Source organism: Fistularia commersonii, chromosome 20 (genome assembly GCF_037954325.1).
Source record: "Fistularia commersonii isolate RoL2024-O1a breed Wild chromosome 20, RoL_Fcom_v1.0, whole genome shotgun sequence".
NCBI lineage: Eukaryota > Metazoa > Chordata > Actinopteri > Syngnathiformes > Fistulariidae > Fistularia > Fistularia commersonii.
In genome coordinates, this window is record NC_141303.1 from 9,992,304 (window position 1) to 10,136,482 (window position 144,179).

A 144,179-nucleotide genomic window follows, 5' to 3' on the forward strand; every position below is an offset into this window, starting at 1 on the left:
TTGTTGACTCTGGATAATGAAGGGAAAAGGAGGTTTCATTCATATGTGCACACTTCCAAGCCAGTGAATGAACCCTCCCCCTCATTAAGCATGAGATGTCTAATTTCAGTGCAAACACAAACATGCTCAGTGAAATGGTCAATGTTTTGCTGTCTTGAGAGCAGAGGCATTGGTAGACAATAGCTCTGTGACCCGTATCTGAGCCAAGCAAACAGGAAGAGATCATCTTTGTGTAGAGGGGTGTTCCTGAATCTTATTAAGGAAAGGAAGAGGAGTGGAGTCAGAAAGGGGTCATATACAATCCTAATACCTAACAATAACTAACATTCATATCTGCCTGTTAGGAGAGTCTGGCAAATAAGCAGTTTGGACAAAAGTAAATACATTGTGTTTTCTAAAAGAAATAATTCCTTGTTCGATTCCCGCGATCCTTCTAGCCAATTGAAGTGTTGTTGAGCAAGACACTGCTCCCCTGGCCCCGCTCCTTAGCTACCTTCTGCTCAATGTTCATCCTTAATGGGTTAAAAGCAGTGGTCAAATTTTACTGATGTCATGCTCGATGTATAACTGAATATGACAATAGAGGCATTTCTTTTTAAAGTGACTTTCAGAATTACATGTGATGTACAAAAAAAACAACCCTCAAACAAACATACAAACAATTGCTACATGATTAATACAATAACAGAAGTAATTTCCCCAAAATATAGGGGGTGATAGTCAAGAATTTGTTCAGAAGTCCTGAAAAATACAAATACCTTAGAATTCTGAATAATTTGCGCTTCCCATTTCTCTTCTTGTGTGTGAGATAAAAAAATATATTACCATAACAAAGGTATTTTTTCTTCATGTGTGTTCATTCTCTTTCTTTACTTTCACTATACATTCAACCATGAGAACAATGCCTCAGCTCTAACACACTTCAAGGTGAATCTGAAAATAACAACACTTTGTAGTCTGGGAGACATCTGACTGTCTGATCAGTTGTGGTATTCAAACAATGTATTTCCTTTTTAAGTGAACCACTGATGTGTAACTAAACCTGTTTTAAGTAATTTGCATTGCTGTGGAATGAAATACTTTCACAGTGTGGTGTCACTAAAAAACACATGTTGTAATATTTTTTTCTGTTTATCTGATGTGACAGGGCCTAAATTGTGCCCAGTAAGCCTTGTGCTGTTGGCATCAGTCCAGTGATTACCAAAAGCAGCAAAAAGACTCAAATAAAAACATAAATAGGTAGAATAAATATATTCTGAAGCAAGAAACATGGTGGCATAGTGGTTAGCACTTCCGCCTCACAGCCAGGGGGTCACTGGATTCCAACAGGGGGCTTTCTATGTGGAGATTGCATTTTCTCCCCATGTTTGTTGGTTACCTCTGGTTTCTTCCTGCAGTCTAAAAACATGCAGCAGGTCAATCACAGATCTAAATATATATTCCAAATGTATGAATGAGAGAGTGAATGGTGAATGGTTGTTTGCCCCTGTATGTAACCCTGCTTTTTGACCAACAACACCTTGGATAAGCTCCAGCACTCCCTTGACCTTGTGCAGGATAAGCAGATAGTAGATAATGAATAAATGAATAATCTGAAGTGAAGTGACTCACATACACACCGCACACACATGTATACAAACACATTTGGGGGGTGAATTGGTATTTTTTAAGGGTGACCTCTAATATTGTTCTGATATTGCTCAGCCCTTGATAAACAAAATATATACAGGAAAATTAACACCACGGGTAACTTGTTTATTTTTTTACTACAACAATAAAAACAACAATATCAATAATTGTTGTTGTCATTGCTGTCATTGTCATTGTTGATTATGAAAACAATTCCTTCTGTATTATCTAACTACATGTAAAATGACTTCATTGCACATTCCAAACATTCTGTATATACATGGATATTCAGGTATGCAGGTATACGTTGACTAATGCTCTCCACTGAGGCATCCAACCGACTTTGATTGGACAGGAGAGGTTTAATACCAAGGTGTTGCTATTTTATCAATTCTGAGCCTGTGAATTGTTGCTGGGCGGCGCTGTTACGCGCGTCCTGATCTCTCATGATCCAGCAGTGTTCTCTTGAATACGCTTGTTGACTGTGTGTAAGCAGAACATCTCTGCTGCCAAAAATCTCATCGCCTTAAATTTATGTTTTACAGGATCCGGGGGGTCGTTTCACGCCCACTTTTCCAGTCTTTGAGGAAACTCTTTTCGATTCATATTCCCACAACACCGATCACAAGAATGGCTTTTCCCTATCCAAATGCTTACCGTGACGAGGCCGTTGTAAGTAAACCCTCCCTGCTAGCATGCCTAGCCTGCTAAAGAAGCCGGGGTGCTTAATCATCATGCTTTTCATTCATTGAAGTAAGCGTCTGCTTTGTTAGCATGCTAGTTAGCCGCGAAAGCAAAGCGCACTTTTGACACATTTAATTTGATACTTCACTCTGTTTACCTCGTATATCGAGACCCAGAATTGCATTATAAAGTTGCTTTGCTTTGCGGTTGAGGTTGGTTTGTCCACTTCTCACTGGAGCAAGGCAACATGATAATTTTGATTTTTTTTCGCCTACATCCTAGCTAGCAAAATATTTCACTCGTAGTAACATGTATTTATGTATCTCAGGTGGATGATTACCATGGCCGTAAAGTACCAGATCCTTACAGCTGGCTTGAAGATCCAGACAGTGAAAAGACGCAGGTAAATCGGTATTTACTGCAAAATCTCGAACACAACATTTTAAGTGCAAGTTAACTTTGTTGTTGACAGTAACAGCGCTCCATACATATTTGTGTTTTCCAATATATTTGTGTCAGTGGAGTCGCTGTGATGTCCTGCTACCAGAGGATCAACACCGGATCATCTACTTTCTGCTAAAAACCTGTTAAGTGAAATTAGCGGAAAGTATAGATTTTTCTTCTCTCTTCACCAGGCGTTTGTCAGTGCTCAGAACCAGCTGACGCTGCCGTTTTTGGAGCGCTGTGAAGTCCGGGACCTGTTCAAGGAGCGCATGACCGAGTTATATGACTACCCCAAGTATAGCTGTCCTTTTAAGAGGGGAAGCAGGTAACGACAGTTCTATTTTCTCAGAAATTATAAGAATTGTTTTTAATTTTTGAAACATCATATGGACACAAATTATTTTGCCATGAATGTGCAGGTACTTTCACTTCTACAACACTGGACTCCAGAACCAGAGTGTAATGTACGTGCAAGAAAGCTTGGATGCAGAGCCCACTGTCTTCTTAGATCCAAACACTTTTTCTGATGATGGGACGGTTGCCCTGCGAGGTACCAGCTTAGATTTGTAGATATAAACTTTGCACCTCAATAACTTTTACTTTGTTTTATATTTTCACATTTTTGTATTTCTTACTGTTATCTGCTGGGTTATCTTCTTGTCTACTTGAGTACAAAATTGTTATTTTTGGCCAAAGAAAAAATTCATCCTCTTAAAATTTCTTCTCCTCTCTTGTACCCTATTGTGTGTTTATTCTTTTGTAAGGCTATGCATTCTCTGAGGATGGGGAATACCTGGCTTATGGCACAAGTGCCAGTGGGTCAGACTGGGTGGAGATCCACTTCCTTCGGGTAGAAGGGGCAGTGCCTCTAAAAGACCGTCTGCAGCGTGTCAAATTTAGCTGTATGTCCTGGACCCACGATGGGAAGGGCCTCTTCTACAACTCCTACCCTGAACAGGAGGGCAAGAGTGATGGTAAGGTTTAGACATTTTTTGATAGGCAACAACAAATTTATCAGAATCAGATCAGAATATACTTTATTTACCCCCGAGGGACAATTGAGGAAAATATTTATGGAATGATGGAAGCCAATAGGTATCATGCTTCATGCTTCAAATTATAATGCATTAACAGAATGCTTTTTCATTTTCAGAATGTGGCAGCATATTTTGACTCATAACTAAAGTGATCCAAATTGTATTTTCATTTGCTCCTTGAGATTTCACATTTTATTTACATAATTAAAAAGAAAACCAAAAGAACACTGCTTTCTCATTTCCACCGTGGAAAAAAAATATCTAAATTCAATTTGGATTCGCAATCCCAAACCGCACAGGATTGGAGAGTGATGTCAGTGCCTTATGTTCATTGCGGCTTGTTTTGGCACTAGAATTAAACCCACACTCAACTTTATACCTTCTAGCTGATTGCTGATCGCTGTAAGTATGGCAATCCCTAATATTGCCATGCAAATCTTATTTGCTGACAATTTTTGAATCGGATGCCCATGACAGACATGAATAGTTTATTGAGAGCTTGGCTGAATGCTCTGTACTAACAGACACTGTCATCCACAAGGTTCCCCAAGCTGGCCTCTTCTCAGTCCTTTGACAACTTGATACAGTGGTTCCTGGAAGGGGATGCCTGGTCAACAGCATCCCTTTCGATGTGATCAAAATGTACCATGATAACGACATCTGTTAAGAATTAGGCCAAGCTCTTTCTAATCTGCTCAAGTCTATCACAGACATCTGATTCAGAAATTGTCTGTAATTGTAACTGGTTTTGAAACTAAGATTTACCGGATACTGTTACAGCAACATTGCCCTAGCTAACCCCTTACCAGTACCAAACAGCTCTGCTATGTCCTTCAGTTAGAGGCTATGAAACAAATATGTTCCAATGGCATCGAAAGGGATGCTGATTAACAGTCGTCCTCTTCCAGGCACCACCACATCGAACTGAGAAGAGGCTAGCTAGGGCAATGTCATTGATAACGGTGTCTGTTGTGGAAGAGTATTCGGCCCAGCTCTCTATAATCTGCTCAAGTCTGCCACAGGCATTCGAATCAGAAGTTGTCTGCAATTCTGTCTGGTTCCATAAGTGTGAGATATGCATGACTGCATTAGTGAGTGCCCTGCTAACAAGTATTAGCATGCAGCTTGCAGGTAAACAGCTTCTTCTTCTTCTTCTTCTCCTTCTCCTTCTCCTCCTCCTCCTCCTCCTCCTCCCCCCCCCCCCTTTTGGCTTTTCCCTGCAGGGGTCGCCACAGCGAATCAACCTTCTCCATCTAACCGTATTCTCTGTATCCTCCTCTCTCACACCAACTACCTTCATATCCTCTCTCACGGCGTCCATAAATCTTCTCTTTGGTCTTCCTCAAGACCTCCTGCCTGGCAGCTCCAATTCCAGGATCCGTCTACCAATATATTCACTATCCCTCCTCTGTACATGACCCAGCCATCTCAGTCTGGCTTCTCTGACCTTCTCTCCAAAACATCTAACATGTGCTGCTCCTCTGCTTCAGACTTATTCCTGATCCTATCCATCCTGGTCCCTTCAAAGAGAAGCTTAGCACCTCTAGCTCTGCCTCATGTCTTTTCGTCATTTTCACTGTTTCTAGGCCATACAGCATCGCTGGTCTCACCACTGTCTTGTACACCTTTCCTTCAATTCTGGCTGATTGCAGGCTAACAGCTGTGAGCTTTTTATTCTAGTACCTAAACAAGTCAAGGAGAAGATCAGCTACCGACATCACTCTGCTGCACCGCTTAGGATTGCAAATCCAAATTGAATTTTGATGCATTTTTTGCACGACTGGATAGAAAATTAAAATGCAGATTGGATTACTTATTATTCATTTTATTTATGAGTTGAAATATGCTGCAACATTCTGAAAATGAAAATGTTTTTCTACTTGCATTCTAATTTTCAAACATGACATTTCCAATTGAAATTTGATAAGTTTGTTGGGGTATATTTTGAAAATTAAATATTGAGTGTATTTTGCTTTTTTAATTTGGATTATGTCACACAATGAGCAGTCTGGAAGAAGAAAATGAAAATGTAGTTTGGATTACTTATTTACTACTTATAACTCATTTCACTTATGAGTCAAAATATGCAGCCACACTCTAAAAATGAAAAAGCATTGTCCTAATGCATTTGAATTTGATTTATGATATTTATCTGCCTCCAAACAAATGGAGTTCAGCTAGTAATTTTAAAAAGGGGAATCCTCAACCTGAGTAGGTGATCACTGCCATTACCATTTTAAAGTAAATACCGGTACTCAAGTGAATGGAACTAAACCGCATTGTTTTTCAAGGCACTGAGACCTCCACCAACTTGCACCAGAAGCTGTTCTTCCACGTTCTGGGAACTCCACAGTCAGAGGATGTGTTGTGTGCTGAGTTTCCTGATAATCCCAAGTGGATGAGTGGAGCAGAGGTGTGTTTAGAATTTTATTGCACATTCCAAAAATGATGGAAAGGTTGTGATGGAGAGTCAATTCAAGGAGTAACTGTCAACTGCAGGTTTCAGATGATGGACGATACTTGCTGCTTTCCATCAGGGAAGGTTGTGATCCAGTCAACAGACTGTGGTATTGTGACCTCCAGACGACCCCCCAGGGGATTACAGGTGTGTTATCTTGCAAAATTTTTGTCATTTTAAACACTGTTTTTTTACATTATGTGTACACTGTACACACTGTATTAATTTTTGGTAGAGAAATATAAAATTTGACTTGATACAATTTGACTCTTTTATAATTTTTTATTATAAAAGAAGTCAGATGTTGTGATAACGACCATGAAACCATCTGTAGTTCTTATATGCTACAATTTGACTTTATTCCAAATATATCGTTGCACTTAAACTGGAGAAGCCTCATAATAATGTTGGTTATTGGTGTTTTAATGTGCACTTTTTGTCACCATATCTGTAGGTCTTTTGCCGTGGGTTAAGCTAATTGACAACTTTGACGCTGAGTATGAGTATGTCACCAATGAGGACACATTGTTCACATTCAAGACAAACCTCGATGCACCACGTTACCGCCTCATCAACATCGATTTCGCTTCTCCAGCGGAGAGCAATTGGAAGGAGCTCATCCCTCAGCACGACAAGGATGTCATTGGTGAGCTGCTGTAACACACTTGATCTGGTCTTTGGCCACTTATTTTTATGTCTTTGCCCTCACATAGAAATTTCAGGCAATACCTTGCTTTGTGTCACCTGCAGTGTTCGCCACCTGTACATACTCCAGCTACCTGTTTGTGTGTTTCCTCCACGACGTGAAGAATGTGTTGAAAATGTATCGTCTCAGCTCTGGGCAGGAGCTGAGGACCTTTCCTCTGGATGTTGGATCTGTTGTTGGCTTCACGGGGCGGAAGAGGGACTCTGAGATCTTCTACTATTTCACCTCCTTCCTCTCCCCAGGTACCACGGCTCCTGTAACAGTTTTAGTCAGTAAATGTTTTTCCCAGGCAAATTCTGAGTTTTGTAAATTTAATCTTTCTGTTCACTATGTCATATCATTATCAGAAATTTATGTTGTGAATATATGAGTTGCCTCAAAATTTTTCTCAAAAATATAGATATTTAAGTATGTATTAGTCCTAATGCAAAGAAATGCTTTTTTTTCCTCAATTTTTTTTTTGTCATCTAGCCATAATTTACCATTGTGACTTGACCAAAGAACCACTGCAACCCCACATCTTCAGAGAGGTCACTGTCAAAGGCTTTGACCCCTCAGACTATCAGACAACACAAGTATGTATCATAAATGTATATCATATCAGTAAAAACATGATGGTGGCATTATTACTTTTGCAATGTAGTCCCCATGCTCTTCTTTGTCGTGGCATGAGTTCCTGTCCATTTTACATTTTCATTGCATCTCTTTTTACATTTATATGTTCTGTCTTATTTGCCAGATCTTCTACACCTCCAAGGATGGCACTCAAATCCCCATGTTCATTGTTCACAAGAAAGGCATCAAAATGGACGGTTCCCATCCGGGCTTTCTATATGGCTATGGAGGCTTCAATATTTCCATCACGCCAAGCTACAGTGTCTCCCGTCTCATCTTTGTTAGACACTTGGGTGGAGTCCTGGCTGTTGCTAACATCCGAGGAGGAGGAGAGTATGGGGAGACTTGGCACAAAGGTGAGTCGCTGTAGATGCCTGATACTACAGCCATTTTTGGGAGAGACACGGACATAAACACAGCAGGCCCTTTTTGTCTCACAATCTCACAAGCCTTTTCCAACTACTGGCAATTAAACCTTAAAGGTTTAATTTTATAGCCCTTGTCCGAAGATGTTTAGGTTAAACTATGTGGTTGGTGTCCATTACTTAGGTCCGTAGTTCAAGAAGAAAATAGCTGATCACAATAAAAGTGCTTTTAATGATCATTTTTATTATATTTATAGAGCACTTTCACTCATATTTATTCTTTTACTCTAGCTGGCATGTTGGCCAACAAGCAGAACTGCTTTACAGACTTCCAGTGTGCAGCTGAGTATCTCATCAAAGAGGGCTACACTTCTCCCTCCAAACTGACAATAAATGGAGGCTCAAATGGTGGCCTTCTTGTGGGTATGTATTCCCTCTGACTTATAAACAACATGGGGATCTTTTACATATCGAACTGAAACATGTAGAGGACAGCATGGCCAGTTGTTGACTGCTCGATGACTTCCCTCAGCGGCGTGTGTGAACCAGCGTCCCGAGCTGTTTGGTTGTGCTGTAGCTCAGGTTGGAGTCATGGATATGTTGAAATTCCACAAGTTCACCATTGGCCATGCATGGACTACAGACTTCGGCTGCTCAGAAAACAAGGATCAATTTGAGTGGCTCATCAAGTAAGTGCTTTCTCATCTGAACACATCAGTGTCACATCATGATGATGTTTTGATCTAGAAAAAAATATCAACAAAGTTTAAATATAAACATTCAGGTCACCCAACCACTAAACCTATTTCACTGATTTCTATATAACAAAAAGTGTACACTTGGTCACTTTAAAATAAAACAAAGCTTTACCATAAAATATGACTTAAATTGCCAAGAAATTAACTATATAGCACAACTTAATTGCCAGACAATTTGCCCAAAATGACCCCACACCTGAAAAGTATTAAAATATTTGAATGCTGGAACAAGAAACCTATTTAAAAACGGAAATAAGTCAAATTTAATCATTCCATTTCTATATTTAGGTTACAGCCGTGATGCCAAATCATACCGACCTGTTATAAATGGCGGTAAAATGCATTTTGACAAGCATTTAGATTAACTTAGATTGAAAGATGACATAATAATTTTTTTAACAATTACTGTTTGCCCACATCTTCTTGCCCTCATTTAAAATATCAGGTGATATTTTATTCAAGACAGGACATTTCAATTTATTTTGTAATGTTTACCTTTTCAATTCTGAAACTAATCCAGCATGTCTTACTTCCCACTTTCTGCACCCCATCAGATACTCTCCTCTCCATAACATCAGAATCCCAGAGGGCAATGGGGTCCAGTACCCCGCTGTTCTTCTACTGACAGGTGACCATGATGACCGGGTGGTGCCTCTCCACTCCCTCAAATACATTGCCAACCTGCAGCACATTGTGGGCCGCAGCACAAAACAGACAAACCCTCTGTTCATCCTTGTGGACACAAAGTCAGGACATGGTGCCGGCAAACCCACCAGCAAGGTCATCCAGGAGGTGGCTGACACCTATGCCTTTATTGCTCGCTGTCTCAAAATCACCTGGGTGAAATAACCAGTGGCTGAATAAGAGTGTGTATTGTTGTTTTTCTTATCTAGTAAGTAACTCTCCCTGAGGATCTCTGGATGCACTTATTCACTACTTAAAGCCAACTGGCACAATGTGCAACTAACTAAATCTTAACCGCCACATAATCAGTCAGGGGTATTTGAAGGGAGGGGTGAGGTACTTTTTTGCTTACAGTAATCAACCAATCAGCCATTACAGTCATGAGGAAAAAGTGGCAACATTTAATGTGGAGATGTTCATATGGAACATAAGTGGTGATCCACATTTGTGTTAATTTATTATTCAGCTGTGCTCAGAACGGTCTGATAGCAGTATCTCCTACTCTGGCAACTCAGTGTTGTGCATAATGTTATTTCACATTAGAACGATTGCCATGGATCTGAGGTAGAAAACTTGCAAAAAAAAAGCAATTTTGTTTTCATTGGGTGTGCATGTGAGCTTGTGAGTGTTTTTAGACGTTTCTCCCCACACTTAATTTCTGTCTGATAAAGACTTTTCTACCTCTTGACATGTGCTGATTGTTTACCTTTTAAAGGGAGCAAAACACAATGCCACAATAAAAAAATTTTTAAGCAGTCCTGCTGATGTCCTTAGTCCTGGGTTTCTTCAAGTGAAGTAAGCAGTAGTATCAAATATGTGAGTGTGTTTATAGCTGGGCATTAATGGTAGACAAAATCATAACAGTAAAACAGTACATAATAGCCCTCCCAAAAAATGTTTGACTAAGTTTTGTTTTAAAAGAATCATTTGTGGAAGAACTTACTGTTTGGTAAAACGCCCTCTTTTGCATTATTTTTACATTAATCTTTCTGCTCCATTAATGTGTGTTGGCTCACTGCTATATGTTTTAACGGTTGTTGTAATTTGACCCATTATTATATTTACCTTATCAGTTCAAATCTGAGCCTTAGAACATCATTGGCAGCTGGAAGCTCTGTTGTGTAGTAAAAAAAACCTTTATTGCCCCAACTTTCCACAAGCCAACAGCATATTTTCATCCTATGATGATATGTTTTCTAGACAAACCCAGATGATTATTAAATGTTGATGTAACTTTTGAAGCAGGAGCAACTTAGCCCTTCGAGAAACACTTACGCTGCGGGCATGTTACACGAATTTACGATCCCCACATATGTAGATTTTTGTTATTCACAAGTCAGAGTAGTAAAGAAAATTAGAACATCAATAGGTGATGTGAACAGGAGTCAGTCAATGGGATATGGAATATTTTAGAATGGGTTCCACGCACTTAAGAACCTAAAAATATGTACTCGGGTATTCACCACAAGCAAGTCTTTTAAAACGAGTGTAGGTGTGATGTCCTCCAGCAGGGGGCAGTCGCTCAAAAACTGCCAAACACGTGCGACCGAAGCTAAAATGAGGGTGGTCTGATTGAGGGCCTCATGTGGGTGACTCAACATCCATGTTACGTGTTGAAGCACTTCCCTGATCCATAGATAGGAAAGAATAGAAATTCTCATGAACAATATCTTCCATACTTAGATATAATTCCCACATGACATTTTATCTGTCAGCATATTTTCACAATAAACTGAATTAGTTTCAAGATTGAAGTCAAAATAAAGAGTATTAAACATTGTTTTGATAATGTTTTGATAGTTTTGGAACTATAAATGTCTTCAAATACAGAACTTTCTACATCAATTTAACATACCATCAAAAATAATACGTGAATGACATAACAGAAGTAAAATGTACATTTTGGGTATTTTAAATGTTTTAAAGTATATGTTAATGACATAGTACAACAGGGGAAATAGTATTCTCGGGGGAAAGCAAGAACAACTCCAGCATCAGCCTTGAACACAGAATTTATTAGACAGAATTAAAACAGTAATGGTAGAAATTATATTAATGATTAGTTTGGTGAGATTCTTATTCATCAATCATCTCTTCTTTGCATCCACATAATCTGTACATTCTTACACAATCTACATAAATAAACTCAACTTTTTATGTTTGATACTAAATCAGCATAACAAAAGATGTTCGAAACTATTAACAACGTAAATTTAAAATTTGACAACTGCGTTTTTCCAGTTGGGCTCAAGAAAACCTTGATGCCAACTAATAAGTCTGCAATTTCAGAAACATTTCAATAATGATACAGAAAATGAGTTGCAATAATTACATTTTTGTATTTTTTCCAGTGTTTATTTCAATACAAAACACAATGTTTGTAAGTACCAGATGTTTGAAAATAAACATTAAATAGACTCAAAAGCTTCACAAAATTTGAGCCAATGCATTTCTAAAAATGTGGTGAAACAAAGTAGTAATTCATGGTATCTAAAACTGATTCAGTTCTCTGTACTTACTTCATCAGAAGCATACTTGTTGAGAAAACCACAAAACAATTCAGACAGCACATTCGTGTGGGCCTACCACTGAACTTGAACAATAAATTAAAACAAAACTCAGGCCTTTAACAACTGCTGAATCGAATCAGTTTCAACGCTTTTCTTTCAGTCTTTTTTTTTTTTTTGTTTACTATGAACTTGTGATACTTATTACAAATCGTCCTGATGTATTATTTAAAGTGTCTTCTATCCGTATAAATCAGGTGTACAATCCTACGCAAATTAAAAGCTCAATTAGGAAGTTTATTATGAAAATAAATGCATTAAACAAACCCGAGCACCTACTTATTCGGGCGGGGGGGGGGTCTCACACGCACGCCTACTATAAGTGTTGGATACAAAAAACAGACAGAAAAGGGCTGAAAAATAACGCGAGCAAAATACAAATGATGTCGAAAGTTGCATCCTATAAGTGGAACTTTCGTTGCTGGATGAATGAAGTCCGGGGACACCTGCCCTGCCACAAGCAAAACACCGCACTATTCGGATGTGGCGCGACCACCGTCAGGTGTGGAAGAAGAAACCCCGGCAGGCGGCGCTTTAGAGCGCAGACGCGATGCGACGGCCCGCAGAGACGCCGTCCGCCCCGCAGACCCAAAATCAACTCACCTTTGGGCGGAAGTTGTGGCCGTTTGCCACGTCAAGCGTCTGTAGCCTGTCGGTTCTGATGCTACTCTGTTGCGAATATTACCAACGCTGAATTTGAAACTTAACGAACACTGGCGGAAATTTCACAATATTGTTTTGGTAGTAAAGTCCATCTCACATTCAAACTGGATATCCCGGTTCTAATTTGTGATTGGTTGACTAGTCGGGAAACGTGGTAAAATGGCCAATGAGCGCATACCTGTAGCAAAAATATCAACGCGTCCACCGGAAATCGCATGTCAACACGGATGAGAGATAATATAATTGAAGATTTTAAGTCTTTTAAGTTATATATTCAATGTATAAAGAGAATGTAAATTGGAGTGTATCAAACCCAATCCCCCATGTAAAAGAAAATGTACGTTTTCGTTTTTGTTTTTTTTTTTTTCTGATTTTTTTAGCAGCTCGAGCTCATTTTCTCCTTTTCAACAAACACAGTCGAGGTGCTGTATTAATTCCATAAGCATGTTCTCGTTTTGGTCCGTTTTTCACAGCCAATCTTTGACATTTTCAGAGCTAAAACGGATTGGAAGCCTTTTCCCTTTTTTTATCCATGGGACGAGCTCAAGGAACCACATAAGGCATGGTTTATTCTGCTTGGGATGTTAAATCAAGCAGGTTCGTCAGATTGACCGGATCACCGATGGATGGCGCTGCTCCTTTGGTCTTGCCGGTCCCATTCAACTGATCTGGGATAAGTATACGACTGCTTCTCGGTCCGGTTACAAGCCAAACTTAGTGATGAGCAGATGTCAGATCAGCAGACGGGGTTTTGGCTTGTTGAATGGTATGATCATTTATAGTTGGAAACATTATGCGTGATGCGTTCTCATGGGCAGTAATCACGCGTGATAATCATTTAAGCGGCAGTTGTCCGTAGTTTCGAACACCGTCTTGTTTGTAAACATGCTGTGTGGGGGAAGCGAAGCATGGATCTCACTAAACAAGAGAGGGGGGAAGCTGCAGGCGTAATGGAGTGGCTGCATGCCACATGGTTTGAAGAGACATGATGAAATTCTAAAACATAGAGATCGATCAGCCTTGGGATTCTCCCTTAAGAATGTTTTTTTCAAACACAAAACTTTTAAATCACCTAACCCGACGTGGCCCCTGACCCCTAAGGCGACCGTTTGTGAAACAGTCGCAATTGAAATATACTGGGAATCGAAAAGGGGATTATCTTTTCCAAGCTTCGTGTCAAATGAACAGTCTTTTAGTCCACTACTACACATTCAAAATAAATCTGCCTTACTCTCATACCCGCCTCTGCTTGGATTACAGTGTCACTATAAAATATTCATTCACGGAAAAATATCTTTGATTCCAGAAGGTTCCCGGTTTCACCCGCCGGTTTGTGCTGGTCAGACTCAACGTGCGATTCAAACCGTAGCCTCGGCGTGTTTGGAGGTCCGGGTCATTGAGCTCTTTGTATTTATTTTTTCCCCAAGCAAAAAAATAAGAAGGGCTATATTATCATCTCAGGTGTTCCCTAATATGATGTCTGCTCTCTTTCGTACAGGTGAGTACCTTTAAAATGTCCTTTCTACTCTCATTTTCGTCTCTTTCTATGACTGGGAAGCCTAAAGTGGCTATTTTCCACTGACCTCACATGACCTGCTTTAACTCTGACTGATCGATTCTTTCACAAACACTTTCAGGAAAGTTTTGAATTCAAGCCGCGCGTAGAAAAATATATATTTGTTTTCGTGTTCGGCGCAACTTAAAAAAGAAAAAAGAAAAAGAATAACACTTGATTGCCAGTCTTTATATTCCTTAAGGACAACCAGTAGATCCAAAAACCGAGTCATCAAATTAAGTGTAAGATCGTTTCCTCATCATTGTCTCAATGTTTCGTTTATAAAATCCCGTCAGCGATTTTACTGATTGTTAAAAAGCCCCTGGTCAAAGGTATTTCGGTTGATACCGGCGGTGAGACACGTCACAGACGCGTTTTAGAAGTAAGAGGAAGCCGCTCTGACTTTTCTCTAATGGGATTACAACGAAAAATCGAGAGAAAAATTAGTAATTTGATATAAAATATTGGATTGAAGAGATTTTTTTGTCCCATTGTGCGCAGTTTTTGGCGCACCGGCTGCACAGGCGCTTCTTTTGCAGCCTCCCCCTTCTCTCTGACGTCACCCAAATATAATTTACTTATTTACTCCTTGAGGAAAGACTTTTCCCGCCGTTCAAGAAGTTTAAGATGCATGTTTGCGTTGGATGTCGGCGCCGGTGATTTTTAATTTCTTTTTTTTATTTTTCCTTTTTTTTACTGCTACAGATTCATGCATAATCCCGTGTGGGGTGTCTCTGTGCTCCTACACTGGATTAAGAAGTGACTATACAACTGCACGGTTTAGTAAACCTTTTGATGGCAGTGTAAAAAACATTTCTTACTCCCATTTTGACTATCAGATTGGATTAAAAACGGTCGAATCCCAGGCGTTTTTGTCAGTAAAAGTTAAGATCAATATCAAAGACTTTAGTTCAACAGATTTTTTGGGCTTCTCTTTGATCCGGTTAGAAACGCTTTGTTGCACATGTTTCTTTTATGATTTGCGTGATGTTTTTCGTTGCTTTGAAATATTTGTTAACGAAATTTGAGAATGCAACCAGAGAAAGGTGAGCTGTGATACAGGAAAAACAAAAAGGTTAAAGCCAAACTCATGAACAGTGGAACAATAAAACCCCTTGATTGTCTGTTTTGAGTAAATTTCATCGGATAATCCCAAATCTAAATCTGAAAATGAAATGCCAAAATGTAGGTTGAAAAAAACAGTCACCTCATGTTTCAACCAAAGCAATAGTGAGTTTACAAGTAACTGTGAGAAGAGGACCTACCTTGCCTGCAGTCCCACACTTCCACCTCAAGGATCTAAAAAAGTGGAGTGCTGTAGACTGGAATGCATGAAGTAAAGGACAAAAAACACCCCCTCCCCAAAAAAATGCCCCCCTCCTCAAAAAAGAGTGAGAGAGAAGGCAAAGACAAACTCAATGAACCCATTGAACTGCATTGACAGCAAAAGGCAAATTTCCTCTGGGAGCCTAAAGGAGTGGGGGTTGGGTAGGGTTAACTGGGGTGAGAGAGTCCAAAGTCTGCTCAGAAAGGTGGTCCTCAACCAGTTTAGGGAAAGCCATGTGCTCTGAGGTTAACTGCTCAAAATTGTTCTGAATTTTTTTTCTCTTTTTGTGGAAGTTATTATTGTGGCACAAGACAAAACCTTCTCATTATCCAAGGAACTACAAGCTTTAGTCCCATTATCTTGGGAAAACATTTTTGTTACGCAAAATAAAAAACAGCAACAACAAACATCTTTATATATGTAATATAAAACATCCTTTCAGTGGGTACTATAGTAATGTGAGACAACCTCCCCCCTCCCCCCGCATTTCAAAACAGTTAATTGGAAGTTTATAAATGTTTCATATTATATGTTTGAGTATTTGTTTCTCTATTTAAAATTTTGTTCCAATATTTTTAATTACACCTAGTGTTAATTTCTTTATCAACACCGGATGACCATTCATCAAGCATTTATTTATGTTTTGTTTTCAGATAATCCTGTAATTTAAAAGAAAGAAGTTAAGCTTCCCAAGTATTACCCCCCCCCCAAAAAAAAAAAATCTTTCTGATTTCCTGAGTGTTTTAGGTAAAAATGGCAGTAATTTTAATTTGTCAAGCATGATCAAAGTATGTCTGTGTGATGACATTCTTCATTTAAGATTTTTTTTGATTGATGCTGCATTCATTATTTAGGAGAAATAATGCAAAGGGCCATACGTTCCACAATCTACTCAATTTAAGAGTTATTACTTTAAGGCTTGACAAACATAGTCTGAATGTCTAACCATAAGACAAATATGTAGTGTTAATCAATTCAGGCCTATGCGCTTATGTAAATGGGGACCTCTAAAATGGGAAAGGAAGAGATAAAGGAGTTGAGTTTTGACAAGAGAACAAAACATTTAAGCCAATTCTAATCACACATGATAATTACCATAAATTGTGAGATTATAACCATAAATCGACATATTACAATAAATGTGCTCCTAAAGTAGAAATAGTTAGAATTCTGTTAGGTGTCGTGGTTTCTTTTGAAGAAAAGACAAAACATGCATAAAATTTTGCCTCTGAACCAAAGTTTGTGTTTAATTTCAAAAAAGCGTGATTTAACTAACTTCTACTGTGGGTGCTAGCTCATTGATTTACCTACACATTTCCCCCCTCAAAACGGGATGTTCACTTTCAGCTTAGGCATCTTAAAAATATTCACTCATCTGCATTTTGCTATTTTGTTGACTTCCTGTGAGTAAGAGGCACACCCAGAGCTGTACTGTCTGAATCCTTGGTACCAAGAGTTTGCAGATATTTCAGCCCTACAACCACCTCCAACTCTTCCCAATCACAAAACTCCTGTCAGGGTATGAGTGAGAAGATAACATTTGACACTAGTATCCAACCCTGTGACCCAAACAGTAATTCTGTGGCTTCTGCAGAGGCCTCCTCTACAAGCATCTTCAAAAACAGGCCTTGCGTGGGGGGCTGGGATGGATTGGGGGTTGGGGGGGAAGCTTGTGAATTCCGGAGGGTGGGCTCTCAGCTCTGGTGGGTGGAGATGGGCCTGTTGTTGTTTCATTCCTCCAACGTGTTTTTCGTCTTTCCTCATACCCGGGAATAACCTCTTGAGAAACCTCCCACCAGGCTAGATGGGCGATAAGATGGGAAGTTTCTCAATGAACATACTATTTTTCAGCCTTGTTTTTTATTGATCTATTCTCTGGCCTTGAAGAACCCAAGTTGAACCTGCTTCCTCCACAGTTCTGCTCAATGTTGGTGGTCAGAGCAGAGAATTTGAGCTGTGCAAACTTTTTCATTTTATTCAGATTTACCCTTTACAAGAATAGACTTTACGTGTTTATGGGTTTTGAAAAGAGATACTTTCATTATTTAGCGAGGAAGAAAAGAAACTAATAAGTCAATTTTTGCTGAAAATAGACAGAAAATAATAACACATGTTTGCCTCGTGCTGGAAAAATCAAACGTACCATTTAAATCTTCAGCACAAATCCCTGAAAGTATTTCCGAACTGCTACAAGACAAAGTGACTCATGACTTAGGATTGATTTTTTTTTTTTTCAAGTGACAAATGAGGATCCAGGAATGAGCAGTTTTCAGATTTGTTTTTGTGGGTTTTCCAGTCACATTCCAAAGTTGTGAGTTCAGCTCTAGTGCCCACTAAGATACAGGGAGGTAACTGGTCGTATGTTAGCAACATGAGCTCAACATGTCCATGCATGGAGAGTGAAAGAAAAAATAATTTACATTTCATACTCTCTGTTTGCCTTTAATTAAATCAAAATCCTTACATAAAAATGAAATAAGAAAAAAAGAGAAAATAGTGTATTAGTGTTCTGGAGACATTGATGAAATAAACTTAAATCTAAATTGATGCACAAAAAGACGCAGTACCCTCGAAAAGGATTTGCTTGTGATGTGCTTGTTCTTTTCACATTTTCTTGGAATTTTCTTTCATTTCCATTTTATCAGATTGTAGCCTACACAATTAACACCTTACAATATATTCAGCTGTTGTCAAAATCGTTCAGGTAAATTCACTGCTATGAATAAGTTGTGCTTATTTATTTAAACAAAACAAAATATTTTCCTGCTTAATGCAAGATAACTACATATATGTGGTATACAGAAGTTTTTAAGGATCCACAGCACAGTATGTAGCTGCACACCGTATCCACAAAAGCAGTGACACTTAATCCCATCAATGTTACAAACACGGATGGGATTATTCAATAGAGAATTAACTCCAAACCTGTAAGAAAACTCTTCTTTGCACATTAGATGTGCCAAATGAGTCACATATTCTGAAGTTATCTTCAAATTGTTTGTGTGTGTGTGTGTAGGGGGGGGGGCTTATATGCATGCGATAATTGCAGCTGTGCAACACAACTCTTACACAACACAAACTGCGTGAACGTGGGTGAACGAGTGAGGCTGTTTTTTTCGCTACTCATATCCTGTTTCGATTATTTTTTATTTGCGACTTTTTTTTATTATTTTCCTCCCTTCCAATTGATCCACACAAAAAAATATTTACATTTCCCATTAAAATCTTTTTATCTCACCGGCTTTGTGTAGCTTCCAAGGGACAAACGGTCGCTGCTTATTACCTCCAACACACAAGTACCCTGCCTTTTTTTTTTTTTTTTTAAACCACCGTGCCCAGAATACGGGCTGAGGGTGTGGGGGTCTTAATGCTGTGTATGTGTGTGTGTGTGTGTGTGCGTATTGAGGTAGGGGGTGGGGGTGCTGCGGGTCCGAGGACCCCTTCGCCGGGACTAGCAGGCCAGAAATTGGTAGCGAGAAAGCATGTAATTGACAAAGTCACGTGTTCTCACTACGGGAACGGGCACAGCCAGCTCGTGAGCGAATGGGAGCGAAGGAGAGAGAGAGAGAGAGAGAGAGAAAGAGAGAGAGGGAGAGAGAGCGGCGCAGAGGTGGTGCGAATGAGGAACAGGATTGAAGGGAAGAGAGAGAGAAAGAGGGAGAGTGAGTGAGTGAGTGAGAGAGAGAGAGGGAGACATGACAAAAATATCAAAAGGCAGAAAGCACGCCGTACCATGCGAGCTAAATTGGTGACCGATGGGCTCGAGGATGTCGGATTAATGGTGACCACAGCAGCCCCGTCTCGCAGAGGAAGCTTCTCTATTGCAACTTGGGCGCAGAGGGTCCGCGGGGAAACATGGCCGAAGGTTATTCTGCAGTTATTTTCTATTTTCCGCTCTTACTCCCCCCCCCTCCAATCTCTCCCTGGAGATTGGTGGGGGGAGGGGGCAAGGTGCAACGTGATTATTGTTCCAACCCTTCAAAAAACAAGCCCGAAGTGCCCCCGCCGATGTGTTCACAGGTCTCGCCGTGTTCCCGATGCATGCATTGTTAGAGCGGAGGGGACCCGCTGTCTCTGCCCACCAGCAAAAAAAGCTCGACGAACCATGTGTACACCTGCCCTTTTGGATTGTATAGCCCACGAGTCCACGCGCGGAGCGGGGCGAGAGATGCACCCGAAGGAGGGAGGGAGTGATAGTAATAATAATAATACGAGCAAAGCGTCCCCGCCAAGCGAGTGCGTCCTCGCACGAATCGGAACGCGATCATCTGTCATGGAGTATCGAGCAACTTTTATGGGGGAATGTTTGCATTGATGCACAGCAGATCACGGCGGTGTGGGGCCCCCCCAGTGATGTCGAAGATGGTAGTAAAGGAAATGTCTACCGGCCCTGAACTTTACGTAGCCCGAGCTTGAAAGTGGAGGGGATTCCCCCGCGTTTCTTCGAGACGTTTTGTTTTACGCGACCGTGCCCGTTAAACGTATAGAAAACCCCGGTGTGCGCGCAGCGGATGGAGGTGGAGGGGGAGGAGGAGGAGAAGTGGAGGGGTCGGCCATCCTGCCGTGTGTTCCCCTGTCTCTGTAAAGTTTTGTAACCGCTTCATGTCCCCGTTGTTCCAGGAGGGCCGGGCAAAGGTGGCGGTGAAGTCCCCGCCAAGTCCGCTGAGCAGGAGGACAGGACTCGACCCCAGGTCCTGTCGGGATCCGGCTTCTGCAAATGGTTCAACGTCCGGATGGGCTTTGGATTTATCTCAATGACCAACAGTGAGGGGCGCCCCGTCGACCCCCCTCTGGATGTTTTCGTCCACCAAGTAAGTTGAAAAAGACGACGAAAGCGAGAGAGAGAGGGGGGGAAAATAACAGTAAAAGCCAGCTTCACGTAATGTATCCCTGTTATATTTGTCCAAAATCACAACGCCGCAAACGCGATGAGACGGTGACTTAGTTTTACACTAAGGGGAAAAACAAACCAAAACAAAAGACAATAAAATCAAAAACAACAACCGAACTACTCCTTTCATATCCAGTCCGTCCTGATAGGCCTCCTCACTACTTGGTAGCGCCATTGTACGATCCGGATGTTTTGCATTGCCTAACATGTTACTGTGTAATCACACGTTTTCCACGAGCTTCAAAAAAAAGAAAATCACGTTAAGTTTCCTCTTGGAGCCACATGTGCCCCCTCCCCCAGCTCCCCTCTGTTGCCTACTGTAAAGGGAAGGGGAAGAAATGTCGTTTGGTTGTGACACGGTTTGTCTCACACTTTGCCCTCATAATAGTCAGCAAGACTCTGTTGATATTCAGCCTGCTAACATGCCTGAAAGCGTGTGTTTTACGTCCACACACACACACACACACACACACACACACAAGAAAAGGATGTGGTTGTGGTTGTGTTTGTGGGAGGTTGCCCCACCGTTCCTTAATTTGTTGCACTGGGAACACTCAGTGTGCTTCAACTGAGGCACTTGTGATGTTGAAGCCTGCAGCCTGTTTTCTATCGCATCTACAGCTGATGTAGTGAACTTCATTTCTGGGGCCTCATTTCCAATTAATTCGGCAACAAACAAAGACACCCCCCAATCCCTGTCCTCTGCTTCTGCTCCTGTGTTAAATCATCCAGTTAAATATCCCATAAAGTGGCTTTAAGATACTGTGGGAGGAACTGCAGGGGATAAGAGGGCTTTTTTTCTCCATTTGATTTGACACCCTTTTCTACAGAATTCTCCATCATGGAGCCAGAGGATATTGTGATGAACTGTTGGCACGGGGAGAACATTTGGGAGGGGGGCGAGATGGTAATATTGGTATCCTGCAGAAAAATGCTAAAACAACAGGCAGTTAATAACTTTGATTTTTCAAACTGCCCGTCTAAGTAAAAGACAAAGTGTGTCCAATAAGCTGCGCATCAAACCAGTTTGGTCTCCTCTACCTGCAGAGCATACCAGTGAGACCATTTGCTGTGAGAAATTAATTGCCGCTTGAATATTTGTCAAATTGTTGTTGCATCCAGGTATTTCAATTAACTGGAGGTCGAGTTTATTAAAAATAAATTACTATGCAGGAACTGATTTGGTTTCCCACTGCATACAATTCTCACACAATATAACACGGTTATTGTCATTATCATCTAATGACACTCAAGGGGATGTAGTCATGTGTTTTGTTTTCTTTGGGAAGTCAAGTTTCACTTAATAACACTGCTTTTCTCTATATTTTTTGGCATCAAATATCCAAATGAAGTAAGAATGTGTTAAAATAATAAGAATAGCAATACAGTTCCCCTTTGTCTCAAAGATGAGTAAACGAAGACCATTTGAGAAATTCTCAATTCCCGGGTCATGCTTTAATTTGCAACAATATTGTTTTTTGCCACCATAGTTTGTTCATGATTTATGTGGTATTAGTCCTCAGAAAGATAATGATTAATATAGTTTTGGTAAACCACAGATTTAGATTTAGCTGTTTGCACAATATCTTTGGTGAACTAGGTGGTAAAGCATTTAAACAGAATTTTGAACTCTGACCCCCTCTGTCTTTAGTGTGGTCTCTCGGCTGTACATCATTATCTGGATATGACATTCTCCAATTTGTCTAGGCCCTTATTTGTGGCTATTCTAACTATGTATTTATGTGCAGACAAGAAAATGCTAAGGAAAGTAAGATTTCTGGAATCTTATTTATTTTGGATTTTGGTCACATATTTTGATTGAGTAACTGCACTCAATGTACATAGCTGAGGAATCTTGATTCCCTTGCGTCCCAAATATGCTTAGAATTTGACCAAAGAAGAGGGCAAGTATGGTTACACATGAAAAAGAAATGCAATCAAAAATATAGATTCAAAGAAATGATCAATTACTCTCTCCTGGGTAATTGTTTTTGTAAATGATGTGGATCCATCAACATTTCAACACGTGTGGAAAAAGTAATAGCTTCAGAAATATTATATGAATTGAAATCATATATCCATATTGGATCTGTGTTATATGGACTGACTCTCACTGCAAAGGTAATTCTGTATCTCACAACTACATATTTTATAATATAGCACAGGTAAAACTACTCTGCAAAAATCTCAACAAAATAACTGAATGACTGATTTTTGATAATCCTTGAAATGAATTAATTGACAAGACTTTAACCTTTCATCTAACGGCTGATAAAGTAATGTAGTCCTATGGCCCTTTTCATGCAACAATGGTGATAAAGGTAAAAATGTCTGTTGATAGATCATTGTGTGTCGTCATATTGCATAGCACAAGCACATATGCATTTACAACTACTGTTTCCAGCAATAAGTGTGTTTTGGCACAAAGGCAAAGCCATATCTATTCACTAGCCCACTGGCAGGTTGGATACAAAGCACCCCATTTATCTGCAAGTTTTGCCATTCATATTTACACTCAGTATATCAAGTTATGTTTTCTAACTGCTTCTCCACCATCTCGACCTGCAGCCTGAAGACATTTAGAGATATTGAAGCTATTTGTAAAACTTAGAGATATTTAAATTGGAACACATCCACAAGATATTTTCTGATTGCACAAAAATGTAGGTACATCATCTTAAATGTTGTCATGAGAAATAGGAATATTTATGTTGGGATGTTGAGACTGTGTGAAGAACAGAGCTGTATCCTACAAGCTTGTGAGATCATGTTTAGCTCAACATAAATGTCCCGCAATGTTTTCTTTTATTTACGGTCGAGTTAAGCAGTTAGCTGTCAGTTGGTGTTAAAGAAAAGCACAGTGTAATGTGTTGACCCTGTATGCATGGAGCCAGAGGTAAGAATGATGGGGAGGGGAAGATAGAGCATGCATGAGGACAGAAACCAAGAGAGAGGGGGACATAAGAGTAGTTTTCATAGGAGCGGAAAAGGAGGGATGTGGGAAAATAGTTGAGGGGGGTTGCTAGTAGCCAAGGAGGAAAACATGAGTGAAAAAGACGAGTAAGTGAGAGGAGGAGCAGGAGGTAAGAGAGGGAGCGCGCACGCATGTGTGTGCATGTGTGTGCGCGTGTGTGCGCGTGTGTGCGCGCGCGTGTGTGTGTGTGTGCGTGTGTGTGCGTGAGAGCGTGAGCCAGCGAGCGAGCAAGAGGCCTCTTCATCAGGGCTCCTATCTGATCACTTCCTTTTGGAAGGTGTGTGTGTGTGAGAGAAACAGAGAGAGAGAGAGAGAGGGAGAGAGAGTAATTAAGCTTGTTCACCTCCTGCGCTTCTCTGCTCCGCGATTCTACAGACAGGCAATTTCATTATCTGTGTTTGTCAACCCCCTCTTTCTACCTGAGTGGTGATTTTTTTTTATGTTTAAATGTGTGTCTGTCTGTGTCTGTGTGTGTGTGGGAGAGAGTTCCTGCTGGGACATGGGGGGTGCTCTCTCCTCGGGCATTCTTTAAAAAGAGGAATTTCTTTAAAGACAAAAAGGCAGGAGGGTTGGGTGGGGTGAAGGGGTGTGTGGCGGTGAGGTGGGGGGCTGCTTGCCCTTTGTCGGTAATCAGTTTGAAATGTTGAACAGTTTGCTGCTGCTGCTATTCTCCCAAAACCTCCCGAGTATGTGTTCAATTTATGGAGCCTCCGTGTGTGTGTTTGTGGGTGTGGGTGTATAAGTGTGCGTGATTTGTACTTTCTGCTCTTAGTTACCAGGTTGTTGATGTCTACAAGTGAACTGTTCTAAGATTTAGGTTTTGAATGTGTGTGTGCGTGCGCGTGAGAGGGCGTGTGTTTTGTGTAGCGAGGTTAAAGTGGGCCCCTAGTGAGATTAACCTCTGGTCCATGTCACCGTTTGGCATGCAGGCCCCACCCATCTGTGCCTCCAGATAGCCAGTATCAGGCTTTGTCTCTCCTGCAGCCACACTACCCCCCTCCACCAACCCAGCCCCTCTCTTCTGTGCACCAAAAAACGCGAAAGAAGAAGAAAGACTAGTCATGTGACTTCCTTTAGAGGAGCTGGCCACATACAGCGGAGATGATTGGTAATTGGAAAGGTGGCAGAGAAGAAAACAGAGCAGGACTGAAAATAAGCAACAAATCACCTGATACAGAAAAATTGCACGTCTGCTTTGTGGTCACTGTTTTATTTCATATAATTACCAGGGTTTTCAAAATAAATTTTTACTCTAATATCAGAATAAAAAAATCCTAACATTCTTGATTTAGAGAAATGGTAAAAAATGAGTAAAGACATTGATTTGAAAAAAAACCCAATGTGTATTAATTCTTTACATTAATATAAGTCTCCTTTTAAAATATTTTCTTTTTGCAAGGTAATTTCCATGACAGGGCTGACATTCATGCTGTATTCTTTTAATTTACTTCATGTATTCATGAAACCGTTTCATTTACAGGACATTTGATACACTAAATATATAGGCATATAGTATAAGAGTCAATTAAGAAGTCCATACCAATTTTCTGAGGTGAAATGTTCTGTGCAGTGCTTGGACATAAAGTAATAAATAGTCATTTTGAGAACCACATAAGGAAGGGGAAATGAAAATAAATATATTGTTAGATATTGTTTAAAGATATTGTATAAATAAATATATTGTTCTATTTTGGTACTTAAAAGATGAGACGTTATAGGCTCAGTTATTCAATATGTCCACAAAATCTGGCCTTCAGGGCTTCATATTTTTGTCTCACTTAATCCTGAGTTCAATGAGCACTTTTTCTAAAGGGGTTTTCCTGAACACAAATACAATTCAATGTGTACGTCAAAAGAAAAAAAAGGAAACCAAAAATGCATCATATGGGAGGGTATTTGGATATGGTAAAAAAGATAAGATGATATAAACATATCTGAAATTTGTTTTTTTCATCTTTTCTGAGCTAAATCCTACACTGACTTATTGAATTTGCTTTTAATATTCGTCACCCAATTATTATAACCGATAAAGGAAATAATCATGATTTTAAGATATATGTGGGTTAACAGAATATGCCTCCAATTTAATTTTTACAACAAAATCAAAATATAGCCATCTGTAGAAACAGCAGTTTACCTAAAACTATTAAGCCTTGGTTAAATATTCACAAAATTGTTGTAATGATATTGACTCCAGTCTCCACTGCAGTTGATGCTAAAATGTTTTTGTATACCATTGGATTTTGTTTTCTTATGTTCAATTAGTTTTACTTCCCTGTTGCATTTTTTAAAATCCAGCAATGTTCTTTGCTGTGATTGCTTTGTCAATTGATTCATCCACGGAGTTTAAACAACACAGATGATTCACTTATGTTTTAAATCAATCAATGGCCATTATTTTATTGATGTTGGTATTAATCCCTGACTGTATAAACATCTACAACACATTAGCCATGGCTTCGCCACCTAGTCAGAGTTTTGGATGAACAAGTTACATCAACACAGCAATGAAAATCATTCCATGAAGTAGTTATTTTCTACACAAAAGCCAAAGCCTGTCATGTTTTATATAAATTTCTGTTGAGGTTGAATTTAATGTCAAAGAATGAGAAGAAAAGCCTAAGGGGGATTTTAATTCAAGAACAAATACAGTTTTTTTTATAAATTTGTCAAGATAATTTATTCGAACAAATAAAATGGGATCATCAACAACAATATTGGTCTTTATATTGACTCATTATGTTTAACAATTAAAGCTATGATTATCCTGAATCAGTTTATTTTTTCTGAATGGATCGAATATGAATTTTGAAATAACTGAATGACCATTAATGCTTAAAGGAAAAAGGAAAAAAAATACTGACCCATGCGGTTCTGTTTCAAATGAGTCCAGTTATTAGCAGGCTATGTGTTTTATCACCAGTCACCTCAGCAAGGTTCATTTCCCCTCTCGAGCTGATAAATGTAGCAAGATGATCTAGTGCTTCCTCCTTCAGATCAAATATTTGCCCCAGTCTTAATCACGGGTGTTGGATGTTGTTAATTTGAGGCAGGCGAAACTTCAAGGCTTTCAAGTGTTCAACGGGGGGCTGGGCAGGGGTTCAAGGGTCGGGGCTACTAACGACAATGTGTTGAGGAGGATTGGGGTGTCAGCAAGCGTTGGAAAGGACAGCTCTGTTGGTGGTTTGTGGCTGGTGTGCCTTTAATTTTTTCTCCCTCTTCTTGCTTTGTTGCTCTTACTTTCCTCTTTCTTCTTTGGTTTATATGCATATATGCTGTTGCGTTGTGTCCATCTGAGCTGATCTGGGCCAGCTTTGTCCACTTAGCATTTCCTGTGTGTAAAAAGCTACTTAATGGCACCACGCCACATGGTGACCGCCATGTCCCTCATGCTTACCCCTACACACCCCTTTCCTCTTAATATGAGCGCAACGCGGTGCACGGCTTCACCTTGTCACTGCCACCTCTGATTTAAAGGATCCCATAATTTGCCATACCCTAGCTGGTGGTCGCCACAGTGGTAGGCTGGTGGAGGATGGTGGGTCTCATCTCCACTTCCCTTGGCCCCTCACATTACAGTTTCCTGTATTGATTGCTTGGCCTGATGATGACGAGGGCACGGCTGATGAAAAGGAGGGCTATTTCTATCCAGGATGTTGAAGTCCCTATTGATTGCTGGCTCCTTTCTAAACACACACGTACTCAGTGAAACACATGCAGAGCTATACACAGATATAGATTACATCCAAGACATTTTTCTGCGTAACAGCCATTGTAGAAATGTCAGTACCCATTTAGTTGGCTCAGTCTCTTTAATTTTTAGGATGACAGAAGCTGCTGGTGGCTGTCAGTTTTAAGCATGGGGGGCTGGGTTGGTCCCCATTTGGGCAGGGGGTGGCGAGAAGATAGTTATACCTTGACCCCTGGATTTCTGCTGCTGATCCGCAGGGCTCCCGATTGTTACTCAGTTCCCCTCAAGTCAGGCCACTGATCAGGAGTTGCTCCTCCGTTGGAGCTGAACAGAATGCACTGTAGGCATTTCCATGCAACCCCCCCCTCAAAAAAAAGAAGAAAAAACTTCTCTGATTCCACCTCCTATGTCTCAAGCCACTCCTCCATTTTGTGCTCTCTGTCTCTTTTTCTCTCTCACTCTTTCTCTCACACTTTCTCTCTCTCACTCCATGCCCTTTGCTGACCGACCTCTGTACGTAAGCTGAAACGGGTCAGGATACCCGTCAGGCCACTTGAGAGGAGGGGACTCGGGTTACAGGTTGTGATTTGTGAAGTGTTTTTTTTTTTCTTCTTTTTTTTTTTTTTTTGATCTCACGTACTGACACGGACACACCAGCATGGAGACACACACATGTAAATCCACATGCTGCGTTTTATTATGTAAGGCACCGGGCTCCTACAAACACAGCGTATCAGCAACACAAATTAAATGCATCAAGGACAGGAAGGCACAAGTATGATAGTAAAAAAGATGCACCATATCCTATATGGAGGAGGTGTGTGTGTGTGTGTGTGTATGTGTGTGTGTGTGTGTGTGTGTGTGTGTGCATGTGTTTTCCTGCATTGCTCTGGAACAAAAGAGGTTGTGTGGTTTCCTCACTGGTGCATTGTGGGCATTGAGGGGGTTGGAGAGGGGGTAGGGTGCTGAGACAAACCACTCAACTTTGACCTGGAAAGACAAGCTGCCTGTTGGTTGAAGACAGGAGTGAAACGGGAAGGGCTCATGAGCCTGTCAGAGATTCTTCATCATTATTCAGAATGTATTGTGTTTTATTGGCCCGTTCTTGTTCTCGATTTACCTCTTGTTCATACTGCAAGATTACATATCAGTGAAGTCACTGACGAGCCATGAGGTATGATATTAGTCAATATTGAATTCAGCTGGTCAATTTTAAAGAAATATAAAAAAAACATTCAATGCATGCTTTGCTGAGTTTTCTTTTTTTCTAATTCATTAAAAGCAATACAGTCTGGTCATAAGTGAAGCTCCACTGGTTTTTGTATTGTTCATTTTTAGATAAAGAAAAAAGTCAGTCGGTGGGTCAATTCATCAATTTTTCCGTTTTACCCTTGCCTTCATATATGTTGTGTTGAATCATTGCTTTCGTGCAAATTTATTCTCCCATCCGTGTCTTTCTACTCCAAGCCAAATCCAATACCTGAATTCCCAAAATGGATGAGTGCCCATCAGGAATCGACAAGCGGCTCTGGCCTCACTAACTGGAAGAAGAAAATCAGATATTATGACTTAAAGAGAAAAGAATGAATCAATTTTGGGGCTAATGATTTTCACAGAATATTTCCTTTAGACCCGTGATGTTTGGTTGTTAAAAACAAAACGAACTCCCGATCTGGTCTTTTATTTCACATGGGAAACAAACTCTACAGTTTACTTATTAAGGATCTACAGTGCACATAATGTTACATTTTCTTTCTCTGCTTCTAGGATAAAATATTTCTTACTTTCTGTCTTTTATAATTCACTTCTTCCAACTGACTTCTTATAGTATCCTATATCTGGAAGAAATGCACAGTTGTTAAAGATGTAAATATTTTGCCGTGGATATTTTATTTTAAAGTACAAAGTGGGTTTTAAAACACATTATACAGCTTGATACAGATTATTTTAAGATAAACTAATAATGATGCCTTTGTTTATGCCACAGAGGTCCTTTTGATCAACCGATTACTTGCAGTAATGCAAGGATTTTAAACATTTTATTTATTAAAAACGGGCGAGTTTCAAGGCCTATTTTAAAATATATATATATAATTTTCTAAATCGAATGAATATCAGTCATGGTCAAATGCAACATTTTTTTAGTTGTAAAACTGTCTAAATGGCATTAAATGAAAATGTTAACCTATTTCATTATGATTATGATTATTATTATTATTATTATTATTATTATTATTATTATTATTATTATTATTATTGTTGTTGTTGTTATTGTTGTTGTTGTTATTGTTGTTATTATAGTATTATAATGTGTCAATCAGAGAAGTCCTGTTTTACTTTATTTGCGCAGTATGAAGGGTTGCTGTGTTAAAAAAATGGACAAGATTCATTGTCATTTCATCTTATCTATTAAGTAGAAGTTTTGATGTTAATCATTAAATTTAAAAGGTAGCCAGTTTCTTACATCAACTAATTTCAAAAATGTATAATGTTAAACTAATTAACACTACAGGTATAAATTACTTAATTTAGTATATTTCTTTTTCAAACTGCCTGCCTTGTTTCAAATTATTAATTTTTGTTACATGTATAGTGTGCACTTCAATATTTAAACCCAATTTTGTCTTTTCTCATCTTACATGGTAATTTATGTTCACAGGTAAAGGACACAGAGCAAATTTAGCTTATTGTGTTATCAAAACCAGATTCACAGAAAATTGCTGCTCAGCACATTCTCTTTTATTTCAGATTTGATTTAATCATTTCATCTTTTTGGGGTGGGCTCTCACCCATTTGTCTATGCTGTAGGTTGTGCACTTACAGACAGGATGTGCGTTATCTATAGGCCTCAATGTATAGTAAGAAGGTTTGCTCTGCGCACTGCATGCTCGTGTGGGTGTGTGTTTACCAATGCAGAGATCTGCAGGGCTTTCTGCAATCCGCGAAGGTCACAGATACAGTTCCTATCAGCTGTCGATTCTGTGCCATCAGGAAGATATAAATCATCGTGTGGTGGTATTGTAGAAACTAAATCAATAATTCTGATCATGTAGATAAGATGGATGGAGGATAGACTGAGGGGAAATATGATTGAATGGATGCAACACTCTTGTCTTTTCCCAACCAGAAGGAATAGAAAGAGGTGCCTCTGCGAACAGTAGATAAACAGAATATAGTGAGCCGGCTGTCGCAGATAGGAGTCCCAGAACAGACAGTCATGGCAGTTGGTGAAATACACATATAATGAATCCACCATTTTGAAACAATGTTCTATCTATTTATTTTCGCTGCATGCCACTGAGTATTTTGCTGCATGCAGCAGGGTGTCCTGCTCTCTTGCTACTCTTCCCAATTAGTACAGTGTTTCAAGCAATGGTTCTTTTTCTTGCAGTTTTATTTACAAACAGGATACATTTCCTCTATCTGTTACAGTAAATATTTGTTAATAATATCACACTGAAGATCAGGGATTTGCAGAATATTCATGTAGATGTTCCTTCGTGTTCCCATGTCCTGTTGCAGCCCATTTATTTGTAAAACATACGTTTTTTTTGTGGGTTTACTGTCTTTGAACTGTTCACTATATTATAGCTCTCTTGGGGAGATTTTACCTGTGTCTATTGGGTTAAAAATGATTCCACATAATTCCAAATATTTATGGTTTTGAATTACTGCAATTTAAATATTGTGTTGCACTCACACTCTCAGAAAGTCATTCTCCATCAGAATTTACGCCATGTAACTGTCAAGAGAAATTGGTGATAAATAAGAGCAATTCAATGGAATGTTGTTTTCAGGCCACAAGAGGGTCAATCTAACGAAGTTACCGTTTCATGTATAGTGCATTTTTAAAAAAAAAAACATGCTTGCATTTAATCATCCTATTTTGATTAAAATTTGTTTTCTCTCCCCCCCAACAGAGCAAACTAGTGATGGAGGGCTTCCGCAGCCTAAAGGAGGGTGAGCTGGTTGAATTCACCTATAAGAAGTCCTCAAAGGGCCTGGAGTCCCTGCGGGTGACTGGACCTGGTGGGGGACCCTGTGCTGGCAGCGAGAGGAGACCAAAAGGGAAGGTCCCACTCCAGAAACGCAAACCAAAGGGAGACCGGTTTGTACAACTAAATTTTAATACTGCTTTAAGGGATTCCCTCATAATGCTCTTTCATAATGCTATTTAAGGTTTAGACAAAATGTATGTGGACTTTAAGATAGCAGAAATGCAGTAGCTGTGTCTGTTGCCTATACATGTTCACTGTAGTGAGCTATTTCTGAGTGGGCTAAGATTATAGATTAAATCTATACAATCTGCCGGAGCACATGCTTGTTGCTATGGTTATTGTGAACCCATAATAAGGACTTGAATACACCACTTTGCCTGCCACTGCTGCTTTTTTTTTTAAATCAATTTGCAAGCTTTTACATTAGAGACGGCATTAGTCCGGGGATGTATCGGGCTTATATGCATTTCAATGCGGCCGTAGCTCAATCAATTGTTTTGTTCTCGGTAAAATCTCAAGCAGTTCTTTGCTAAATTCTGACAGTTAGCCTCATGGAGCTCCTTGAAAATGGCTTGTGGTTTTAATAGAAGAGGTTGTGTTCCCTGCTGATGGAGAATGCCTTTACTGGCATGCTCTGCAAGGCTGATAATGTTGTTGGAAGGCATCACGTGACCAGAAGGCTGCATTTACATCACAGTCCTGCTTTTTTGCTCTTTATGTTGCTTCCTCCCATCATGAACAAGCAGCCTCTCACTTGCACGGAGGAATACCACTGCGCCACCCTGAATAAGCTTTCCTTAGAATTGAGGAAATTGTCTGCCAAGGGATCGCTGACAAGCTGAATAATTCAGATTATATGGGAGAACTGATACAGTATAAGGTCGAGTGTCTTTGTCTTCTTAGGTAGCAGCAAGGTTACAACAGATTCCAATTCAGATGTGGTAGGTCGATCTCTGTGATGTCATCAGTGCCAGCATGTGGGCTTCGGTTGACGTTACAGACCTACGACCCCTGCTGGTCATTCCGTTTCGTTACATGTAGTTTAGGCGGCACAATTATCATTCGGTCTGATTAAAAAATAAAATATATATATATATTTTTTTTTTTTTTTGAAATCCTGACTCGGTGTTTCCTCGCTGAAAAAACATTTTGAAAGCTTTTATTATTTGAAAAATGTTTAATTTCTCAAGGTCAAAAAGGTATTGGAATTTTGCTCTCTTCTCTTTTGTAATGAAAACAGTTTTTTCCTGAACAGACTTTGTCTACGCTGTCAGTTTTAAGCATGGGGGGCGAATACTGACTATTTCCGTTTCTCTCCAAAAGAAAATTATTATATTTCAAATGTAACGATTTGATGTTTATATTTTCATTAGTTTATTTAAGGTTGGATTTTACATTCAGTGGTTGGCTCTGTCTTTCTACAGATAAGCTTTAGTTAATATTAATCCTACTACTGAAATACCTCTAGTCTTTAACATGATTTAAAACTGTTTGCATATCCTTGTTAAAACCATCTTAAAAATCATCTTTACCAAAAAAAAATCATACTTCATATCTTTTTACACAGGTAATCATGATCCTGTTCAATTTTCTTTATAGAAAGTATAAAATAGTAGTCTTTAAAAGCATCCCTCTGATTTCTTTTTTGGAATTGGTGGAAGTTAAAGTATAAAAATTAAGTCCAAAGCCTGAAACCCCATTGGTCATAAATATACCGTTCACATGCCGACTTCATAGGCTTACATTCAGTGTTTGAAGTCTCATACGATCTTTAGCTAATCCCCTTAATACACGTCTATCACAATAGAGCCAGAAAATTGTTACAAAACAGTCACATCATGAAATGTTAAATGCTCTGGTACTTATAATGTCACCTGTAATTTCGCCACTCCTCACCTTCTTGAGTCAATGTGGATTTATGCAATGTCATGGGTCACACTCCCATCTAGTGGTGAATCCATGTCAAAGCAGATAGTTGTCTCAGCAGTTATGTGATACAATGTGACAGTTTTACTCCAATAGAAATTTGTTTTTGTGTTTTACTCATAAAACTTTAGTACATGCAGTAAAGTGGTAATTTGTGACTTCTAATTACATGTTCCTCTGTATTTTTGTGACCCTGTGACGTATTATGGGTTTGCCAACCCTTTTTCTCCGTCTCCTGCAGCTGTTATAACTGTGGAGGTCTGGATCACCATGCCAAGGAGTGTGGCCTGCCCCCCCAGCCAAAGAAATGCCACTACTGCCAGAGCATCACGCACATGGTGGCACAGTGCCCCTACAAGGCGCTGGCGCCGGCCACTGGCTCTCAGGACCAACATGTGTCTACCTCTGCCTCCAGCCCAGGGACAGTGCCCTACCTTTGTCCCCCAGAGGAAGAGGAGCACTCTGGCTCATCTGCCCTGGAAGGTTCCTCCTCTTCCCCTGAGGAGCCCCACTCTCACCATGGCCCCAGGACCCAGAGGTGGAGGAAATCCTGAAAGAGCTCATATAGGGCTTACCGCTAAACCCTGACCCTCATGTCTCCCCTAAATCAAGGATACCTGAAGCCCCTCCTTCATCTACCTCACACCTGTGAAAAATGGGAGGTCTTAACTTCTTAACGTTTTTATTTTTATTTTATTTTTCTTTTCTTTGTTTAACCATCGCAGCTATGGCAACGATCAACGGGGTACCGAAGTGCATGAATGTGTATGACTGTCCTGCAGTTATCTGGTGCAGCTATGGCAACCAACACAGGAATGGTTGACTGCAGGGACTGTTCTTCTTGTTTCAATCAGTGCAGCTCAGGAGTGAAACAATGTGGTGTGAATTCTAGTTTGTTTTCTTTATCTTTTCTTTTCCCATTGGACCTAAGTTTTTTTGTTTCTTTTTTTAATCTTTTTTATTACAGATGTTGTTATTACATATGTATCTCCAGTAAGCCTAATCATTCCGAAAAACCACAATGCATCCTTTTAGCACATATAGTAGCTGAGTTTAAGAAGGATTATAAGAAAACTTTTTAAAAAGCTCAAGACCTTCTAAGCGATAATCCAGACCCAGAGGACTATTAGCTTGGCTTGTAAGATCTGTAGGGAACCTTTCTGGTTCCTCGAGAGAGTTTAAAAAAAGATTGTGAGCTGCTAAATACATTTTTTATTATCTTAGCACACTTAAGCCCACTACATACCTCTCTCTTACGTGAAATACATTGGACCAACTGATTGTCACTTCCGCGAGTGAGCAACTGCGTTCATGCATGTGCAAGACCAGGGAGAGAAACAGCAAGTGCATATTTGTGTGTTGTGCATGCTCACGAAGAAAACAAAGCTGCCTCTCCTTTGGGTCTGAGTAAACACTATTAACCTTTCAGTTCCTATTACCATAGATAAAGGCATCTCTAATAAGAAAATTTTTTATTCACTAGCTCATAGTTTAGATTCAAGATAATTGATTGATATTTCATTAGACTGTTAGCATTAGAGAATTACATTTTGATTGTTGCATAATTAGGAAAAATTAACGTTACAGTTGAAAAATCATAGTATAAGTCATTAATATATATGTAAAGTCATGAGATATAAATGAAATTCTATTAACTTTAAGTAATTCATATATAAGGAATTAGCTCAGAAATAGGTGGATAGCCCTTTATATAGGCATGGGATACTTGTGTGAGAAAGTACAACGCTCTATTTAACCGTTTTCATCCTTTACAAATCGAACTTATCTATTTTCTACTCCACGCCTTCGTATTCACTAGCCCAAATAGTCAGCACAAAGACTCACCTCTTTTCCTGGGTGCAGTTTCAGACCAATACAGTATCTGCTCTACTTAATACATGAGCGATTCTTCCTCTTGGAAATGAATGTCACAGAGCGTCAAGCTGTTTGCGCTCCCAGCTGTGTTACGGCAAGATCGAAGCACCTGTTCCTCATCCATCTGTGCCTACTATTTGTTAGTTAGCACCAGCCAGGTAATGCTCGCTCCTCACTGTTGCTGCTTCAGAATCACTGAAGAGAAAGTAGAGAAAGAGGGAGAGATAGAGAGATAGAAAGAGAAAAGAGAGTGCTTCTTTTGTTATAACTTGAATTCCAAGCATGGCTTTAGTGGCACTTAATTGTGACCTAACAACTCTTCTCTGACCATATTGAATGTGAAAAGAGCTTATCTGAAGTTGACGTTGGGTCGCTTTGGAGTCGCATCTTAATGTTCTGACAAATCAAATAACTTTGTATAATGATATCAAATTAGCTTGTACGTTTTTAAAGCTCAAAGGTAGACAACCAACTTTTTTGGTATGTATCTATACCAAAGAGTTTGGCTTTATTTTCTTGAAGGCATTTAAAGTTAAGATTTGTTGTAGTGCTTGCTATCCCTGCTCTTTCAGAAAAAGGGGGACTTATTGCTGAAAGTGCAACACTTGCGGTTGTTTTTTTCTTTTTCTTATGTACAGCTTTTTGAATGTGTGCGTGCGTTAAAAATCAATTCTCTACAATGCAGCATGACAGTGAAGAAAAAAAAAGTGAACGACCAAACCACACAAGGAGTACAGCCCATGCTCGAATCTCTGTGGAAACATCTTTTTGTATGATGTATTTTTACATTTTAACACACAATTCCTCTCAGGATGATGAAATGTTCTCAGGGAATTAACCAAAAAGTGTATTTTATTCTTTTGGGAATCATCCACTGACTGAATCAACAAACTCTGTTAAGCAATGGTGAAGAGACATATGTAACCGATTCATGTACTGATATTAGCAACTACCTCTTGAGTTCTACATAGTCGTGCATTTCATTTTATTTTGTATGTTTTTTTTGGTGAGCTTGTATGATTTAACTGTAGGTCTCTATTGTACTGAGGTGTGTGAGAAGTTCCCTAGAGTTGCCACAGACTCCCTGGTCTTCCTTCCCGGATTTGATGAGTTGCTTTTTTCTTTTACTGCAAAACTCTCTTTTTGTTTACAGCAAAAACCTACCTCATATGCGATGTTTCTTCACAAAACTCCTTACCTCTTCCCAGCCCCCTCTACCTCCTCCATGCAGTTGTGTGTTAATGTAATTGCCACTTGTCGCACTAGAGTCACATGGCATTTTTCCACAAATCAGCCCTGAACTGGCTCGTCACCCGTGGCTCCAAAAATCTTACAATCAAAGTCTTTTTTTGAAAATTGGGCATGTTTATTTCGCACATCTTGGGTGGAGTCTTTGCTGCCAGCTGTGTTTGTCAGGATACGTTCATCATGAGGCAGCAGACAGACAGTGAGTTTACCTCAGCTTGCTACAGGCTCTTGAAAATCTCAACTATATTCTGTGTCAATACATTTTGAAATAATGTGGACTGTGATTTTTTTTTCCATTTTTTTTTTTTAGTTTGTAAGTATTTTATCATAACCATTTTGTAACCACTTGATATGATGGGGTTTAGGTGGGGAAAGAATAGGATTGTACTCATTCAAGGAGTGCCTATCTTTGTCTTGTTTGTTTGATCCTTTTACCAAATACAATATCTCCTCTTTTTAGACTCGGTGTAATGATCTCTGTCAGCCATTCGTATGGCCACAGATAATCAGAAGTGTTGTGGTATGGAGTCAGTTAACAGGGAATCAGTACATTTTGTACTAATGGTGACATTAGATATAGACATTTTAAATATGTTTTATGAAGATAAATATTATTGTCAGTGCTTTTCTTTAAAACTAACTCATGAGATTAAAAATGGATTTTCAACAAACACAGTATTACAGTTCATACTCAGCTGTATTAAATACTATATTGCCGTGGGCTTACTTATGAAACTGAATGACTCCTTATGCCAGATTCGAACAAACAAAAAACACAATCACAGTAAAATATCGTGATGTTGTTTAGCTTTATATTTTCTTCCAATCAATGTAACTACTGATTAATTTCCCTTTTATTGTCCAATGCAGTGTTCAACACATCCAAGAAACCCTCACATATCACACGACCGACTGTAAAAGAAACTTAAAGATAGAAGTAACAGAATGGTTTTTAATGTAAAGGTCTTTCAGTATCTCATGTAGGAATATTTGTTAGAATGGTATAGTTAAGATTATGTCATTGCTATCATTCATGCAATCATCAAAACATCACAAGTGTGATTTATTACACCAAAAATGTGTGATTTTACATGTATGTGCTCTTACTAGAGCAGAGGACCCAAAATTAAAAAAGGAAACATTGCATTGTGTTTCCATGTAAAACACTGCATTAAAGGGTTGAGAAAATGTTTAGCAGTTTGTTGTTACCAAGCGGGCTCTTTTTTTTTTCTTTTTTTTCATCTTTAAACCAAGAATTGACACTGGTACAAATGGAAAGGGACATTATTCATCAGTCAAATCAAATAAGGAAGCCAGTCATGACCTGCAAGTGGTATTTATTTAAAATAAAATCAGATGAATCATAAGTACTCTGCTGTAGATCTATGTTGGAAGTACTTCTATACTGGCTCATGGCTTATACTTATATCCAATTATCTTTTGAAAACAAGATAAGAATAGCCTTGTTTTTCACAAAATGTGTTGACATTTTGAGAAATTTGCTTTTTTGAGGACAATTTGATGAGAGGAAAACTACCGCACAATGTTAGCACAACAAGCTTATTATAGTGCACAGAATCAAACCGGCAAACAGCAAGCATCTGAAACACAACAATGTTGGTGAGGAGTGTACTTGTGCTTAAGAGATACTGTGACATGTATCTTTTGTTTCTCTTGGAAGCCAGCTGTTTCTTCTTTCCATGCCAAGGTAAGCTAACCATCAGTTTATATTAGCATGTTTTCAAAAATGCAAGGGCAGATGGACCTTTGTCTCCAGGAAAAAGAATCAGAATCAATTTTGAAATCTTCAGAATGAATTGTATATCATCAATGTTTTTATTTACTGAATACCATCCTATTTTCATGGAACAAAGACAAAAATATTTCATTATAAGTCAAAAGCCTATTGTGTCTTTAGATGACTGCAGATGGACTGTTTCATATACACCCCTCAACTACTGCCTTTGCTGGCTGCTTTGTGCTTTGCCTTGACTGGAAACAAAGCAGTCTGGGGAAGGACAAATACAATTTTTATTATTATTTTGAATGGGCTGTGTCATGCTGGATTCATAGTTTGTTTATGTGCAAGAAATCATTTCTGATATTGGACCTTTAAAAGACCTAGAAATCCAACCAAGACAGTGAATTGTGCAGATACCTCCTTGTATTAATGATTAAACTCACATTTATCAATTTGTGCATTTCTACATGGTGGCAGGGGAAGTCTTCTGCCTTTTCTTTCTTTGGAGTTTGTCCAGAACCAAGCACTGATTGCTTTTGAATGGGGGAAAAATGTTCTTATGTGCAAATCACTCATCATTTTTGCCTTGATATAAATGTATTGCCTTTTTTAAATTTCTGTAAATCTTGGATTGGATTTTTAAATATGTCTTAAATGTTTTACTTGATTGGAAAATAAACATATTATATTGGCATTAAAGTATGTATAATTTCCTACTACTGATGTGGTGTAATGCTTAGCTTGATATTCCTTTCTACGTGTTCCAAATGGAAAATTCATCCTCAGGCAAGTCAGATGTTTATTTAACTCATTTCAAGTTGAAAAGGTCACTCATAAGAGTTTCTTTCTTGGCCCATTGGGTTAAATGACATGTAGACGTTGTGTTAGTTTGGGCTTTGAGAATATCTGATATATTTGAGAAAACTGTCATATCAGGTATGACAGTTTGACGAGTTGTATGCTTCAGAAGTTGTCTGGTTCAACTTTTGAAGCATACAAAATGTCTTGTGCTCAATTAACTGTGCCAAGAGGCTTATATATGAAAATATGTGAGAACTACATTAAACTCCTAAAAAATACCCGGTGTTCTATTTAAGAATTGAGATAACATGAAAACACAAAAACTACTCGCCAACACAAGATATCAAACATTTGTTTTCAAACTGACGGTTCATCTCGTGTCTGACGGATATTAGCCTGGGCTTCAGGAATTCTCAGGTCATAACTTTTCCTTGGTCTGCCTCCATCAATCCAACTTTTAGTGAAAGCAAGGAAACTGTCCTCAATGAAAATAAAACCAAATGTTTCTGTCAGCCTCCGTACATTCATTTTTTTAAGAAATGTAACCGCTAGCACAGAACTGTTGCTACAAGAAAAAAAGACTTGATTATGAATAACCTTCTGTTTCAAAGCACTGCCCCCCCCCATGTCTAAACTCAACTTAAAACTGCACTTTCACACACATTACAGATATAGCACCAAGCTAATTCTGCTGGTTTCAGCAAAGGGGACTCCGTTTCATAATCATGTTAATCAATTCTAATCTAATACTTCACTATAAGGTAAATACGAGTGATTTTAATATCAATGAAAATTTAGATAATGCTAACCAGATTGCATTTATCTCAGTGTGACACTGAACAGGATTCTCTTAGGGTGTAAATAAACCACTCACCATTAACTTGTTTTGACACAGTTTGGTATTGACATTGAATATTTAATTTCTACTCTTGCATCCTTTATTGGCCCAGAAACCTTCCCATTGCTGGACCAGCCACCAAAAATGCTGGTCCCCATAATTGTTTCTGAATACACCAATGTTAATTACAAATAGATCCTAATCATACTTTAATCAGTCCTTTATAATCAGACCTTATCCACCATAGTTCACTTTGCCACAGTAAATATGATTAATGAATTCAAACCCATTACCCTGGCCTGGATATTAATGGAGTCATTGGAAACATTTATCACAGACGAACCCAACATCCTCTTGACTAACTGCGGTTTGCAAAAAGACTCAAAAATGATCCAGGTGTCACGTAACTTCCAATTTAAAATACTTTGAGACCCCCTGACACCCAGACTCTTCATTAGTCTTCACAGACAGCTGTGCTTACAAGTCCAGAGACTTACAGAGAGCCTTGGCTTGGACATCATTGCTGTTTGCTGGATTCTAGATTTCCTCACACGCAGGGCGCAAAGAGTGACACAAAAATGATCCTCAGCAAGCATTTTTCTGTAGCCACCCACAGGTATTTTTCAGCAAATATATTTTTCACATCTGGAAGTCAAACCGGGGTCAAAGCCTTCAAGGAGATGACTATTGCATTTCAAAATTCTTGTCAGTTGAGTTCTACCGGTGGATACGAGGTCAGAGATGGCCAAAAAAAAAAAAGTCTCCTCTGACAGTATAATAGAATATATTTTCTCAACAGATTTCCATGTTTTGACAGTTTAGTTGGATTCTATTTTACCAGAAGCACAAATTAAGACTACGATCTTTGCTGCACATTGTTTGATCCAAATGATCAACTGTTGGAGCTCCCAAGAAATATCAAACATTCTTGCTTTTCTCTTTTTTTATAAGGTTGATTTTTTTCTGTTATTCTGATGTATGGTAGGTAAATTGTCATGCAAAATGTAATAGATACAAAATCATTGTATCAAAGTACTATCTTTACAGTGGCCAGTCTGGGATACAGTGGAGGGTTGGATGCTACAACGGTTTTGGAGGAAAAAACAATCCATTCTTTCTGATGTTATGTTTCCATTCACTGAAACTGAAGATGCTCCATTAAAAAGTCCCACTCAGAATAGGAGTACAATATTTTTCCCTTTGAAAAGGCATTTTTATTATGTTGTTTTTTTTTGCCTTCATTATAGATTACCTCACATCTTACTTTCATTACAATCCTTCACAATTTTGATTAACATTTACTCATGTCATGTTATACATGCAATATTATGATGATCTTTTCTGTTTCATGAAGACACTTCTCTGCTGAGGACACATGAAGCTCCTAAATGATAAACTGGCAAGTTGTCAATTTGAAAATGCTCATGTTAAATTTCAAGAAGTGATTCCTTCATCTCTTAATTTTATACTACTCTTCAATAGAGTATCTGGGCCAATTTTGTTCCCTCCCAAAATGACAATTTTGCTGATGGTGCTGTTAACTTATTGCATTCACATAAAACACTTCCATACTACAAATTGAAGCAAATTTGCAAAATCCTGAAAAAATAAATCACATTTCAAATTCGAAGTTATGTGAGGACAGAACATGATTACTGAAACTCAAAGTTTTCTTCTACGTCCACAAGGAGGCAGTCTCGTGCTTTTGCTGGCGTTGTTGTCCCCCAGCCTTCTGAAGGACACAGTCGAGGCCGATTAATCACCTCAACACATTTGACTCTCCAAAGATGCTAGTATTCCTTCTCTACCCTCCCTGTTCTCCTGCTCCTATTTAATGGTCTTGCACCTCGCTTTTTACAGCCAGCTGTCGCGCTCAGTGTCTCCCTGCTAAGCACATCAAGGCTTGAGGGGGTCCATTAAATTAATGGTCTTTGTTTACAGTTTCCCTTTGTTACCCGATATCATTTTTCTATAGACATCCCTTTTCCATATACAATCTCCAATGGAGATGGCTTTGTCAAGGTCAACTGCAACCTATGTAAACTGGCGCTCTGACAAGAAAGTGGTCTAAAGAAGAAGATGGAAACAGGGAAGGAGACAATAAACCTACTAAAAAGTGCTAGGCCTAAGTTGCCAAGTCAGGTCTTGAGCGGTGTTTGCAGACTGTTTTAAGCCCAAGGAGGGGAGTTCATTTCTTCTCCATCTTTCTCCCTATTGTCCAATGGCTCATTCCTTAACTGCATGTTGACCTTTGTAGTACTGCCTCCAGGCTGTATACTTTAACCTTTCCTGTGAGATGGAGGGAGCCTCGGCAGTGGGAATACAAGATAAATCACAACCGCTGTCTTTTAATGCCATAGACAATAACACACCGACATGCAGGTTGTGTTGTAACATCGGGGCTTGCTCAAACCTCCCGCACCCCAAAAAATAATAAAAAAGGAAATGGACATAGATGCACAAAGATATCCATCCTTCCGCGATGAAACATCATGGCCACAGCGTCGGTGGATGGTGCTATTATATCTACAAGTGCACCTGAATTATTCATCCTTCATTAATAAACACCATGAGTAATGACAGCCAAGAGCATGATTTTGGTATTCTTTTTTTAAAGTAAAACAGGGGTCATTAAAAGTAATTTCTGGACAATTTGGTATGATCAACCATGCGCCAGAGAAAGACAAAAACAACCCCTTTACCTTCTTCGTATTGGGAATTCACGTCGAAGGAGATCAAAGGGGACAGACAAAGAGATGAGAGAATCGACATCTTCTCGTCCATTTGGCTCCCAGCGAGAGAAGGAAAATTACTTTAAAGCTACTGCCTTGATGAAAGAATCGGCGTTATGCCTGATGTATTCCTCCGGAGCTGGAATCAACAGTATGAATGACTCAAAGGAAGACAGAGGGTAGAAAGAGACATTTGTTTGAGGTAACCTAATGAGGGGTTTTGGTGGAGAGTGAGAGCGTTATTTGACAGCAGAGAACAAAATTGTGATTCCACTGTCTGGAGATCTGGGTGGTTCAACATTCTTAACAGTGTTATTTCTGGTGTGTGCAAATGCAGAAGATGTAATGTGAAAGTGAATTCATTTGTGGCATGACTCCGGGGATTTGGCAGTTCCTAAAATATGATTTATTGTCAAATTGTTCCGCAATGGCATTTTTTTTCACAGGGGACAACATAGAATAGGGCATGGGAATGAAATAGCCTTCAAACTTCCCATTAGTTTTTCTCACCCTTACTCTAAGATATTACCAGCGCTGTCATGTTTCTGACAGAGCTGTCAAGCATCATCCTGGTTACACATAAAGGAAATAGAAATGAAAACATTGTCAGTGAAAGGCTTAGTGAGGCACCACAAGCAGGGTGAATCACTTAAGATATGCTCCTCCATTCTGCAGCTGCCACCCACAACAACACATCTGCCGTCGAAAGAGAACCACATCCAAATCTATTGCAACGTGAGAGAAACAGTCTTTCCTAAAATATAATAAAGGTTCAATCAAAACACAGGGTCCTCTCTTCCACAACAAGTAATGTAACATGTGGCTAGTGGTTAACGCAGGGCACGCGTAAAATACGAATAATTGGCCCAAATCCATTATTTTAATTAATGTTCTGGTGTTCTTATCGGTCCTATCTTTAGGCAAACACATACCGCTGCTTGACGAGATCGTCATGCGTGCCAAATCACCAATTGATAACCACAAGGCCTTGGTCGAAGCAGCAATTCCACCTTCGATGCATTTTCCCAGAATGCGATATTATACATTCTGCACTCCACAGCAAGAAAGCCAACACAATCTACAGAAGGGTTATTATCCGCCACATATGGAATACTGAAGCCAAAATTGCTATTAGTTTTGCTGGTAGGATCCCAGTGGTAAATTATGGACCCAATAATAAATTATACACTGATTGGGCTCGTGTCAGATTTTGTGTAAATAATTTATTTTCCTTGCATTTCAGTCAGTGAACAAAAAAGTACTTTGAATTTATTTACTTGTTTATTATCTGAACTATTTAATTCTGGCTGCGAGTGAGATATTCCGCTTTAATCAAAATTGTTCATTACACACACTAATACATTTAATAACCTTAAGTCCTTTGTGTAAAACTTGCCAGGTGTTACATAATTCAAAAAACTCCAACTTAGTAACATTGAAAAGTCAAAGGCTTCATTGTTATTGCTTTGCTGAATGCAGAATTTGGTTTTGCATCTTTAAAAATGTTGACACATTTCCAGATTTTATGGGACAGCAACAAAACATTATCTCTGGTATATAAGTTGCAGTTATTTGCATGTTTATAGTGACTTGCATTTTGTGATACTACAACTTTATCATTCTGTATGAAATGGTAATATTTTCAAAAGGTAAATGCTGAATTATTAAAATGAAACAGACTGGAGCAGCATTTCCATTTCCTCCTTTACAAAACATCCTGTGGCAGGTCATAGTCTCCTATAATACCAGTATTACAAACCAAAGTCACATTCAGAAGGCAATTTTATGTCCATAATGCAATCTCGCCCATTAATTGCATAATGAACAAGATGTTATCTAAGGATAACTTTCCAATGACCACTTAGGAGAAGGAGGAAGATAACTTAATATGATGGAAATAAGTGTGACATACTAAATGGTCTCTGCTGAAAGCACTAACACATGCTCTGACCTTCAATGTCAATCTAGAGGGCAGGCTTTTGTGGCCATTAATGTTGTGGCGGCAGAGCTGAGGCTGCACCATGACTTCCAGAAAGCCTTGTCGGAAAACCAAAAGCTGCCTGACCACCTGACGGGTACTGATGTTTAAATAATTCAATAATTAAAAAACCCCCATAAAGAAATCAGTCAGACATTTGCAGCCGTATTTTTTTGAGCTGTGCCGTCTCCTGTGAATCACAGCGAGCACCATTCATCTCTATTTTTCTAAGCACAACGGGACATATTTCAAAATCTGTGGTCAGAGAGACTGGCAGGCAGCCATGTCAGAAAAATAGCTGCCCAAAGGATCCTGATTTGATTAACAATTTAGCAATTACCTAATGTATTCATTTAGATGATACAAATCAAGTTGTTGGCCATTTAATCAATTGTGAGAGTCTGGAATTTCAGAATAATGCAAGACATAATACTAATGATTGTGCTTGATGACATTTCATATACTGCCACATTATTTTTCAATATTTGTCTTTCCCCTCTGGTAATCTAAAACCATACATGCTGGAAAAAGACTATCAGACACAGAATACAATTATAACATTTTAATCACATATTTGTAAAATCTTGCTTCATAGTGAAATTCCATGAGGTGATTGTTTTTTTTTTTCCTCAACAGGGCCTCTCAACCTTTGGAACTGTGTCTACGTCACGTCATCAATCACTTCAACTCGTACCGCTAGAGCTAACTGTGTGGAAAATCACAAACAACACCAGAAGAATGTCAACAAGTTTCTGGATTACATCTTAATTCTCATCAAGTGTATAAGAGATTGTTTTCCTCTGCTTATTAGGCGCATCTCTCAGTGGACAGCAGAGATGTCATTGTGAGTTTGTGAGTTTTGACCCTGGGGTGTCGTGTTTTTGTCTCTCAAATCCATGGAATAATAGAACAATTGACTAAACGTGGTTGAGAATGAGGGTGGGGGTGGTCCTGAGGCATCCAACTGAGCATGCCTGTTGTTTCACAACATGGCCCAAAATTAACAAATGAGAGTGAAGCCAGGCATGACAGTGTTGCTTTGTTGAGGGACTTACTGTCAGGAGAAAACCACTGGATAAATTAGTCACTCCACCAATATACTTTCATCACCATAATGCCTAAGATATTTCAGTCCATATACGGGAAACCAGCAGACAGGCCCAATCAGCGGCTTTGTGGGACATTCTTTGAATCTGGCTAGCAACACAATTGGCAGATGGATATGGCCAGCTGGAGATGTTGGAATTCCCATTTTGATCTCTTCGCTGTCTAATGAAATAAAATAAAATTGACAGGATGGCAGGAAAGAGTTGACACTGTGGTGGACCATTGTAGTGAATGGCGAGATAAGAATCACCGCTTTAAATTAACATTATGTGCTTAAAATAATTTCAAAAGATTTTAAATAAAGACTTTCATACATGCTGAAACAAGACATTCTTGAGACTATTTTATTCGTGTTGGAAATGAAATAGATATCTTTTTCTGATACAATTCTATTCTGAAAACGATTTGCGTTATTGCACTGGTGTTTGATAGTTCAGAATATACACACTTCCAGGAGTTTATGTCTGTCAAAAGTCCAATGAAACACATCAGAGTAGAACGCTTGGATCAAAATATGTAGTACTGCTTGTCAACAGCATCCTTTAAAAATTTTGTTTTTCAGTACAAATAACACTTTCTGGTTTCACTGTGTCATCTCTGGTGACTCACCATAGTGACGCAAAGTACAGGAGCACCATCAAATTTCTGGAATTAGTCACTTTTCCTGCTTTGAAAGCAGCCTTCATGAAACAGAATGAGAACAGAAATGTTAAATTCAGTTTAGAGCTGAGATCCACCACATTGTCTCCAAACACACACACACACACACATACGCACACACATGCCCGCGCGCACACACACACACACGGAGCAATGACGGAGATGAACCCTACAGAGCCATGCTTGAAGCTCAGCAGCCACTACAGTCATCAGAGTTCGAGTTGGCATCTGCTACATATGTTCTCAACAGGAGGGGCTACATGATACAAAGTACTACAAAAGTTCTTGTTCTTGTAGAAAAACAAACATATTTTGTAGAAATTCTGCTTTTTCTTTTTTTTTTTTTTTTACAACAACCGATACAGAGAAACTGTGGACAAGTGTAAGGATGGACATGGATGAGAGTTTTAAGAGAATACATTGCTTTTTAGAGGCTTTGAAGGTGAGAAGCATTGAAGAATGCTCTTCAATATGGCAAAACTTTGGCACAATAAAGACATTACAGAAGAAAACAATGAATTGTTGACAAGGTCAGCATAGTTGATTTTCAACAAAATGTCACGATTATACACTATTTCCTAGTTAACAATTTGGTACTGTTCTCTTTGTTCTTACGAGATTAGTGTTTGTTGAAACCATTCTGAGGAAACCGAAGCCACTGACGGGAGGTACCGATGGAGTCGCACACATGGAAGTAAGACAAAAGGGCATTGACATCAACAGAAAAAACTACAACTGGTATTACTGTCACAATATTCCCTCTGTACGAATGTCAAATGAAAACCTGTGTGGATATATGTTTTATTGTGTGTCTGTTCGTTTCTTTTGTTCACCAGTTATGTGTTGTCCATATTCTGCTTTTAACTTATATTTATGGACAAAAACCAAGGAGTCCATCCTTTTCAGTTCCCTTTAACACGTTAACATCACAGTGAGGTGACACTGCTCAGGTATCTGTATTTCCACAGGAAACATCTGTCTACATAAGCAAGTGGGTTCAAAAGGGGTCCTGTTTTGACTGTTAACTTCAGTCTGTTCATTGATTTTACCCCTTCTCCCCGTCACAGGTTTTACTAGGGGTGGTTTTTCAGGGCGTGCTTGGTGTTCATGCCATGGTTTCCTTCCCTGGGAGTCTCCTGTCATTGAAAGTGTGCATGTTAATGACTTCCTCTGTCTTAACAATGACGGGAGGCTGGGGCTTCTGTTTGAGACGACGCTGGCACTTCAGAGACAGCCGCAGCTCATCCATCATAGCGCTACAAAATGATCGCTGCAGAGGGAAAGGAAGAAAGACGGAGGAAAAGTTATAACTAGGCTGTGCCTTCTGCTGCACCGTTCAAACCATTGTGTGTCCTAAAAAGTCCGTATTGACTCAAGAATGTAACTTAGTCCTGACTACTAACTAGACAGAAAGTGTTAGTATGCCAGACGTTCCTCTTAGGAGACACAACTGTCTGCAACCAGGCAACAGGAAAAATCGAAAACATGTTAAAAGCATGTTTTCATCCAATCACAATTGCAAATTCCAAAAAGCTGGAAAGAGGCAGACAGATGCAAGTCAGACATCCCTCTTTTCAGGAAAGAACCAGGAGTCCTTTTGGTAAACCTCAACATATTCCAAGGCCAGAAATTAGATGTCCTTTTAGTTGTCTGAGTAGCTCTGAGGCTAAAGTCAGCTATTCTGGGAAAGAAACTCATTCTGATGGCTTGTGTCCTTTACTGCACTCCCTTGGTTTCCCAAAGCTTATAGCCACTCTCTCAAGGTTTGACGAAAATGGATTGATGTATTCAGAGCCTGGACCTCTGACTCAACCTCTTCTTGGCAAAATGGATGGACTCAGCATTCACATTGCAGCTTCTGCTGTCTAATTCACACTCCATCTTGTTGGACAAATCCCTTCTATATTCAATGCACCTGGTACTCAAAGGCAGTCATGGCTGGGCCAAAAATGCACATCCTCTGCGTTTAAACCCCCATTTACTGGTAAACTCCAGGAATGATATTAAAAATCTGGTCTATCAAGACATTTTCACGCAAATCACGAGTTTTTCTGTTTACTGTGAGTAGGAGAGACTCACAATAGATAAACAAAAGATTGTGAATCTTGTCTCACCAGTCAGTCATTTTTGGCATATTCAGAGGTGTCTTTTATGTATGTGACCTTTCTCCAGCCGCAGATGTTTGTCACATAAGAAAAGACATCAACACACACCGAATCAGGCAGTGCTAAAAGGTCATACATTGGATACGAGATTACACTGTAGTTCATCTGATACAAATGATATCCGTTCCCTTCACCTGCTGTACCAAGCTTGAGCTTCACCAAGGCCTCAAAGACTTCTTTTTATCAAGCGCTATTGTTTTTTTGACAGCTGAGGTCCTTTCCGGTCTTCCTGTCACACTGGGCGGTAGGACAACACAGAACATAACACCGACCAAAATGTCTTTGAAACTGACTCAAAGATTGTGAGAGGTAAAAATCTGAGGAAAAATCAATCAAACTGTTTTCAGAGCATTAAAGCTTTTGACACCTATCCTTTCAGTAGTGATATCAAATTGAGCCCTACAATGAACTCTAATGCTATTTATTATACCTGCAACACTATTTGATATTGCATTTGACATAAAATATGGAGAAAAGAACATTTGAAAAGTTATGAGAGACAACTTGAATGAATGAAGGACGATGAAGGACAACATTCCAATTGATATTAAAATGTAAAAGCTATATAGTTTGAAACATCAATCATTGCTTTAGAGACCAACACATCACACAACTACAGCTATATCGCTATTCTTTGTATCTGCATTAGGAGTGGAGGGTGAAATCCTATAAAATGTCAATGTGATTGTCTACCAGCCTTGCCCCGACAAAGTCCAATAAATCATGACTATGCTGAATCCAATTCTGGTATGGTGTGTGAGAAAAGAAAAATAAACGAAGGGAGAGCTGTACGGCGTGGAAGCTATTATTTTTCTGTTTGTTTTCGGGGCTTTGAGATGGATATTTGTGGGTGACACCTCTGTGTTTTATTTTATTTTATTTTTATCTTATTTTCCATATTTTTGCCTGGTATATGAGTGAGGTATTTTTTTGCATTTGGGGAAAGGCCAACAGTGGGGGTTGGGGCGCGGGGGCAATGAGGGAGAACATAGAAGTGAGAGATGTGGGGTGGTGGGAAAAAGGGAGAGAAAAAAGCCAATGTTATGGAGGTGGGCATTGGCGGGGGGAGAGTTGTCAGGAAGTAAATTGGTAGCACCATGGTAGCGTGCATATGGTGACATTTGGAATATGGTTATATTTTTGCCTGGCCTTGGGGATCTTGATTAATGACAGCTAAAATGTGCTCTGAAAAAAATGCAATCCTGACAAAAGACAGACACTAACCACTGTTACAATAAAGCAACCCTCCTGACTGCTGCTCTAATTCTAGACTTGTTTAAAACACACAGTCGGGGCTTATACAGCTCACTATATGGCAAGGCACTCTTAAATTCATAATGGGGCAGCCGATTCTAAAATAGTCCACAGTCACAACAGTATGGAATATACTCATACCCATACTTCTTTTTTAGGAAAAAGGAGCAGCAACTGCTTATGGTCACACTGAGAATTTTCTTTTTGCCTGTAATTACCTCATTGTTAGGGCTTTTAGGCACAAAGACAAGGAAAAAAATATAGTCCTTAAAAAAACAAAAATAATATTGTAGATTGAAAGTGCAAAGTGTTTTTGCATTGTGAGTTAGACAATTCAGATGTCACCCTGAATTGGAGGCCTGGTGTTGTTACATTTCTTCAAATACTGAGCAACCGTTTCACAAATGTTAGATGTTAATCTAAAATAGCCCTTTGGAATTTTCACAAAATAAATCATGCGTAACCAGACACACAAGTGAAGATCCCACTACGGTTGATTTGTTATTTAAATGTTCTTTTTTTGGGTTGGAAATCAATCTATCTGTCAAAAGAAGAATAAAGAGACGGGATACGAGTGATGAGATGCCCTGGTTCAGTATTACGATGGCATTGGTTCTAAAAAAGAATCCATCAAAGGAACATTTATAGTACCTTCTCAAGCTGGGCGTTCTGTTTTGACTTGTAAAGGACCTCCCCGACAGCCACAAACACTGACAGCACCAGTCCTGCAGCCAGCACGATGAAGATACCACCGATGTTCTGCACCCCCAGAGCGCTGGCCTCTTTGCTCTCTTCCTCAGGACAGCCGTTCCCTCTCCACCACTTCTCCTTCATCATGTGAAGCTTCCCTTCCTCCTGCAGCTGCAGGATAGCTATCGTAATTTTGTCTCTGTATGGAGAGCCTGCAATGACGGAAATACAACATGGATAACAACCTTGTGCATGATAAAACATTATGACTAGCTATATATGTTCCGGCATGTATACACACACACACACACACACACACACACACACACACACACACACACACACACACACGCACACACACACACACACACACACACAAACATATATATATATAGATACATAGATATATAGATATATTATCAGAGCTGGTCGGTGTATGAAACATATTCTGCATCACATATTATCATAACCTGTCATGTTATTGTTTGCTCCACAGAGAGAGTTTTTTGTAAGTCCTTCTTTAAATCCAACTAATCCCTGTATTCACAGAGTGATTCCAGAATCCTCAATCCTTGCTGCAGTATGAATTATAATGCACGAGGAGTTGGCAACGTAGACCTGGCTTCATAGAGGCAAAGCTGCTGTTGATTCTGATGAATAAGCTGCTGTTTGCACACACTTTCATCTGCTGTAAATGGTGTATGTAAATAGGGTGAGACCTAGTTTGATGTATAATGCATACAGGGATATGTGTTTGAAAATATGTGTACATTTTAGATACAGTAGTAATATCAGTATTTTTTTTTATTAGTGCTTAGGCCGTGATGAGCAAAAGACTCCAAATCCACAGACAGTGGGAGGATTCTAGAATTAGCGACAAGGCATCAGGGCACAGCAGTTGCTAGTGTGATCAAAAGAGGAGAAATCAGTGCAAAGAACCAAAACGTTGTCTCATACTACTCAGCCATGTGGGACAAAACAGGCGGCCAATTGAGGCCCGGCACGCACACTCGGTTCCTGCAAGGCCAAAGGAGATTAATACTTATTGTAAATTTCCATGTTTCATTTATAAACTGCTTTTTAAAGCTAAAAGTGTATTTATGTGATTACGGAAGTCATGAGTAATGAAGCCTCTACGTATCAACATTTGCACTTCAAACACTGGGTTCATCTGCTTATTGGCTTTGACTTAAAAAAGAAGAAACATTAATGCAATGTAGATCTTATATCACAACACAGCATAAATCATTTTAGGAATAGTTTTATGCGTAAAAACTCATGAGAACAATAATGCGTATTCAGCGCAGGTATATTCGTGTCTTGTGTTGTCAGCCGCTGAGTCAACTCCCCCTCTGTCACATCTATCACGAGTCTATTATCATCCATCATCCTCTCATCTCACTCTCTATATATTTAGACTGACACAGAGGGCATTATTACAAAAACTGAAGATTACTGGGTGCCACTGATTTTTATCAGCATATCTACATGATTACTTTTATGCTAGTGAATGGAAATCTATTTTTTAAAATAATTCATTCATGCGCATATGTGCCCGTTAGTCAATGTGACTGAGTGCGTCGAGGGGTCTATTATACAAATATATACTTGACTGAGTACCTGAGGGGAACCACCCAACTGGGGACACAATGACAAAATCTTTAAAATATTTGTCATATTTTCCATGAAATTCGAGGACACAAACAGGTGCAACATTAATAGTTAATTGCTTGGATTAAGTATGCAGCTTCTGGGCAGAAAACCACAAGAAATAACTACGCTTCATTTCTAAATCTTTTAGTTAAATATTTCAACATGTCGGATATGTATACTCTTCTGAGAATTACCTGAAAAATACTAGAATCGGTGAAGAATACACAGAAGTAAGCAAAACATCTGTGGACCAGGAATAAGTTACCTGATGATAGAAATAAAATACCTGAAATGAGTCAGAAACAATAGATGCAAAAAATAAACTATTTGGTATGTAATACCATTAATAATAAATGATAATTAATAAAATTGATTACACACACACACACATGCACGCACGCACACACACACACACACACACACACACACACACACACACACACACACACACACACACACATAATATAGATAATAAAGGAAGCATAAGATTTGGATCCTTTGAAGATAGGAAATAGATCTTGCAACCTTCAAATATAGCACTGGAACATTCTGGAGGATATGTACGAATGGGAAGGCGCTGTGCTTCACACACTGTGCACATTTAACCACCTGACAGATGTTCAAAACCAGAAAACATCCATCACCGTCTGCTGGGTACTAATGTGATCAAAGTTTAAGTCGATAGCTATAAATGATGCATTTGGGAGCAGTACTTGTGTGAATCTACATGTTGTAAGAGGTTAATATACTTGTCATACAGGTGTGTTGGGCATTATTGTAAAGCAGCATAACAGGGAATAAGCTGTGTAGATGACAATTCTCAGCAGGCCAAACAATTTAAATGTTTTCAAAGCAAAAGGGTATTTGTATCAAAGGCATATGAATGTCCAAGAATGGATAACTATGAGATAAATAAAATATTTTTATTCTTTAAAGATGGGAATGCAATCATCAATACGGAACTGAACTCGAACTAATGAAGTAATTCAGTTTCTCAAGACCCTCTCTCTCTCTCAGCGGAAACATTTTAAAGCTATAATGAGCTTTATTTCTGTAACTGTCCAATGAAAACCAGAAATAGAAATTAGACTGACTCAGTGGGCAGTAATAACTCAGACAGCAGCCTATTCAGGCATTATTTTTTATGCAATTCAATATTGTGCCTCTCATCAGTGCACAATAGGATAGAAATATATAATTTAGTTGATACAATGCAGCATCACATGAAAGTAAAAGAACTCATGTACATTTTATGTCCATGTGTCATCCATCTCAAGGGCATCAGTGCAAGTTCTCTTTTGCTAACTGGGCAATAGAGGGACTATATTTCATAACATCATCTCAGTTCTGTTAAAGCTGTAGTGATCATAGCATCTCTGCAGATCCATAACTGCCCCATACTGATCAGCATTTGCTGGGTCCAGATGTGGATGGCCAGAATTAATCATCCCTATTTTGATGGCCTTCATATCACTGATGATGGATATGGCCATTACAGCTGTTTGCAGGGTTCCCTTTGGGCTCGTTATAAGCACTTCCACCTTCTTGACACCTGGGATGGGACTCTTCAGGGACTCATGGAAAGCAAGCATTCAATAAATATTTATTGACTTGACTCGTACTGCTTTATATGCAACAGGACTAGCATTTGGAGATGGAAAATATATAAAGTTTGATCATACTTTAGTGAAGTATCATACACAAACACACAGCCATTGCGGTTTGATGTCCTCTGCACAAAATAGTACTGCTTTCAAACATCACAATATTAATCTCTGACGATGCAAAGATAACAAATACGCTGTTGAAACTATTCTTATTGCCTGTTAACCATACTCAAATGCATGTTGTTGTGGTTTGCTGCTCAGCTACAGTTCAGGTACTGTCAAGAACGTCAAAAGGAATTGCATTAAATTTTCTTTCCGGCTTCTTTCTATGGTTGCCTCACTGTCTTCCAGTCCCAGTTTTTCTCTCTTCAAAACATCGCTAAAAGGGATATGTGAGGGAACATTTGTTGTGCAAAACTATCAAAGCCAGAAAGAATTCATAAGGTTTTTTTATTTCACCCTAAGCAATATTTGACCTTATCCATAACCTCAACTTCAACAGCCGTTTGCTATCATTAAGCTAAATGTTTCATACTTCACTTCCGTCATAACGTTAGCACACGCCATCGATAAAGGTCAACCCTGCTATTCCCACAATATCTAGCTTTTGCGCCAGATCTCTCGTGTGCCCCAGTGTCTGCATTGTGCTTTTCAAACATATACTTAATGAAAATTTTCATAAGCCTGCATGCAAGACAGAGAACAGAGGCCTGATGTCCTTACCCATCGGCGTTCCCACTCCATAGGCCTTGGAGTCAATGAGGCCTCCAATCTGTGTGAGGTTGCAGTTGCGCTGGGTCACAAATTCGATTGTGGTGGACTCCATTAGGAAGGCATATTCTGATGTCAGAACTCGCTGGATGCCCTCCTCCACATTTTTGACCATCACCGATTGCCTTCTGCTGTTCATGAATTCCCACATCTTGTCATATGTGGAGATCTTTGTTTTCTGTGAATGAAATTGATAGACGTTGATAGAAGGACCGACAATTAGAAAAAACTTTTGTTTTTGTTTTTTTTGTATTGAAACCTAGCATTTATCCAAACACTGTGCTTAAGGATGAACATGAGATGCTCGTTTTAAACATTTTTTCGCTGAGCACTGCAATATCAGTTTGGACTTATCAATTACTTGGTTATGTTTTTTGCAGGGTAAAAAAACAAGAAATAAAGACTCTGTTTGATGCATAAGAAATAATGAATCAAAACTTTAATGGACTTGATTTGTTGTCATTGTTTCTGACTAAACAAATTGTCTGTATAAGGAAATGCGGGTCTTCAATCATCCATCAAACCCACTCCTTAGAATTTTTACAATTCCAGATGTGTTTTTACTGATCACTCTTAAACACCATGGCAAACCCAGTTACCTTGAAAAAGTTCATGGTGGCACCGTCCTCCACCACACCATAGAGGATTTTTGTTTGCTTGGCCAGGTCATCTGCTGAGTCTATGGGCGATTCCATCCTCTCCACAGTGAGGAAGGCGGCCAAGTTGGCCGTGTAGGAGGAAATGATGATGAGTGTGAAGAACCACCAGATGCCTCCCACTATTCGCGTTGACAACGCCTTGGGCATAAGCTCTGAGCCTGAGGTGAGGGAGGTGGCATGATTGAATGTTAAGCTGCAAAATATATTCATCCCAGCAAACGCTAATCTTACATTCATTTGCATATCCTCATTTTTTTTACTGTGTAGGAAACAAAATATAATTGCTTGATTAAAAACAGTCAAACTTATTTCAAGAACTCTCCTGAGGTTTTCATCTGAGGCAGATGTGCCTTTTGCTTCAAGATGATATCACTTGAGAAATCTCTCAAAAGAAGATGATTTTTGGATTCCAGACAGCCCCGTTCTTTATCGTCCCAGACACAAATGAGTGCTTCAAATATTAGAGAAAAAAAGGTTCCCTTTTGACCGTGTGAGAACGAGGTGTTTTAAACAATCAGTCATCAACATTTAAATGCATCCAGTGTTCATCGCTTAAAGTTGTATTGAGTAGTGATAGGCTGTTTGGGCCAGAGAGTCATGTACCCAAGGTAACCTCACATCCTGACTCCACATCCCACTGATCTCAAGGTGCTGGTGGGCCAAATGCAAGAGGAGAAGACGCTGGGTATAAATTCTATCGTAAAAAGTATTTATAATGTCATTAGAATAAACGGGGCTTTTACTGACAGTAAACTCTCAATCTGTCGTATAAACAAACAACTTTATCTTTGATCTAAGCTGATAAAAACATTATACGGAAATTTAATATATATTCACTCTTTCTAGCAATGGACCCCCAGAGGTCTCTCTCTGTTGCTGCTGGCTTGAATTACGAAAAAAAAATCCAACCCTCAGAAACAGTGGGACACAGAGAGCTCAAGCTCCACAGAGCAACAGTAGCCACAGGCTGAGGCAACTACCTTGCTGCATGAGAGCCCCAACTCCAAACCAGAAACTATTAAGCAGTGTAAAATTATTTTCCACTACATCCGAGTCTGGGTTGCAGGGGTGCGGGTTGTACCACTCATAAGGGCTAAACCTATAAAAGACAAAGCAGAGAGAGTTACGTCAGCACAAAGCACAGAACATTGTGTTCATTTTAACAGATTAAACCACAGATAAAACATATATCTCAGAACTTTGTGAGCAAAAACGAAATGCGTAGGTATCAGCTATCGTGGCCGTTCAGTTAGAGCTGCGGCAGAGAATAAAGCAAATCAGTCTGGCTTTCACTGAGATCAACTTATTGGCATTTTTAAAGGCCGTCAGTTTATTGTAAGAACAGATCAATAGGCTGGAATAAGACTGTCACTGGTGATAATGTCCGAGTGGGTGATGATCTTTGGAACTCATTCAGATTCACTGACTCAGGAGGCGTTATTTCTTTTCCCCGGCAACTCCAATCACAATTACTCACACCACCGACTCAAGACGTGAGTTCCCTTCTTTATTTCGGCTCCTGACAGCCATCTCTGTTTTTCCTCTCCCAAGCCGTCCTTCCAGTTTACTCATTATTCTATTTTCCTCCAACCAAAATCATTCTCACCTCAAAAGGAAACATACTTAATGTTCATTTGTCTTTAGTGCCCCATGAATATCAACCCTTTTGCATCAGTCTCCTAGAGGCTACTATTTGTTCCTACTTTTGGATCAGTCATGGACATTTAATCATCTCATTAATTATCTTCAGCAAAAGTGTCATGGCATTAGGAAAACATAACTGTGCGAGGGTTAGCCATGGAGAACTGATTGAGATTGTGCTGAAGTGGTGGTAAGCGGAACTGCTGCTAATGCAAGGTTGAGGCACAAGATACGACCGTTTGGCTTTCCCCTAACGTGCTGGAATGACAGGTCTGGGCAGGAACATATTGTCATTTTTCAGCTCTGCCTTGTAGAGATACGCAGGGACTCAAAACCTTATGTCTATCTAAACGTGTCTTTGCAAAACACTGAACATTTATAGCAAGAAATAGTATATGTCGTGTGTTTCGAGAAGCACTACCCGGAACAGAGAGATATAGATATGTCAGCCTAATTCAGGGTCTTATTTTACACATCGTGATTGTGGCAATTTATTTTTCACATCGCTCTATTTTCTGAAGCTACATTCTTCGCTGTCCCCTTGAGGATCATTTATGTGGACATGGTTGCGTTGACGCAATAATTCTTCCTGTCGACTTTATCAACATTCCCGATTTGCAGGAATGTCAATGAGCTCTGTCTCCTTGGAACCACCGTTGAGTGACACTGAACAATGGCTTTGTGTTGTTATGTGGTTTTTAGAGTACGTGCATGTTTTTAATCCTTTGTGTATCAACCCTCTGGCACACGAATGTCTGCGCATGCACCTCTGTGCGATGTGGGGTTGCATTTATACTGTAGTGGCAACGGTGTATTTTGCATTTGTGCGATCGAATGCATCTCAAAGTCTTTGATGACTTATTTATGTTCCTGTTCTCATATAATGTTGAACTGCAGCCCGAGGCTTATTGTGGGTGAACATCTGAGCATGAGTGACCATCTTGTTTGTGCTGTTGGTTCAGTGGTGGGTGTAAATCTAAACAACACACATTTGATTGGATTGTGTTTGTTGCTCTCAGGGTCTACATGTGTATTCAGTTTCAGTATCATGGCTCCTCTGTGTGACCTTTCCCTGAAGCCAGCCTATATTCCTGGGGGCCGTGTTCTGCACACCGATCACCAGGAAGAAGGGGATGTGGAACATGCGGACATAAGGTCACCTCCTCACACCGAGCACGAGGGACGTGTCCAATTGTGCACAGAATGCTAAAAAGATCCTCCCCCTCTTCCTCCCTCGGCCGTGTTCCTCTTCCCCTTCACCCATCTCCAACTACAATAACACAACCTGCTACCCCCATTAACTCTCTGTTAGATTCAATTACTTGGACAGGCTTTATAAATCTGTTATATTTCTCTCAGGTCAAGTGAAGCCTTGTGTGTCTTGGTTGTGGACGGCAAAACTGTAATTACATGCATGTGTTATTTCTAATTGTTATCATATCCTTTTTCATTTCAGTTGTTGCATGCTTTTTTTTTGCAGTTGGATATATTGGATATACTGAAAAAGATTTTGGTTGTGTTAGTATGTTATTTGATTTTTTAATACAGCAATTTGTTCAACAACAAAGAGAGTAAGAGGGATGCAATGCAAAGTATTCACGTGGCGCTTAAAACAAGGTTACCTTGTCAGGGGAAAACTTACAAGTGTGTGTCATACGCTTTAAAGAGGTGGCGAATCCCCTGCTGAGATTTAAGTGTTCAGTGTTTTATTGTGCAAAACCACAATTTCATAAGCTCACACCACACACTCTATTAGCACAAGATTAAGAAAATAATAATAAAAGTGTGCCTTTAGAGAATCTACTAATCAATTGGTGGTGGTGCAATCAATAATATAATTATGAGTGAAGCAGCTCAGTGATCTGCAGAAAAACAAGTAAAAAAAATAAAAATTAGCTTCACTTTACAATTTCAGTCATTCACGGTGGTGCACCAGGACATTTTATTGCTATTGCATGCAAAAAGGCAGAGTGCATACAAGAGAGTCATAATTAGATAAATGTACTGGGGCCATTTCATGAAGCAGGTGAATATCAATAAAACTGCATGCTAATCACTTACCCTGGCCAACAGTGGAACAAAGGAAGAGGATTAATTTGCATATTCTGAACTGACTTAGGTGACAGTTGCTGCTTTCTTCTCATGTGATCATTTTGCCGGTAACATCTGATGATGTGTATATTAAACCCAGACCCCCAGGATCAAAGTTGAGGAAGAGGAGACCTGGGATTAACACACATCTCTTGCTTCAACAGCCAGGGGATTTTTTTCAGAGGGAGGTTAAGTGGGATTAAGACAGAATTGTTCTTGTACAATTCCGGTATTTTATTTGAACATTTCCAACAGCTGAGTTAGACCCTAGTGGTTTTTGATAGACGCATTCTGAAATAAGCCTGGGACAGTGCGAAGAACAAGTCAGATCTAAAGACCATACTGCAATGTGTATTTAGCTCATTTATGTTTTAGCTCATTTGCTGTAATCAGATCAGAGTAAACATTTATTCTTCGTTCCTCTCTTTAAAGATCTTTTGTTTTTGCAAGATTATTATGGCAAACCTATGGACTTTTTCTGTTTGGTAAGTTCAAGAGACAGTAGGAAGCATCACTCTGAGAAGTGCTGATTAATGCTTCTTTTTAAAGACTTTGTTTAGCAGTTTACTTTAGATCAGTTTTAAAAACTGTACTGAAGCTGTGTACAGTGGTAGGACACTCACAGTACAAAAAATACAATAACACATGTGTGGCAGCCGTTTACATTTCAAATTCTACCGCTGTGGATATCCTCTGCTTATTGTCAACAGTCTTCTAATACTGCATGAGCACTGTTGCAGTCTGCTTATCCAAAAGTTAGATGATTTTTAGTGAAAGAATTCCTTTCCTCTCTGCACAGATGTGTCTTTGTGGGTACAGGTGAACAGCTTGAAGAAGAAAGAGTAGAAACGGGAAGGGAGGATCGGCATGTTACCTGGCTATGACAAACAGCACACAACTGACACCCAAGCAAGCCAGCAGAATATACATCCAGATATCAGGTGAGAGGGGGTTGAGGAAGGAGAAGACCCCGGGGTTGGTGCCATTGGGTTTGCGGTACAGGATACTTATCCCCAACGTCATGAAGGGCTTGGAGAAGTCAATGACCTTCTCTCTGATGTAAGTGATTGCCAGAGGAGCTACTGCCAAGTCTGCTTTCTGCAATGAGATAATATAGGCAGGGTGGAGCGGGTGTCTGAGTGAGAGTCCCCAAAGAGCTGAGATATCACACTACGAAATATTATGTTGATGTATAATATCTGTAAGCGGTTGGTGGGGTTGATATATACAGGATGAAGAGGGGGGATATAATCACAGTCATTACCCCTGCTAGATTATAAAGTAAACCAGCAAGGTTTTTATGGAAATTATCGGTTAGCATATTGGATCCTTCATATACAACGTCAAACATTAACCACGAAAGGCAACAATTGCTAAAAGGAATTAATCTGCAATGAATTGGCTCATCTATAATGTCCATGGTGGATGTGAGATTTTTTTTGGTGCTATGAATTTATACTGATGTATTATAGCATAGTCTAGTTAATGTTTAAGATACCAATTGGCCAAATCCGAATTTAATTTATGGCATTTTAAATCTTTATTAAATATAAATGGTAAAACCGTTCACTGCTGAAGAAATATATGTGTATATATCCATTCATCCATCCATCCATCTATCTTCTTCCGCTTATCCTGCACTCAGGGTTGAGGGGGATGCTTGAGCCTATCCCAGATGTCATCTGGCGAGATATAGACAAACAACCATTCACTCATTCATTCATTTGGGCGAGTTCTCCCAATTTTTCCCAATTAACCTGCATGTTTTGGGACTGTGGGAGGAAACCGAAGAACCCAAAGGAAACACACGCAGACAAGGGGCCAACATGCAAACTCCAAACAGAAAGGTCCCCTTGTCGGAAACAAACCAGGGTCCCTCATGCTGTGTGAGGCATATATATGTGTGTATATATATATATATATATATATGTATATATATATGTGTGTGTGTGTGTGTGTGTGTGTGTATATATATATATATATGACTCTTTATCCATGTTCATCATTTTGCTATGTGAAATACCAGCTACAGAAATTAAATGGAATTCAATCAGACTTATCAACAGTTTTATAAGATGCTAGTTTCCCTTCACACTAAAGTTTATTATTTTTTTAATGAAATACAAGCTGTGGATCTCTGGGAGTTACCATGCAATAATTTCTGGTGAGAGACATCTCTGATTTTACTCAAACTCACAGACACACACATACACACACACACACACACACACACACACACACACACACACACACACACACACACACACACACACACACACACACACAAATCCTAAAAAGGTTCAGTTCAATATATTTATCTAATTGTTCTTTGCCATTATCAGATCAATTTTTATCCCTGTGGCTGTATTTACAACAGCAAATCATCCCTTAACTGGAGAGGCACCAAAGAATAGGTAATCAAAAAAGAATATCCTTACAATGTTTCTATGCTCATATACTGGTAAATTAATCAATGTATGTCCATGTTTTGTTTAATGTTAGTGTTTGGAGGAGTGTTGATCGGCGACTCACATGGTCCATGAGCTCCCGCACCATGCCATTCCACTGGCCTGTACCCTCGTCCAGCGCGCCATACTTCCCGTCTTCCACTAATCGTACCTCGTATCGGAAGCCCAGGATGCCAGAGAGTTCCCTCAGCAGATCAATACAGTAGCCTTCAAATCGGTCATTCCCATAGAGAGGTTTGTCAGACTTCTTAAACATCACATATGGCTCTTCCTGCAGGAGGAGGAATCGTATGACTAAAATATTCCTTTGAAAATTTAGTTTGACTTGTACGATTAAAGTCATTTTGGATACTTGTATTGTATCAGTGACAGGGTGTGGGTGTGTGGTTGTGTGTAAAAGTGAATATTGGGGATGTTTACCAGTATTGTGGATACACGCAGAGATTTATTAGCCAAAGAGTCGGTGATGTTGGATGTCTTGCTTTTATGAGTATCTGTCATATTCAGCCCACTTGGAGGATCCCAGGTTCCAATCTGCAAGGACAATTCAGTTATATTAACTCCTGTTGCCTACCAGATATTTTCTTTTTACATCTCTTAATGACAGAAATCAACTGATGCCTATTTTTTTTATAAACTGACCCACCTTTTCCAGTCCCTCCTCTTTCAGACTGATGACATCCAGGTCAAAGTCTGTTCTAAGTCCATTGGATTTGTTGAAGAGTACGCGTCCTGTCAGACCATCCCAGTGGGCCTTGGAATATAAATGCAATAAGAACGATGATGGGGAGATTTGAAATCTTCAGCTTTCAGCAGTGTTATGGAGATGTGTGGGTAGCGAACAAAACTATGATTGATACTCTCTGTGATGATGTTAGATACTGATCCCAACAATAAGGCTGAGTCTGTGTGGTGCAGACCCCAGCATGTTCCGGACATTTTTTTTTACCGTGTAAAATTGCGGAATTCTATTTAAGTTGACTGGTAGCAACAATCAAGGGCTCTTTTTATCATTTTGACCAAAACATATATGGAAATAAGCCTGAGTTTAAAAGTACAGGGATTGCCTGTTCTCTACAATACCAGTCCGGTCTAATTTTATTTTCCATTTGAGCATTCCATTTAGCTCTGTCTGCCTGAGTAAAATAACAAGAAACAAAGCCTCGGGAGCAGAAACAACTTTGACAGGTAAGAGTTCATTATGCATGTGCTTTCTCATGCTCGAAATTTCACTTTAAAGCCATGGGAGGAAAAGGCACACATGGCGAGTGATAGGAGGCACTGGGAGGGTGGGGGTGGGGGAGGAAATGCCAGATACTAAATGGCTCATTCTGAAAATGAGCTGCAATGATACCATCCACAGAATGAAAGAGCTTGGAGAACAAAGCACATTTCTGACCCTGACTAGAATAAAGGAGAGACACAGAGGCTTTGATATAAACACGGAAGGAGATGTGCACAGAAGAAAAGCAATCTGAAGGGAATAAGATCTCAAAAGCCATTGAGTTACCATGGATGGCAAACGAGTGGATGTTAGGATTACGCTTCATAAAGATAATGGAGATTAAATAAGAAGTATTGGTTTTCCATATTGATCTTATTTCTGGAATTATGGTGCTGAAAACCACACTGGTGATGTGCTGTTTAGTTCAAGGATTTTAGTCAAAGGAACTCTCATCCAGTTGTTAATGTAGAGCAGAATCAATATTACACAACAGACTGTTCAGATTCCAGGTGAAAGGACACAGTATGTATGGTGACAGCCATGGTACCTCTTTAATAAGGCTGATGAAGCGCCCCCCGAAGCGCCACGGTTTGTGGCGATTGCACTGCAGAGAGCTGACTGTGATCTGCTGCGACTGCTGCACCGCCACCGCCACCACATGCACGGCGTCATACATCAATGCTGCGTCCGTCTGCAAACAGAAAGGTAATATTATCAGATATTCTAACCTCCAAGTGTAGCTGTCTACAAAAGCCTTAATTCAGTCATTTGTTCACCTGAATAGTAACATGACGTCTATGGTAAATTCGCCTTACCCTTTTTGTCAGGACATGAGAACATGAATTAGAAGTAATTAGAGGAAAGATGGCCCCACACAAATGACACACTGCCTAAGCCTCTTGGTAAAAGTCCCAGAATACTGTCTGAGGCAATGAGAAAGCTCCGCCAGGGAGAGTCTCTCAGTGGACCACTGGCTTGTCACTATGAAGACTAATGATTCCTGATGGGTGTGCCTCTTTCCCAAAGAGAGGGAACAGAAAGCAGGCACCCGTGCAGTCAGGACATCTCTGACTGGCAGACTTGCTTGGAACAAAATACATAGTTGGGATTCATGGTGAGTTACATTGAAAAGTAGTCATGCTAGTCATCCATATAACACCAGTAATAAGTCCCTAAAGCTTAAACAGACATTTTCTCACACGGACATGATAAGATTTATCTTTACCGCTCTGCACACCACACATGAATTCCTTTCATGCAAGCTGTCCACACAATTCAAGAATCTCTGAGTAACACAATGCAGTTCAGTTTAGACATCTTTCCATGGTCATGCAGGGGCTGAAAAAAAACTGTGAAGGTCTTATTTGACAAGTCCTGGATGACCAACCTCCAAGGGAGTATGAAAAATTACTCTGAGGTTCCAAAGTATTTGCAGCCACAGGGTCTTTGTGGATGTGTTGGCTGTCAGTGAGAGCGAGATTATCCTCAGTAGAGCTTAGACACCAGGCGACCAATGAGCTGCAGCTCGACCCATAACTGTTCCCTGTGTTTTCTAAAGGGGCGCAACCAGCACTCAGGCTGTTGATGCGTCTGCAAGTAAAATGCTTAATGCAAAGTATTGTGGTTGGTTCAGTTAAGGAACTATACCATATTTCTTTATGTTAAAGATTCAAGGCATTTTGGAGAGGAGAGAGTGTTTGGACTTTTGTGGGAGCTCCTCCTGTGCTTTTGGAGAATCTCCTGTAGGGTTTATCCATGCACTCCTCCATTGGTACAGTTCTGCAGAAAGAAGAGGCTGCACTGCTGTGTGTGCTTATCCAATTCAGGTAGCAAATGAGCGTGTTTGTATTTGTTTTGTTTCTGCAATTTTGGAAAGTACATGACAAATTGTTAATTCATTTATCAATTGAATTAATTAAATCATCAATTCCTTGTAAAGTCCACTTAGTTTATATGGGGAAATGGGTTGAATATTATGACCTTGATACTTTCTAATGTGTGCCATCAGTATAAGAATGTGCAAAAGATACTGACACCTTGTACAGCCATTGGCTGCCAACAACATGTTGAATGTCTGCTTAAAAGTGCGGGTGTGTCAGTTTTCTTAAATCACCTTGACAATACAGCAAGAAAATCATCCCGAGTAGCATTCCTGTGTTTTGCAGAACATATATTTTTTTCAGTTTTGACCAAAGCCAACAAGGTGAAAGCTTTTCTCACGATCCTCCCGTTATTGACGCCAAAGTCAATATTTCTAAACCCTTTGAGGAAACAAAATGTTTAAAAATTCTCTTTATCATTTGGATAAATCAACAGCCTGGTGGCAAGGGAAATGTAAACAAAGTCAAGGATGACTGATTTTCACCACTGATTTTCCAAATAAGGCACAGTCTCTTTTTAATATTTCTGTACAACATAATACTTGCAGAAAAAAGGGATTTCACATAAACAACATGATTGAAATTTAATAATGACAAACCTGCTGTACCTGAATCCATCATTTTATACCTCACCTACTAGAACTGCAAATTAAATATTTTCACCAAATTTTCATCTGTGGTTTTCAGTAAAATTCAGCAGAAGACTTCAACAAAAAAGAATTAATTCAGTAATTACATTGATATTAATCTTTTTTTTTCAACAGTATAATATAATAAACCAAAGGCACATTGATTACTATCTTTCTTTTGACTTTATCCTTTCCTGCTCCTTTGTCTCATTCTCTCTGCTGGAGTACAAATGATTTATACCCAGAATTGTCCACAGCTTAGAGAAAACTATATTAAAAGGAAATTACTGTCTTAATTGTGGCTCTTTAGTCTTTTGTCTCTTTGCTCATCTTTCATTCTGCTCCTACTTTCTCTCTTTCGGCTTCCTGCGCTTCTTTTTTATCCCGTCTTCTCACCCTTTCATTGGATTTTTGGTTTTCCGACTGTCAATGTTGTCTCCCCTCCTCTTGCACAGGTTGTCTTCCCTCCTCACACTCTCCCTCCGTACCTGAGACCAGAGTCATCAAGTGGCTTGTACTGATTCCTTGTTGTGTCAAAGGTCCGCTGAGCCTGTGCAAACGTACATGATCTGCACTGTGCTTGCTGCTGGCTTCAGCACAATGTTCAACACAGTGAGCATCCATTGATTTATTGTTACAGTCAATGAGACTCGGGGGAAATGACAAAACATTATTATTAAATCCAGGCTGTTTGAGGAAACATTTGGAGCAGGAACCCCTGAGGATACCGCCACTCCGTTGTTGTATTAGAGTTACCTACGACCCACTGTCACCCTAAAAGCACATCATTGTTACAGAGGCATGCTTTTATTTTTTGGCAAGGATGAATTTGTAAGCCCCCAACAACAAGGCACCAGTATTTCTAGCAAATGGCTTACAGGAGTAAGAACCACTTTTGTTACTGAACGATATTTCCAGTTTAAAATTCACCTGAAAAAATAATGTGTCCCCCAATGCAACTGTTTGTCACATATACTTGATAGTAAAAAAATATATATTTTGAATCAATTATTTTAAAAATAATTTTCAAACAAACATGTTCTTTTCTTGCTTTGTTGAGCTAATGGCAATTGCTTTTTCTCAAGCCAGGGCAAAGATGTGTGTATTTGAAATGATAATAATTAAATATTTTGTGCAGAAAGCCAGTGGCACTAAATCACCCAAAGGCGAGACAAAGTGGTCTCAAAATATAAACATTGGAAAGAAAAGTCCATTGCAATGGATTCAGAAAGGGAAAGATGTATTTAAAGCAGGGCAGTTCATTTATTTGTAACAATAAATTGGCAAATTTCAAATGCAACTCCAAATTCCATATTTGTTAATGTGGATGTATTGAGTTCTAGATTTTATAAATCTTGAAGATGAGATCTGGTTAAAGTCATGATTTCATCAGGAGAAAACAACATATTACCCATATTTTCTGGGGAATATTACTGACAGAATTGGGTGTGTATCTGAATTAAAATAGAAACAAGGCAAAGTTAATAGTGAAAATGAAATGATTAATTCCATTAAAAGAAATCATTAACTCCATTAAAACTATAGTTGAGTTTGTTAACAAAGCATTGAGCTTTTTAGTACGTGTGTGTATGTGCAGTATGTGTGTGCGTGTGTGCCTGTGTGTGGCTGCTTCCGTGCGTGCATGCACGTGCGCATGCGTGCGCACTCAGTCTACTGCCAAGCATTTCTCTCAAACCTCTTTGAATGATATTTTATCAGCATTTCTCGCTGGCTTAACAGCCATCCCTTGAAATATACCCCTCCCAATTTCAAGTTTTGATTACCGTGATATATCAAATATCCCTGGGCTCAAATGATTTATTAGCTATTTTTCTACTTGTCTTTGGAGCAGAACAATTCCTCAAATCCCTTTGTGATAGAAACAAAAAGAGGCTGGAATCATGTAAAGAAGTAAAGATCAAGGAAAAAATGAAAATGGTGAAATAATGGCTTACAGCTCTGGTAGATTGGATTCAATTTAAAAACAATCTTAGAGCGATCTTGATATTTATTTCAGAGTCAAGCAGCAGTCCTGTGGGCTATTTTAAGTACTTTAACAGAAACCAATCTTTCACCCTGGCAACACACGGATGGAGGTGAGAGGGTTTTCAAACTAGACAACTTTTATTTCCTCCAACCAACAAATTCATTCCAAGCAAACACATCAAAAAGAGTCTTCAAAATTCGTATGTAAGAAACAAATGTTTAAACACATCTGCACTTACCTATTACCACAGTGTATGTACGCCAGATACGCAAATGCACACAGATAAAATGAAAACCAACATTTAACCTCCTCATGTGTTAAATTTCTCATAAGTACATTCAGTTTCCTGGTTTGGAACAGGAGAGTTCCAACCCTCTTGCAGCAGTGTTGACACAAATATATTCCTATTCACGGCATCAGTATTCACATCAGCTGTCCACCTGCACATAATTCCATAACTCCTCTGATATCGTATCACTATGAAAAATGACATCCCTCTTTCTCTTTTCACCTCTTTTCAATCAATCACACTTGCATGCACAGGCACACACACGAAGACATATGCACACATGCACACATGTACACACATGGTACTTACTCGTCTGATGGACATGCACTGCGGCTCCTTGTGCCGTGCTTGTGGGCAGTGAAACTCCACGATTTATATGTATCATATACATCTGATTAGCCCTAATAAGATTAGCCCTGACCTGTTATTCACCATGCCTCACTGTGGTGCAGCTGCCAGGCACAGAGCAACAACACACACATACACACACACACATACTCGCACACATACACGTTGGCAGCATTGCCATCAGCGTCAGAGTCAAAATGTCAGCAGCAGAGAAGGAGGCTCATTGTTTTGTGAGAGTAAAGCTTTTCCACACCTCACATCACAGATGTACCCACAGGATTGAATATTTGCAAGAAGCGCAAGGTAATTATTCATTTCATTTCATAGTTTTCATGTATTTGCCTTGCACTGGTGCACAGTTGATCCACAGATGCTACTATTGAGGGTGAAATACTTTGTTTCAAAATGCATAATTTTCAGCAATTAAATCTTCACGACTGATATATTTTTCTAACGCACGATGATTCCTAATGTCTACTGCATTTGGAGTTTAACTGGGAGACGCATTATGTACTTCCCAGACTAAAATCTCATCAGGGATTTGAGTAGACTGGAGGAAAATTTATTTGCAGTGTTACTAACGGAAAATGAAAATGAACCAAAAGAACTGATGCATTAAAATACCAGACCTTCTGTTGGATTAAGGTAGCGGCTGCAATTTCATCTTCCATAAGTCCTGGTCTGCTAACAAAATTTAGGTAAATTACATAATTTCATCGTTTCTCTTGCAGGCTCACAAGGATCATGATAAATGTAATGTTTTTGCAGGGCTGATTCATGTTCGCCATAGATTTAGACCTGCTGAGGTACAACTTATTTTCAACAGCAACACTTCTGCTCCTACTCCCAGTACTACACTTACTCCTACAACTACTCTTCCTCCTCCTTCCAGTGCGACTACTACTAGTAATAGTAATAGTAATAGTAATAGTACCCCCATCCCTTGGTGTTCTTGCCTGAGGAACAATTGGTGAGATTTCTGCATAACTCTACAATATTGTTTCATGACTCTCCAATTCACACTTACAACAAAAATCTATGATGAATACTGTGGTGCTGAAACAGAGTTCACAGTACAGTGATGGCATTGCACAAGTTAAAAGCCATTTACATTTTGTAAAAGACCCTGAGCCGGATATTCACTACACTTGAAATTCTGAAAACTCACACTTCTAGAGTCTGCAAAGAGATAAAAAAAGCACACTGAAATCTGACACATGTGATGTATGGTGCATATTATGTGTTTCAGGCCTCCCAGCAGAGACAGTGGGCCATCCCAGATTCCGTTGGGGGTAAATTTGTCAGGCAGCTACTGCATGGTGCATCTCCCTTTCGATCTCCTTTTCTCTGTCCTTAACATTTCCCCGTGTTTCTTTCTTTCCCAGTACCTATATTTTCCTTTCTATATGCTCTATTGTTGCCTCCTTTTCAGCCTCTTCTTCTATCTTACTGTAATGCATACCACCTTTCTCTGTGCTCCAAAGCATTTCAGTGTTGGCATATAGGAATTTGCCATCACTGTGACTGCCAATTTTCTTTTTGAGTGTTGGAGGTTTATTTCTTCTCTAACAATTAATTTCCTCATGATGAGGGCAAAGAGACGCTTTGCCCAATATTTCAAAATGAAGAGTAAGACCGAATACTTCCAGCAGGGACCTCTGAGTAACACTTCCATGGTGTTGATTGATGTGAAAGCACATTTGAGGTTCAATTGGTGATTCAAGCTTTCTTAAAGGAGGGATTAGGGCTACACTGCAGTTTTGTGCTTTAACAGGGAGGGTCATCAGGCTGAGGAGAAAAAGGAACCCTGATGAATTTGCACATTCTTTTTAATTGAATTATTGTAGAATACATCAAACAAAGGGTTTGAAGGTATTATTAATGAATGAATAAATAACATGTGTTATGCTCTGTAATATGTCATTTTTTTGTTTTACTGCAGAAAATTACTACTTTATTTTTATTAGCAATATTTAATTTGATGTTTCCTTCATTGAACAGTTTAAAACGTTTTAAAGTACATATTAACGTACATAAAAATCATGCACAGGTTGATAAGCCTCTTTAACTCTGTTTGTGCTCAGACCTCTGCTGCCAGAAATATACTCTTTAATACTTGAAAACATCACGTAATCAGGATTTATGCAATTTCATCCAAACACCCTGGCAATGTGCATTACATATCGAATTCATACCTTATTAGGCTTACATACGATAAGTTTAACACTCAGAGTAGCATGAATTTGCCACCCCTGTTCACCTCAGAGACCATCCCCCGTAGCAACATGCTGCTGACTAACTTATATCTGATTAATGCATTGCGAATATGATGGCTATGTTTCATATCTAAACATTTCTTGCTTGAATACAGGTTTTTAAGTGTCTGGTCCAATGTCTCCCCTGTTCATCAGCCACAATCCATAATGCCTACAAACCAATGAAAGATGACAATACTTAACACAATGGATGAAGGCAAAATTAATCCGGAATGTAATCTGGGAAATGTAGAAACTCTTCGGATGAATATTGTCAATACATTAACCCTTTCAGGTATAAAAAAATCCATATATATACACTAGAATTAGGGTTAAGAAGTGGGTAGTTTTTGCGAAGAAATGCATTGTGCATTTTACATTAAAATATTTAGAAATTATAAAATGTCAAACCACTGAAACAGCTTAAATTATCCAGCTGTCGTTTTATTATGACTCCATATTGCAAGTTTCTTAATGTGGCTCAATTCACAAATGAATTTTTTACAATGGAGTATCTGTAATAACAGGTTTTCTTCCATTTCAGGAGCCCATATATATTAATATCATGACAAACGCATATTTAACAAAAATTACAATTCTTTCAAATGCATAGATTTGTATGAAACTACATCTCAGTCAGATACCTCTTTGTTGAAATATTTGTTTTAGCAGAAACACTAGGCAACTAGACTCTAACTTCATCACAACACGCAGGTGTTTACATTAAGACTTTAAGGGATGATAAACAAATATCTTCAATCCCCCCAGGAGCCTGCAGGCTGCAGTAGCAGTCAGTGATGAAGGCAGCAGAGGCAATGACAGGCGAAGGGAGAGATGTGGAAAGTCTTCAGTTTTAGTTGCTAAATCTAGAGGTATTAGTGGCAGAGGATGTGGGGAACCATGGAAATGTTTGTATGCCTTAATGAGCTAACATTTGTAACAAATTTTGCAAAACTTTCTTGAGGCTTCTATTTCTTACAATACTCCTCTGACCCTATACATGTATTTACTCCAGAAGGAACATTTGGGTATTTTAATTAATCCAAGCATTTTTATCATTGGGTTTAAAATAGCTGAGTGAATGTTGCATAATATCACTAATTAATTTGACATTTTCCAAATTTAGGGAACTGCCATATAAATGTACATGCTTATTAGACTTCTAAAATGCAAGGTAAATATAAGCGGTAGAGGAGTAAAGCATATAAGATCTTTTATGATGTAAGGGCTTTCGTTTTTTCTTTGTAGATTTTATGCAATTATGTCTGCTGCTGTCTGTGTCTGCATGTAAAGTGTGCTATGTGATTTGAACGAACATATTCACGAAATTGACAGTGGCTGTTTGTCAATATTAAAGGGAATACAGAAAGAATACGTGTGTGGGTGCGGCCATCTTCTCCAGGGACAGAAGCTTTCCAAGACCTCCCAGCTAATATCACCACGCACAAGTGACTATGTGATGCACACAGGCCCTGCCTTCTGGCCGCCAGAGGCTGATTGTATGATAGTGATCCGATGATGGCCGAATTCCCTGATTGCAGATATTTTTCTTTTTTTATTGTCCTATTTGCATCAGAATGTGCACATGTGGTTGATATGTGACGACCCGGGGAAAGGATAAGGATTCGGTTGGATAATGCATTTTTCACACTGACCTATTCAATTGCACATTTTAACTTTCATCCTGAATGTCTGTTATAGCACATGAAATAAAACAAATGCGACAGAAAAATCGAAAATATATTGCAGAGTTTGAATCACAGGTACAGATGTCATATATTTTGCTGTTTAAACAGCCCCTCCTTATCCCTCTCTGTCTCTGTCTGTTCTCGCTCATGAAAGGCTTCTATGAACCCAGGGAGCATTGGTGCTAATAATGTTGATGCTTTGCCAAGCCCAGCTGGTGGTGGCCAGGACAGGGCTTCGAGTGTCTGCTCTCCACAGTTGCTGTCTTTAAAATACTCTCTCCTCTGCCAACTTGGAACACAGGGTTTGGGGGAGTTGGGTGAGGTATTACATTGCTGTAATGGGCGCAACCAAACTATGAACCTGTGTGATACTATTCTGTTAATGCAGTCTATTACCAACACAATTCACCGAAAAGGAGGTACAAAAATACTGAAGATGGTGCAATTAAACATTTTTATCAATTTTTTTGCAAAATATGCCTAGATCAGGAAATTTGATTGGCAAAATTGACTCCATCTTTAGGACACAAACAATGTACATGTTTGTATATACCTTTGACCTACCTTTAACATATCAGTTATGCCAAGTCTGTGATGCATGCTATGAAGCATCAAAGATAAACTGACAAAAATGAAACTAATTCATTTGTCATGTAGTTCACGCTGATATTCTGTCTGACACATATCAATTCTCATTTTGGAGAATAAGGAAAATTCCAAATTTAGAATCACATTTCCATGTAATCTTGTCTGCAAAATGATATACATCAAGGAGAAATGTAATTCATCCCTTGTTTAATCTAATATTGACAGGGTAACAGAAAAATTGCCTCACCAACCCCACAGAGGACTCAGATTTAGTTGAAATACTATATTGATAAAGTACATAAGGATCCATGAAGTCAAACTGCAAACCCTCTGGAGAGTAATTTCCTCCCTTAAATGTGAAGATTTGAATCAGACATCTTGTAGTACCAGTGTGTGTCAATATCACTTTCAGTACAGTACAGACACATTTATGTGTCAACATCCATGGTGAAATACCTTCTACCCAGAGCATTAACCCACAGGTTCCTCCTCCTCCATCCTGCTTCTATTGTGTGGACTGCTTTTAGTCTCTGCAGAGCCTGGTATTGCGGTGAGGAGTCTGTTCTTCCCTCTACTCCCCCTGCCTCTTTGTGTTTTTCCATTCTTGAGTACATTTCCATGCAACACTGATGTCCTTTTAAACAAAATTACATCCCATGCTGAAAAAGTACTCCATTAAAAACGTATTTTGTATTTGAGACTCTAATCCAATTATTGCCCAATATATTAAGGTCGAAGTTCTGAAATTCTAATCAAAATAACCACCGAACATCAAAAGGAAAATAGTTAATTCCTTGGGGTTTGTAACAACCGCATAACGTGGCTACCTTTGAAGGAAAAACAAAACAAAACAAAAATCTATATATGAGTCAAAAACACTCTTTCACATATTACATAAAGCATGCTCCACATTTTGTACACAGATTTCAGAACAGCGTTCAGTAGGCCTATTCAATGAAAGTACTTTGTAAACCTGGTTGTTGAGTGCAAGCGGTTACTGTGTCACATTTAACCAAAGATTGCTGTTTGCTAATTGCACATAAATCTGCAAGTCCTACCGGGCTGTCAGACAGGGGCCGGAGTGAAATGTGTCAGAATTAACAAGAGAGGAAATTACTGCATGTTGCAACTGTGGAGAAATGGGATACTACTTGCAAATGCATCATTTCTTGAGGTTTCCTTGTGCGTGGGGATGTAATTTGTATCTTGCGGAGGACAGGCAAACACTACCAGTGGGAGATGGGAAAGCAATACCTTTAATAGCTTTTGTTAAAAATGTAAGCCATAAACAGTGTAATACAATCATAGTAGGCGTAAATTCAGGACAATCGCCTCTTCTTTATATGCAGCTACTGCTGAAAATATTTGTTGAAATCTGGTGTTCTAATCACTTCCATGACCACAGGTGTATAATATCAATCACCTTGGCATGCAGACTGTTTTTGCAAACATTTGCGAAAGAATGGGTCGCTCTCAGGAGCTCAGTGAGTTCCAGTGTGGAATTGTAATAGGATGCCACCTGTGCAATAAATCCAGTCGTGGAATTTCCTCGCTCCTAAGATTATAAGATTATAGAACATGGAAATGTTTAGGAATGACAGCAACTCAGCAACAAAGTGGTATGCCAGATAAACTGACGGAGCGGTGTCAGCCGACGCTGACTTCCAAAACTTCTTGTGGCCTTCATATTAGCTCAGGAACAAGTATGCTGAGAGCTTCATAGAATGGGTTTCCATAGCTGAGTGTTGGATGTAGTGGTCCAAAGCACGCCGCCACTGGACTCTAGAGCAGTAGAGACGCATTCTCTGGACTGACTAATCACACTTCTGCATCTGGCAATCTGATGGATGAGTCTGGGTTTGCCGATTGCCAGGAGAACAGTACATGTCTGATTGCATTGTGCCAAGTGTGAAGTTTGGCGGAGGGGGGATTATGGTGTTGGACTGTTTTTCAGGAGCTGGGCTTGGCCCGTTAGTTCCAGTGAAAGGTACGCTGAAAGCTTCAGCATACCAAAACATTTTGGACAAGTCCATGCTCCCAACTTTGTGGGAATAGTTTGGAGCTGGCCCCTTCCTTTTCCAACATGACAGTGCACAAAGCAAGGTCAATAAAGACATGAATAACAGAGTCTGTTGTGGATGAACTTGACTGGCCTGCACAGAGTCCTGACCTCAACCAAATAGAACACCTTTGGGAAGAATTAGAGCGGAGACTGTGAGCCAGGCATTCTTGTCCAACATCACCGTGTGACCTCACAAATGTGCTTCTGGAAGAATGGTCAAAAATTCCCATAAACACACTTCTGAACCTTGTGGACAGCCTTCCCAGTAGAGCTCAAGCTATTACAGCTGCAAAGGGTAGACCAATGTCATATTGAGCCCTATGGATTAGGAATGGGATCTCACTTAAGTTCATGTGCGAGTCAAGGCAGGTGAGCGAAGATTTTTGGCCATATAGTGTACATTAAACCTCTCTCTTGCGCTACTTAGGCATTCTTCAAAATTAAAAATGACATTACAGTACCCAGTTGATGACCTTATAGAACAGTTAACCCTATATTACCGTGATTATAACTCCATAAAACACACATATTCTGCTGGTCCAGATTCTATTTAAGCCTAAAGCTTTAGTGAGAAAGGCAATTGTGATGTGGTTTCATCCTCTTAATTAATCTAAGTACATAATCAGATCATCCATAATAGAACTTGACAGAAATGGAAGAAGAATAATCAGATTTGATGACATTGATCCATCCATTCACCCACACATCCAATCATCCACACACACACACACAAACACACACACACACACACACACACACATCCACATATGGACTGAAATAGACTAAAACTCTTAATAAGTGACCCAACTTGCATAAAGTCTTATTCCATGCCAATGATGCCTCTGACCAACAGAGTTAAGGGAAAGAGCTTGCTATTGGCTTCAGGCTTGCCTGTGTCTGGGAGCAACTTCTTATGTAGCCTTGCCTGAGACAACACTTGGCCTCACCCAAGGCACAGTGTCAATGTGATTATACAGCACTTTGCATTAATTCAAGCCTAGTGGTGTGAGAAAACATTGCATGCTCCTTTCAACGTGTGCACAATCCCCACCCCCATCTCTTCAGCCAGCTCTTCTCTTCCTCCTCCTCATTCATTCCCTTCCTGCCACCTCCAACTCACCTTCCCCACCCTCCTCCTCCTTCAATCTCAGTCAATCAATCCTTCACAAAATCACAAGGTGACAGAGACATTGTCGTCCTGGTAACCACTGCTGTAACACTGTTGCTTGGTCACCAAGTGCAAACAAACCCAATGCATAGCAAAGCTTCAGTGTCATGGGGAACAAGAGCAATGCACGAGAAAGAAGAAATAAAAAGGATGCCGGCAGGGGTAGGGGTTGAAGGTCATACAGAGACTGATGCAGCTCATCCTCACTTTGATTTAATGATGTCCTTCAAGATTTGCTTCTCAGGCTGGAGCGCATTATTACAAGTGCCAGGCAAATCTACAAATCAATTAAACACATTTAAATAACAGAGAGAACACTTACTGACCCTTTATTATTTTTGAGTGTAGGTACAGGCAATTTTTTTCTCCTCAAGCAAAACACTCTCTTCACTGTCTCTTTATTATGCCATTAAAATTACAAAGTTTTTATATTCATGCTCTTATGTCCTCACTAACACATTATATGAAATTCTCTAGAGAATGAAACACATCTGATCTGAAATTTATAGATAGGGCAGTCTAATGATGTGCTCTGTCAAGATTTAATGAGACTCTGGACGACCGCTTGTTATTTGACACTGTTACGATTCATCTACAGAGATAAGTTGCATTAAACCCAAAATGATGACTTTCTAGGGGAAGGAGATGAAGAATCAATAGGATGTAATTATTTATTTAATCCATGTTTGCACTTCTCAAGCTTAACATGGCAAAATTGGGATGTGTTTGATTTATGAAAAAAAAAAAAATATATATATTATCCTCACAACAGTGTGTGGTATGGTAAATGCAAATAGTGACTTATTTGTGTAGATTAACACCTTATTGCTACTTTGACAATTTTGAACACTTGCTGAAATGAATAGTCACTGTTATGTATAATTCAAAATAATTCTACTCAGTCGTTGTAAGGACATTATTTAATTTCACATCTGTGATATCCAGATTTGGTTCTTGAATCTGCTAAGACCAAAGACAGCAGTACGAATAGGGGGGAGGTGTATGTCTGCTTGGAGGGTGTTTTGAAGGTGGTGGAGTAAACTGATTGTTTACAACAACAGGCAAAGGAAGGGACCTTGAATGCCCATGATGAGTTCCATTCCCTTTTCACTTTCAAATCACCTTATCCAATGTTTTTTTGGATAGCATCCTAAAAAAAAAAAAAAAAAAAATACACAGCCATAATTTCCGTCCAATTTGCTCTCGGACTCTGCATGAACACTGACAGATTGTCATATTTTGGCTACGCTCCCAGAGGATTTTTCTGAGTGGGTGGAGGGCAGATAAACGGCTATTACCATCTATACTAGCTCATTACTGAATAATTAAACCAGGAAGCATCAACCCAAAGGTCCACACAGAGAACGTACAGTATATTTACTCACCTTTACTCACCCATTAAACTATAGATCGCAAACTTTATGAAAGACAAGTGACACGTACTCATTCCCATTATTTGAATAATCTTCCAAAAAAGCTACATAAAGATGATGCCATGATTACAAACATAAATAACCCCCACAAATATAAATGCTGCTTATCTGATTGTAGACAGGAATAAGGTACAACATTTACAGTAAACCAGAAAAAGCTCCATTGAAGGTTTGGACATACCGTCATGAATCCATCCAGCAGGCCTGAGTCAGGTTTGGGTGGAGCTTGAAGACGCTCCATTGACCACTTCTCAATGATCGACGACACCTGAGAGTTCTCTGTGTTGAGGATGCGGAACCCAGTCATGTTGACTCCACTGTAACGATATGGCTCCATGTCCAGGGCAAAAAGGTCCTGGAAGCGTAAACATAAACTGGCTATAAATCCATTTCTTAAACAATCCGTATCACCTTGCATTCACTTTTTTTTCCGAGGGTATAAAACATCCCAACTTCACTGTAGCTGGTTTTCATAACGTGACTAGGGATTTTTGTAGCAAAAGATCAGAACACAGCAGCTGAAGCTGTTTCAGTAGTTCTTTTACCTCAGACTGAGGCTGTTGCCTTTATTAAAATGACGCTCTCAAGGTTACAGACAAGCTTTGGTGAGCTGCCATTTTCCTTGTGGAAGTGAGAGAGCAACCCAATTGTTCTGCATTACATGTGTGGTATCTCAACCAGGCAACGCGGTTGAAAAGGACACAGGACGAAGATGCTCTGCACAGAATTAACAGACCTACTGGGTTACCAGTGTGGATGGCTTTGAACCAGTACGCAACAGCTGTAGCCAACGCAGAGGTCTTTAACTTGCCAGACTCTGGCTGATATGAAAGCAAGTGGTTTTCCACCTGTAGGCAGCATGCCATCAAAACAGATATGCACTTCATACGTCTTTCCTTCCTCAATGACAAACCTGCTGTAAGTCACTCTGCTTTCATCTTGCTAGGTTCTCACACAGATGCAAGTTTCACAAGCAGTGATAAATGCCTTTTCTAGGTTTTCACCAACCTTTTTCTCGACATTTCAGATTGTTCTCAGGTAACGCACTTCGCCATCTGTTTGTTGGGGCTATAATGAAACTAATGGCTGATGGTCTCATCAACCGAAGCTATTATTTGAGCTCTTGATCTTCTGCTCTCCGGATTCAGTGAAGATGTGCTGCTTTTTAATGGGAGGACAGCAAACAATCTTTGTAGTGGTTGCGTTAACAATGTTGTAGAACTTCCAATATTTCTGTAAAACAGTTCAAACTACTCTTCCTTCTCCCTCTTTTGATGGTTATGTAGACAAACTTTCTTTTACAAATATTGATGCAGAACAGCAAAAATAAATATAATTATTCTCAGTTGCTTGATTAAAATTTTCACAATGAGCAATTAGCTGCCAACTGTGTCTGTGAGCTCAAAAACAGGCTGAAGCTCCGATTCAAACTTCAACATAACAGGATGTTTCTTCCCACTTATTATTATTATTAAACTTGCTTTGGTCTGAGTCATATTTAATTTCACACCATCCAATAAACAAATAAATACAACATCTCTTAGACAGGTAGCATTTCAACAAGCAAAACAAACCTGCATTTTATGCACAAAGAAGAAAAACATAAACATATCCTGCTGATAGCACAGTGCAAAAAAAATAAAAAATGAATAAAATATAAAAAAAGGAAAAACTCTAAATTGAATTGTGTCAACATGAAAAGAAGTGTCAGCTTACTCACCAGGGTGGTAAAAATATAATGATAGTATTCTGTCATCATCCCCATCGCCAGGGCCTACAATAAGAAAAGATCAGCAGGGAGTAACCAACAACCAAAAATTAATAGCATAATGAGCTGATTTCATTTCACATTCTGTTTCTGACCCAAGAAAGAAGCTGAGAAAATACCATAGGTGTCTCTTTAATTAGAGACCAGGGACCATTTTCCAATTCAAATGTTCTAACACCTTGCAGAAGACAGACTAAAACTCAAATGTGTATTAGAAATCAAAATCCTCAACAAAAACTGTAGACCAGCTCAGTATGGGGGTTACAATAAAACATCTAAAGCTGGTCTTTGCCTGGTTAGAAATCAATGTATGTGTTTATGGGCATGAAAAGAGATTCTGTGATTTCAGAGTCAGTATGAACATTTCGATATGAATTAAATAATTAATCAAAAAACATAAAAAATTTAAAACTTGGATAACTAACAAAGACCAAGCAAGAAATTGACATAGGCTTGGAAAAAGGATGGTTTTGTTGATGTATATATTCTATAGATTGTATACATTAATCATATCAGTCTAAAAACTGTATTTACTCAACACAATTTCTGTTCTGCAAGAGCCTCCATGGTCCTCAAAAGAAATGTGCCTATTAAATGAATATAAAATGCCTGGGAGCAAAATTACTCTTTCTAATTAAAACCATTTATGGTGCAATGGAGAGCATCCATTCGACAGGTCAGAAGCAGAGATACATTATTTTATAAATAGATTATGGATTGTGAGGTGCAACAATGTATCTGAGCCATTTGCATCAGTGCTTTAAGACAAAAAATAATAAAGAGATGAGGTTCCTCTTTTAAAACATACTTTTAAAACACATGGGCAATATAAGAGTCTATGTGTTGGGGTCCATTGAAGGTTGTAATGTCAATTTCAAGGATGCAGTTGATTTACTTTTAATTAGGTTCAGAAAGCAATATGGTAAAAAGACTCGGCCTACATTACGCTGGACCATCTGTGTCTGATGAAGTATTGTCAAAAGAGACTTAAAGGTTGACCTCCGTAAGTTTATGCAAATGAGCATGCATTACTATGCCTATTCTTTCCAAATGCACTGCAATGCAACTCAAATGCATTTAAACACATTTAAAGGTGTTTTTCAGAGAAACTTAATGTGAAGTAGGGGAGTCATGGATCAATTGCTAAACTGAGAACCTTCGTGGCAGCTACTGATTTTAGTGTTTCTCTTCACCAGTATAATCTTCTTTTTCCACTTATGTGACCAGTATTGAAGTACAATTGTGATGATAAATATCAATTATATGTAGGAGTGAAAGTAGTTTTAAATTCTTGCAAGCACAATTACCAAAAACCATCCTCTCTCTCTCTCTCACTTCATGGTTTCTGGTCAAAACCTAAACAAATAAAAACATTTCAATATTTTACTGTAGGCTACATGCAGGCCCAATGGAGTGGCCAGGAATTATAAAGACTTGACAATATGGTAAACTCTATTAAGTATCACAAGAATTAGTTTTTTCGTTTGTGGAATTTTGTTTGTGGAATTTATTGTTCGTCCTGTCCTGGTGCAAGCGGTGTCTCTTGACGTCTGACGACCAAGTATGGAAAACGTCCCAGTGCATTAAATGAAATGCACCTATCCACTCTTTTTCAGAAGTAGAAGCGCATGTGCACTCACATGCTGCAGAGCTAAATGTCTTGTCGGTAGTTCTTAAGCAGTTTCTTTTCCGAGCTGTTTTTTTTTATCGTTAAAATTTGAACAAAATTACACAAAAAGCAAATGCCCAGTCTCCCAATAGCGAAGGGGGTGGGGAGGCGACCTTGTGGAAGACCTAAGGCTCTGGCCAGCATGGACTACAACACAGCACTGAAAGTTCAGGAACAATTCGTTAAAACTGTTTAAAACGAATTGTTTTAAACTAAAAAGAATGTTCAAACAGACCTCTTGTTATGGATGTATTTTTTTGACCCGGAGTGCAGTTCTAAAGGAGGGCTCTATAGCAGGTAGCCGCTGCCCCATCTTCCTGGTACTGCGTACGGCCACTAAATCTTTTAGTGGTACGCAGTACCGGACCGTACCAGCTTACCTTCAGATCTGATTTTAAGATGATAACGTGATCAGAGCTTGCTTGTTTTTTGCTACCTTGATGCAAATTTTGGCATTCCAAGAAAATTGAGAATGGTCTAACAAAAACATGAGTATTCTAAGAAAATAAATATCCGGGGGGTTTTCACCAGCACAGTGGGATGTACAAGGCAGTACAGAGATGTAAATGCCAACTTGACTATTAGGGATAAGATCCTCTAAAAATAGAATAAAAAATCAATGTAAAAATAAGAAATAGTAAATGAATAAATAAAACATCTGATGTGTTTTCCCCCCTAATATTTTCATATAGACCTGTCTCACATCCAAATGAGAATAAAGAAGGATTTGTGCATTTTTGCTTTGACACACATGTTTTATCTGAAGAAACTATTAATCAATCAAACTTAAAATGGTGGATTCATACCTGTTTTAGTATCCAAGCAGCCATTTCATGTCCACAATCAAAGATAACATGGAACTCTTTAGCCTTCTTCATCTCTTTCAGAAGAGGCTTGGCATCCTTGGTCTCTGTGGGCAGTTGTCGGATCTTCAAACGGATGTTGTATCGTGACGGTGCCTTGATCAACTCTTGCAGTCGAATGAGACCTGCGGACAAAGACGTTACATATAGCATAAAAGGGTATTTTAAAGCTCAAACAACACAATGTGTTTGATCTGCCACCATTTTGTGGTATTCCTAATTCTGAAGAGGCCATAAAACCAACAGCATTCAGGTTTTCTTGGTGGAAGAACGTCTCACATGTGTGCCTCCCTGTAATCCTGGATCTATTGATCCTCCTACTCTTGCTTGGCAAGAAAACAGACTGCTACAGACCTATCAAGAGAATTTAACACCAACCCAGCATATTGCTCTCTAATTCCAAAAGCACAAAATAGAAAGCCCTTGGATGTGCACCCTCCCACAGAAACCCCCAATCCAGCAGAAACCTTACAAATGTTGATTTGCCTTTGTCTCCATGATATCATACAGCAGCATGGAATAGCTTCAATTTTATCATGATAGAAATCCATAGTCAATCCTCTCTCCGGTCTCTCTCACAAGCACTTTACTTGTGTCCTGATGAGAGAGCCTCTATTTGCCCAGCTTGTACTTGCCCCCAAGGGAGCCCAGCACTGCTGTCTCATATTGAGCTACCATCTTCACCTTTCTTTTCTTGACCATGCTCAGGTTGAAAGCTCTCCGGGAGATACTGTGATGAGATTACAATGAGTTTCTCTCAGTAGAGAACTTCTGAGTCCAGGGATGAAAGGGGCTGGATTGATGGGAGAAATGATTACTTGTCATGGGTATAAAAATGGATGGAGCAGTGAGGGTAGTTTAAGGGGGAACTCAAGAGAGATAGATTTTTTTTTTGTCGAACCTCTTTAATATAGCTCAGCCTATTTCTTATTTTGAAATGAACTGCTGTGTGAGCAGTTTAATGGTCTTACTGTGAAAGGGCCTATAGAAGGATTGGTGTGAAATAGGAGCATGCGGGATTTGTTGTGTAAAGTACCGTTGTCGAAAGAAATGCTGAAACTCCCACAGTTTTCCTCAGGTAATTCCAATAGATCCCTTTTCTGGGGCATGTCACTCTCCTGTTTTTATTCGCACCATGGGAGGTGTTAAGTAAAAAAAAAATCTGTCAAGGGAGCCCAGTGTTTGAGAAACGCTGTCATTGGAGATGTTTTTGGGTTCTGGCTAATGCCTTTAGACCTTCCCCGTGGATCTTCTAACGGCTGTGTGTGAATATTTTATCCCGTCCGATAGTTTTTCCTGCCAGATGTCAGATAGGCTCCAATCAGTATAGCTCAGGGCCCTGGAGCATGAAGCTATGTGATTTGTGAGCCTGGGACCTGGTGAAAACAGGGAGGGGGGGCAGGCTACCGAGCTATGCAGCTGTCACACTTTTCCAGGGCTTCAGGTGTGTTATAGCAGACATGCTCCACGGAGGAAAGCTCCCCTATCTGACTGAGGGAGAGAGGCGAGAGGTCATCTTTTGGCATCACACTGTGGCTGTTTGGTCGAGAATGAGAGTGTTAACATGCTGAGGCAGGGATTGTAGAAAGGTCAAGGAGATGAGTCAGAATAATGTGGCAAGTGGAACGAGTCATTGCCATATCATCTAATATTGATGTATGGGTACCAGCAGGCTGCAAGACATGTTATTTGCTCAAATGCATGCAACAAATGTAAAATCAGGGGGGAAAAAGTAAACACTCTTAGTGAAAATGTGATGATGACAAAAAGCTGATGAAAAGACATGACAACAGTTGAGATCCTGACTGAGTCGGCTGGTCAGCTAATATGAATATGAAATTGCTCATATGGGAATTTAAATTGTTGCACAGCATGTTGGTATTTAAAACCTGCGATGAGAACTTGTCTAATCTACTTATATAAGGTTGTCATGGTGCCAAGCAGCACGTAAATTTTGAATAAGCTTTTGGATATTGTTATCTTCTCTGGAGCAATTATACAGTGCCTCATAAAAATATCAATGCAATCCAGCTAAAATATGACTCTTCTCTTTTAAATGCACATCATGAGCCTCTTCACAAAGTCACAGCATTGACAAAATGGCTCATCGACACATTTGATAGCCACCCTCGGAGATCAAGTGTCTCTGCATGTTATTAATGGCTGTTGTCAAGCCCCCACATACCAAAATACTGCATTGCATTAATCTGAAGAGACATTGGGTCATTCTGGGTAATGTGGTTCTCTTTTTTTATGCCCCTGTTCACTCTCCTGGAAGACTGACATGGACTGCACCTGAGGCAGAACAGTAAGCTATTGATTTCTGAATTAACTTGACAGGTTACAAAGCACACAGTGAACTCTGAGCAACACTGCCACTTTCGGTAGCTCACCTGGTACCGTTTATTTTTCTGCTGCTGGTTTTAAGTATCAAAACACGCACTGAAGTGTCATTGTACTATTAGAGAAAGACAGACACCCACTCTACCTGTACCTGTGCTGTCGTCATAAACCACAGTGACTGTTCTCCACTTGAAAAAGTGGACAAGGTCAAGAATGGCTCTACTGAGGGAGGAGAAGTCGGGGTACAGGCTGACGTAGTATGAGTCCCTGTTGTCTGACACTTGATGCTTCCATTTGGTCTGGATGTGAGGCACTCCCAGAGCATTGCAGATGGACTGGACAGCGTTTGCAGATGAACTATGTGAAGGTCCAAAAATGGCTGCCACTCCAAGGGAGAGTTGATCACATGCTGTGAAGTGCATAAACAAAGAAACATATAGCATGAGTATTACCTTTGTGCTTTTTTTTTGCTTCACTATTACCGAAAATGCACATATTTGAGTTGAGCAAAAACAAAACAGGGCTACTTAGCTTTCCCAAAGGTAGAATCAGGCTCTACCGTGATTCATACCACATAGGTAAAGGGTGGAGTCATAATATGATTTTGAGATTGTTTCAGCAAAATCTACAGCTGAAAATCATGAAACGACCTCAAAATAATGAATTATCATCTTTTTTAGTTAAAGATTTTTTTGGTTTTTGTCAATTATTTATTTCAGCGAAAATTTTGGAAGCTGTAAGGGTTTGCTACACCATTTGTTACCTTTTTCCTGAATAGATTCAATTCTAAGATCATTAGGAAGTACCTATCATACACTAGCAAAAAAAAAAAATGATAAAAATGATCCAATTATCAGTAACTGACGCAAATGTTTGCACGAAAGTATATAAAAATTGAATTTGCATTTCTGGCACATCTATTCTGTGTTCTCCTGGTTGTTCAACTTATACTGTATGATACTGTAGATGTGAAAATGTATTTAGTATTTGTCCTGTTAAATGCCCAGTCTAAAATCTTCTGGAAAAAAGGATCAACTTGCCGATTATTGTAAACATTCAGTGTAATTTATCTTCCACATGCTACATTTAAAATGTATTATTTTCAGCAAGAATAGGTTACATGAAGTGTGTTCATGAGTGACTCTCTTAACTCACCTTTCCTGGAGGCCTCAAAACTGTCAAATATGTTTATTCTCTGGATATCATAGGTGAGTGTGGTGTTGGGAAGCAAGGTGCGGTTCCTGTTGATTGTATTCAAGGCAAATTTAAAGGCTAGTTCTTCCGCTCCAGAGGGACCACTCTCAATGGATTCAAATATTCCCCCTGGAAGTAGAGAAGAGAAAGCACTAGTGAGCCAGACGGTAATAAACACTTCCCTCTCCTATAATTGCAATAGATTCCTTAACAAAAGACACAGTAAGGAAGTAAATGATCAATAGGATAAGGGCAATTACAGTTTTTGTTGTGCAAATCATTCTAAATACTTCTGTATTTGCACTTCCCTGTCATTGATACTACTTTGTTTGCTGCTTTATAATGCTCACTGACACTGACAGGAAACAAAATTACATAGTGGATTAGGCATTTAGATATTAGTTAATGAATTCTGTGTCAGTCATGGCTATAATTACAGGCAATTAACTGCTTAGGGAGGTGAGATCAAGAGTGGATGCCCTTCTTTAACTCTCCTGCCCAGCCTTGACAGAAAGGTTGACTGTTAGTTTTTTTCCCCCTTGTTGATTTCGGTCCTTCTACAATGAGAGATGAGCCGAAAAACGAGGGTGCAAATAGAAGATTAAAAAAACAAGGGATATCAGACAGAGAAGAGAGAAATTAGAGGAGCGTGGCCTGAGGTGATATTCCTATACATAGTACAGTATTGAAAGGGTATTGGAACAATAGGAGAAAAAAGCGTGAAATTAAATTCAGATCAAAAAAGTTCTAAATATAACATTTCTAAAGATGAAGAGACTTCGGATTTTAGATAATTGTTTCTGCTCTATATTCAGCTATTTTTTCAAATGCATTTTGGGAGAATATAAAAATGCACATATAAATCCCAGCAAAGGAAGACAGAGGCTGTCTTTATGCAGCAGTAGAACATAAAATACTAACCAGCCGTCAGATTGAAGCGCACTAATGCTTGCTTGCTTACTTATTACACCGATGGATGTTTGAAGCGAACACACTGTCCATCAGACTAATGAGAAAATAATACACATGATATAAGTCCAATAGCGATATGTTCTGAAGTATCTACGGTAATGCATTTTCAAAATATTATTTTCTAATGATTTTGTAGTGATCATTGGAGCTTGGAGACATTTGAGCTGCTTAGGTTAATTAGTGAATATGTGGCTACTTAAAAAGTCTTGTTACCTCAGGGTTGGTTGAACATAAAACATTGTGATAGTTACTAAATGACCAATTAAAAGACTCAATTCAGTAAAAGAAAGTCGAAAATAAAGACTGTATAACTTGTCACATATTCTTAGCAAAACTGAAACCATCATGACTCTGATAACTGATAAGGGCCATATTTAGAGCAATATAGTATGTATTATGCAATAAGCTATTTTACATAATTTTAGATGAGGTAAGGCTGACTTGTATATGTTGCAATATGGTAGAATATGTACCATGTTGAAGCTTCACACAGAATAAATCCAAGTCAAAATAGCCAAAAACAAATTTCAAAATAAACGTAATAAAATAGCAAGATGGCGGACGCGAGGATGGAATCCGTCGTGTGAAAGCTTTGCAGAAATCAAACTTAAAAGAGAATAGTTGACAGAGGATGAGATGAAAAGAGCTGTTTTGAGCACCTAGAGACAAACTTCAGGGATGAATTCACATCTTCAATCTTCTCAGAGGAACAAGTCCAATTGATGAAACCCTAGTTGAGAACATTTGAACCTCACTTAATGATTCAATTACAGAGACTGGCATAAAGGCACGACTTCGAGAAAAACTGAGAGTTTGGCATTTTTAAAGTGTGGAAGAAAAGAAAGAACTTTACTGTAATAGACATAGCAGCTATAAATAGAATCTGTTGGCATGGAGTGATAGAAAGGAGTACAGGATGGCAAAGATGTTATTAACTTAGTAGAGAAAGCTTTATCATAGTAGCAGTGTTGTGCATTACTATATCTTTTCTTTTGAGTTCAGTAGAAAACTGAAGGAGGTAAGAGTAAGGATAAAAAATCATGAGATCAGGACATTTTTCAGGACATCTATCTGCACTATGATGATATGCAGATATATGCTGAGTGAAATTCCCCGTGATCTGATCCCCAAACAATGTTTTTTTTTTTTTTGTCAAAGTGTAATATTACTGGACTTTTACATAACGATTGCATGTACACAGTCCACAGTATGATTTCGCAGTTACAGGCCATTCGTTAAATATGGATGTACTGTTCCACCCCCGAGTTGAATTAAATGACAATTGCAAACAGTACCATTGTGTAGAATATTAGCTGTCTTCAACTTATAAAGGAATAATATATATTTTGTCTTTAACTGTCAGTCAGTAAATTATTTTAAGCACTGTGTGATTAGTTGCTATTCATAGCATTTTATTACACTGTATTGGGACATTAATATTCAGAGAACTAAGTACCTGAGAATCATCATTAGAGATGATAAGAATCATGTCAGTCCGACCAATTGCATTATTATTGCACTCATGCCCTGAAGGATGCAGTTCGAGCTACATTGTGTGGTTAACTCTGTATTCAAATGGCCATCAGACTATTTATTATTGTGCATTGGATTTCTTTTGCTCTATGCACATCCTATCCAAAAGTAATCAAGATACTTTCTTATATAATAGACAAACAGAAACATCAATCAAGATAGTCTGAGTGGATTTCTTCACATCACACATCACAATGATGACTAGATTGTAATTATCAACTTTAATGTATGTGGAATTGTAAGATATAACGATGCTGTTATTCCTTAAATTTTAGTGTTCCAAGTATATATATGTGTGTGATGCAGTTTAAGAGAATCTGTCTTCCCACATTTTTTTGTGGGGCACCAACTGACTGCAGGTGTGTGAATTGCAGCAGAGATAATCAGTGTGTGTGTGAATTATAGAACCACCATCACTGCTACCGGTGTGAATTATAGTGCAAATGAAAGTTCTGAGTGAGTTATGGGCTACAAAATCATCCTGACAAGAAAACAGGCCTCCTGACGAGGAAACAGGCCTGCTGATCTGAGTGTGTGTGTGCGTGTGTGTGTGTGTGTGTGTGTGTGTGTGTGTGTGTCGGGGGGGGGGACTGAACAGAATATGGAAAAGGAGCAGTGTGAAAGGATGTCTTCTCTGGGTAAAGTTTAATCCCTTTTCATGATTGTTCAAGTAAGTGATGAATATTTTCGCTTAGAGGTTCTTTGCAAGGCTTTGTTTTTGATAGACTGACATTAGTTAAGTAAATAGAATGTATTCTTCCCAAAGGACAGTCATTGAAAACATAAACTTGAAGTAATTACTTATACCTTAGACGTGCCGCTACTAACAAAAAAACTGAAATCTGTGACTTTAGCAAAGCACTGACAGACCATTACTATAAGTATGAATGAGAATTTGATTAGCTCCTTACTTTTTAAATTCAAGAGATTGAGGTCAGATATGTTTCCATGGAAGCTCAAGGATTTATCTTGTGGCTGAAAAGCATCCGCAGTTTAGGAATCTCTGCCACTGACTGGTGGAGGAAGAGTGGAAAGCCTGTCTCTTTGACTAATGACAGGGCAGGTGCAAGAAGGAGGTGGGCTGAAGAGTGGGTACCATGGCAACCAGCAAACTTGTTGTGCATACCTGGCATGTGGCCAGGTATGCACATGCAGGTTCTCAGTCAGGCTGCGGGATCACTACCGACCACACCAATTCCAGCACCTGGCCTGATTGTGTCTCCTTCTTCCTTTCAGGTGGGAAAATCTCTGTTTGCAGCCAATAAGGTGAAGGCCAAAAAGATGGAAACCTTCTATAAATATCTCCTAACTTTATAATGGGAACACTCTCTGACATGTTAGGTTGTGAATGGGTCATGATGTGTGACGGTGCACAGAGTTACCATTCATGATCATTAATCTGGAGCTCCCCCTGTGGTAGACTGACCTTCCCACAATGCACAAAGGCCATCTTTCGCTCCCTGAGCCTTCCAGAAATCAGACCACCCCATCAAACTGATCAAATATACGGGGTACTTGGGAGGGCTATGAATTGACACAAATCAACATTTATTATACCACTGTGTATGATTCCCAATGTAAATATATTCTGCAATCCTCTCCCATTGCATAACAGGCTGCATCAAATTCTGTGAGGACAACATAGTCCCATTAAAAAAGGTGTGTTGTTTCAATAACAACAAGCCATGGATCAACAAGGACAGCAAAGACCTTCTTAACAGGAAGAGGAGAGCCTTCATGGCTAAGGACCACTGGACCCTCAGGGCCGTCTAGAAGGAGCTAAGGAGGAAACTGAAGGAGGCAAAAGTCAACTATAAGCAGTCCAAGATGGAGCAGAGTAAAACAGGGGAGGTTTGGAGGGAAGTAAGGAAGATGACAGGCTGTGGGAAAACCACGCCTGGAGCCAAAGGTGGCCCTGATTTTGCTGATTTTGCTTCCTTCCCCCTCCTCCCCACCCACTGCTCTGCTCCCCTCCTCCTGTCCACCAGCAGCAGCTTCTAAGGACAGTCCCATCTCACCCCGCCTTACCATCTCCTCAAACCTGGACGCCACCACTACTTGCCGCCCCTTCCCCCGCAACATCCACAGACCCCCCCCCCATCCACCACACCATCCCTTCCCCCCCAAGCACAGTCCCGCCCCCCTGCCCACCACAAACTTTCACACACAGTCCCCCCCATACCCTTCCGCCTGCCGAACAGCATCAGCTTCCAAGGACAATCCCCCCTTACCCCGCCTCCCCATCTCCTCAAACACAAACACAAACACAAGCACGTCGGCGTCTGTAGCGGGCTTCTCGTCTTTGGTATAGTGTGGTGGTGGGGCAATGTCAGGACTGGTGAGGTCAATGGGCTCAACAAGATAATGAGGAAAGCCTGCTCGGTGGTGGGACTGAACCTGGACCATCTTCAAGCTGTGGCAGTGGGGAGGGTGAAGGACAAACTGGGTGCCATCCTGCACAATCCTTCCCACCCCTTGCACGATGAGCTGTGTCTGACGGGCAGCTCCTTCAACCAACAGTTTATCCCTCCCTGGTGCAGAACTGAGAAACGTTCAGACGTTCCTTTGTGGCCATGGCCATCAGGCTGTACAACAGCAGTCTAGGCGGCACACAACTTGGACCGGCCTGAGTGCACCTGTGCAGCTTCCATAATCCAAAAATCTCACTACCCTACCCCATTCACTACCTCACCCATTCACGCCATGTCCTAACTCTGCTGTCTCTTATCGTTTTTTGTCGTTTTTTGTATTTATCTTATTCATTGCTATTTATTTTTGTCACTATTTATATTGTTGTTTAGCTCTGGTTGTGTATTTTCACCCTCACTGTTCCTTGATGTTGCCCATTGTTATCCCTGATGTTATTGTCTGCTGTCTATTTATCTGCTGTCTATTTATTCCTGGATGTCTTCCTATCTTCTATCTTTTGCTTTTCTATTTCTATTTATATTCATATTTATTTTCCTGTTTTTGACATTATAACTGTTACACTGCTGTGACAAAGGAATTTTCCCTATGGGGATCAATAGAGTTTATCTTATCTTATCAACTCTGACTGGCCTGAAGTGCATCTGTGCTGCTTCCACAATCTCACTACCTTACCCCATTCACTGCCTCACCCATTCACATGTCATGCCCTAACTCTGCTGTCTTTTAAATCCTTGTTGGTCTCAGTCCGCACGGATCATTTTATTCTTGTCATTGCTATTGTCACTCTATTTACACTGTTGTTTAGTTCTGGTTGTGTATTTTTCATCCTTACTGCTCCTTTATGTCGTCCATTATTATCCCTGATGTTGTTGCTGTTGTCTATTTATTCATTTATATTATAAAATAAAAATTACTTTTTTATTTTTTGACATTATAACTGTTAATCTTATCTTATCTTATCTTATCTTATCTTATCTTATCTTATCTTATGTGTCGTAGGGAAAGTTTCTATTCTGTTCTAAAGGTATGTGCAGCGGTGTTCAAACATCTGAGGGTATGTTTAACTAGACACGTTTCTCCAAACTTGCAAAAAATGAAATATAGTGAATTATCCATCTTCATCAACACTAGTTCCATTTAGTTATGAGAAATACACACTTAACCAAATTTTGTTTAGAATTTGTGTGATGTTGCATCAATTGAAACGTTTTATCATTTTTGTTGTGCTTGAAATACAAACCAAAAAACAAGACAATAAGGTACCATGAAGGATGAGAAATGAAAAAATGTCAAAATGTTCAATCTTAAGGCAAATTAAATCGGTGGATAAGCAATGAATTAGTAGTTAAATCTCTGCTCTGATAGATAAAAGCTGAACATGATGCATTAGGAGAGAGTACAAACCCTCATGTCATCCTAAAGCAGCTTGACACTGGTCCTGAGTGTCATCTGACACTCCTGAATGCTCAGCCTCAAGCTGACTCACACACTCAAAAAGACATTAATGAACACACACAAGCCTAAACAAACCAGCTAGGTAAGAAAGCGCTCACGAAAGCTGAGTGATGTGAGAACTGCAGAGGCCGTCCCTCCGATACTCAGGGCTACATGAGTTCATCTAGTGAAACAACCTCTGGTTTCGCAAAATGATCAATCGCAACTATCTGCTAATTCATAACACCTTCCTTTTAGAAATGTCTGTATTGTGTGCCAGTAGCATTGTCACTGAGCCAGCTCGTGGACAGCCGGGGTGAGAAATTATCATTTGTGTATCGTGTTAATTCCAAGTTTGGGTGTCAGATGCGTAAATTGACCATTTATAACAACTTACTAACTCTCTTCTCAAGCAAGTGTGAATTTGCAGGAACTCATTGTGGATGTACTAAACCACTGACTGACATTTTGTGTGCTAATTTGTCAAAGAGGGATCCATTTGAATACCAACTGTGCCAAACTGTGAACACATTTCCATCAGCCTTGAACTGCCGATGTCCCAAAGGACTTTTATCAGCCTTTAGTATTCAATATCTAAAACTACCCTCAAATTATGGATCCAAGTTAAAAAGGAAAAAAACAGCTACTGCGAATGGAAGATGCATAAGCGAGGAGTATACATCCTTGCCTGCACTGACACACACCGAGGTGGGAAAACACATACATTTTGCAGGAATTTATGCCGGCTCAGGAGATTAGAAAAACTCCTTAGAAATATAACACAGCTAGAGTCAAATTCTTCACCAATTGCCACATACAGAAATAATTGTCTGCCCCACAGGGTTTAGAAATGAAAATTATGATTATGTCTCGCATTAAAACTATTTTGGAAACATATTTAACAGTATTACCATCAGCCCATGCAACAATTACTTTCACAAACATGCCCACACATCATTTTATAACAATGCTATGGTTGCAATTTGCTGCTTAGACAAACAAATATGCAAACATATTGCACATTTTGGACCTCTGGCTTGATGAGAAGCAGATACTTTATTTTGAATGTCCAATTGATAGATAAATACATAGACGTTTATGCATCATATTTATATAGCAACTTATTTGACTTATTTTGCAGGATTCAGCAAACATTTACATTATTTAACCAAAAGTCTTTGTTTTTTTTCATTGTCTGTTTGCTTATTATTCAGCAGTTGTTGATCCATATTGATCACATGCTGGGTTCTATCAGCTACAAGGCAGCAGCCATTAACTTCTGGCAGCCTTCTCATATCATATACTATTAATACATTACACTTTGCTAGGTTTGTATAAACTGAATAAGCATCTCTTCACATACATATTGTTTTGCTACATTTAGCCAATTACCATGTAGCCAAGTCAGTCAGTCAGTCAGTGCCCAAGTATTATTGTACATTATCAGAATTGCCAAATGTACAATGTACACAGGAATTTGACAAGGTAAGACAGCTCCTAAAAGTAGGAACTTTGAGATGTCAGTTATAAGTTAGAAGAGAAGAAATAATAACTCAACAACAAGAATAACACAAAGGAGATATAGGAGATATATACAATTTAGGTTAATTAAATATAGAATAAGAAAGGGGGCGAGCGTCTTTGGGAATGATGGGGGATGGGGAGATTACAAGAATATTTTGAGGATCGTGATGGCCGGCAGGAAAAAACTGCTCACATGTCTGGTGGTTCTGGTCTTGATGGACCTGAACCTACAGCACGATTGGAGGGTTGTGAACAGGAAGTGAGCTGGGTGCGAGGAGTCCCCCATTATCCCTCTAGCCTTCTAGAACAGTCTCGGGTTCCTGTTCATGGCTTGTGTGTGATCCACAAGCATACTGAGTAAACAGATAGCATCTTCAAAATGAGTCCAAGATGTTTGAGATGTTTTAAAGATTACTAAGTATTGCAGCAAGACATTCTATAGCCACGTGAAAATCAGCTAAAAATAACATTACATGTCTAAACAATCATGTCCCTGAGAGAAATCACATAGAGAGATGTTAACAGGAAAAAAACAACTTCATTTTTAAGGGCAAAATCTGATGTTAATCACTTGATTACAAAGCACCAGAGGGTCTGTCATTGCTGGGGTACCTCAATAATTTACAAACAAGTCATACTCCAAAGTCTGCGGCCTCACCAGAGGAATGAGAGCGAGTGTGATCTTTGGCAAGCATTCAAAAGAAAGAAAATGAGACCTGAAATATACTCACAAATTTTTAGAACCGATGTTAAAGAAAAAAAATAGAACTTACCAGCATGAATTTAGACTCTGGATCGTCTCAAAAACTCATTCTGAGGTGATGTTAATTACTTATGAGTGGCTGGAAAAATGTGACGAAACCACTGACAAGTGAAATTCAGCAACACCCCAGGGAATTTTGTCCAAATGTGACATGAGAGCAAGTGAAAGTTTTGCTGAGAATTCTCTACTGTTCCAAGGCAATAAAAGAAAACAAAAAACAAACCATAGATCTGGTTAAGATGAGTGTGACTAAATTATGAAGAATAAATTTCCTTGTTTTCATGAATGCATTGTCAATGACAGTGAAGAAGATGGGAGATGTTGGAGATTATTGACATTCCTTTTCAGAGAAGGAGTGAAAAGTTCTCCAAGACTCTCTGGATGCAACGCACAGCAAATATAATCCATAAATGATCATAAAAGAAAACAGAAATATAAGACTTTCAAAAAGCCATACATGAATTAATACTTTTTAAATGGGTTGAACATTTCACACAAAACATTAAATATAACATAAACCACACTCCATTCAGTGTATGAGTAATTTCCAAGCATGCCAAATTTGACTCAACTTTTTAAATGTTTTGACAAAGTTAGGGCATAAAGTAGACAATGTTAAAATCCAAAAGGGGAAAATAACAGTGCAATTACAGGGATAAGGAAGTACCTTTGAAATGTGATATTTTTTGTGGTGGTTTTGTGGTATGATGCAGTAATTTTTTTTGTTTCTTTCAGGAAGTGCTTCAAATCCAAGTCATTTGCTGACATTCTTTGCAAGTGGCGCACACATAAAGAACCAAATGCGACATCAAAAAGCAATTACTATTGGCTATTATCTTGAGATCATTTTGCAATGTCACAACATATGCGATTGTGTGAGAACAACAGCTTTCCACTTGAACTTACAGCAGGGAGCAGATAGCGTCTGATGTTTTCTTTCACAACTTTTACATGCAAATGAGCAAATTGATCTTAATCTTTTGCCTAATCCATCCCCTGATTACTGTCAATAAAGGTTAACAATTATTGTATTGCTGGTGTTAAAAGCAAGCTCATCCCCCAAAGGAAGAAAAACAAATGTATATGTGGAAAGCTGTGGGCTGACTTGTACTTTATATTTCAACGGATAAACTGTAAACAAGATTACAGTGAAAAATCCCAAACTGCAATATTTTCCTGTCTGAAAATGACTGATAAAAAGAAAAGTACTTTAAAGACTGCAGTTAAAAATTCATTGTTCTTGTTGTTGTTGTTGTTGTTTCTTTTATATATATATCAAACGCAGTAACACTACATTTTCCATGAAAGTTGAACTATTTTTTTGCCTTGGAAAATATGATAACATATGATTAAGTTAGTTTACTACTTGCAGAGCCGGTAAAAGAATTTTATGTAATTTAAGGGGTAACACAGTGCTGTTATTGGAATAAATTCAGTTACTGACTGTGTTTGGAAATCTTCTTGGCAATGTATCTGGCAAAGCTGAGGGTAAGAATCTCATTCTCCCAATCTACCCAGGATATTACAACAACTGCACAGAAATATGATAATGTGAGTTGGTAACAAAATACCTTGTTGCATGAAATGTTTACTAAATCTCAGGTACAATAATCATTAAATAAACAGTATAGTAATTATTGTATTTAATGAGAAGTATCATGTAGTGTCATCAACACAACGGATACAATCACATTAAACGTGTCCATCACAGCTGTGTCATGGCTTAACTTGAATTTTTTGCACCATAAGAGGGCAATAATGAAAATTCCACTTGGTTGATGAAGATACATTGGCATGTGTTATTTTGTCAGAATTAAATGACAAATACATTAAAGTTTTGATTACAGGGAAAAGAAGGTGCTAACTAAGAAAATCCCCGAATCAGAGAATACAAAATGAGTTTTCCAAGGTAATCTAAACAAAAGTAATCCAAACCAGATAGTTGAAATACAGATCTTCTGATAATTGGGGAGTGGGCACAAATGCCTTATGAAATGATGAAGGAATGGCAAACAAGACCACACACACACACGCACGCACGTACGCACGTACGCACGCACGCGCGCACACGCGCACACACGCACACACACACACACACACACACACACATGCATGCACACCTCTCTATCTTGTCTAATGGTAGCCTCAGCAGGTGACAGATGGCCTCACAACACTCCTCACTGTAAACTGAGTTTTAATCAAACTGAAGTGTGTGAGAGAGATGCTAATTATTTTCTACAGGCTGAGAAAGTCCAGTCTCGAGAACACTTTGGCCAAGTGTATGTACCTTTGCTAGGTGTCAATGTTACTGTTCCTTAAACAGTTTCCTCATGGTGATATACCGTAATTGTTTCTGTCACCAGAACGAATTGATGATGTTCCAGTTCAGATGTGTGAAGAACTAAGACAGACACTGCAAAACCAAGCAATCAACAAAGGGCTTGACATATCTTAGTGATTAAGTTTCAAAATAATGTAAGTTATGTGGAATAAAGATAAAAGAGATGTCACTTCATTAAATTCCATACAACTTTAAGCACTTGAGTATTTGTTACTGTACTGTACAATTCCACCGATCATGCCTACATACCCACTGTTTCATTTTTTTTATCCCTTTATCTATTTATTCCTTTAGCCATTGTCTTATATTTTTAGCTTATAGTCACTGCTATTGTTGTGTTCGTCCTTTTTATCTTTGATTTTTGAGACAACGCTGGATCTGAGAGCTGCTACAATTTTCTTGCACTTTTGGCAACGACGATAAAAGCATTTCATTGACGTTAGATTTTGAATCTCAAAGCCTGAAGGCAAATACCACCCTGACAGAGTTTTAATATAACAGAGCCATTTGATAATTTATAAATATACCAAGAAATGTCATAATTTGTACCATGTATATACATATGTCTCCTTTATCCTACTAAATTCTTCCAACCTGCGTAGATGACGAAGGTAAAACGAATACACTGATGCTGCAATTAGGTCAAAGCAAATCAATGACACTCGATCATCATCCATGCTTTTCTCACACTCGTTTTGATTCTCACTGTTCTGCAGCTCATCAAAATGTTCATGTATTACATTCTTCCCATTGTAATTTTGAACAAAATGGCTGTAAAATTAGACTTTTTTTCTTGTAAAAAGGCAGATGTTACCTCCTGTCAGAGCAAAGGGGTCAAGAATTAATTCAGGAGGCAGCTCTTTAATGCTCACAGCTGGGATTTTGCTGGGTGATGGAGAGAGGAAGATTAACGACATTTTACAGGATTTCAGAAAGCCACAAACTCTACTAAAGTTGAGTGTCTTGCAAGTAGTTAACTCTGTTATATAATTGTGAAAGCATACTCCATTACGATATAAATATGCAAATCTGGTAGTCGTCGTTTCATCATAGTTTTGACAATAAACTTCATCTTAGTAATATCAGTCAATTGAAGCAATTTTGTCATAATCAAATAGTCAGTTGTCTGATAAACTGATAAAAAAATCAGTTGCCAGCCTTGGGGTTAATGAGCACTATCCTATATTTACTACATATCCTTAATACGGTAATTCCTCGTGTACCAAAGCCACAGTGATCTGTTCTAGAACTGCGACAGCTCAGTTGAAATTTAATCTGAAAAAGGATTCTTTGCTTTGAAATCCATATCTACAATAGCAAATGATGGCTAGTCATGTGTAGCTCAAATAAGGATGTCTTTGTATTGAAGGAAACTGAGAAAAGGGAGAAAAAGCTTGATGACCGTGAAAGTGTAGAAAGCATAGAATGACCAGTGGAGAAGCTGAGAGCCAAACTCAGCACGTAGAAGAGGGACACTCAAGGACAAAGATGGACTACTTAAATAGGAGAATGGGAGAAAAGAAAATGAGGAATGGACTAAATGTCGACTTTCTGGATTCTGGATACTGATTTAATGTTGAAAGCACTCTTTGGATAGATTGTATATAAGTAGATGAAGAGAAGACAATGGATTTATATCCCACAACATTAACCAAAGTGACATGTGCTCAACCCCCTTTTAGAGTGCAGAGCCACTGTAAGAAAACAATGGTAATAAAATATGTACTGTATTTAGCCTGTGAGAGAGGTGACCAGGTTCCCTAATCATGCATAAATACTTGGCACTGATAGGAAGATGTGGAAATATTAAAACCAGCATCATGACAAACAGCTGGAACGTGGTGAACTATAGTATATACCAGTTGTTGGCAGAAAGCTCCTGAACCCCCCCAGCAAAATTCAGCCGACTGGGCAACAGTGGGAAATGGCTGCAGCATCAGAACACCACCTTTCATTAAGTGAGACTATACTGACCGTGGAGACAGGGAGTCTTTTGTGTTTCCTTTTGGCTGGGTGGCAGAATGATGTGCCAAAACCTCCTGGGATGTTGTCCTTTAAAACTGGAAATCCACAAAAAAAGCTCTGCAGGTGATTGGATGAATCTATCTCTGTCAATCACAAAGCTGAGTTTGACCAGTCAGCTTGAAAGCAACAATATATTTTACATTGAAAAATGTCTCAAATCGTCACCTGGCAACCAGACACATCTGCTGATCTTCAGCATAATTTCACACCGTAGATCCATAGGGGCTGGATTCCAATTCATTCTGATCACTGCTATTTTCCTGAATTCAGTCCCGATTATAACCGATTATCTAAAACTTCTGACACAAGGATTGGCCAGTTAATGCTCCGGAGGTAATGTTATAAATACAAGACGCTGAGGCTGCCAAAGGAAAATCTTCTGATTAGACTATTGTGTAAGCTCATAAATACCTAGATGGAAATATTTCCAACAAAGATGAATTAAAGAAGGCGTTTAAGGTTTTTACTGTTAAACAGAGGACATCTGATGAGATTTTTCGGCTGCCGACAGACTTGAACTTTCTGACTCTGAATGCTAAGTCAATTCTAAGTTGGTACGTCTTACTATTAATAGATCCAACCAATCTCATCCACTCTTCAATGTTTGGCCACTGGAATATTGCTTCTGGAGCTTTTTCCAATATCTATTTTATATTTTTGTTTCTTTGAAATTGGTGAAAATGCCAGGCTATGTGAAAGAAGAAATACTATAGTGCTGATGTAAATAATACTACAGTGGCATCCTTGCTAGAAAGTAGCTGTATCCATTCGGGTCTTAGACGCACAAGAAATGACCTCCATTAATGGTACAGCTGATGCTGATTATTTATAGTGCATCACTGTCTAAATAATCTATAAATTAACTATCCCTTTGTCTTTCTGAATCAAATGATAGAGGCTGCATCCTGCCTCGAGGCATATAGAGAAAGTTGATAAAATATATCTATGAATGCTGTTGGATACTCTTTTCTTAATTGCAGTATAGTTAATCCAACCATTATCCCATTCCATCTGTTGTTATGGGGAGAAAAAACAAACATGATGTTTACCATCATCTTTGCAATTTTGTCTCATCTAGCACAAAATCTGACATTTGCTCTTTGCCACTGCTTTTTGAAGATGTGTTGTTGTGGATAAAACACAAGACAATACTTCAGGATTAACTCGGATGCAGAGTATACAAATAAACTGGAGGTAGAAATAGAACTTTGATAGGGACCTCAGCTGATTTAGATATGACTGACCTTGGAAAGTATGGAATCAGATGGGGGTCCAGCCTTGGGTCATCTGGTGTGAGTGAACCCCTCAAGATATCCAATACAATACAACCCTTACTATGAGAATAGGAATGGATTAAGCTTTATATATCAAACTTGGGGGAAAAAAGCAAAATTTCTGTTCTACAAATGAATTATCACACTCCCCAAAAGCATTCAAAACTACTACTACTTATGGTCTGGTCAGCTTAATTGCAAATAAAAACTAGTCAGGATAACTTTGTGGCTGGGCTCAGAATATTTTTCATTTGTTAATGAGTTCACAGTGATAGCTGCTGTCTCTTGTGAGTACTATAATCATATCAGTCCGTGAAAGTTGTTAAAAAAAATTGCTGTTTGATGACATGGAACAAAAAATAGAGTCTCAGTCACAACTCAATGCATAAGAGCAATGAAATCAGCATTTTTTAATAGTGAGTAGTGACTGTCTGTACTTAACAGAAAAAAGGCAGATTATGTTGAAATGACACTAATGACTCTATGGTGACAGTCGGTCATTCAGGGTGCTCTTCATACTATTATATTTAGTTCTAAAGCACGCTCTGTGAGGGTTTTATTTTAGCTATCGTTTGAAAAATTGTGACTATCAAGGACACTGAGAAGGGGATGTGTTTCAAAATGAACTAAACACGCACAAAGCTCAATCAATAAAGTTGAGCCATCAAAACAGGGGTTCTTGAAACAATGGGTAATATCACAGCAGCTGAGTTTACTTCTTTCTCACAGTGTATGCAATTAAATAGTCACATTGCCCCTCTCCTCCCCCTGTCAGATGCATGAAAAGTGGGCGCCATGATCTCAGTGCAAACTGTTACAGATCAGAGTGCCATCTGACAGTCAAAAAGATGGTATATTTGGGATGGATGGAAGAAGCAGGGTGAGGCATGGAAAATATATCTGGGAGGAGGAAAAAAGATCAAAAGCTGAATGGATGGTCCATTAGACCTGCATGGACGACACCCTACCCCTTCCCTCAGCCCCAGGCAGCAAAATATCTGTGACGTGTGTGGATACAGCCCTTGCTCTACAAGCAACCAAAATAAGGAGTTACAGTAAGTTTAAATTTTCTGCAAGGCAATGTCAGGTTTTACCGCTTGTTCCTGAAACACACACAGGCAATGGTATCGATTCACGGGGCAAACAAGACCCAGAGCCTATTTTGTTTAAAAAATAATGAATAGTGAAGCTCCCATAATGAATGCAATACATATATTTTCTTTTCTAAATAATTCAATGCAGAATATGTATTCATAAAAATGTTTTGTGAAACAAGAGCATTGCTGAGCGTTTGTCATGCATTCATCAGTATTTGGCTGTGTGTTGGATAGGAGCTGTTGTAATGTTTTGAATAACCAGGCCACATTAAATGGTTATGAAAGAATGAATTTGCAACTTAAAAATGCAAATTTTATCTATTTAATTCATCATTGGTATCATTTACAAAGATATAAAGATATACTTAAAGTGTGTATTTCTGGATTGTAGTGGATGAGAATGCCCAGATTCCTTCCCTTATATTTGCATCTCTTCTCATGTCATTCCAAAAATAGCAACCCCTCCAAGAAAAACAACAACAGCCTTATTGATAGTATGAGAAATGTCATGCACTTCAAAAAATTGATCAAAAAGGATGAAATAGGACTTAATGTCTTGCCTATTTCCCTCTCCATCCTTCACATAGAAAATGCTCAAACATCAAACTCACAGTTCTGTCAGAGGGAGACAAAATAAATTCTGCTTTCTGTCTTTCACTTAGTTCGTCCACTCCTACTCTTATCCTTTATTCAGCTGGCTAGAGATGAAGGTGAATCACCACATCTTAACCTGATCAGTACCTCACTTCATGGCTCACACAGCCGAAGGGCTTTCTCTGATCGATTGACTTTGAATCCTATGTAGTTTCAATGTCAGTGCTTTCATGTATGGCATATGTGCCATCAAATATGTTTACCTGCTATGGGCGCTTGGAATGGTAAATGCCTCCGTTTTTTTTTGGATACGTAATGAAATGATTAAAACATCATATCAATGCATACGACCATCAAGCACTACAACAAAAACACCAACAACATCCAAGTTTCTAAATGTAGAAATAATAACACAAATAAACAGTAAACATGTCGTCAGACAGACAATTAGCGCAGCCTACTTGTACAATACACAATAATAAAGCTGCATTTGTTTGTGGCCTTTTTAAAAGGGGTGGTTTACAACTAAATTATACTTTAAAAAGGAAAAAAGAACAGCACAATTTGCCTCTTCCCTACAGCATTATTTAGATAAATTTAGCATGAGTTCCTGAATTGTATAGATATCAGATATTATCTTGCAGGTTTATTCAAACCACATAAGAGCGAATAGTACTTGTGGTTTTTGAATAGCACATATATCTTTGAAAAACTGAACATCTTATTAATTTCCTTCAATTATTAATCCTGTCACTTAAGCCCGACCCTATTTTCAGCAGTTTTATGGCAAATTAATTCCACTCAATGAAATCATATCCACATCTATTTGTGTGAGATTTCTGACAAAAAGCCTGTGTTTATTTTGAGCAGGGATTTGATAAGTTTAATATCTCCAAAATACAGCAGCTCACATCAATCAATCAAAATTGCTAACGGGCAAAACAGGTAGGTCTGTCTAAAAAAGGAAAACAATAAACGATAGGAATCTTTTATTTTTAATTTAGGGTTACCTGCCTTATCAGTCCAATGCAAAATGCAACTCCGGTGAAAATAGAGGTCCTTCATGTCCCCTCCAAAAATATGATGCAAAGAAATGCAACCTTATTGTAATATGGGGTTGGTTATTTTTCTAACCACTTAGAGCCAAGCCAGATCATGAAACACACAAGTGCCTCATCATCATTCACATTACCAACCAAAATGGGTTTGGCGCTTGCCAGAAAATTGAAATATAAATACAAGCTTAGAAGGGATATTTTGAAGTCCCTGCAGCTCATAAAGCTCACTATGTCACCAAAGAATACACACATAACCTATAATGATTTTCTTACACTGTTGGTTTCTCACACAGATAGTAGCTTGTGATGAGCCAACCTTGACTTGGCACCGGTAACTTGCTGAACAGCAAATTGTCTCCACTTACAGCACAGCACTTTCACACCTTTGGGTTTCAAAGTGCTTCACACTAGATAGCATTCACACACATCAAAGGCTGCTAAATTCTACTTTAGATATTCGCAGTAATTATTTTGACATGATGAGTTTCTGGCGGGGATTTATCAAGCTATTCACTAGATCCTTCTGCCATATTTTTCCAGAGAGGAAGACCCATAGAACAGTTCCATAATAAGGGTTTGTAGGTACCTCTGTTTGCATTACATTTCGAACACACCTTTTGTCTCTGGACAGTTTTGTAAAGCCCTGTTGGTCAGTAATGAAACACTGGAATGTCTTTTCTTTGTCATGATTTTTAGAAATATGTTAGCTTTTTTTTTTTTATTCCTGAGGAGTGTAAAAAAAATATAGCATTCTTTACAAATTCAACACAGTCTCAATAAGACCAATATTGGCTTCAGTAGTTTCAAAAAAAAAACTTTTCAGGAAGCTGTCTTATATCTTTTAGCTTGCTGATATAATGCTGCTGACATTTATTGAGCTGTAGTACATGACTCCAGGCTTCCCGTTATGTTTTCGTAGAATTTCTTTTTTTCAGGCTTTCTTCACAGAAGCAAAACAGCCCTAACTGCACAACCGCAAGTGAGCTACGAGTGCACTACTCTGAGGCAAACTAATCTTTCTTTACTTTGTGTCCCCCCGCACTTTACACCCCAACACCCCCCATTCTTCCCTCACAAACACTCTTGTTTTTATAACACCTCCCTGTGACTTCAAAATTTCTTCCACCCCCTTGGATAGGAGAGTGAGAAAAGACACGCCAAATATTTTTCCAAAGATTCACAAAGAAAAACACATATCCTTCGTCAGTGATGTTCTCAGCTAAGACCCGGGGTAAGCTTCGCGGTGGACACGATACAGGGGGCTTCTTGAGGGACAGTTTTGCAGAGCAATAGCATACATAATTCCCCAACCCTGTATCCACGGAAATCCTTGACTAACAGTCAACAGTGACAGACGAGAGTGACAGGTTGGGAATAATGAAAGGCAGTACAGTGCTAGAGCCTCTCATATGCCAGCAGAAGTCAGAATTGGAAATCATATTTCCTTAATTTGGCTTACCAAAATAGAATGCATCTCAAAGGAGAAAGCTATGTGGTGCCAACAGTTAACACTGACTGACAATATCAATAATCTTTCTGAATGAAGCCGTTGAATCTAAAAATGGACAAAAAGGAACAACGCTTTACATGTTCCTTTTTTGAAATGAAGAAAAAACATACCCTGAATTCATCATCATCAAGCCTTTTGTGATGGATGCTTGACAGCAAGACCTTCAAACACCAAGGACTGTAAATGCGTTTTAGAAATCCATCAAGATAGCTCACTGCCTCAAGTCCATGTGTGGTGCTGCATGCTAATGTGAAACAGACCTTTGTTCTTGAAACCCATAGTAGATATTTTTAAACCATGGAAATCATTTGCCAGTAGAAAGGAGATAGTTTCATTTGACTATAAGCCATGGTAGGGCCAAGTGACACATGAATATTTTAAGCAGCTTTGTGACTGTTTAAATGTATTTACACTGGCAGTGGGCCAGGGCACCGGGTCTTATCCTTAATTCCTGCAATCCTCAATATAAACTCCTGCATGAAGATAATTCTAAGCTTGTGGAAAGCAAAAGCATAGAGTTAATTATGCACAGCTACTCCCCTTAAATTTGCTCCCTCCCTACTTGCTTGTCCTCAAAAACCTTGTAATTTGACCATCATGCAAATTTTAAGGGGGATGAAAACAGTATATATTTGAACAGAAAATAAAAGACTTTTTTTCTTGGCACCACTTAATGGAAAAAGTTAATTAAACTTTCACAAGAGGGGGGTTGCACCTTTTGCAAAAGCAGAGAAAACAATACCCCGAATTGCCATTCTAAACCAAAAACAATGTTACATTGTAGCTATATAAATTCTTGGAAAGGGAAAATATAAACATATGCTGGAGTTAAACAAAAAATAAGGATTTCTCAGTCAATACTGTTTTCATCCCACAGACATTCTGCATCACCCTATTTAAAGACGGTTTTGGTAATTTTCATTATGCCTCAGTACCGCAGACCAGCTCAGTATTAAAATGCTGCGTCAAATTCATTGTTGACTTTCTTTCGCTTTAATGTCTTCTAGTGGCATTTTATGAATAACATGCATGTCTGTGATTAAATATTAATCAAAATTAAATTTCATCACTACTCATAATCAGTAGGACTGGCTATTTGTTATGAAGGCAGCTTAACACAATCATGGAGCTCTAGATTGGACTTCCTCTGAATTTTCATAATGTCAAATGAATTTTATATTTTTGCCCTTTTAGCTGTCACAGGATTGGTGTTCTTAAAGCTCCCCCTGAATTTCCATCTCACTGAATCCTAACAAGTCAGAAATGACAAGTGAGCAAGCTGAACTTTTGCGGCAGCAGCTTCTATAAATAAAACTTCAGTGAGTATAACTTCACTAAGAATGTTTTTACAATTTCTCCCGACAGACATATGACCATGACACAATACTAAGGTATCGATATAAAATCGTCTCAGGTGCGATTTAGTCTTTAATGAGCATATTTGCCGGAGCCTTTCATTTTAACCAACATTGTGTGAAGTAAGGTAATTGGAAAAAGAATAAAAACGAGTAAAATAAAATCTTAAACACCTGGACTCTAAGACCCGAAGAACTATCGCAGGATTGAAAGTCTGATTTAGCTCTCATAGGGAAAATATAAACCAGTTTTAAAAGGAGCTTATCCTCTCGATTGTATTTTTTGCATCCCGTAAGTGTTGAACCAGCTCTATTTGGTTATCTATGTAAATTAAAAATCTGTGAGAATCAACAACCGGAGGCTTAACATCAAATCTGAAGTCTGGTCAATTCAGCATATTCCACCGCAGCTGGTGACCTGAAGACTTCACATATCATACTGTTCCTGACACTTGTTGCACCACATTGTGAGACTGTAATGCAACCCAAATTATTTTCCATTATGTGTGCCTGAGCATATAGGATGTGTGCATGTATTTTTCCTTTTTTCTCCTAAGCCTGACAGCAGTACCATGCAAACTGCCTGTCTTGCCTGAATGCAACACGGGACAGGAAGGGAACAGACAGACCCAGGGGAGCTGACCTCCTCATTTAGCAGCCTTCTGCAGGAGCAGCTGGGATTATCTGCTGAGCAAGCACATCCCGCAGGACAGGAAATGCACTGGAAAAGTACCAATGGGTTTCATTGTCTCTAAAGGCAATTTGGTGTTTCTCCTGAATCTCGGACATACACACACAGTTCTAAAATGTATTTTTCCGACTCAACTAGAAACAACTCATGTTGTTAACATCCATTATTGCAACTGTATCCCAGTAACTTTTAATTTTGAATGCATTCATTGTCTTCTTAATAAAGTTAGAACATTCAAGGATAGATATCTCCATTTCATTTGAAAACTCAGCTTCCATGCATCTTGACACACAACGAAAAGCATGCCTATTATTTTTCTTTTCAAATTCTTTTGATGCTTAAATTTGTTCATTGAAAGATATGATGCCCCGCAACATTTTTCTTTCTAGAAAAAGGTGTTAGGGAGACATAGATTTTCTGCGATACCACAGCAGAATCTCTCACTGACAAGATTCACCCCGCTGAATATTAGAGAAGCTGTCCTGTGTGTTTTTAGAGACGGGGGTCTATTGTCAACCAGACCGTTATAAACGGAATAATGCGGCATCCTTGGACAGTTTACTATCGAGAGCGATTTTCAAAACAATGCCTCAGAAACACCTCATCAGTCTCTCGCAGGTTTTAGACGTCATTTACCGGCCGGGGAACTTGCAGTGTTTACACAGAGACTTCACCGTTCCCCCGGGGATCACCGAATAGATGCCCGGCGTCTGTCAAACGCCTTGCGAGACGGGAAATCGCTCGTCGTGGGTTGAGGATGCAGCAGGGAGACAAGCACATCCCGTTGCCATAGCGGCGGATCGTGTGGATGCGGCCTGACTGTAAAACAGGGGGATGAGGAGGAGGAGGAGGAAGAGGAGGAGGGGGTACGGACGTGTTGTCCACACTTGGTGACATCCGTTGTCGGTGGGTCTCTCCTGTCACTCTCACACGCTTTGCATGCGTGCATGTGTGTATGTGTGTGTGAGAGAAACACGGTACCCCTGAGATGGAAGCCCGTCCGAACCCGCCACGTTCTGTGACATGCATGTGTTTTTTTTAAGAACAATATAAAACGTGAACAGCACGAGTAACACTGAGTTGTGTTGTGCATCGGGGGAAAAAAAAGCAGCGGCAACAGTTAGATGACTTTATCCTTCAATGACAAATATCAGCAGCGTTGTTCCATCAGCCAGAGGCGTCTGGAGGACTGGGGCACCGACACAAAACCGACGCGCCGAGGAAATCTTTGGCAGGTGCATTTAAATAACAGCCCACTTCACGACACGTTTTTATGTGACTCAGCTTATAAATAAAACCCAACGTCTGCGACCCACGCTGCCCACGGAACGGGCCGGCGCAGGGAAAAGGATGTTTTTTTTTGTTTTTGTTTTTTTAAAAAAGGACCCGCTGGAAGTGAAGGTCCGAGCTACGCAAGACCTGTCGGGGTGTGAAACGCCAGTGGACCGGGTGGATTCCGTGGGTTCGACTCTCTTACAAAGTTTCTTAATGTCGGCGGAAAATAAAGTCCACACACACGCACCGTCTCTAACACGACACTGCACGGCTTGGAGGGCAGATCGGGCTGTTTTCTAACTATATGATCTGATTCCGGAGCAGGAGAGAGACGAATACGGCGTCTCCATTGGCGATCGAACAGCTGAGCGCCGTTTTCCGGTGGCATCGTGTCGTGTGATAAAAACAAGAGGAATCTTACCGAATCTTAAAACGTGTGGCATCCCGCGAGAGTAACCAAGAAACAGCAGCAGAAGCGGGATCAGTCTGAGGTTGGACCTGAAAACGACTCTGGTTATCATCAGATGATGGGAGGTAATCTTCATGTTGTTTTAAAAAAAATGCACAGTGGTTTATTCCCCCCGGTGCGCGGGTTCGATTCCCCCGTAATTCGTGCACAGTCGCTGGGCAAGTCAGGGAGTCGGCGGCCCTGGATAAGCAAGATCACGGCATGGTCACTTGCGCTTTCCCCAAATCCATTAGCAGTCCCGGCATGATTCCTTTCTCCTTCCCCTTTTCCTCTATCACTGCGCCAAGATACAACAATCCTCCGGGTCGAGGGACGACGGGACATCCATGTCGAAGGATACGGATCCAAAGGGGAGGGGGGGCGGGCATGGGCTGTAGGTGAGATATATCGAAGAGGGTTGGAGAGGGGATCAAGAGCGCCAAGCAGAGGATACAGCAGCGATATGCAGCCTCTTATGAGGCGCTCTGGGTTGCCTGCGCTCCCATTATACTGCACTGCTGCACAGACTCTGACGTCGAGCCAAGGTTGGTGTTGTGAACGCGCACCAAAGAGAGAGCGAAAGAGGGAGAGAGAGAGAGAGAGAGAGATGAGGGAGGAAGGGAGGGGGAGAGAGGGAGTGGGAGAGGTGGAGGGGGGGGGGTTGGATCTGACGGATGACGAGAAAGGGGAAATACATTTGTAATGGTGAGAAACTTTTCTTCTGCGCCCGTCCCTCCATAACTTGGTGTGTAGTGAACAAAACTCGGATGAAACAGCAACGGGTGCGAACCGTCGGGCCAGTTTTCTCCTGGTTCTGGTGGAGTCAGACCCAAACCTCCTCGCTGGCTTGCTTTGACCGGCGAGGAGATGGATACGGTGGAAAAACGGATGTAGTCGCGACTGAAAGTTTACGCTCCAAGGATTCAGCACCATGGACAGCATCGCAGCAAAACCACGTAGACTGCAGTTCAAGAGCCTGATTTCACTCTTGTGCCTTTGACGGCCGGCAATTTTCAAGCTTTTATTTTCCTCTATTAATTTTTTTTTCTTCCACGGTACAACAAAACTGTCCAACCTCTGTGAAGAAAACACAATCTCATATTTCTGCATTTATAATGTTTGAGCACAACCATCAAGAACAGGCATAACTGGGACCAATTTGAGTTTCGTCATCCGTCTTTCTAGACCTCTCTGATGGGATTTCTAGCAATAACCTCTGAATAATATCAATTCTCCTCGCAGAAATGTGGGAGGAGTGGGATGAAAGGAATTAAAATCATAAGCCCTCCAGCAACACACTATTGTGGAGTGTGAGCCGTTAGCCCATATGAAGATACGCACAGCGTTCATGGGCAAGGTCCTGTACGGTTAAGTGTCACGACCCTAGCCTTACAGTATTTGTGCAGGCCTACGTTTTATAATTAACAAATTCAAACGAGGCCGTACAGGATGCATTGTGCCGCCAAGATGAATATCTGCCGCTCTGTCACGAGCCTACATGCTATTGATTTAACACTACATGCACCTTATCAGCCTCCGCCCCCAACGAGGAGCTCTTCATGGTCGATGGATCTACTGGAGCAATGGGTACAGCATCCCAGGAGGGAGGGCTATTTTATCCCAACAGAAATGTGAAAAGAGGCCTATGATCAGCACCACCAGCATCAAAAGCCTGGGTGAACACTGTCATTGTGTGACCGAAGTGCGAATAGATGGGCTCTGTGAGCGTGTCCGTTGGTGTAGAACAACTGCAAGAGTAAAGCAAGTAGAACACTCCTGTCTGTGGCTTTGTGTTTTTAGTCGTTTTTGGTGCCCTTTTATTCAGTGCCATTACTTTACTGTTTATAGCCTCGGTATATTATTTCATAATGTGTGAAATTATGGATGGATAGTATAAGGAAAGCTCACTCATACCTACACTTGCTTTTTCTTGAAGAGCTATTCCACAGAAAATTAGTACATTTGTCAAATCCACTTCACAAATAAAAACCAGTAAATTTAATAGTGAAGACTGTGGGAAACAAATTGTAATTACACCAGATCAAGTGTGTGGCATGAATATTGACTTTTAACATGTGTCAGCTTGCGTGGGTCTGCGTACCAGCACTCTGCAGTATGAGAATATCAAAGAGAATGGCACTCATCATGCTACCATCTGGGCCATTAGCATAATTATGGAGAAAATCAGGGTGTCTGCACAAGTTAACAGAGATTCACACACCATGAAAGAATACTCGTTGAGTTCAGGGAGAAGATAACTGAAAGGCAAGCATTCTCAGCACCCTCTGCCATTATACTTGGGTGTAGCAGCGGTAGGTGTGCACTACGGGATCATCATTTGGGGGTTCAGGCGACAGTCCTTGTCAAAGTAGCTCGGCACGAGTGCTCGGTTTTGGTGCAGACAAATTAAGGGTACAACCATAAGTATCTTGAAATGGTTCAAGACAAGAAAGATGTGTGTCACATATGTAACAGGACTGGCAAGGGGAGAGTTTCCTCCATAATTTACCTTCTTTTTCAATGGTCCATCTTTTTTTTCTTTGTCCATCCATCTTCGTCCTTCCTCTCTACAGAAGGTGCAGGGGTTCCCCAGCAATGCATTCCAGCTCTTCTATGGCACTCCTAGGCAGATGAGGTATATGATCACTCCAGTCAACTACGCGGGTTCCTGCCAGTTGGATAGGCTTTCTGGGCAGTTTGCATGCAGGCACCTTACCAAATGCCCAAAAAATGTCAGCTGACTCCTTTGTACACCATGGACCTGTGGCTGTATTCCAAATTCTCTACGGATGTCTGAGCTCCTATCATTAGATTTAAGGTTTAGCCTTGCTACACAGCGGAGGAAGCCCCTTTCGCAACTTGTTTCTGCCACACTATTCTTCCAGACATTAGCTTGAAATCACATGTTTGGGTTAGAATGTGCATACTGGCTTTTCAGCACAGCTCCTCCTTCACCACAACAGAGCCAACCAATGCCTGTGTCGTTATCAACACCCCGGTGTATAACTTAAGCTTCATCCTACCCTCAAATGTGATCAAGACATTTTACAGCAGTCATGGCCACTGGCATGGGGATGCCAAGGAGAGGGGAGCAGACCCCTCTGTGTCAAGAGAGCCTTTCCACCGAGACCTGTTGGAAACATTTGATGTTGTGTTGTGAATATGGACCCAGACGTATATTCAAACGGACAGACAGATAGCTAATTGACAACATCCTCCTCAAGATTTTTCTACTTCATTTGTACCAGTTTATTTGCCAGATTTCTGCAGCAGAATCACATAACATCTGATCTAGTTCATCACCAGGTAATAAACAGCAGATAGCTCCACTCCTCTCAACATCAAGCTCTTTGAGACATCCTGCCCCAGACTTAAAAGGTGATCACCTGTGTATGCTATTAAAGCATACACTCAGGAACACACTCATGCTCAAGAATGGAGTTCCATTCCAGTTCAGTTACAAAATGTTCAAATCTCTGGTTTGATTGCAAAAAGCTCAATATATTCAAGAATCTCCATTGTTCTCCTGGGCCAACATCAACTGCTTCCCCCACAAGAGAGATTACATTTAATGTATCCAAAACCAGCATGCTACTCCAGGGACCAGCCATGAAAAGCCCCCCGTTTGTCCAAATGGCTTCACACTCTTTTTATGATGTGCATTGCATTTCCTAATTCTTAGACAAAATTAAAAATACCTAAATAGATAAACAAATGAAATACAAACACTTCATTTAGACCACGAAATGTGAAAACACATGATCCAATTTAAGAATATGTAAACATCTCACAGGATTATAAGATTATAATCTGATGCCCCCAAATACATTTGTTATTAAAATGGTGTATGACATTTATTGTGTTAATATGAATATAAATGGAAACAGAAGGTATTTGGGGTCAGGAGAATTAGCTGCAGTCGATTAAAATATACCTAGACTTGCAAATTGAAAAGGATATAGTTTGTTTTCCATTCCTTTATTGAGATTGTTTGGTTTAATTTCTCCAAAGTTAATGGATTGGTACAAGATTTAGGTGGAGGTAGGAATGAACGCACTAAAATAGTTAAAATGTCAGACAGGTGCTTCCTCGTGGGCAGGGGTCAGCAACCTTTACCGCTCAAAGAGCCATTTGGACCTGTTTCCCCACAGCAAAGAAATACCGGGAGCCACGCAACCCATTTGAAATTTAAAATGAATTAACATGGCATGTAACATTTTTTTTTTTTTCCTTTATGCTTTGTATAAACAAATATGCGTTGCATGTTTTTAAAATCAATGAACAAATGCGGGGAAAAAGAAATTACATTTCTGCATGCAATAAAACATTTAAAACTCTGAAAAAAAGACGCTGGGTTCAAGGTTATTTTTAAGCAAAATACTCCATGTCTATTTGAGTCCTTCTTGTATTTATGACAAAAAACAACCAAACTTAAATTATCCAGCGGCAGCAAACTAACAATGCCGTCCTCTCTCTATGTGCTGTCATCCTTTTACTTGCGCATGCAGACGCTTATTAAGAGCAACAAAAAGCATTTTAACAAGTTATGTTTCTAACACGATATATTAAGATGTTCCAAGAATGCCATAATCTTCGAATTTAAAATTACATTTGAAAAAATGATTGAACTAAAACAAAATACATTTTAATTAAATACTCATTTTCAAAAGCCACAGGGAGCCGCATCAGAGAAATCAAAGAGCCGCATGTGGCTCCGAAGCCGCAGGTTGACAACCTATGCTCATGAGTATAAGAACTGAGAGTTTTTAAATCTCCTGTCTGAAGCCTCGAATATGGTCTTATCGGCCCTTTTACAAATAGATATAACAGAAAAACAGTGGAGTCAGAGCAGAAAGAAGTTTGGTTCAGTTAAGATGTCGGCAGCCCAATGAGACACAAACTAGTCAATCCCAAGGTAGAAATGCCCTATAGCCACCTTTATCATCCTTTTTTCATTAAATGAAACCATGATTAAATTAACTTATTATCATGTTATCCTTATCAATCTCTAGTTGCTGCAATTGCCGGCGGATCATTAATAAATCTCTGGAAATGTGTAACTTGAGTCAGAGAATGATGCTAAGTTCAGTAAATAACTTTTTTTTTTCTTCTTTTAAAATGTGATTTGTTACTATTATTCAAAGTGCACAATTCAAGGCTTCAACAATGCATTCTAACTTCAGAGACATATAGGATCAATAAAGAACCCTCAGCAATTCCAACTGCTGGGTGTATTTGATTTCCTTTTTATGCACAATAATAGCATGGTAAATGTTTTTTTTTTACTTTCTTTCCTTGATAACACTTATAATTTGCCCATTGCTTTTAATTTTCTTAGATTAACATCATTGTATCAATTTTTTATTCATATTTTTAGATCCCAGCTTCTTTCAGAGTGGTTTTCTGAAATCGTATAGGGTATAATGTTCGACAGAATGTCCAATCAGAGCTTTTCTTAGCATTTGAAAGTCAATGGTTAATTTTTGTCTTAATCTTTTCGCAGCATCTCAACTTGAAGCTCTTCCTTTGAAGATGATCTGAGTCCAGGAAGCCATCTCTGTCAAAATGGAAAAACCATCTCTGAAGAGAGGAGGGGGCCTTTGGCACAACCTTTCAACTACATATAACACTGCAATGGGTTCCATCCTAACACAGATCAAGTCACATACATCAGGTCTATTTGCATCCTCAACCTGGAAAGATCCACCATCAAAACCAGTCCCCTGAGACTACTGCCTTATTTGTATCACACAATCTGAATTTTAGCTGTACCTATTCACATTTTAACTCAGATGCACCTTTGTTCTCCCAAACAACACTCTCATTGACACAACAACCTCATTCCACCTAGTTTCTGCAAAAAAAACAACTTCTCATTAACATAACAAGCCATCATATCTTAGACCAGAACCGGCCCTGGCAGTTATTCAAGGAAAACTCCCCTCAGTCCATTTGAACTGGAGAAGCCTCACAGATGAGAGGTGAAATGTCTTCAAGGGAAGAAATTCTAGTCCAGTTGCCACAACAAAATTTTAACAAGAATAGAGAACCCCCGTTGACAAAAGACAATAGGTTTCAAAATCCTAATTTATTGGCAGGCAATGAATTTCCTGCATTTCAATTTACTGCCCGAGGCCAGAACTATAGGTAGTTCCCCAGGTTATGAGAGCCGAATTTTGTGTACTCACTCTTGCTGTTGTGGTTGCAGCTGCTGTTGGAGCTCTGCACCTTCCTTGCTCATAAATCCAACCAAGCTGACCACTTCCAAATTCCCATAACAAGAAATCAGGTCTTAATATCCTGCAGAGAATATAAACATTGGGACTGCAGACATTGTTTTGTACTGTGTCACCAGAGGTCGTTTATAAATACATAGATCCCAACAGCTTTGTATTTCCCAGAGTTGGCATCTCTGTCAGCTCACACTTGAGAGAAGCCACTTATCTCAAAGAGACAGTCAAGAATATCCGGTCGAAGCCAGTTCTCAGTGAAACAAAGTAAGGATGCCTCCTATTATTCAGAAGCATATGCATAGGCTTGGATCTCATCTGCATTTTTGATCAAAGAGTGTAAGATGTTGAAGATAATAGATGGCCCTGCTTATGGATCCCACACCTCCTCCTCCATTTCATTTACCCTGCAAGCCTTCCCAGCTCAGCACGGTGGTAGTTAACCAAATTATCATTAATTTTTTACCTCTGCTGTCTCCCTGCTATGGGTTGGGCCAATTTCTGACTCCTAATTGTTGAAACAGGCCCAACAAGCACTCGGGTGTTATTAACTCATGCCATGGGAAAGGTGAATTAACTCATCATATTAACACCACTCCCACTAGTTCACTTATTATTGCTCATAACCCCACAACCCATTTGGGGAAAGTTACCTTTTTTCCCCATCCATGATCAAAATATGTTGTTTGTTGAAAGGAGACCATAAATGACATGAGTTTATATACAACTACTGGCCTGTAACCCAAAGACTTCCATATGAGCCAGCTGGTGGGTTAATTCAAACACCATTTATACACTGGTAATGCAAAGGGGACTTTATGCAAAGGAGAGATAACCAAAAGCTTTCTGTCATTCTCTCTCTCCTTCTCTGTCTCTTACTCCTGCTCCCTCAGTCTTTTGCACAGCAGACTGGTGGAAAGATAGTACTGGCAAAGAGAAGGATACCATGGAAACGAGAAGCTAATGCACTTTGAAAGAGAAGACACTCATTCAATTTAATCGCCTGTACTAAAGGTTCATCTCTGCTGCATTATGTTACAATTTTATTCAAACACATTTGGCCCCAGGAGCCTGACAACGATCTACATCAACAGAGTGGTCCAACATTTTGGCAAGTTGAAGAAAACCCTACATGAACCCACATTTTATACTGCCGGATACACAAATACAAGATGCATAAGTTTGTTTCTTTTCCAAGCAATTTGGAGGTTTTCCCCGCAAGTGAACCATTTGTGCATCTCCTTATACATGATAGCAATTTTCAGTTTGATACAACTGCACTTCCCACTTGTGGGTTCAATTCAGCAATGCCTTTGAACATATCAGCATGTGGAAGTCGGGCCCTGCCTAACTTGAGCGTTACTGTCAATGAGATCCCTGGGACCTCAGCGGGAATACACTCTTCAGAAACGACAATTAGTCAAGTGAGACAGTAATTAGGACCTCTCTGCACACTGTCACTTCCAGTTAGTGCTGACGTATGCCTGCAAATCTTCCCTCCAGTAAGTGCAGTAAAGCAGACGAAGTTCAGAAGATGCACCCCGGCTTCATACTGTGACTGTCGCATACACTTTAGACCCATCTTATTAACTTTGTTAGACGGAAGAGTGCCTCCCATCAGATGAGTAATCCATGGTGTAACATTTAATGTTTTTGTTGCAAAGCAATAACAACTCAGTAGGTGAATTAAACACATGGTCAGTAACCCCTACATCTTTAACCATTGCTTATCTCTATCAATTCAGGTCCTTTCTTTAAAGGCCTTTTCAAGCACAAGACTGCCACACATTAGGCCAATGTCAGATATTTAAGTAGTTATGCAGGAGACAGAACGTCACCAGACCACTACCCGAGATAGCCGTTTTTTTGCCGACAGCAAGCAGACGTTCTTGAATCAAAACTTTCTTCAGTTAAATCTCAGAATTGCCCATGTACTTTGTGGCCTCTTTTTAGCAGCAGATGTTTTCATGTCAACCCAGTCATATCATAGGCTCATAAACACATGCAAACCATCTGCAAATCCCCTGGAGATAGTGCTGCTGTCTCTCACTTGACTTTAATTTAGTTTCCAAGGGGAGTATTACCAATGACGTTCCGATCTCAGTCGCTGTACTGAGGCCGAGTTGGATGGCAAGCGAAAGTTGATAGCAAGGCCATTTTCCAGTCATTGACGGGGATGGAAAGACAATGATTAGAAGCTATCTCAGACATACAGAACAGGGCTTGTTATTTATTTATCTATTGTACTTTATTAATCCCTTGTAGGGAAATTCCTCTCTGCATTTAACCCATTACGGATGAACCATGAACAGTTGGCTGCCAGGGGAGCATTCAGGGGTTCAGTGTTTTGGTCAACAACACTTCCACAGTCTAGGAGGAACCAGGAATTGCACCAGGAACCCCCTGCGCCACGCAGCCCCTAATATTGCTGGGTGGGATGATACAACATTTATATCATGGAATGTCTTTAGATTCTGGCAGTCCCATGGTATATCAAGGATTTTTCTGAAATCTGTGCAGATGTTTATGTCATTAACATTGAATAAGCCAAATTTGGCTTTTGATAAGGATTCTGTAGGAGAATATTGAAGATTACATGAATGTGACTCAGGCCGTGAAGGCTTTGGAAATTAAAAAAATAATTACAAAATGCAAAAAATTTCAATAGTTCAAAAAGCAGTCTAGTGAAAACAAAAGTTAAAATACTCCAGTTGTGTCTAAACTCTAACATGGCTTCATAATAGAAGTCCTGCGGGAGGATCTTGGGAAATGGAAATCAGTCTGCTCAGAGGCATTTCTGTCCACAGTGAGACTTTGTCCGTATGCTATTTCACCGGCCGGATATTGAATCCAATCTTAGTCAGTGCTCCTGTGTAGCTGGCCGCTTACCTTAGTGTTCCCCGTCTGCAATTCGGTTTGCTTCCATAAACAGGTGATCTGTGAAAGAACAATTATCAGTAATCCTAAGGTGAGTAAGTCAGCAGTGAGGACTCTGGCTGTTTATATCAGGGATGTCATTCTCTGGTTTCTGGGTGCATTTTTTCATTATCACCAAAATTATTCTTTTATTATGATGGGCTATAAAGTTTGCATCTTCCTTATTTGCATTCAATTGCTCGGCTTTACAACAGTTCCAGTGAGCAGCTTGGCTGACCCAGTTTTCTGGAAAAACACTCAAGTTTGGTCTTGTTTCCTCTATAATCTACTTTTCTCAAATGCCTAAAATGTTCCAATTCCAAATTGTTCAGGTATGATTTAATAATGGTCTCTGTGTAGTAATCTTAATATTAGCAGAATTATCAAAGACATATATATGGAGATTAAGCAAGAATGAATAAATTCATCACATAAAGATACATAAATAAATATGTAATCCTTTTTGTTTGTTTGTTATGCCTTGCTGATTCTATGAGTTTTTTTTCATCTCCTTGTGAGGGAAATTAATACATTCTGTCTTTTGTAGTTCTTGATCTGAGGAAATCACCATGCAGTTTCACACAGAAACACATGCATGCACACAAAATCTCACACATGCACATACGTGGGCACATGCACTTACTGTTAGACACATACACACTGACTGCAATGGTGGATAGCTGGATTTGTTATTACGGCGCATCCAGCAGAGTCTGGTTTGCAGGATAAGGATGTCCTTACAGGGCATTTCTCAGTAAGAATAATGAGAAAATACCACCCCCCCAGTGTCTCTGAGAGACAGTGTGTATCTGTGTGTGTGTGTGTGTGTGTGTGTGTGTGTGTGTGTGTGTGTGTGTGTGTGTAAGAGAGAGAGAGAGAGAGAGAGAGAGAGAGAGAGAGAGAGAGAGCGAATGTGGACAGATGCATCTGTACTTGCATATTTTGGCCTTGAAATAGAAAAATTGGCAATGCTTGCAAAAAGTGACTCCCCCGTCGGACGAGCCAGTGCCAAGGGCTTGCCTGCGGAGAAAGAAACTGAAAATAAGAGAAAAACTCAAATGGCTTTACATTCTTTTACAGGAAACAGTCTCATAAACATCCCCTTTCCCGAGCAATCTCTGTCACACAGAATAATCATCTTCACCATTATACAGACGGGTCTAACAATGTCTAACAAGAGACACAGAAACAGCAGATCTACAATTGTAATTTTTATCAAAATAATGACTGTACAACATACTGTGTAAGTTAAACCAGAACCTGAGATGTCCTAGTGTGATGGAGGGAATGCACCAATCATTACAATACGTCACTAGCACATCTAAGCATGAAAATTGTTGTATTGCTTTGCCAAAAATGATGATGCTTTTCTTCATCAATTTTAGACCGTGGCTTTGTACCACAAATTATTATTGTACGATACTATTTTATATGGAAAGCTTCTAGATGACACACATCTTACAAATTAAAATGCTTCCAACTCAGTGCTAAAATGCACGTAGATCCCAGGTTTAGTGGTTGGACATTGGGTATGGGAGGACTAATGGTGGCTTCCAACATGCAAGATTAGAAACTCCAAACTGGTATCACACACTATCAGCATGTTTTCAGTTGAGAGATCGGTTTCTGTGACCAGAAAGACAATGTCCCAGGCAGCTATCAGACAAGAGTTTTCAAAATACAAAAGCTGCCAAAATATCCTTACAACACTTAGAAATATTCCCAAGAGGGATAAATTGATGTAATGCAACTGAAAATAACACATTTGAAATTTTCCTTAATTTCTATAATCACATGTGCACAGAATGACCTCTTCGGCAAATTCAGGACTCATTTCTTCTGGCTCATTTCTTTCTTTGGCTTTGACTCCCAGAACGGGCCCTCAAAGTGCTTTCAATGGACAAATACTTGTTACAAAGGTCTCCAGCATCTATAGTGGACATTGTAAAAAATCCACCCCGCAGGAAAATGTTGCCACCTAAGCCTCTGTTAAAACTCATAGAAAAATATAGATGTGGACCAGCAGATGGATAATCCTCCTCTCCTCTCCTCTCCTCTCCTCTCCTCTCCTCTCCTCTCCTCTCCTCTCCTCTTCTCTCCTCTCCCCTTTTCCAATTAATCATGACTGTACACACGAAAATGAGCTTAGCCCTTCTCCTGTGCAGTGTTCTACTTCCGCTCAAGGACATCTTGCAATAGAAAGTGTAAATAAGATCTCTGCATATATTTTCCTTCCCATTTTCAACTAATAGACACTCTTCTATCTCAATCCAGTTCAATTTATGGATGACAACGTACTGGAAGGGGTTCCATGCCTCCTCGACAAGGCTGCCTCGTTGCCCATAACAATTAACATGTAATTATAAAATAATTACTAAAAAGTTTCACTTGGCCAAGAAAAGGTAAAGGCAAATAAAGTATAAAGGAACATTATAGCTACACTATATAAATGAAAATTAGCAGGACAGAAAGACAAAGAGTTGTCAAAGACAGGAAAGACAAAGACACACAAAGCAGGTAAGAAACGGGAATAGAGGGAGTTTGTAAGAAAGAGAGGGTGGGAAAAAAGAAAATGAGCTTGGTTCCCTTTGTGGCACTCTGCTACACTACTTAATCATCCCCTGGTCTATAAATAAGCCTTCATCGCCTTGGAATATGGGGAGATTAATGGAAGAGAATGGAATGCCATAATGCTCTAAAGCCCAGACACTTCTGTTGCACTTCAGCAGAGCAGATTTCATTTTACACCACCACTGGTGGTGTGCTTTTTCTTCTTCAATTTCATCAGTAAAAGTAGGGAATAGAACCACCTGACCTCTCCACCAAGTCTTTTTTTCATTTAGGGGTGTTAAGTGTTTTTAAGAAAAGTTGCCTTTCTCAGACTCAAATTGAAGAAAATAAATAGTCAATGGCCGAATGTTAAGAAAATAGAAAACAGAATAAATTGATGGAGTGAAAACACCATAGGGTGGGATATTTTCTCATTACAAACAAAAGTGATAAGTTTGTTTTTTCCACCTCATTTCCCATTCTGTGCAAAGCATTGCAGTGCTTTCAGCAGCTATCACAAGAGCTGAATTCCTGTGGAAACTCGACGCCATTCTGGTAGCACAACTAACCTTGTATCTCCTTGTATCAGTGTGTGTGTGTGTATGTGTACGTGTTTGTGTGTGTGTCTCCTTGTATGTGGTTCGCAGGCATCTTTGTGGGTACTGACTCACATCAGGAGCATTGGAATTGGAGAGAAAAATAGCAGGGGTGGGATTTAGGTCAGGCAGAAGAGAACAAATTTGTAAGAAAATGAAACCTTCAAACTGCATGATCAATAGATGGCATGCAGTGCAGTGTCATAGAAACTGTGAAATGACTTGAGGGTTTAAACCAACATTTTCTTTTCTTGGTAGAAACTAAATATAACTTTTCAATCAAGTTCCAGCATCAAACTTTATGATGGTTATAATTCTTATATTGAGTTAAATACACATCAACATTCTGATTTCCATTTTCCATAAATACTGTATCAAATAAACTGAAGCTGGTAAACCAAGGCTATTATGAGTGTCCAAAACAGACAGAGACTCTAAATGAGACTCCATTGGCGTCATGGCTAAAAAATAGATTTTTAATATTCTGGGATATAATGGGATGTGATGTTTCAGGTATTTCAATTAGATTTGGTTGCCAAGCAACTTGTATAAAACTTCCTTTCCTTTCCTTCCTTTTCCTTTCCTGTCCTGTCCTGTCCTGTCCTGTCCTGTCCTGTCCTGTCCTGTCCTGTCCTGTCCTTTCCTTTCCTTTCCTTTCCTTTCACCTACCGGTATATTTTCTTAGATATATTTTATAAGATATATATTTCTAAGATATATTCTAAATGTTAATTTTCTAGATTCACACATGAACATGCACAGTAAAACATACTCTTGAGGACTCCCATTTGGACCCTTAAAAATGATACTATCATACCAATATACTAAACTGCTGAAGAGATTGGTGTTAGGCAGCATTATGGCACTCATAACTATGCTATAAATATAATATAAATAGAGCATGAGCATTAAATTGATAATGGAGAAACAAAGCAAACATTTGGTTATCACGTAAGTTAATTTACCTTGCATGTACTTTCTCATGGAATTCAATTCTACTGACTTATCCATTCCCACATTGCTGCACTGCAGTCTTTTCCAACCCCTCCTGGCTTCAGTTTATCAATTAGTTCCCACCATCTGGTAAAACCACACAAGACTGCCCCGCTCATAAGACCATATCTTGTTAGTAAAACCTTGAAAAGCCGTGTGGAGCTGAGTGGAACAAAACGACAAAAGGGATATGCTGTTCAGCACTTTTATTGCTCCCGTTTATTTGATTCCTACTTTAAAAGATGATGAATTCAATATAATGACAAAGAACAGAAAAAAATACAGCAAATCATTTTAAGGCTTTTTGACATTACACTAAGCGAAAAAATGAAAATGATTGATGAGTGTATTATATTTATCTCTAGTCTTGGGGTGGTTTAGTTCATGTAATGTACTTTCTGAGACAATAAGACAGATTTGTTAATAATATGATAGCAGCTGATTTTGAGTCTGTTTTGTTTTGATTTGTGTGTAAGGATGATGATTATTATGCGGTTAGTTTCAGAAAAAAAATAAAAAGAAAGAAAAGAAGCAAACCAACTACGTAAATCGAAAGAAACAATAAAGTCTTCTGTCCCCTTCAGCGTTTAATAGCTGCATGGGCATCCAAACCGCACTTTGTAGTCCCGGCACATGCCATACTTCTGGTCCACTGTGCGGCAAGCAAGCCCTTGAGTTGGACTGAAGCTGAGGGATAAATCACAGTTGTTTATGATTCAGGGGGTTATTAAGGACACAAAATGTGCTAATGGTGAAAAATAACAAGCCAAATGACGAGAAAATTATAAATCAAGGCACTCGGCTAAAAAAGGAAAAAAAAACACAAAAGACATTGATAAATCGGTTTCAAGAAGCTCTTCTTTTCTGTGACCGTACGATTTCCCCAAAGTACCTTATTTTTGACTTGGAGACACTTACTAAATCATTGTTTGATAATCTAGACTCGTCCAGTTAAACTGGAAACTCCCGACAGATAATTAGAAATGAGGAAGCCTCGGGGGAGGGATGAAACATCTTCAAGTAAAGAAATTCCATTCCACTTCGACAAGAAATCAACATGACCTGGATGGCTGACAGCCTCCACCGACATCCATATGTTTCATTTATCCATCCATTGTCTCCTGCTTATCCTACAGAGTCCATGTTTTAGGTATGTTTTATTATGTATTTATTTTCAAATTTTAAATTCTAAGATATTAAAACAGCTAAAAAAATTGAATCAGCATCAGAATTTTCCCATATCTTTAGCAGGATTGAATATTCTTTCCTCTTTTAGTGTAGCGAGCATAGCAATAAATCTTATCTAAAGGAGACAAACTTAATGTCATCAAGGTTTTCTGAGAGCAAAGTGTTTGGTGAGAGGATGTGACTTGCTGGTTGGATTCATTCAGTGATGTGAAGTTTTAGCTAAGATTATCTCAAGGATGCAACTTTTTCGATAAAAATTGAAACACCAGTTTCTTTCATTTAAGAAATACCGCAAAAATCATAAGTAGTGATAAAAGCAAGAAATATGTGAATTTCAGTATTGTCTTATTTGGAAATAAAGACAACTTTACATTTACATACATATGTATCTTTAACTTATGTCTCTAGGTATGCACTTTGGTACGAGTGATTATGTGCTGTGGGAAGTAGAGGGACAATATATAGATCTCTTCCATGTCATACCTGATGGGCTCGCCTTCCCTTTTTATCTTCAAACAAAATTATGGAGTTGCACTCAAAATTCATTTTTGGTTGTACAATAACAAAAAAAGCTTCTGTTCTATTCTATTGTATTCTATTCTAACTACAACTCACTCTGTCTCTGCACAATTCTTTTTATCCGCACAATTCTTTTTATCCTTTGCCTTATTTTTGAATTGTTTTTTCTCTCATAAACTAAAAACTTAATCTGTATATTATGTATGCAAATGTTTATTCCTCAGTTTAGTTACGTGAAACTGTATTGTCAAAAAATGTTTGTACAAATTCGTCTTACATCATTATTATCATCCGTCATTTACTTACGCACTAAAGACCTGTCCAGTGCTGAAGGCTGGGGTCAGGGTGTCAGTGGTAACAGCCTCTATGTACAGAGGATAGGCACAAATTTGTCCTGGGAATTGTGCTCTCAGGTGGCTCAAAACCTCGTAGTCTCCTGTCCCGCTGGGATTGTCCCGGTCATACCATTTGGTCCAGCAAACTGAGGGATTGGGACAATAAATAAGAAACAGGATGAGGGCCGCTTGAATGCTCAAACACTTACTAAGGGAGAAAGAAAAGCACAAAACATTTGTTTATAAATGTATATATTACCTCCCCCACCACAGAAAGGAGGGTGGCAGACGAAACGAACACGGTAGTCATTGCATGACTTGTCCGGTTGGTTATTGTTCACGCAGAAGAACCCGAGTGATGGGCTCGATCTTAACAAAAGAGAATTGGTTTAAAAAATGATAAATACATAATGTGCATTGGCTTTTGATACTGACAAAATCAAATTAAGGTACATGGGGGAAGGCAATTGCATTGATACGGTTTTATTCAATTTTGAATATCATAGCGAGTCATTCCGAAAGTGACAGTGTGAATTCTTTAATACATCACCATGAATTCATTTTTAGAGTATTGCACTTACTGAGTATTGATATCTCCTGCTGCAGCCACGCTCAGACCAGACAGAGTTTGAACTTCAATGCCTACTGGTTTAGAGCAGATCTTTCCAGGGTGTTCTTTGCGAAGTTTTGAGAGAGTTTCCCAGTCTCCACTACCGCTTGGGTCATCTCTGTCAAACCAATCTGTCCAGCATTCTAGGAATTAAAAAACAAATAAACAGGTGGATAATGCTGCAATATTCTTGGCCAGGACAAACTCAAACTCGGGATAATTGTGAAATCATGGAAAAACATTTTCGCTATGATAAATAAACATAAGGAAAGAAAAAGTGCATTATCCTTACGGATGTGAGTAGGGTAGTAGCAGCGCCATCCTGGAATGACTTGAAATAAACATGAAAGAACGGTAAGTTTTTCGTTCAAAACAATCCACAGGATTATTTCATCTTGACTAAAACTAGTAAAAACTGCAAATGGGAGGCATTCTAACCTGGCTTTACGGGAATGAAGAGGGATTCAGCATGATGTTCTGGGAGAGAAATACAAGACATTTCACTTACCAGTAATTCCCAAGAAGCTCACTGAAAACAGGAGTCATTTTTCTTTTTTTTTATTTACAGATGTTCAAGTTCAAGTAATTCGAATCAGCTTTCATTTTTTTTTTTTTTATATTCTGTTATTCAAATGAGACCAGAGTCCTGTACCCATCTTATCAGCCGCTTCCTCAGACTCAGTGACATTGTTGAATACCTGGTCGCTTTCTGGAAAAATTATAAATATCATGCTTAGTTTTCATAGTGCAGATTTTCAGAGCTGTACGACAGAGACACTGGTATTGAAATTGACTTACCAAAAAAACAGCCAGCAAAAAGAGCCACACTTATCTGGTAGAAAAAGAAAATAAAATGGGTTTAAGTTTATAATAAGAGTACATATGACAGTAGAAAACAACCAAAAGAGCACAACTGACAGAAATTAAATAGAAAAAAATTATACATTACCAATTTGAACATGACTCCAAACTTGCTGGATCGAATTTTGCGATTAAAAGCCTTATAAAAGGAGAATAAGAATATGTGCACAGCTTTGTGAACGAAAAAAGCAACAAATAAGCAACAGAGATACAATTTCATGAGAATGAGAGAGACATTTCAAGAAAAGAGACTCACTGTTAGAAGATCTTTGCCGGTTTAACCAAAATCTGGGAATGGCCTCTCCACTTAAATATCGCAGAACAGAAAGATGTCCTCAAGATAAGAGGTTAACATACAGGAATAACTGGCAAAACACCCAGGAGAGTGGCTGCAGGGTGTTACTGAAAATGATACTTCTTACATGTCAATTGCTTGAATGCGAACCAAAAAAATAGATAAGGGTCGCAGATAAGGTGACACCGATGTTGTTTTGTGGAATCTTAATCCTCTTTTCTTTGCTGGCACAACATGTATTTTGTTTCAAAATTATTCAATTGCAGCACTGACACTCAATGACTTTGAAAAGACATGTAAGCTTCAAAATAGAGTTTAATAATTTGTTTATGGCAGCTGGTCAGGTTATGGTGCCCAAACTGGTTTCAACCAAGAAACGAGCACAGAGATACTCACAAAAGGAGATTTGCCTGACTTACAAGTTAGATGGCTATAAAATGCAAATGTTGTTTTCCCCGTAGAGTTAAACTAAAAAAATGGCTAAAGCTCTGTGAGCTGATCATTATGTTTTCTCGATGTAACACGCTGCCATCTAAATATGAGGCAAAAATCTATTTAATTATGCATGGTTAATAAAATAATGATGTGACTAGCTGCTTTGAATTTGTAATTACCGCATTAACTGACAATTTTAATTTAAAAGCTCTTTATAAAATTATTTTCGATGTAAAGCTGATTTCAGTGACCAGTTCACAAACAGAGCAGCAGCCATTTTGGTATTTTTCTGCTTTGTGGTAAACCAAGTGAGGGACTTTAAAAGGAACCTTTTTTTTTTGCTGTTTTTTGTTTTGGTCTCCTCCAAGTTGCAATAACGAGAGTTTAAAAAAGTTACGCCAATGCAGAAAATCTGAATTTCTTTGAATCACCTCTCAAGATAGAAAAGGTACCATAGAACACTATGTTAAAATATCTATTTACATCTATATCTATACTTACAGAAGAAAGGAGAGGTTCTGCTCTGTATCGTAAGTTTCAAATTTTAACTAGTAGAGTTTAGTTTTTTGTAGATCACACATTTAAAAATCGCACTGAAAGTTTTGCACAACTTAAGGTTTGAGGTTTTGGTGGAGGTGCCATCAAAGTTAGCCACTAGTCTCGCCTCTCAGCCCAAATATCTCATCTTACCTGTCCTCCCAAGAGCTGGAAAGCAGAAACAGGAATCCACATATCAGTGAGTGAGATCTCCCTGGCTCCATTCACTAATTCTACGGCTCCACCAGCTCCTCGGGGAAATATCTGCCAATTACTTATTTAATTTTTTTTCAACTATTGTCCATGTCAACGATTTTAAACCTGTACCAGAAGACTGCCCTCTTTTCTAATCATCTATCATTGCCAATTATAAAGTGTCTTCTCTGCTCTGTCTCACACATACAAAGGAGAGAATTTGCTGCCCCTTCTCAATGCTCATCTCCCGCAGTGGTTGTATATCTGCTAATTAATTGCCCTTTGAGATGAATATAGCCAACTCCCTCTGTTCAATAGCGGTGAGGGACAGTCTTTGTCTCTTCATACATCAGTATTAAACTTTGTCACCTGAAGAGGCCAGTGTAATATTTTATACTCAATTGTGCTTTGGACTGGATGCCAAAGTACAAATGACAGCATGTTGTAGACTCATTTATCAAACCCCCTCTGCCCCAAGATACATGCACTTCTCTCCAATGTTCTACCATTGCACAGCCCCAGTCTCTCTCTCTTTTTCTGTCTCCATGGAAATAATTAGTGCCTCCATCCTCCAGTGGTGACAGAGCTGTCTGCAGTTTTTCTTTTGACCATCAGCCTCATTTATATAGACGGTGCTGTGAGAAAAACATATAATTTCAGACGGCATCTAACACACATGCACCTTCAGGCCATTCGTTTTTTATGAGGGCCTCACCTCATAAAATCACACTATTATTGGTGTACAACTCTGTCTTTTCTGTTTATATTCACAGATAACTAACCTCCATAAGGTGTTTACACTTGTCAGCATTGCTCAATGCCAATTAATGCAGGTGATATGACAATCAAATCACACAATCATCACAATCTGGTGGCTGGGTTATGGATTGATATAATGGTGCGATTACACTTATTTTCTCAAGGGAACTGACAATAAACAATCTTGATCTTAGACACTGAGGTGGTGCCATTACAAATGATCCACATTCTGCACAAAACATTAAGTTCGGTCTTATCAAAACATATAACTTCTCCAGCTTTCAATATCAAATTTACAATCCCCAATCCCAAGACAGGTCTCTCTAAATGAACAACTCAACACTTATCTGCATGACCAGATACAGAGGAAACGTATTTGTATGTAATCGAGGTACAATTTTTGACCAATTTCATGCAGTGTGCATGTAAAATGTTTAGATTATATAACGGACAGTAATAGATAATAACTCCTGAATTGTAAGTACATTTGTTTATTCATCTTCACTCCTTGTCACGTTCTAATAATGGGTCTACTACATGCCTTTGTATTTCATATCTGTTATGGGATATATCGCTTCCTGCAGCTCCAAAAGTTAAAGAGCCACTCCTACCGATCAACAGTTGAAACATTCCTTTTATCCTCGCAATGCACAATACATACAGTATCTGTATTCCACATACGCTTTAATGAAGCATGTTATTTCATAATATTCTTTATAATAGGGTCACACAGTGACGCACCGATGCAACTAGGTTTCTCTTTCAATTGCTGATATCACAAATGTTGTTTTATGAAATTATATCTTTCTCTTTGAACGGTGTTGTTCTTGCACAAGTCATTTTCTTGGTAATTTTCAGAAGCAGTTTCCATCGAATAACAGAGGATTGCTATTCACAAAGAGAGAAAGAGGGGGAGAGAAAGAGAAAGAGAAATGCTGAATTAACACACTATGCTGAGTTAAAATGGTGTTACTCCTGAAGCTATTAGCGTCAGTGTGAATGTCAGTGTTTTTGCAGCAAATTAACACACTCTGTGACTGTGTGATATTTTGGTCAAACAAAATAGTTGCACTTATCCATGTACTTAAAAGTCAAATATGACTTCCTGTAAATCATTCCTGTGGTACTAGCTTAGTCTTTCATATTTGGTTAAGGCCCTGTGGAAAACTATGCAATAAGGAAATAAGAAAATTAAATGCGGAAGGGTTTCACTATCAAAAGAAATCAACTTCAAATGATATGAAATCAAGGAAGACATTCAGCAATTTACAAGATCTATTTAACTAATGCGCAGCGCATTGCTCAACAACACTTCGACTGGCGAGGAGGAGCACCGGAATCAAACCAGGAACATTTACTTCCAAAGATGACTGCTCTAATCTCGTGAGCTGCACAACCCCCATAAAATTATTTTATTCCCCTAAAATATGTAAACAATGCTCTCTGTGTCTAGCAAGCCCCCGGGTTGCACGAAAAGATTCATCTTGCAATTATTTGCTGTGTGGTGTTGCTTACTGACTAGTGTGTGGAGCAAATGGTTGGCAAGGACCTGAAGAATGATTCAGACTGTAACCTGAAATGACAGCAATCCCTTTCCAATTCATAGAATGGTGTTTCCAAACCTTTGCACTTTACTGCTAAAAGTGGTATGTCTGCTGTAAATGCAAATGTCAGCATGGTAAATTGCTAAGGCATACATGTGGGCTCTATTTACATACAGTGGGCTATTTCATTTGGGTAAATTTCAATTTCTCAAGAGCTCATGTCATAAAATATGCATGTCTGTATTTCACGGAGTGAAAAGGAGTGTGAGGATTCATTGATATTTTTCTCAGGCCAGCAAAAACCTCACAGACACGGCCATAGTGTATTGTTGAATGCATGTTGTGTACATGCGAGCAAACGCTTGTAAATAATGTTAACTTTTTTCCATCAACTGTATCTTTGTGTGAAGTCTGTTTGTGAGTAGGGCTGTTATCATTCATCTTGCATTTTACAACCATTCAATCAAACACTTGCCTGTGGGATTTTGCCGAAACCCTTCTCCATAGGGACAGTAGTTGCCATGGTAACATTGTAGGCGTGTGACCCACCAACAAACTGGAGGGGGCAATGTTTCCTTTTTTTCTTCTTCTTTTTTTTTAATTGTTCCTCTTTAAAAACATCAACATTGCATTAATTTGTTGTTTCCTGTTTCTTCCAACCAGGTTCCCCTGAGCAAGAGAGATAGAAAAAAAGTCAGAAACTCTTCAACTTTAAGGGTTGTGGGTCATGCAGTGAATGAGGTCAAGGTTTCCCCCATTATTCTTACTCTGGAAAAGAACAGGTTTGCATCATATGTGGTATTGGATAGAGTACATGTGTTTTTCCAGAACTGTATTAAGAGGTAGATTAAATCTGGACTTGTGATCGGTATTAGTTTCAGATATAAGACAGAAAAAAATTACTTCAAGTCTGTGATTAAGAAAATTATCTGTTTAAAACTCCCTTTTTTCTTTCCAAGTTGCAGTCTAATTCTATGATGGATTATATGCATAGTGAATTATTTCCAGTGCTTTTGGCATTCATCTCTGCTCCTCCACAATGGGACTTACTGCAGCATGTCTTCTAAGGAGCCTTCTTGCTATTTTCGCTTGACATCCTTTTTTTTTATGAGTAATTAAAGAGAAGGTTTGGGCACAGGCACTGACAGAAGGTCCATCGAGATAGCCGGTGGTCTAATTAGAGCCACATATCCCCTGTTCTCCTCTAAAAACACGTAAAACACTTGTCACCTCATGATTTTACACCAGGCTTGATTTAAGTATTCTCCTCCAGAATTTGAGTTTAATAGGTGCAGCAAGAATTTCTCTTGTGCCAAGTAGAAAACAAAAACACCCAGGATAATTAAGGTGTTTTTCACTTTAGCATTGCGTCTCAAATTATGATTTATTGCCATGAAAGAAGGGGCTTTTAGAAAACAAGCTACGCCCAACATTGATTTCACAACAGCAGTTGTGGAATAACATATGGTCACCATTCGGATGGATGCTGCTTCATCAAATTGTGGTATTTTATGTGGATGCAAGACGAATGTTACTGATGAAATATTAACCGGGGAAAATATTTATGCATGGGTTTTCATTTATATCCGACAGACTTCTGTTGTCAAGAAAGTGCTATGAACTGATACGTTACACTGGACGATCATGTTTACCCAGCTCGGCTCTGTCCTTTTTTCTCATTCACAGCCTCTATGGTGCAGTTGCTCATTCAAGTTGAACAGCAATACATCCAGCTGCCAATCTATGGTCTGCTATGTAAGTTTATCAGCTGACAAATGGCCAGCAGTGGAAGTCCAAGAAGAGTTGCATGAGATTACCTTCATGAATTAGGAAGGGAACAAGGCCAGGGGACAACTATTCAAAAGGCATTCATTAAAAAATGCCCTCGACCAAATGTAATATTGTTTCATTGTGGTCAGCGCTTTTACCTCACAACAAGAAGCTCCTTCATTCAATCTCAACAGGGGACCTTTCTGTGTGGAGGTTGCATATTTTCCCTGTGTTTGTGTGCTTCCTCCCACAGTCCAAAAACATGCAGTTGTTCGGATCTGGGGTTGTGTGTCTGTGTGCGGCTCCTTTCACCTCAGTCTTTCACCAGAGAACCTGATTGAGCAGGAGAATGGTTTCAGCTGGGTTGCAATGCACACTTCCGCATCATGAGGCCTCATCAGGCTGAGCTTAAGAGGAGCTTGCTGCTAGCCCTTTGAGGTTAGATTGTTGTCTAGAGTGGGTACCGCCACATGGATCCCTCTACCGGATGCCCCGTCAGTGCTTCCTGGTGGGCCTTCCTCTCCGCCATGCCATTCATCCCTTCTTTGTGGATTGTCATGTCCAAGGTAAGATTATTATCTCTGTTTCCTTCCTGAGTCCAGGATTTGCTGTCCCGACCAGGCTTCTTTCCTCATTTGCGAATGCTAGACGCCTGTCCCTGACTGGGCTTCTTCCCTTGTTCCAGAGGGTAAACGTCTCCCCCTTGCCCCTTCCTTGACTCAGAGACTCATGTGATGTGCCCTCAGAAACCCCCTGCCCCCTGCACAGCCCTCCATTCATCCCCTTTGTAAAATTAAAAAACCCTTAACACTTTACCTCCTGAGTGTCTCTGTGTTTGGTTCAGGCACGCCCTCTGGAATCATGACAGCAGTATGGTCATTAGAGAGAATAAATTGCAAAGGCATGTGAATGACTGATTAAGTTGTTTGTCTATGATCAACTGGGGTGTACACCCAATTGCCCCTCAGGGATGAAGTTTCTTCGGATTTTTTATCCTGCCTTGATAGCTGTGATAGGCTCCAGCAGGTGAACGTTTGAAACTAGTCGAATAGTCACAGGGCTGTAAAAGTACACTTATCAGTATTTCTTTCTCAAACAAAGATGGCAACTATGTAACTTTGCTCAGTACAGTTATCAAATGATGCAACTTTTATCATTTAGTTAAATCATAACAGTGCAGTATTTTTTTTTTTTTGTCAACTTTGAGTTTCTGCAGCTATTGTGTCCTTGGGCACAGGGTGTCTGAGATAAAAAGTAGAGTAGCAAAAGATGCACCAAAGCTCACCTTAATCAAGTGTTGGTAAATAAAATACATTAAATCATTTTTGGGGTACATTTTGGCTTCATTACAAAGAGACAGAACACGCGGGGGAACATCCTACAGCAGGGATTCTGCTGGGCATAGCACGGTCACTTCAATAAAACTGCTCCACCCTCATGTTGTGCATTATGAATCACTTCACAGTAAACATCCCACGGTAGTGCTCCAAATTTTCGATCTGGTTCAATAGCCTGAAGTGGTTTATGTGTAGAAAGCTCTGCCTCTGTGCCACACGCTACTGAGGCTCTTCTGGTGGCCAAAAGCAAATACTCTGAGCAATATTCCAGTTAATGTTTTACAATTTCAACAAGGCAGATCCATCCACGAGCACCCCTGCCCCTTTCAAAACAAATTTGTACTTACACGGGAACGCATCACACCAGCATACACACTTAAAAATCCCTTTTGGCTTGTGTTGTGAGTCTTTGACAGGATGTCTCACTCCAGGGATGCAGTATTGCATTGTCAGATATGTGATAGTCATTGAGGAACATGATAGAATTCCTTTATGCCGTTGCTTTCTATCGCGGACTGTCTCCCAGAGCTTGGCATACTACAGACAGGCCTTTAATGAGCTCTGGAAACATCCATATCCGCTGACAACCCTTCCTTAGCATCCTCTTTGACCACTAACGGTCGAATGGGCACTGACTCTGGTACAGAGGGGGAGAAGGGATCCACTACAGGAAAGACGGAGGGGGTTCTTTTCTTTCAAGTTTGAATTAAATCAAGCTTGGGGCAATTTACAACTCACTCATAGCGGATTTAAAAGAAAGACTTCCAACTTTGCATGTTCTTTCATGTGTAAGTTCAAATTTCAATGTGATACTGTGCTCCCCTACAATTTAAGAAGAAAAAAAAACTTTGGGGATTTGTTTACTCACTTCAAGAATAGACACTTTTTTTTTCCACTGTATACATGTGTACTTGCATTGTACTTGCAACATTGGAGTGCTAGAAATGGAAAATCTCCAGAATTTCAGATAGCTAAGAAAATAAATAAAACTGTCATAATGAAGAATATATTAGCCATTGAAAATTTAGCACACCCAGAGCTTTTCAAATTTAAGTTCTGATGTGATGAAAATCTATGAAGAGATTCTGTGAAATATACTTTTATTTCATATAGTGTTCATACCCAAATATGAAAAACCTTTTCTGATTTCAGTCTAAATGAGAGACAGACGGTGATGAACGTTTGGTCAGTGTTTTAAGGTGATCAAGAAAGGCTCTGAATGCAGGACCTGTACATGAGATTGTCGTTTTCAATATAACTGAAGTGACACCTACAGGAGGAAATGGATATCAGCCACAGTGCACAAGAACTCCTTTGGCCCTTCGGGTAATTTGACTGCTCTCTGGAAAGTCTTCCCTTTATCTAGCCACTTCTCCATGGCAGTCAGAGGTCAGATTTAATTACAGGACAGACTGTTGCTAGAGGGATTCCATGTGTGTTTAAAGAACCCATCGAGCTGACTGCTGCCTGGTGACACAAACACCTGGCACACACCTTGTTAAAGGACAAACTGACCACTCACGTGCGCCCCCCTGTTCAAACCCTTGCAGAGTTACTGTAACACTTGTCACTTCCTGACATGAAGGCTTAAAAATGTATATCACATGACATAGCACATAGTTATACTAGCCCTGAAATAGTCTAAAAAGCAATTTTGGCTTAAAAAAAGATTTTACACACAAATACATTTCCCAATATAGACCTACAGGCTCATAAATGCCACTCTTTTCAGATTCTCAAAGGGAGAAATTGCACTTTACAAAAGACTACAACATCCCATCAAGAATCACTTTTGTCAATAAGATTGACAAAGATTACTATTAGTTGCTGTTCTGTATGAGGTTTTCAATGGACTCCACACAAATGCTGTATGCCAAAGTGTTCTCTCACGGCTACAGCTTCCACAAACAAAGGCTCAAGGGAAGGGTCAATTACTGGCTGATATTGCCATGACTTAATGACCCATGGACCTAAAGAGAGTGAATAGACACATGAACACATGAGGGTGATGTTAACAATGCATCAAGGAGAAGACATACTAATCTGATTCTATTTCCTGTTGTAACACATTCAATTATTCACTATCTGTACAGCTTAACCTGCACTGGGTCACAGGGTCACGGGGGCATTGGAAGCAGTCCCTGCTGACTTGGGCAAGAGCCAGGGTTTAACCCGGAGCAGTAGCCAGTCGATTGCCATATCGCACACCTTTTTTCTGTCAACCTACAGCATTGTTTTTGAATTTTATGATTAAATCAGAACCAGGCAAGGAAAGTTACCCCGTACTGCCACACCATGCCATCATTGATGTGTGTACGGAAGCGCCCAGGGGCATGAAGTAAAAAACTGGAAGTGATGCAAACTGTTGCAAAATAACAGTTTGCATACACTTTGTTTCTACATTTTATATCTATTATTTAAAAGCCTCAAAGCAGCTATTTTGTGCAAAATGTGTACATATAGGGATCAGCAACAATACACCTTAAAATGTTCAGTTACTAGCACATCTGTACAAAATAGTGCTTCATTCTGATCAGTGGGCAATAAACTGGCAACCATCACCAGCATAGAAAAAAACACTTCAATCAATTAAATCAAAGCATAAAACTTAGAAACATAAAACATAAAAATGCACAAATTTGTAGAAAAAAATACACACAAGCACACACATTTGTGCACAACAGATCTTAAGAATACCATTCGATTTTCATCAACAAAGGTTACTTATTTTTTCTCATGTTAAACATTTTCTAAAATTCCTAGTCTTTCAAAAATATTGAAACAACCATTAGAAATATAACAATTCATACTTTAAGTGGATGAAGTGGGGGTCTAAAGTAAGATCAACATAATACTGAACTTATAAATAAGTGTAAAAGAGAAATAACTTCTATCACTATGAAAACGGGGGGGAGAGAAGACACAAGAGGGCGCTCTTGCTCCACTGTTGATATTCCAGAGTCCTGTTTCTCACGTGATCCATAGTAATATACGGATACAAAGACTATTTCCGCCTTTTTCACTTCCTTATGTTGTGTTTGCTGAATATAAAATGACAAAAACATGGTTCATTTTATTTATGAATTTAACGCCACATATATTGGTTAGCGGTTCATTCAGTCTTGCCAGTGCGACAACCAGGCATTAAGAATTCTGAGCCCAACCTCAGGATGGCCTCATGCTCAATGGAGGTCAGTAAAGCATACAACTATTTCCTTTCAGCAGGATATTAATACCTGCATATCCGCCTGTCACAGGTTTCCCACCTCAACAAGTGAAATCATCCACTTCCCGTGAGCGCCCTCTCACTCACCCCTCCACTTTATTGTTCATCTCTGATGTGCGACAGTGTGCATCTGACGCTGTCTCTGTGCTGTTGTCATCCCGGCTGACCCCACAGTCAAACATGTGCATATTTATAGGCAGGAGTGTGATGGTCGAGGCACTTTAAATTCAGATAAAGGCTGAGCTTAATGGCTGCATTGGAGGGACGGTGATATCTGTTGATTTGTGTTTGATCAAATCAGGATGGGATAGAGCAACAAGGGATTATAAATAGGTGGGAGGCAGCATGGCAGGACTGCTAAGGTGGTCTGAGGAATCACAGGGTTAGAAGGGTTAGACACAGCAATGAAAAGTAACAAAACCTTCATCAGACTTTCAGAACCTGCTGCTGAACCTTGAAGACTGGCTATGTGATTGTATCATTACATGTTGAGTGTAACACCATTAACGACTGAGAGACCTGCTTTCTTCATGCATCACTGGACCATATCGCTTTTTCATCAGAACCAAAACAGAGTCCAACCACACAATTCTCTATCGGGGAGGACAAGAAAGGGTCCAGGTGCTGGAAGGAGGAGTGTAAATATTTATTTTGTGGTCTCTCCGTTGAGCTTCAGACCTCTGTGTCGCTTATGAAAACTTTCTCCCACACAGGAGCAAGCAAAGCAAACAATTCCACATCATGCCTTCTGTCTTGCCGTGGACTCTCGTGTGTTTGTTTGTTCAGACTGCCGCCATGACAGACGGAGCGACACTGAGATGGAGGAAAACTGATGGAGAGAGAGGGAGGAAGATTTGGCAAGCAAGGGGGGCGGGGGTGGTGGGTGGGGGTTGCTTCATGAGGCAGAGCACTGATGGCGGACTACATCACAGATGGTCTGCTTGTCTTTTTCCCAAAAGCTTTGCTCTCTTCAGCCATGGGTCAAATAGTATTTAAACATAATTCTGTGCATATGTCATAACCTGCCTGGTGATTTAGCATGACAAATACACACTACTGGGAAGCAAAGAGGAAAAAAAATTGACCCAACAACAGGACAAGTTTGCAAGTTTTACAGTCATTTACAACATGCAAGACTCCTTATTTGGGATGTTCATACATGTGGTTTAAGTCAGTTTATAGGAAGAGTTCATCCCCTCTCTTTAAAACACACACACACACACACACACACATATATATATGACTGCATCGAGTCCCATACAGTATTTGACAGCAGGGAGATATCTCTGTGGTTCAAGTTTTCGAAATTCAAAAACCCACTATGAAGTATTTCAGATGAATGAATAACAATTGCAAGTTGAAATGCTTTAAACTATAAGGTGAACTGTTTTGTTAAACAAAAACTCAGTACAAATTTTAAGCACATAGAGATTGGTTTCATGCTATATGTGTGTCTTTGCAACTCTACAGGTTTGGTGTGTGAAACCCCCCACCTCTCTCCTTTTAGGTTTGGGCCATTTACTTATGTCTGTGGGCAGCAGAGGGGTTTGAAGGAGAAGATCAGAGTGTGTTGTAGAGGCTCACTGAGCACAGGGGTAAGATTATCTCCCTCACATAGAAATCAAACTGACCTGGGAGGCATGCCATCAGAAGGACAGATGGATAAGCACTATTGACCTGCTGACCTGCATCAGATTCTCACTAACTCAAGCTAATTCACATGCAAATTGGTACAAATACCCGCCCTGACTTTTTCTCTCTTCTCACAGTGGTGGTTTCTTTCTCTTTTACTTTTCTTTCACCCAAAGTGTGCAGCATATTTCAGCATGCACACCTTGACGTACTCACATACACACACACATTACAGGCGTTTAACAACAGACACACACATACACACTAACATGCAAACATATTCCCCCTCGCGGCATGCCCTCATGGTGGTCGGGTGCACTTCTAAAGGCTTAATCTGTTGGTCCCACCTCCCTGGTTAAGAGAACAAAGGACCCTCTCCCCTGACACAAAGGAGGCTCACACACCCCTCCACACGTCCGATTTCAGTCTCAGACAGACCACCCATCCTTGAAAACCATTGCCTCATACAGAGAAGGGAGACAACAGCAGAGGGTCTGTATCAGCGATCTGTTTTTGAGCAACTATCATTCCGCACGTTTAAGTCTCTTTTCCATTTTCCAAGAATGCCTAGTTCACACACTCCAGGGGCAATTTATTTTTGGTGTCAGAAAAGGCATGCTGGGGGACAGCATGTTGAGAACTTTGCAAGCTTTGATGTCAATGTTCCCTGGAAAATGTGTTCTCAGTTGTTTTGAAATTAGATTAAATCAATGACAAGAATGACAGCCATTCTTAGAAAGGAAAAGCATCCACAAAAAAAGGAAAAAAAAATCACTGAAGCCACCTTAGGTCATGCTGTGATGTAAAGAGAGGTGTCAGTTATGCTTGAAGAATGTTTGTATTTTCCGGTCACAAACTTCCGGCGAATTATTTCTGTGTCGATGTCATAGGAAAAACATCACCCTTGGCCTAAAAAGCAACTCCAAACTTTATCATTGCCAAATTAGGTAAGGTGTATCTATAGAAGCACTGTAAATGCTATCCTGCAATGATGCATTAGAGGCTTTGTATCTTGCAGATTGTTTTACATGGTTTCAGCTCTAACAGAGAGAACACTGACAGTTAAGATGCATTAAATGTGACTCTGACATGTTTATTTTACACGAGCCAACTTTTGCACGTAAGCGTCCCTCTTCTTGTGACTTCCATCTCTCCACCATCCAGCTGGAACATTTGTCATTCCATTTTATGGCCATTCTTCAGGTCATAGATTCAAGGCAGGGTGGTTTCACTGCGCCTCAGATACACAGACAGATTAATTATGACCCGTATAATCTCATGAAATCGAATCACAACTATATACTGCGTCAGTTGTTGGGAGTATGAAACCTTACACCCCACCCATTTCCATTCACTAGTGTCATATTTCAAACTGTGTTAATGTCATTTTAAAGTCAACAAGACCATTCCACAATTTTTACAGGGCATTACTACGGCAAGTAAGAAACCAAACCTTAAGGAAGAAGTAACTTTAACCCAAGCAGCGATGCTTTTCCAACCCCCATTGAAATTCAATTCCTTTTTTTTTAAATGCAGCATATTTTTGGACATACTAGTGGATAAAGACTGATTACTGCGGATGGTATGCAATGAAAAGATGGCTACTGATGGCTACACAAAAAACGCTGACAGTAGTAAAGTGATTTTATGTAACTGACCTATTCAATGGAGTTCAACTTAAAGGTGAGTACGTTTGAGAACTTAAAGATCTTGGTAACCCATAATAAAGTACGTCTGTCATCAGGTCAGATACTGTGACTTGTATTTCTTATCGACTGATCCTTAATGCTCATCAAAATATTTAAAGTTGCCCCTTCAGGGAAGTGACAGTCTATGTATTGACATTTCAACCAGTGAATTTACATTGTAGAAAAGAGAACATGAAATGAAAAAAACAAAAACAAAAATCTGACCAACAAGCATTATGGTGAAATGTAGTTAGGAGTCACGTGGCTGCCAGCTAGGTTAGTTAACAGTCATGTTAAAATTGCTCGCATTTGAGTATCCATAAACTAAATTTTGAAAAATATTCCTGGACCAAGAGAACATATCCAGGAAAATCCAGAGGGGGCTTGTCTGATTTTTTGAAATATACTGAATTTTATTACAGTGTAATGTATTTCCTTTTAACAAGCGTTTTTCCAAGCTGAACTAAAAACAGGCCAGGTATTTTCTTTGACAATACAAGCAATATCACATTCTCCTACTATTATCGATGGAATATAATACATCTTCCCACACTCTTGCTTTATAGGACTTTTACACCTCATACAGAAGACATTTTTCAAAAAGATGATCCTATGGGTCTCAATGTTTTGGCTGTCCTATTTCACAGACCCTCCTGGGCACACAGGCTGCATATTCCCCTGTGGCTCATGCCTGTGTGTGTGCCATCAGTCTCACTGCTCCATTGGCTGAGTAACTGCTTTTGTTTGAGCTGAGCTTTCTTCCCGTTTACTCACAGCCTCAGCCAAGTTGCCAGCCAGATCTCCATAATCCGCAAACAATTATCATATTTGCCTCAGTGGATGACTCAGGTTTTTGTTTACTGATTCAAAATTAACAATTTACACAGCTGGGTTTTGTAGCGAACACCTTTCTTGGCTGACAGCCTTCCATCTGGAAACAGAACAGGGGGATGACAAAAATGAAGTAGACATGGGATAGTGAGTCTTGGACCAATTGATAAAATGGTGTGATGTTCCAGCTGAATGTCACTCTGATGGAAAACAAACATCAGAAAAAAAAAGGATTCAGAAATTTATTACACTTTTAACAGAACCAAAATTTAGATTGATAGGAATTTAAAAATTACGTGTAATTTTATACATGAAGTACATAACTAAAAGTACTGACATTTATTTTTAACCCTAAATGAGTTCCAGACCTGTAAAGAACTGTTTGATATATCTTTTTTTATTATGAATTGCCTATTAATCTTTTTAAGGTTTTATTTTTTGGTGAATTTAACATACTCTTCATCCTAGTGGAACTATTTGATTCAATTAGATCTCAAAGTAGTGTGTCAGGCAGGCACAATTTACACAATAACCCCTAAAATGAAGGGAAATTTAATTGACAAAAATCAGGTCATATTTTATTTTCTTGAATATTGGACAATATATATGTTTTAATGTCCAGTGTCTCATCTCAGAAATGTATAATCTGGTCTCCCTGTTAATCTTGGATCAAATGGTATATGGTAATCTTAAAGGCAATTTCAAGAACTCCTTTGTTACACAAAGAGAACACAGAGAGCATCTGGAGCTACTGAAGTTTACTTTGGCACTGCACTGATATGCAGTTCAGAACTAGACTGGAGTCCCAGATTGTTTTGAGTAACGAAATCAGAACAATCCAAAATCTGCATGGGGAATAATTAAATTCAGTGGAACTCACAATTACTGTCAACTTTTAACCACCAATTGGCCAAAGTAAACTCTAGAATGTATTTTCCAATGGTGTTTGGCCGGGTGTAGAGCTGTGACGGGAAGGTTTTGGACACTAGATGCGTCGGGCAACAGGTATTAGACTGCCAGCTTTGCTCCAAGTGCCAAGTCATAAACATGAGGGGAACTGTTTGGCATGCAGCGGGTCATATCAAGCAGAGGCTCTTGCTTGGGGCATTAAGATTATGTAAAAACATGCACAGCCTCCTTACTCACTGAGCTGCAACTGATGGGAGTAGGCTAACACAGAGTGAGTGAGCAAGGAAGACCGCATGAAGGGAGAAGGCCAAGAAAAGAGACATACAATATGAAACTGAACAGCAGACCACAGCAGAGCTAGCCCTGTAAATCTGGGGGATCTGAGCAGTTTGAGGGGAGGTGGATAGTTAATAATTCATGAACCAGTAACCTCATGTAATTATGGCTTAGATGCATTATAAGAGTGAATTTATCAACATGACACACAGAACTTTTTTTAGCTGAAACCGGAAGCAAAGCTGACTGACTGCACTGACCGAGTGTTCCAAACTTGAAATAGCAGTAACCCTTTTTGTCCACCAGGATTACAGTTTCACAGGATCCGTCTCAGAGAGAGGAGTTGTGGTGATTCTGGGCTGGCTATATTGTGTGTCCTCTGTGACTGTGAATTTCTAAATACACAAAAACTGTTCCAATGCAATCTTTACTACTGCTACTCCTGATATTACTGATACTAATATTATTGAACTTATGTTAAAATCTGAGGCAAACCCATCAAGGCAAAAAGGTGATAACAAAAAGAAAAGACATACAATTTGAAATATGTAATCGTCTATTAAAATGGATTAATTGAAAAAAGCAAATTGGAATTTTTTTTATTTTTTTTTTTATAAAAATTTAAATTCTTGTGGGTTTTTTTTTTCTCAAGTTCTGTTCGGGGAGAACAATAGATCATGAAATAAATTAATCTCATTTCCTCATGAGTGAACTGCCAACCTCCAACTATTTTGGCTCATTATGCTTTTAGGCTGGCTGGTTGTTGACAGTGGAGTGACAAGTGATGATTAGTGACACTCTTAGTTCATTCCGTTCCTAAAATACACTCACACATGCTGTTTCCCTTGTTGCTCATTATTGCTCCCGTAAAATAAGCCGTAGTGAGTCACACCAGATATTTGCTGGACCTAAGCACTCATTCATCCTAATCCTGTTCATGACTGGTCATTTTAAATCGTCACTTTTGTTTCCCACATCCACAAACCCTTTACCTGTCAATATTCCTCAAAGGGTATTGCTCATTCTCTCTGATGAGTTACCTATTCCTGTGATTTTTTTTTTTAAAGATTTTATTAGCGCACAACAGCAAATTAAGTGTGTATCATCACAGAAGTGGACCTTTGATAATATTTGTGTGCTCAATAACCTCTGAGAGAAATGGAGATATGAGGCATTTAAAACAAATCCATTTAAATCTGTCAATTCTTTGACAAGTTTGTTATGAGGAAAAGTTAAAGATGATGTCTTTTCCGATCATTATTATTTTGTATGAGGTACAGATCTGTGATAATTTGTCTCCTTTCTTCTGATTCAATTGAATTAAATTCCAATAATTGCAAGAAAATGTCACCTTTCAGGGACCAAGTCTCATAATGAAAAAATCCTCTGTATTGTGGCTATAGGGTTGCGGCCAGGGACAAAAAAGAAAATTAAAAAAAATATAGAAACTGAACTGATATTTTGAGAAACATTCTAATTTTCTGCATATTATGAAATAGCTAATACTGATTACAAATTTTTAGGAGTATTGTTCGTAGGCACACGTACACAGACGTTGATTTATATATATCTATAACTTGTAGCCTGTCCACAAACTTTCCTCACTAGCTTTTACAGTTATTTTCCTCTGTACCAACCAAGTTATTCTTTTATTATGCTCTTCTCATTGTTTCCTACTTTATTCTATTTACACTTGAGCTTCGAGGTGAAATATTTTAGTCAATGTCCAATAATGCTAAAATCTACATGATGATGTTCAGCGTGGCATTTCAGGAATTCATTCTGTCTGTGGATAAATTCGGTAAATATTGCTGCTGTTTTCCATGACTTCCATCCCACACACGGATTCTTTTCTGAGTCTGCACCCAGAGAGACTGATAATGGAAGCCTGGGTGTCCATCTATCCATTGTCTACCGCTTATCTACTCAGTGTCACAGGGGATGCTGGGGCCTTTCCCAGCTGCCACCGGGCGAGACACCCTGGACTGGTTGGCAGTCTATTGCAGGGCCACATATACAAACGTATACAGACAACCATTCACTCTGTCGCACATCTGGTAATCCTCACAATTTTTCCAAATAACCTGCTGCATGTTTTTGGACTGTGAGAACCGGAAACCCACACATTGGGAAACATGCAAACTCCACACAGAAAGGTCCCCTGTCAGAATCGAATCAGGGTACTTCGTCCTGTGACCCATGTCTGGGTGTGTTTCACGTAAATATATGTTCGTCTTCTTCTTCATCACTACCATGGCTTGAGCCAAACCAACGAGCCACTTTTTTCCCCAAAAAATAGCAAAAACCTATTATTTTCTGGCCTGAGGCTGAAGGGTTTACTTCCTTGTCCTTACAGCATTCCATTACAAAATGAGGTGAGACGACATTCCCGTGCCTTTTAAATGTATCTTCTTTCAGTATTAAATGTTGCAGGACATTTTAAACAAGATTCAACTGATTTTGCAAAGACGAGGAGAGAGAGTTACAAGGCTCCCCAAAATATTTTTGATTGCTGTGAAAAGTTGTTTGTCAGATATGTATCATAAGTGTAATGCAGCCTCGGGGGTGCACGGGCCAGTGTCTCCCTGAGCCAATCCCAAGCCCAGATAAATACAGAAAGTTGCGTCGGGAAGGGGATCCGACGTAAAACTTTTGCCAAAACCAAACATGCGATTCAAATCTAGTAATCTCATACCGGATCGGTCGAGGCCCGGGCTAACAATGACCACCATTTGCCTACAGGGTACCAGTGGAAATTTGGGCTACCGTAGGTCAAAGAAGGAGAGGAGGAGGGCGTGTTGGGAAGCAGAGAGAAGAGGAAAGGCAAGGGTCTGGGACTGAGACTAAGGACTTTGAAAATTGGGTCTTCGACAGGAAAAGGTAGAGAGTTGGTTGACAAGATGAAGAGAAGGAAGGTGGATATACTGAGACTTAAATGGGCATGTTGGTGCAGGCAATGGAGGGATGAAGAAGTGATGGGCAGATTTGGTAAATAGGATAGGAACGCAGAGGGACAGAAGGTGGTAGACTTTTATGGACAGAATATCTAAGCACACCCAAGGCATCAAGGGGATCCAGTTTGGTGACCATATGATTGAGTCTCTGATCTTTGCAGATGATGTAGTTCTGTTGGCTTCATCAGGCCAGAATCTCCAGCTCTCACTGGAGCGGTTTGCAGCCGAGTGTGAAACAGCCGGGATGAGGACCTCCAAATCCGAGACCATGGTGCTCAACCGGAAACAGGTGGAATGCCTGCTCTGGAGCGGGGAAGAAGTTCTGCCGCAAGTGGAGGAGTTCAAGTATCTTGGGCTCTTGTTGATGAGTGAGAGAGGGATAGAGCGGGAGACTAGCAGGCGGATTGGTGCGGCCTCTGCAGCGATGCAGACTCTGTACCGGTCTGTCGTGGGGAAGAAGAAGCTGAGCCAAAAGGCGAAACTCTCAATTTACCGGTCGATATACATTCCCACCCTCACCTATGGTCACGAGCTGTGGGTAATGACTGAAAGAATGAGATTGCAGATACAAGGGCATATAAAATGAGTTTCCTCCGCTGGGTGACCGGACTCTCCCTTAGAGATAGGGTGAGAAGTTTGGTCATCCGTGAGGCGCTCGGAGTAGAGGCACTGCTCCTCCGCATAGAGAGGAGTCAGATGAGGTGACTCGGGCATCTGGTCAGGATGTCTCCTGGACGCCTCCTGGGGGAGGTATTCCGGGCTTGTCCATCTGGAAGGAAACCACGGGGAAGACTCAGGACACGCTGGAGAAACTATGTCTCTAGGCTGGCCTGGGTACACCTCGGGGTCCCCCCAGAGGAGCTGGACGATGTGGTGGGGGAGAGGGAGGTCTGGGCCTCACTGCTCCGGCTGCTGCCCCTGTGACCAGACTCCGGATAAGTGGGAGAAGATAGATGGATGGATGAATGGATATTTATATATATATATATATATATATTATGATGTTTTTCAACTGCTTGAGAAATGTTTATCTTGCAATGGTAAGGCTATAGAACATGACTTGATTCATGTACCAGGATGTGAGCCCCATCAACATAAATAATATATTGATATGATAAATAATATGTAGCATGAGTCGAGTGAGTGGCAAAGTATGGAATAGCTTAGTTTCACAGACACTACACTATAAAAGGACCATTTAATTTCAGGTACATTAAGTAAAATAATTTATTTTTGTCATGGGGAGATTTAATGTCAGTCTAAATGCTCTTTATCCATTCATAGCCTTTACTTGTATCCTTTCTGCTCCTGGTCACTGAAACTCATTGTTCTGTGAGTAATTGCATGAAATCTATTGCTCTATCTGTCAATATAGTGCTGTTTCTATAGGTGCACAAAGTAAAGGTATAACCAGAGGGCAGTCTTGGCTTTGTCAAGTGAATTGTAAGCAAAACTGTGTGTGTTCTAGTGATTTATTCAGCCTCCCCGCTGAATGCCATGTAGTGGCTGGACACCCCGCTGGCCACAATGACATGCTCCATAGCAATCTGCCAGACACCCAGCAGGACAAGACAAGCCTGCAACTTCTGCCCAGTGTCTGGAGCTGCATATCCATCATTGTGTTTTTTTCTCTGACATAAGCTTCCTCACTCTGTCTTGCTTACCAGTTCACCTTCATCCTACTTTTACATACTTTATAATTTACAGTGACATAGTTGTAGTGCCGAATCTTTCAGAGAGGACTCTCTGGTGTTACTAGACATCTTTGGTCTATAAATACTCCCTATATCCTCATTTGAACAACTGTTATTGAAAAGTGTGCAACTAAATTGAGGGGGTTTGAACTTTAATCTTTCTCATGATTCTCTCATTAAATATTATACATATCCCTGGGTGGCAAATCATGTGCATTTCTGATTGTAAGAATTGTTTTAATGGCTCTTTCCTAAATGCTTTTACTGAACATGTTGTGATATGATTTTGCTTTTAACTGTCACTGCAAATATCAGAAAGCTATTAAAATTACTGCATTTTGTCATCAACATACCTATATGCACACATTAACAATACAAACAGCCAAAGTCCATATGACAGGCCAATAGTGCACATTATTAATTGTAACAACTTCAAAATGTGGATCATGAGGTTTACATATAGCTTGTGCATTTGTTTTGGTTTTATGTTAATCTTTTCAGCAAATTAAATATGCAGAGGGCATTACAGTAAGGACAACAATCTTTGTTTGGATAATAGGAAGTATAAATGCACATAACAACCTTTAAAGACCTTCAGGGGGAGAAGGCCATAATCAAGGACTGAGTTTGAACAG

General features: G+C 39.4%; 4 protein-coding genes across 5 annotated transcripts; 2 read left to right on the top strand and 2 right to left on the bottom strand.

The window, feature by feature from the left end:
• The first annotated feature begins 2,090 nt into the window (after positions 1-2,090).
• Positions 2,091-10,067, top strand: prep (prolyl endopeptidase). Its single transcript, XM_086167371.1, has 14 exons — positions 2,091-2,301; positions 2,642-2,716; positions 2,949-3,082; positions 3,177-3,307; positions 3,522-3,731; positions 6,086-6,207; positions 6,294-6,399; positions 6,707-6,898; positions 7,003-7,200; positions 7,430-7,533; positions 7,698-7,929; positions 8,230-8,361; positions 8,471-8,627; positions 9,251-10,067. Exons 1-14 carry the CDS (start codon positions 2,164-2,166, stop codon positions 9,543-9,545), a joined length of 2,226 nt encoding a protein of 741 aa, XP_086023497.1. The 5' UTR covers positions 2,091-2,163; the 3' UTR covers positions 9,546-10,067.
• Positions 10,068-18,506: 8,439 nt separating this feature from the next.
• lin28b (lin-28 homolog B (C. elegans)) lies at positions 18,507-38,478 on the top strand. Its single transcript, XM_086167378.1, has 4 exons — positions 18,507-19,357; positions 20,113-20,303; positions 30,969-31,156; positions 33,214-38,478. Exons 1-4 carry the CDS (start codon positions 19,348-19,350, stop codon positions 33,524-33,526), a joined length of 702 nt encoding a protein of 233 aa, XP_086023504.1. The 5' UTR covers positions 18,507-19,347; the 3' UTR covers positions 33,527-38,478.
• A 6,254-nt stretch (positions 38,479-44,732) lies between these two features.
• On the bottom strand, positions 44,733-107,198 carry LOC147222873 (glutamate receptor ionotropic, kainate 2-like). Of its 2 annotated transcripts, none has more exons than XM_086167085.1 (16): positions 106,638-107,198; positions 84,302-84,469; positions 83,298-83,555; positions 80,747-80,928; positions 78,224-78,277; positions 76,685-76,858; positions 62,724-62,867; positions 61,598-61,705; positions 61,372-61,485; positions 61,016-61,222; positions 59,358-59,581; positions 55,732-55,850; positions 54,692-54,909; positions 54,045-54,270; positions 50,023-50,273; positions 44,733-47,222 (listed from the first exon to the last, which is right to left on the bottom strand). In XM_086167085.1, exons 1-16 carry the CDS (start codon positions 106,759-106,761, stop codon positions 47,058-47,060), a joined length of 2,736 nt encoding a protein of 911 aa, XP_086023211.1. In that variant the 5' UTR covers positions 106,762-107,198; the 3' UTR covers positions 44,733-47,057. The 2 variants fall into 2 exon arrangements, with proteins under 2 accessions (XP_086023211.1, XP_086023210.1); XM_086167084.1 differs by having other exon boundaries at positions 83,292-83,555; positions 106,638-107,013.
• A 12,945-nt stretch (positions 107,199-120,143) lies between these two features.
• Positions 120,144-123,781, bottom strand: LOC147222874 (uncharacterized). The gene is made up of 10 exons (XM_086167079.1): positions 123,718-123,781; positions 123,551-123,601; positions 123,400-123,433; positions 123,254-123,310; positions 123,040-123,078; positions 122,894-122,932; positions 122,573-122,744; positions 122,251-122,360; positions 121,963-122,137; positions 120,144-120,636 (listed from the first exon to the last, which is right to left on the bottom strand). The coding sequence occupies exons 2-10, from the start codon at positions 123,560-123,562 to the stop codon at positions 120,537-120,539; spliced, it is 738 nt and encodes a 245-aa protein (XP_086023205.1). The 5' UTR covers positions 123,563-123,601; positions 123,718-123,781; the 3' UTR covers positions 120,144-120,536.
• Positions 123,782-144,179: the final 20,398 nt, after the last annotated feature.

What these genes read in the sequence shown, in the direction of transcription:
- lin28b (XM_086167378.1), top strand. An exon ending in TGGATGTTTTCGTCCACCAA is followed by an intron (nt 20,304 to 30,968) that starts GTAAGTTGAAAA and finishes CCCCCCCAACAG; the next exon opens with AGCAAACTAGTGATGGAGGG. An exon ending in CGCAAACCAAAGGGAGACCG is followed by an intron (nt 31,157 to 33,213) that starts GTTTGTACAACT and finishes CGTCTCCTGCAG; the next exon opens with CTGTTATAACTGTGGAGGTC.
- LOC147222874 (XM_086167079.1), bottom strand. An exon ending in TCCTTTCTGTGGTGGGGGAG is followed by an intron (nt 122,138 to 122,250) that starts GTAATATATACA and finishes CCAATCCCTCAG; the next exon opens with TTTGCTGGACCAAATGGTAT. An exon ending in ACTGGACAGGTCTTTAGTGC is followed by an intron (nt 120,637 to 121,962) that starts GTAAGTAAATGA and finishes TTTATCCCTCAG; the next exon opens with CTTCAGTCCAACTCAAGGGC.
- prep (XM_086167371.1), top strand. Translation starts at nt 2,164, where the DNA reads ATGTTTTACAGGATCCGGGGGGTCGTTTCACGCCCACTTTTCCAGTCT. An exon ending in CTTACCGTGACGAGGCCGTT is followed by an intron (nt 2,302 to 2,641) that starts GTAAGTAAACCC and finishes TATGTATCTCAG; the next exon opens with GTGGATGATTACCATGGCCG. An exon ending in TGGGACGGTTGCCCTGCGAG is followed by an intron (nt 3,308 to 3,521) that starts GTACCAGCTTAG and finishes TTCTTTTGTAAG; the next exon opens with GCTATGCATTCTCTGAGGAT.
- LOC147222873 (XM_086167084.1), bottom strand. Translation starts at nt 106,761, where the DNA reads ATGAAGATTACCTCCCATCATCTGATGATAACCAGAGTCGTTTTCAGG. An exon ending in TCATCAGCCTTATTAAAGAG is followed by an intron (nt 61,706 to 62,723) that starts GTACCATGGCTG and finishes TTATATTCCAAG; the next exon opens with GCCCACTGGGATGGTCTGAC. An exon ending in CCACCATGAACTTTTTCAAG is followed by an intron (nt 54,271 to 54,691) that starts GTAACTGGGTTT and finishes TTTCATTCACAG; the next exon opens with AAAACAAAGATCTCCACATA.